Here is a 144,179-nt window from a genome sequence, read left to right on the forward strand (position 1 = left end):
GGGGAGTACTCATGATTGTTTAAGGTTAGTGGGTATAGTGTTGGTGGTAAAAGAGGCGTTAATAAATTTGGATATGAAGGGTGATAGGTCTCGAGCCGCATCCTTGATGAGCTGTGCTGGACAAAGATCACCCTTACAGTTGGAAGTTTTGAGGGACAGAATAATTCTTTCTACTTCGAGAATAGAAACTTTAGAGAAGCTGAATCGGGTAGGTTGGGCTTCAGCTGTGTTCCCAATTATTTTGGGAGAGGGTAGCTTCGTTAAAGAGATTTTCTTTTGGGATATTTTATTTTGTAAAGTAGAAACTCTGTTAGCCAGTGCATGTTGGATGTCTGAACACCATTTTTTGTTTTTGTTACATGTATCTGGTATAGTGATGGGGGGGGTCTCTAATTCTTTGAGAATGGTGAACAATTCTTTCATATTGGAATTAGCTTGTGATATCTGAGTGTCGTAAAATGCTCGCTTAGCGAGGCAGATTTCTTTTTTGTAAAGGGATAAGAGTATGGTGAGCTTTAGTTTGTTGGTTTCCGAGGGGAGTGATTTCCAGGCAGCCTCACAGTTCCTTTTTTGTTGCCTTAGGTTTTTTAGGAAGGGTGTGAACCATTTGTTCAAATGGCTTTTAGGTTTACTTGGTCTGAGTTTAAGGGGGGCGATCTGGTCCAAGGAAGAGGCCATCAGTTTGTTGAACTTGTCAACCATGCTCTCTGGGTCAGCTCTGTCAGGAAGAGCATTAAGGGTGGAGAGTAAGGCAGGGATAAGTCTATCCGCTGTGATGCTCTTTTTATGTCTGGTAAGTGTGGGAGGAGGCAGGGGGGAGGAGTAGATGGGGGTCTATTGGTGGAGAGTTTAAATGAGAGTAGGCAGTGGTTGGTCCAGGCTAGCGGTGAGATAGAAAGGATGTTGGCATGGCAGTTATGGTCTGCCACAAAGTCTAGTATTCTACCTTTGTTGTGGGTGTAGGTAGTGCTTCTTTGGGTGAAGCCGAATTCTGCTAGTGTGTTAGCTGTTGCTAGGGAAGGCAGATCCGAGGGATCATTGAAACCCAGATTGAAGTCACCTAATAGTAGTGCTTGCGTTGAACTTTTGAGGTTGCTAGCTAGGATTGTGTTAATGTCATCCTCAAATGTTCCAATTGGGCCCGGGGGGTGGTATATCAGGTGTACATTAAGGGTTTGAGAATTATTCAAAGGTACTTTGACTGACAATGCTTCACATGATTGGATATCGTAAGGGGGGCTAGTCTCATGGCGAGACTACATTTGCAAATAATGGCAATACCTCTTCCTTTAGTTCCTTGTCTGTCTTGTCTCAAGATAGTATAGGAATTTGGGACTGCTAGCATAAGCATAGAGCCTGCTGCAGCGTGTAACCATGTCTCGGTGATGGCGAGAAAATCTAGGTTATCCCTCAGGATCAGGTCGGCAATCTCCGTGGCATGAGCTACCAGAGATCTAGAGTTTATCAGAGCTCATTTGATAGGCAGGCTAGTCGGGGCTGTATTAGCTGGGTGAGAAGCTAGTTGGTCTCTAGAATTCACGTGTTGGGGTTTAGAGTTCAAGAGTGTGCAGCTTTCTGACTTAGGAGGATGGTTGTTTGCTGACTCGATAATTGCTGGCAGAATTTTAGGTATCCGTTTCACTATAGAAATGGGTAGTGAGCTTCTGGGTGGCTCATATATTTTGGCTAGTCTAGCTCTAAGGCGAGTGTTCCTAGATTTGGTTGAACAGGGGTTGCTTGGGATTTGGTGTATAGAGTTGTCCATAGCTAGAGGTTGCTTAGTTGTCATATTGTTGGGAGAGTCAGGTGTAGTTGCGGGTGAGTCCCCAAGGGGCTGTGTGTGGCGTCTAACAAGGCAGAGTGTGTGACTCAATATCGGTAAGGAAAAGCAGATAAGTTGTCTAGTGGCTTTGGTGAACATACTGAAGCTTGGTGGACAAGGCACTTTAAAGGAGACTAGTGCAGGGCTACAGTGCAATGGTGCAATGGTCAGGCAAAATGCAACTATAGGCTAAGGCACAGTGGCCAGGCAAGGTGCAACTTTAGGCTAAGGCACACACAAATGCAGTTTAGGGTTAAGGCACAGTGGCCAGGCAAGGTGCAACTGTAGGCTAGGGCACAAACAAAATGCAATTTAAGGCTAAGGCACAGTAGTCAGGCAAGGTGCAACTGTAGGCTAGGGCACAAACAAGATGCAATTTAGGGCTTGGGCACAGTGGACAGGAAAGGTGTAACTGTAGGCTAGGGCACAAAGAAAATGCAATTTAAGGCTAAGGCACAGTAGTCAGGCAAAGTGCAACCGTAGGCCAGGGCACAAACAAAATGCAATTTGGGGCTAGGGCACAGTGGCCAGGCAAGGTGCAACTGTAGGCTAAGGCACACACATAATGCAATTTAGGGCTAAGGCACAGTAGTTAGGCAAGGTGCAACAGTAGGCTAAGGCACAAAAAATGCAATTTGGGCTAAGGCACAGTGGCCAGGCATGGTGCAACTGTAGGCTAGGGCACAAACAAAATGCAATTTAGGGCTGAGGTACAGTAGTCAGGCAAGGTGCAACTGTAGGCTAGGGCACAAACAAAATGCAATTTAGGGCTGAGGTACAGTAGTCAGGCAAGGTGCAACTGTAGGCGAAGGCACAAAAAAATGCAATTTGGACGAAGGCACAGTGGCCAGGCACAGTGCAACTGTAGGCTAGGGCACACACAAAATGCAATTTAGGGCTGAGGCACAGTGGCCAGGCAGGTGCAACTGTAGGCTAGGGCACAAACAAAATGCAATTTAGGGCTAGGGCACAGTGGCCAGGCAAGGTGCAACCGTAGGCTAAGGCACAAGAAATGCAATTTGGGCGAAGGCACAGTGGCCAGGCACAGTGCAACTGTAGGCTAGGGCACAAACAAAATGCAATTTAGGGCTGAGGCACAGTGGCCAGGCAGGTGCAACTGTAGGCTAGGGCACAAACAAAATACAATTTAGGGCTAGGGCACAGTGGCCAGGCAAGGTGCAACTGTAGGCTAAGGCACAAGAAATGCAATTTGGGCAAAGGCACAGTGGCCAGGCACAGTGCAACTGTAGGCTAGGGCACAAACAAAATGGAATTTAAGGCTAAGGCACAGTGGCCAGGCAAGGTTCAACTGTAGGCTAAGTCACAATATCACAAGTAGGCTAACTCGTTTGGGCAGCATAGACTGCAGGTGGGCAGTTCAAGGCAAGCAGTTGGCATTGTTAAGAACCACAGATATTGTCGGTGTTGGCAGGGGTGCAGACATACATTCTTGGTAGCAGCTCACCTGCATTCTTGGTAATAGTACAATCTAGTGACATCAGAGGAATATGCTAGTTCAGATTATCAAGGGCGAGGTACATATGCAAAGCTGCATACATGACTCGGGTAGTATGCAGCGTGTACATGAGCGATGTGGGTGGGCACAGGTAGCACTGTGCAAGCTTTTACGGTTCCAAAGTCAAGCGGGACACCTTAAATTACAGCTTGTGTGATCAGAGCAGTCACAGGAGGTGGAAGCACTGGTGGGCAAGGCAGGCTCATTGGTTCGGAATGAATGTTTTTGCCGTTCGGGGGGTGTTGGTAGCCTTGTGTATTTTTGCACGTGCGGATGATCTTAAAGATGGACAATGGTGTCTTACCTCAGTGTGAAGGGCTGAGTTTAGGGCAGACAACAGCGCAACCAGTGCGCCAACAGGCGCGAAGAGGCCTTTTCGAGCGGGCCTTCGCCAGAAGGGATAGAGCCGGCTTCCGCCTGCCGGTGAATCAGTGCTATTGAAAAGAAGGATCGCTGCTATGGCAATGTTGTCAGGCAGCCATGTTTGTCTGCACAATGGCCATTTTAGAGGCAGGCAGCTTCGGAGATCAGGAGTATATTATGGGTTTCTGAAAGTTTAACCAGGGTAAGCACACCTGACACAATGGGCGCTATATCCCAAGCAGCTCACCTACTTCAGGGCCAATGTGAGGGCGATCCTGCGCACGATCGGCAAGCTAAAGGTGTGTGGATCAGCTGATGCTGCCACGTGCATGCCGCATCGGATGTGATGAGGTTGGGGGCGGCTCCTGCCCAGTCTATTCTCGGGGCTCACGGGTGATGAAACTGCTCCTGCAGTATGGATGCAGTGTCGGGGATGATGGGGTGAGCAGGGCTCCTGCCCTTGTTCTGATTTCATGCTCACGAGCGCTGTTGCTGCTCCTGCAGTGTGGGAGCAGCGTCATAGGTGCGGGGGAGAGAAGGGCTCCTACCCTCTCCTCATTCAAGGTCTAACTGGGGTGGGGAGGCGCGAACAGGGCCTTTTTCAAACGGGCCTTCGCCGGAAGGAATAGAGCCAGCTTCCGCCTGCTGGTGAATCGGTGCTATTGAAAAGCACGCTCGTTGCTAAGGCAACGTTGTCAGGCAGCCATGTTTGTCTGCACGACGGCCATTTTAGAGGCAGTCAGCTTCGGAGATCAGGAGTATATTATGGGTTTCTGAAAGTTTAACCAGGGTAAGCACACCTGACACAATGGGCACTATAACCCAAGCAGTTCACCTACTTCAGGGCCAAAGTGAAGGCAATCCTGCGCACGATTGACAAGCTCAAGGTGAGCATCAAGCATCAAACCGCCAGGACTTCACATTGCAGCTCAACTCACACCACTAGACCACTGTGTTGCTCATCGACCCCAATCAGCGGTACTCATCGTTTTGAACCCTTATCGATCATTAAATGGGTCCTGGTGATCTATTGGCCTGCATTGCTCAATACCACCTTTGAACCGCACGGAGCACCATTTGAATCAATTTGACGCTTCCTCGTCACCTAGGATCAATGTGACTCATCGCACTCTAAACTGATTGGCTAGCAAGCATCCCATCTTACTATTTAGAGCTCCTGCCCCATTGGTGAATTAGTAGAGCCCTAATGAATAGTTAAGGCCCTATTGCAACTTTTTCTTCAAGAAACATATCCTTTGAGTGACATTATTACAATGCTTGCCTTTGTTTGTTTGTTTGTTTATTATTTGTAATGCACAGTCATACCCTCGGGTAACAGTGCGCAGCATTTACAAGAGATTGCGAAGCTTGGTTACAGCAAGGAACACATTATACACCAAGTAATAGCATCACAGATATATACATATGTACAAGAGGGCATCATTAGGTACAGTACACAGGAGTCTGATGGGTTAGGCAGAGGCTGTGATAGGGGCTTACGTTTTCAGCCATGAGATGACCTTAGCTCAGAAGTTCTGATAGTGTGGGTCCATTCTGATGGGTGGTGGAAGGGAGTTCCAAAGCATAGCTGCTTTGACTGGGAAGCTATTACCCCCTATGGCAGAGTGTTTAAAGTTGGCGACCAATAGGCCGTCTTTATATAATGTTCTTGTTGGTTTTAGTGAAGTCTGTCATGGAATCTGTCGATAAGATAGATAGGGGCGGCATTATTGAGTTATTTGTGCGTTAGTGAGGCAGTCTTTAGGAGAATTTTGTCATTGACAGTGAGCAGTTGCTCTGTTGATTATATGCTGTAATATGCTCTCTTCTAGATATGCCCAGTGCAGCCATGAGGGCGTTATTCTGGAGGGTTTGAAGTTTGCTGGTAATGGCTTTGGTGGGCCCGAGATAGAGAGCGTTACAGTAGTCCAAACGGGATAGTATGAGGGCTCTGGCAAGTGTGAGGCAGCTAAAGTCAGATAGGAAGTGTTTGGCTGCTCGGATCAATTTGCATGTGTAGGCTGATGATGAGGCTAAGGATTTCACCTGTCTGTGGAAGGAAAAGGTGGAGTCCAGGTAAAAGCCTAGGGTTTTGACCTCTTGTCCCACCTTAATGCAGTTGCCATCAATCATAAAGGAGCAGTAGTCAGAACCCAGTTTCTTCAAACTGGTGGTAGTGCCTAAGATTATAAGTTCAGTTTTATCATCATTCAGGCATAGACCATGTGTGGCCATCCATGCCTGGATGATGATGTACACTCTATTCACCAAGGCCAAATCCTTTCCATAATCTCCAGAAAGCGGAAGGAGGATCTGGGTATCATCCGCGTAGTTGGTGTAGGTGATACCAAGATGATCCAAATCATCGAAAAGGGGCTTGGTAAATATATTGTACAAGGTGGGAGAGACGCAGGAGCCCTGTGGTACGCCACAGGTGATAGGAAATGGGTCTGCTGCAGCTGTGGGTGAAAAGACCCTGATAGTTCTGCCGTTGAGAAAAGATAGAATCCGTGTAATGGCCTCAGCAGAGAAATGGGCTGAAGTATGTAAGTGGGTGCATAAGACGGAGTGGTCGACTAGGTCGAATGCTGCGGAGAGATCTAGCAAGAGGAGTAGGGCAGCTTGGCCATTATCTCTGAGCTTGTCAATCTGGGCTTTTAGGTCGATGAGGGCAGTCTCGGTCCCGTGTTGGGAACGGAAGCCCGATTGCCTGGCTCCAAGTAGGTGGTGTTCTTCTCGATACTTCTGGATTTGCACTATGCAACCTTATCCAATATTTTTAGAAGAAAGGGCACAGTTGCTATAGGCCTATAGTTTGTGGGTATGGCTGGGTCGAGTGTAGGTTTTTTTTAGTAATGGCAACACCCAAGATTGTTTTAGGTTAGTGGGGTTGGAACCAGTGGAGAAGGAGGCGTTGATTAATTTTGTGATAAAAGGGGAGAGGTCACGGGCAGCGTCTTTGATAAGCATAGATCGCCCTGACAGTTGGAGGGTTTTAGTGACAGGATAAAGTTTTCAACTTCGAGTATAGTGACTTTAGAGAATTTAAAGCGAGTAGTGACCCTTGAAGTGGGCTTCTCAGGTGATTTGGGGTGGGAGTGTCATTCAGGGAAGCTTTTTTGCAGGAGATTTGGTGATCTTGTTAGCTAAGGCCTTTTGAATTTCTGAGCACCAATTATTATCTTTGATACAGGTATCCGGAGGTGCAATAGGAGTTTCTACTTCTTTCAGGATGACAAATAGTTCCTTTATGTTAGATTTGGCTTGGTCTATACGGGAGTCAAAGGAAGATCGTTTGGCAAGGTAGATTTCTTTTTTGTAGAGGGTTGCTAGTTTAGTTAGTTTCAGTTTGTTGGGTGCTGAAGGGTATTTTTTCCAAGTGGCTTCACAATTTCTTTTTTGCTGTCTGAGATTTTTGAGGAATGGTGTATACCATTTGTTCAGATGTGTTTTGGGCTTACTTGATCTGAGTTTAAGGGGAGCGATTAAATCCAGTGAAGTGGACATGATTTTATTATATTCATCGACCAGGGTCTCCGTTTCCAGGTTGTCAGGAAGTGTGTTTAGTGTGGGAAGTAGGTTAGGGATGAGTCTTTCCATGGTGATGCTCTTTTTATTTCTCGTGAGTGTAGGTGGGGCCCTACTGGTGGGTGGGGGGTAGGGATCGGATAGTAGAGAGTGTGAATGATACTAAGTAGTGGTCAGTCCAGGCTAAGGGTGAGATGTCGGTGATATTCGCTAGACAATTGTGGTCAGCCACCCAATCAAGTATTCTACCTTTGGCGTGTGTGGGTTCCATGCATCTTTGGGTGAATCCTAGGTCGGAGAGGGTACTGAGTATGGAGATGGCACTTTGGTCTCCTGGGTCATTATATCCCAGGTTGAAGTTTCCAAGGGTGAGTGCTTGGGTAGAACTTTTAAGGTTACCTGATAATATAGTATTGATATCTTCGTCAAAGGTGCCTATTGGGCCTGGGGGACGATATATCAGGTGTATGTTGAGGGTTTGGGTTGCAGTAAGAGGGACTTTAACAGAGAGTGATTCACACAAGGGGAGGTTTATAGTGGTTACACTTCTCATATTGAGGTTACATTTGTGTATAATAGCAATACCCCCTCCTCTAGAGTTGGGTCGGTCATGTCTCAAGATAGTGAAATTATCTGGGATGGCAAGCATAAGCATTGGGCCAGCTGCCGGGTGTAACCAGGTCTCTGTAACGGCTAGGAAGTCAAGGTCTTCTTTGAGGATCAAGTCTGCGATTTCTGTTGCGTGAGCTACTAGTGATCTAGCATTGATCAAGGCTCCCTTGATTTGGGGGCTTGTAGTGGTAGTGATAGTTGTTGTGGTTTTGGGTGTGAGGTTGGGGTTCTGGGATGAATTTGCTTTGAAAGCAGGAGAGCTAGGCTGAGCACTCATAGTTCTGAGTGGGGTGGGCATAGAGCGGGCGAGGGGCTCGTAGATTTTGGCTAACCTGGCTCTAAGTCCTAAGTTCCTGTCAGAGGTGGGGCAGGGGAGGCTGGTGGGTGATAGTGACTGTGTGTCATAGGTCTTGGTGCTACTGATAATTGAATACATATTGATGGGTGGTTGGGGTGACTTGTAAGGAAGTGCTGCGGTCTTTAGGGCGAGAAGGAGGCAGGCGAGCAGGCTCGTATTCAAGGGCCACATGCTAAATAGTTTATATCGGATATTTAGTGGTAAAGTGGTTAATCCAACTATTGGACCAGAGCTTTAGGCCTTGGCTGGTGTGGAGTTGGGCTCTCCCTAGGTCAGGGGGACGGGTTTATGGCTGAGGTACAGTGTAGGTGGCACCTAGGTACTGAGTAGCAAAGGTTTGACTAGAAAGCAAAAAGGTAGCATCTAAATTCAGGAGACACAATTTAGCTAGGAATGCAATGAGAGTAGCATCTAAATTCAAAGGATACAATTTGGCTAAAATACCATGTGGGTAGCATCTAAATTCAAAAGACACAATTTGGCTAAAATACCATGTGGGTAGCATCTAAATTAAAAAAAAAAAACAATTAGGCAAAATACCATGTGGGTAGCATCTAAATTCAAAAGACACAATATGGCTAAAATACCATGTGGGTAGCATCCCTTTGTCCTCCCTGTTAAAGTATCCAGAGTACCTACACATTTTTTATGCATTTTCTGTCTTCTTTTACAGGGGTAGGTTTTTCTGGTGTTTTTAATAGTTGCATAATTGATTTGTTTATTTAAAAGTATATATATTTTGTAGAACACTGATTGCACATGATTTTATTTTGCTGCTGGGGATGCTAAATTGAATACGTTTCTCAAACAATAATAAACTGAACAAAATCCAAATCCAGGTTTTGATACCTTTTATTGAACTAAATGAAAATATCACGCTGAGATGGTAGTTTCACTTGTTTTCAAAGTCCCAGAGACGACTATCAGATGATGGTCACAAGATCAGTGAGCAACAAAGAAGATTACAAAGAGGTGGACATTACCTTTACATAGAAAGAAAACACGAGGTATTCTCACACTTTAAACACCAATGGCTACACGAAGAAGTATGCACGTTATTCAATGCTGCATAGCACCTTTTGTTACAAGACCCATACAATTCGAAGAGAACAGACATACTGAAACTCTGAGAAGCAGTTCTCATTGCTCAAAAATAACATTCCAAGCATGGTCACATTATCCACCCAGTGTTTTGCACGTAATGCTTAATGTTTCCAAACACCTAAGCACAACAAGTCTAATCAGTGGAATCCATTATGGAAAAAAACAGTGATACCATTGCAGAGACATTTCAAAATAATAGATTTAAAGGAACACAGTTTGAGAATGAAGGATAATGGTTCAGACACTGTCAGTTTTTTCAGGTGTTTCACATGAGGGAACACTGGTGGACACAGGGTAGACAGCTTATATACTACGTGTATATATATATATACACATATATATATATATACACGTAGTGGCAAGAAACACAGGAGCCGTTATGGGGAGATAACCATCTTTATTCCCCTCCGCAGCTAACTGCCTGCTGCGCAGGCTTTCCAGTGCACATGTGTGTACTTCCTTGCAATCCATTGGTTTTCGGCGCTTCCTGGCTCCATTAACTCTGTCCTCTCTGGGACACTACATCCCCCCTTCGGACCAAAGAACAACGTCAATCACAGTTCTGTCCCTTCACATCTAATGGATTAGGCATCCTGGTCTCCTGATGCACGAGTCGGCCGGGCCACTCACTTATCCTGCTCTCCATCCGTCTCTTCTTTCGGGGGCTCACCAGTCGTCACAGCAGCATCATTCCCTTTGCATTCTTCCTGGTCTTCTTCTCTGTACAGTTTAAAGTGAGAGACATTTTGCGTGACCACTCTTCTGGGAGAGCGAGCATTCACCATTGTCCCGATTCACATGGCAGATCTTCAAGTGTTCAGGATCAAACTTTGATTGTCTTCTGCACACGAGCACTTTGTCCCCCACTTGCAAGTCAGAAAGGTGGCTTGCCTCCTGTTATCAGTGGAATCCTTCATGCCGTGCTTCTGGCGGGCATCAGAATCTCTAATCTGTTCTGTGCTCTCACTAGAACCACTTAGGTGAAGGAATCTGGTCCTTATCCATTGGCCAAACAGTAGCGCAGAGGGACTTTTTTGGGTCGTGCCGTCGTGTGCGGCGAGTTTCTGTAGTCCCTCAGCATGTTGCACACCGCCTGGATTTGCACCATTGGCCACAGCTCATTTTGTTGGAGAACCCTCTTGAGGCAGCTCATAAATTTCTCCACCATGCCGTTGGCCTTGGGCCATAGTTGAGTAACTTTTATGTTGTGGATACCCATGTATTGCATGAACCTTGCAAACTCCAGACTGCTAAAGCGTGGACAGTTGTCCGACTTTAGGACCTCTGGGATTCCCCATGCTGAGAATATGCTGTCCAGCACTGGTATCACAGCGCTGGCTGCAGTGGACAAGAGCATGTGCACCAATGGGATGAGCCAGTATTTGTTGTCTTCAAAAGGGCAAAAGAAGTCGATTGCGAGTTGAGTCCACACACGCTCTGGCATTTCAGACATGAGTAAGGGTTCCAGATTCTTGGGCCTGGAGGTGCTCCGGCACAGTTGGCATGTGTTGACTATGCACTCTACCATCTGGTCTATTCCTGGGAACCACATGGTATCCATTACTTGTCTCTTCTTGGATAACAGCCAGCGATGACCTTTGTGGGCTAGATCCACAACTTGTTGTTGCAGGTCTGTGGGGATTACTATTCGTGTCCTCGTGTGATAAGTCCTTCTGCGGATACTGGCAATTCCTCTTGTATATTCTTAAATGCTCGCAGCACAGCTGTGTAGCAGCCTTCCCCTTGTATACTTGTAAGACCAGTGTCTCTCCATCTTCCGGATTTGATAAGTTCTTGCACTCTCTTTAGCATGTTGTCTTGCTTGGTGTGCTCCAAGATGATCTCAGGTGTGATTGCCCCTGGGGGACCCTGATGTAAATTGGCGTACTCTTCTGCTATGGAGGAATTGGAGAATGGGTCTGGTAAGGAGTGTCAAGACGTGAAGTCTGCTGGGTTATACTCCTTTCCGGGCTTGTGAAAGATGATAAAGTTGAAGTCCTGAAGGTGCAGGCCCCATCGCTCTATTCGAGGGGGCATCTTGCAGTGGGAACTCCAATAAAGAGTCACCAGGGCTTGATGGTCTTTTATAATTGTAAATGGTTTACCTAGAAGGGCCATCTGAAAGTGTTTGCAGGCCCATACAACGGTGAACCCTTCCTTCTCAGGCTGCAAATATCTTGACTCCACCTCGGACAGGTGCTTGCTGGCATATGCTATCACGGTCCTGGGAGATTCTCGTCCTGGTTGATGCTGTGCTAGAATTGCCCCTAGGCCAATGGGGCTGGCATCCACCGTTACTTCGGTGCACATGTTCGGATCAAAATATGCCATGCGTTCTGCTGTTTGATTTTATCTGCATGAATGCTTCTTCACATTGTTGCTACCATTGAAACACTGAGTTCTCTGAGGGGAGGGCTGGTGGTAGCAAAACCACGGAGATACCGGCCATGGTAACTAGCCATTCCTAAGAACGATCTAACTTCACTGACTTCTTTGGGAGCTGAGATTTCTGAAATGGCTGCACCCTTGCTTGGGTCAGGGCTCATGCCTTTATGTGAGAAGATGTGACTGTAAAACCTAAGGCAAGACTTGTGAAATATGCATTTCTCGCTATTCAAAGTCAGACCAGCCTCTACTAGTGTCATGCATACCTGTTGGAGGGCTTGATCATGCTGGGCCGCAGTCGCCACAAAGACCAGAATGTCATCACTGTAGTTGAAACAGTTATTCACATGGTGGATTACCCTTCGCACACTCTCCTGGAATATTTCTACCACTGAGAAGATGCCAAACCTAAGTCTCTTATATTGAACGAGTCCAATTGGCTTGGCGAAAGTGGCGATATAGCGGGACTATTTGTCTATTTGGATCTGGTGAAATCCTTTATACAGATCGAGTTTTGAGAAAACTCTCGCTCCATTCAGTAGGCTGATCATAGCATCCATATGCATTGCAGGGTGTCTTTCACATCAAATGGCATTGTTGGCTTGGAGCATATCCATGCATATGTGTATCTTGTTCAGTGACCCTCCTATCAGAACCACCACTATGGTGGCCTTGGTGGGGGCCATCTGCGGGTTACATTATGTCTTCAGCCAGTAGGGGATGTATCTCCTTCTTTACAAATGGATGCAGATGAACTGGTATCCTTCTAAGGTGTTGAGCTACCAGTGGTATAGATTCATCAATGTGGAGTGTCACAGGATCTCCTTTGAGGCATCCCATTCCCTCTAATAGAGTCGGGAACATTTGCATGACTGAGAGCCTGTGTTGCATAGCGTAGGTTACTGCAGCAATTCTCATTTCAAGGGCAGTGTGGCGGCCCAGTAAGTTGATTCTAGGAACTTCCCCTTGTAGTACATGAAACTCGGCCTGCGCACGCTTTTCTTTGTATTGTAGGGTTGTGAAGAATGTTATGTGATTTCGCAGCGGTCCTCTCACAGCCCACTGTAAGACCTTCAGATCAGAAGCCTGTAGTTGCGGGGGGGGGGGAGCGTCATCTTGCTGTACTCTGACACACACATAGTGTTTAGGGTGGTACCTGTGTCAATGAGAAACTTAGCTGGGTGATTTCACACTATCAGACTGATATCACCCTCTGGCGGTGTTGTGATCCCTTTCATCATGTACACATAGTCATGCTGGTTAGCTTCCCGAGGCGGTGACGGCGATGGGGACCTTCTGGTAACTTGCCTGACATGTGAGACAAGGTCCTGCCTTGCACACGCATCTCTACTTGGGACGAATCCACGTGGGGCGATTCTGGTTTGGGGAATAGGGGAGGATATCCTGGTGATCGTCCTGGAGGGGAGTTGCAAATGACTGCTATGTGATTTTCTCCAACACACTTGGTGCACGTTTGTCCAAATGCAGGACATCTTCTGACAACTTCATTGTGAGGAAATGGGAGGCCACATCGGTAACATCCCCGGCGGATGTAGGCCCCTTGGGTGGATGTTCACTCATCTGATGTCCTCTAGTCACTGCCGCAACCTGGCATATTTGATCCCTTCCAGGGGTCTTGGCGGTGTCCATTTGAGAGGTTTGAGTATCCGCTCTGGACTTTGTCCTAGCCATTTGCAGTATGGTAGCGAGTGGGAGCGGCCCCCGGAGCAGCTTCTTCGTGAACGCTGAGGAGAGGCATCCTCCTATTATTCTTTACATAATTACCTCTTCGTTCATAAATTTGTGGAATTTGCAGTGTGCCACCGACTTGCAAAGGAGGGTCGCAACGGCATCCATGGACTTTGCAGCCATCTGGCATGCCATGTTGAAGGTGTGCCACTCATGGTTGATGTTGCGTTGGGGTTCCAAGTATGTGCTTAGTACTTCTCTGAGGCCTGCATATGGTTTTAACGTCATCCAGCAGGACTGTGGGAATGAGATCTTCCAACTCGTCCCCCACCAGGTTCACTAGCAGCCTCCTGGTGAATTTGTCAGGATCACTTTCATCGTGGGCGTGTAGGTAGTTCTCGAACCTTCTTATCCACCTTTCCCAGCGTGGCCGCAGAGCTTGCTAATCACCCATGTCAAATGGCCCTGGCCGGCGAAATGCTGCTGCGCACATCTCCCTCTGCTAGATCACCTTCTGACATCTCGGCGGCATGCGAATGTGGTCACACTCTGGGGCATGTGGTGTACTGATGGTCCCTCACTCTCTCAGCTTGATGGGGCACGGTTTGTGGGAATGGCAGTCCTTATTGGGAGACAGATCCCACCTTCGTCGTCATTGTCAGCTTTTTCAGGGGTTTCACATGAGGGAATACTGGTGGACACAGAGGGGAGATAACCATCTTTATTCTGTACTGCAGTGAACTGCCTGCTGCACAGGATTTCCAGAGTTCATGCGCGCACCTCCTTGCATCCCATTGGGTTGTCGGAGCATATCACCTTCCTCTCCGGGACACTGCAGACACCTACCCTGCACAGACTAAGGTTTTGTTTTTCACATGCACAGTGGTCTTTAATTTCCAATGTTTCAACCAGCCTTACGTTTTACCAACTACAATGTGTATCAACATCGTCCCGAGAGCCACAGCCAAATGATTGGTTGCAGTGATTGTAATGCTCAACCGGCCCAAGAAAAGCTCCCCGCATTACTGTGTTAGGACTAAAACATGGTCAGAGGATTTGGGGGGTTGTTTTTGCAGCCTCCATTCTGTGCTAGGGTCGCAAAGTAGGTCAAAAAGAGGAGTTACTTAGACCTACTTGTACTCCTATGGTGAAACCAATACATAAATATGTCCTAATCTTCCAAGTAGCCATGTGAAAATTGATCCTAGTTGTGCTTAATGTCTGACCATGCCTTATTGACTCTCTTACAAAGTGTCAAACATAGAAATATGTAACCACTGTTAGAATGGCAACATTTCTACTGTTGTCTGGGCATGCCTCTTGTTCGATAATGGACACCAAGAATTTGTGCACAGACATCCAAAATCTCCATGCAGTGATCTGAAACATTGTGTCCAACAGTCATATGTAAGGATGCTAACAGTATGTCATCTTCTGGTACGGTCCCTGACTCAAAGCCAGACATTCTGTGTCATAAGCACTGTGTCTATGTTTGCAGTCCACAAGAGCTCATGTTTGCGGAGGAATCCACCACAAGAGGAACAGAGCTTGACAGATTTCCCAAGAGTCTAATGATGCTATGCAATAAGCAATTCCAGTGCAGATTGCTTTTTTCCCCCCTCGGAAAAGAAGAGCTCCCAAAACATTCCTGTACATCAATCGGAACGAAAGACTGAATGTCCTCCTTATGGAACATGAGAGCTGTGCAGCTAGAGTGTTTGCACAGTATCAAAACACTGCACCGCAATACATGCCTCCATTTCCTGATTGCTTCTCGATATAAGATTTGCCCAAAAACAAAGTGCTACAGTTAAGACCAACCCACCTTTTCCAACACAATCTAATTGTAACACCTCTCATACTATGCTTGAAATGCTAGAGAAAATGTCAAATTATTGCAAAAATCAATTGAGAAAAATAGTACTTTTTCCCATCGAATGCAACTATTACTATTGTTAGCTGTGTTTATTTTTCAGAGGTTTTATGAACTGCAATTGTGTTACATTGCAGGTTAACTTAGCAGGAGACTTCAGCAACACCTCATGAGTTGAAACCTGGATTGTGGTAGAGTACACAGCCAGAGCCCAGATGCCAGCGCGGTCCACGAACACATGACCCAGTGCTCCACCACCTGAATTCACCTACTATTTTATTATTGGCTCACCCACCCTAAAGTTGAGGCAACCAAGGCCTGATACAATAGCCCTGCCTTATTCATGAAGTGGTGTGCCCCCACAAGAACCTTTCAAGGTTGTATGTGATTCCGCTTTCTCCACTTGGAGCCTCTGAATAGAATTGCGCCCATGAATATTTTTCTCCTGACGAATATTCCACATTAATTTGTAAAGAACAGAAACATGTTGAGACTACTTTACTCGGGATGTTAGTAGAAAGAACAAACAATCCCTTTATTGTGTTTGACGTTTTCCTATGTTACCGGTTTTAAGATTTATTACTGATGCTAGTTAGCCCTGGTGCTTACCCACATATATCTATTTAATACTCTTCTTAACCATTGTTTAAGAACTATCAAAACATTTTATTGTAGAATTGTATGTGAACACACCACTTTCGCTGACTGTGATCACTACCGCCTGTTACTCTTTACTCTCATTTATTCTAAATTAACGTAGCTAACTGTCATGTTGTCTTATGCAGTTGCATAATAAAACATCACAATGCATTTCTAATTTGCTTAAAGTCCACATGCTGTAGTAGAGTTACAGCCCGCGGCTGCCTGCGCGTTTGAAGTAAATACATAAATAAAAATAAAATAAAGAGTTCTCCTTAAATGTAATGCAGTAATTCGCTATATTTTTTCCCTTGTTTCTCCTTCCCCCTCGACTCGTGCATGTAATCGCCTGGCCTGAAAAGCGGTGATGAGACCACAAAGCACGCTGAGTTAAGAGTTGCGTCACTGGTTTTACAGACACAAGAGAGATAATGCCTTTGTTGCTAAAATAAATTTAAGTGCAACTGGTGCTTCTTTTTCATGACCTGATCCTCCTTCCACTGTGGCCTCCTCTTCCCGCCCCACATGCCTGCCTCGAACCGGCACGATTGGTGGAAAGGACGGTCCACGTGACCCAGAAGCCCATATCTGTAGTGTTTGGGCTGAACAGAGGACGCTGGGCAGCAATAATTATAATATAACAATGTATTTATTAAAGTATAAGTATACAGGGAAAGAGGAGGGAGGTCGCTCACCCTGCATGAGCTGGAATAATGTTTCTCTTCAAACAGGGTTCTACATTCCAAAGCACAAGCAGATAGCTCGTGCTTACTCTACAACAAAAGTGTAGAATGCGTGGAACCATTATATAGTCAGGCATGTCTCTCCTCAGTCAGTCAGGCATGTTTACTTTCATGCAGCTGGGATGCTACACATCTCCCTTCCTTTACAACTAACAGAAATTGACAGCAAAACAACAAAATGAAATGAAGAAAACAAAAAAACAAAAAATGCAAAAGTCACACATAGTCCTCCATCCTTTTTGGTAAGTAACATCACACATAGTCCTCCATCCTTTTTGGTAAGCAATATGATCTTCCCCATCTGGACTTGCGACCAGTATCTCTGGAGGAAACTGACAAGGAAACATTTCTCGGTATGATTTTACCCCTAGACATACTCTTCATTCTCCTTGCTCCAGCATCATCACAACTACCTTTGTCTCCATCTCTCACACCCAAACTGACATTCCCACTACCACTACTGTCATACTTGCTATCCTCACATACCCATATCCTCTCAACATTCCAAATCCTTCCATCTTCGGCTCTGACAGCATGTCGAAATGCCTCTATGACTCTGATTGGGCTAGACGGTCCCACCCTGAGAGCAGTAGGGAGATGAATCCTAACCAACTTTACCACAACAAACACCTTATCATACTTATCATTGCATCTTCTCTTATCAAAATTGGTTTTGTTCTTTCTTTGCATTCCTCTGATCTTCTCACAGACTGTGGAAAAATCCTTCTCCACCCCACTGTCCTTGTTATCTAACCACCAAGGGGCCAATTTGGTGTTGGCCTTCCTTCCTCTGCTGAGTTCAAAAGGAGAAAGACCCGTGCTGGAATGTGGTGTGAAGCGATGAGCAATCACCCTTTCCTTGACCACTTCCTCACAGTTCTTACCATTGGACCAGGCCATTCTAATGGTATCTTTCAATAATTTGTTGAAACGTTCAACTATCCCATTATTCTGGGGGTGGTATATAGAACTTCTTTTATGCTCAATAGAATATTTACTACAAAAATCTGCCATCTCATTGGATCTAAACTGTGTACCATTATCGGAAAGAATGCTCCCTGGGTATCCTTTCCTCTCACAGATAGCAGACAAGGATTCAGTCACTGTTTTCCCAGTAATGCTAGGTGCAATCAAAACTTCCACCCACCTGGTGAGGAGATCAATAACCACCAAACAGAATTTCTGCACTTCATTGCTACTCACAGGACCCAGAACATCCATGCCCACATCATTCCATATCTTGCTCGGAACCTCAGTAAGCACCATAGATTGTTTTACACCCACACAGCTTTTCTCACTATTACAGCAAAGGCTACAGTCCCTGATGTAGCGGTCTATCTGCAAATCGCAACCGGGCCACCAGAAGTTATTTGTTATTCTTTGTTTGGTCTTTATAATACCCTGGTGGCCTTCATGTCCAAGTTCGATGATCTTCCGACGTAAACTTGAAGGAGAAATTATCTTACCTCCTCTCATGATAAATCTATCATGCACATGCAACTCGTTTGCAACCAACCAAAATGCCATCAACTTCGCATCTTTAAATTTTGACTTGTTCGAAGAACTTTGACCATTAAGTAGTTCCTTCAAACTTTTGAAAGGTTCATCTTCTTGTTCAGCATTGTCCCATTCAGTCTTTGAAATTGATGTTGCTTCTATGCTCAAAACGACTTCCATGTCCTCTTCTCCATCATTGATTTCTGAAAAACATTAGTTAGACGGGACAAACAGTCAGCCACAACATTCCTGGCACCAGGCACATAAAGGACAGTGTAATTGAACGCCTGAAGCAACATCACCCACCTCCTGATTCTATTAGAAACTTTGTCTAGACCTTTCGACATAAAAACACGAGTCAATGGTTTATGGTCTGTATGAAATTCCACTTCGTTGCCCCATATGAAACTCCCGAACTTCTCAGCTGCCCACTTTATCGCCAAGGCTTCTTTTTCTATTGCAGCATATGACAACTCAGCTCCCTTCAGTAACCTTGATGCGAATGCAATTAAAACTTCACGCCCTTTGTCTTCTTGCGTGACAACAGCCGCCAAGCCAACATTACTGGGATCAGTTGTGATGATTGTTTTCCTGCCATTGCAAAAATTCTTCAAGGCTGGGGCTGACCCTATTGCAGCTTTAATGAAACTGAACTCTTTTTCACAGTCGTTGTTCCACTCAAAATTCTTCTTTTTGTGTAACTGCCGTAGAGGAACAGTGTGAATCGCGAAATACTTAACAAACTTGGAGTAGTATTCTGCCATTCCAATAAATGTGCGGACTTCTTCCTTGTTGCAGGGTCTTGGCATCTTATTAATGGCATCAACTAATTGTGGCTTGGGAGAAATTCCCTCAGCAAATATCTTGTGACCCAAATACTCTATTTCAGAACAGTTGATTTTACATTTATCCTTACTTAGGGTCATGCCTGCTTTGTATAACTTCTCACACACATATCGTAGTCTTTCATCGTGCAACTTTTGGTTGTCAACATGAACCATGATGTCATCCTGAAAGCAAATCACACCGGCTGCACCCTCAAACAGGTTGTGCATTACCTTCTGGAAAACAGACGCTGCGGATACCAATCCAAACGGCATCCTCTTGAACTGATACAGGCCATCCGGCGTAATAAATGCATTGAGATGTTTAGAACATTTGTGTGATTTAATCTGGTGATATGCAGATGTCAAATCCAAAGTTGAAAAGAACTTCGACGGCCCAATTGTGGATATTATTTCTTGTATATTCGGGAGAGGGTGTCGATCAGGAACAACACACTTGTTCAATTCACGCATATCTATACAAATTCTGAGTTTCCCAGATTTTTTTCGAATGACCACAAGTGGCGAAACCCATTCACTGGCATCAATGCTTTCAATGATTTCTAGTTCTTCCATCCTTCTTATCTGCTTTCTGACTTCATCACATATAGACAAAGGTACGTTCCTCAATTTCTGAGCAACTGGGTTATGATTACGTCTCAACTGTATTTCATGTACATAACCCTGAAGGCATCCTACACCCTCACGAAAAACAGCTTGCATGATCCCCATGGTGCCTTCTTTAGCTGCAGCATGACCATTACTCGGTTTACTCCCATCATTGCTGATGGCAAAAACAGAGTCTTCAACGGTAGAATCTAACTTTACTTGCAATTTGCTCTGATGAGTCCAACTCAAAAGCGGTGTCTTGCCTACATTAGTAATATAAATGTTGCCTTTGGCTCTCCTATCTTTAAACTTTAATTTCCCCCAAAACCAACCTAAGGTGTCAATTTTCACCCCACCATAAGCTCTGGGTTGATATCAGTCTCATGTAAATATTCATGCTTTTCCTTATTCCATAGATGTTGTGGCAGTAACGTGTACTTCGCACCGGTATCAATCATCATATTTAACTCTACACCATCAACTGAAACCATGGATTTGGGACTCTCAAGGACTTCTTCATCATCATCTCCAGTTATGACAAATACGCATTCCTCACCTTCCTCTCCACGACTATGGCTACTGTCCGAATTACCTCCTATCCAATTAGTGGAATTATTTCGGAATCTGCAACACCTTGAGTAATGACCTTTACCTTTGCACTTGCTGCATATAATCTTTAAGGCTGGGCAATCTGGGTCGTCAGCCCAGTGGTTGACACTATCACACCTGTAACAACGCCCTTGACGTCTTCTTCTGGAGCTTGTGGATTGCTTGTCAGGACTTACTTTCCTGGTTCGGTCATTGGCAGATCCTTTTTGATTAGATTTATATTTTCCTTTGTCAGGTTGTGATGACCTATACTGTCTAATTGGCATCTTGCGTCTGACGGAGCCATTGTTAATCATAGAGATGGACTCAGTTTCCTCAGTATTATTGCATGAAGCTTTGGCAGATTTAATACTACTAGTCTCAATTTGCATATGTTTCACCTTATTCTCTAATTCTTTCACACACTCTTCGGTGTGTTCCACTTCCTTCGCCACGCCAAGTACAGTATCCAGGGGTGGGTCATTTTCTGACCAGAGTTTTTCTCTCACTTTAGCACTCCGGCATTCCAGCATAAACTGGTCCCTTAGTCTCTCATCAAGCTGTTCATTGAAATTGCATGTCTTGGCTAGCTTTCTCAAAGTGGTAATGAATTTCTTGACACTTTCTCCCTCCTCTTGTGATAAGTCCTTCTGCGGATACTGGCAATTCCTCTTGTATATTCTTAAATGCTCGCAGCACAGCTGTGTAGCAGCCTTCCCCTTGTATACTTGTAAGACCAGTGTCTCTCCATCTTCCGGATTTGATAAGTTCTTGCACTCTCTTTAGCATGTTGTCTTGCTTGGTGTGCTCCAAGATGATCTCAGGTGTGATTGCCCCTGGGGGACCCTGATGTAAATTGGCGTACTCTTCTGCTATGGAGGAATTGGAGAATGGGTCTGGTAAGGAGTGTCAAGACGTGAAGTCTGCTGGGTTATACTCCTTTCCGGGCTTGTGAAAGATGGTAAAGTTGAAGTCCTGAAGGTGCAGGCCCCATCGCTCTATTCGAGGGGGCATCTTGCAGTGGGAACTCCAATAAAGAGTCACCAGGGCTTGATGGTCTTTTATAATTGTAAATGGTTTACCTAGAAGGGCCATCTGAAAGTGTTTGCAGGCCCATACAACGGTGAACCCTTCCTTCTCAGGCTGCAAATATCTTGACTCCACCTCGGACAGGTGCTTGCTGGCATATGCTATCACGGTCCTGGGAGATTCTCGTCCTGGTTGATGCTGTGCTAGAATTGCCCCTAGGCCAATGGGGCTGGCATCCACCGTTACTTCTGTGCACATGTTCGGATCAAAATATGCCATGCGTTCTGCTGTTTGATTTTATCTGCATGAATGCTTCTTCACATTGTTGCTACCATTGAAACACTGAGTTCTCTGAGGGGAGGGCTGGTGGTAGCAAAACCACGGAGATACCGGCCATGGTAACTAGCCATTCCTAAGAACGATCTAACTTCACTGACTTCTTTGGGAGCTGAGATTTCTGAAATGGCTGCACCCTTGCTTGGGTCAGGGCTCATGCCTTTATGTGAGAAGATGTGACTGTAAAACCTAAGGCAAGACTTGTGAAATATGCATTTCTCGCTATTCAAAGTCAGACCAGCCTCTACTAGTGTCATGCATACCTGTTGGAGGGCTTGATCATGCTGGGCCGCAGTCGCCACAAAGACCAGAATGTCATCACTGTAGTTGAAACAGTTATTCACATGGTGGATTACCCTTCGCACACTCTCCTGGAATATTTCTACCACTGAGAAGATGCCAAACCTAAGTCTCTTATATTGAACGAGTCCAATTGGCTTGGCGAAAGTGGCGATATAGCGGGACTATTTGTCTATTTGGATCTGGTGAAATCCTTTATACAGATCGAGTTTTGAGAAAACTCTCGCTCCATTCAGTAGGCTGATCATAGCATCCATATGCATTGCAGGGTGTCTTTCACATCAAATGGCATTGTTGGCTTGGAGCATATCCATGCATATGTGTATCTTGTTCAGTGACCCTCCTATCAGAACCACCACTATGGTGGCCTTAGTGGGGGCCATCTGCGGGTTACATTATGTCTTCAGCCAGTAGGGGATGTATCTCCTTCTTTACAAATGGATGCAGATGAACTGGTATCCTTCTAAGGTGTTGAGCTACCAGTGGTATAGATTCATCAATGTGGAGTGTCACAGGATCTCCTTTGAGGCATCCCATTCCCTCTAATAGAGTCGGGAACATTTGCATGACTGAGAGCCTGTGTTGCATAGCGTAGGTTACTGCAGCAATTCTCATTTCAAGGGCAGTGTGGCGGCCCAGTAAGTTGATTCTAGGAACTTCCCCTTGTAGTACATGAAACTCGGCCTGCGCACGCTTTTCTTTGTATTGTAGGGTTGTGAAGAATGTTATGTGATTTCGCAGCGGTCCTCTCACAGCCCACTGTAAGACCTTCAGATCAGAAGCCTGTAGTTGCGGGGGGGGGGGGAGCGTCATCTTGCTGTACTCTGACACACACATAATGTTTAGGGTGGTACCTGTGTCAATGAGAAACTTAGCTGGGTGATTTCACACTATCAGACTGATATCACCCTCTGGCGGTGTTGTGATCCCTTTCATCATGTACACATAGTCATGCTGGTTAGCTTCCCGAGGGGGTGACGGCGATGGGGACCTTCTGGTAACTTGCCTGACATGTGAGACAAGGTCCTGCCTTGCACACGCATCTCTACTTGGGACGAATCCACGTGGGGCGATTCTGGTTTGGGGAATAGGGGAGGATATCCTGGTGATCGTCCTGGAGGGGAGTTGCAAATGACTGCTATGTGATTTTCTCCAACACACTTGGTGCACGTTTGTCCAAATGCAGGACATCTTCTGACAACTTCATTGTGAGGAAATGGGAGGCCACATCGGTAACATCCCCGGCGGATGTAGGCCCCTTGGGTGGATGTTCACTCATCTGATGTCCTCTAGTCACTGCCGCAACCTGGCATATTTGATCCCTTCCAGGGGTCTTGGCGGTGTCCATTTGAGAGGTTTGAGTATCCGCTCTGGACTTTGTCCTAGCCATTTGCAGTATGGTAGCGAGTGGGAGCGGCCCCCGGAGCAGCTTCTTCGTGAACGCTGAGGAGAGGCATCCTCCTATTATTCTTTACATAATTACCTCTTCGTTCATAAATTTGTGGAATTTGCAGTGTGCCACCGACTTGCAAAGGAGGGTCGCAACGGCATCCATGGACTTTGCAGCCATCTGGCATGCCATGTTGAAGGTGTGCCACTCATGGTTGATGTTGCGTTGGGGTTCCAAGTATGTGCTTAGTACTTCTCTGAGGCCTGCATATGGTTTTAACGTCATCCAGCAGGACTGTGGGAATGATATCTTCCAACTCGTCCCCCACCAGGTTCACTAGCAGCCTCCTGGTGAATTTGTCAGGATCACTTTTATCGTGGGCGTGTAGGTAGTTCTCGAACCTTCTTATCCACCTTTCCCAGCGTGGCCGCAGAGCTTGCTAATCACCCATGTCAAATGGCCCTGGCCGGCGAAATGCTGCTGCGCACATCTCCCTCTGCTAGATCACCTTCTGACATCTCGGCGGCATGCGAATGTGGTCACACTCTGGGGCATGTGGTGTACTGATGGTCCCGCACTCTCTCAGCTTGATGGGGCACGGTTTGTGGGAATGGCAGTCCTTATTGGGAGACAGATCCCACCTTCGTCGTCATTGTCAGCTTTTTCAGGGGTTTCACATGAGGGAATACTGGTGGACACAGAGGGGAGATAACCATCTTTATTCTGTACTGCAGTGAACTGCCTGCTGCACAGGATTTCCAGAGTTCATGCGCGCACCTCCTTGCATCCCATTGGGTTGTCGGAGCATATCACCTTCCTCTCCGGGACACTGCAGACACCTACCCTGCACAGACTAAGGTTTTGTTTTTCACATGCACAGTGGTCTTTAATTTCCAATGTTTCAACCAGCCTTACGTTTTACCAACTACAATGTGTATCAACATCGTCCCGAGAGCCACAGCCAAATGATTGGTTGCAGTGATTGTAATGCTCAACCGGCCCAAGAAAAGCTCCCCGCATTACTGTGTTAGGACTAAAACATGGTCAGAGGATTTGGGGGGTTGTTTTTGCAGCCTCCATTCTGTGCTAGGGTCGCAAAGTAGGTCAAAAAGAGGAGTTACTTAGACCTACTTGTACTCCTATGGTGAAACCAATACATAAATATGTCCTAATCTTCCAAGTAGCCATGTGAAAATTGATCCTAGTTGTGCTTAATGTCTGACCATGCCTTATTGACTCTCTTACAAAGTGTCAAACACAGAAATATGTAACCACTGTTAGAATGGCAACATTTCTACTGTTGTCTGGGCATGCCTCTTGTTCGATAATGGACACCAAGAATTTGTGCACAGACATCCAAAATCTCCATGCAGTGATCTGAAACATTGTGTCCAACAGTCATATGTAAGGATGCTAACAGTATGTCATCTTCTGGTACGGTCCCTGACTCAAAGCCAGACATTCTGTGTCATAAGCACTGTGTCTATGTTTGCAGTCCACAAGAGCTCATGTTTGCGGAGGAATCCACCACAAGAGGAACAGAGCTTGACAGATTTCCCAAGAGTCTAATGATGCTATGCAATAAGCAATTCCAGTGCAGATTGCTTTTTTCCCCCCTCGGAAAAGAAGAGCTCCCAAAACATTCCTGTACATCAATCGGAACGAAAGACTGAATGTCCTCCTTATGGAACATGAGAGCTGTGCAGCTAGAGTGTTTGCACAGTATCAAAACACTGCACCGCAATACATGCCTCCATTTCCTGATTGCTTCTCGATATAAGATTTGCCCAAAAACAAAGTGCTACAGTTAAGACCAACCCACCTTTTCCAACACAATCTAATTGTAACACCTCTCATACTATGCTTGAAATGCTAGAGAAAATGTCAAATTATTGCAAAAATCAATTGAGAAAAATAGTACTTTTTCCCATCGAATGCAACTATTACTATTGTTAGCTGTGTTTATTTTTCAGAGGTTTTATGAACTGCAATTGTGTTACATTGCAGGTTAACTTAGCAGGAGACTTCAGCAACACCTCATGAGTTGAAACCTGGATTGTGGTAGAGTACACAGCCAGAGCCCAGATGCCAGCGCGGTCCACAAACACATGACCCAGTGCTCCACCACCTGAATTCACCTACTATTTTATTATTGGCTCACCCACCCTAAAGTTGAGGCAACCAAGGCCTGATACAATAGCCCTGCCTTATTCATGAAGTGGTGTGCCCCCACAAGAACCTTTCAAGGTTGTATGTGATTCCGCTTTCTCCACTTGGAGCCTCTGAATAGAATTGCGCCCATGAATATTTTTCTCCTGACGAATATTCCACATTAATTTGTAAAGAACAGAAACATGTTGAGACTACTTTACTCGGGATGTTAGTAGAAAGAACAAACAATCCCTTTATTGTGTTTGACGTTTTCCTATGTTACCGGTTTTAAGATTTATTACTGATGCTAGTTAGCCCTGGTGCTTACCCACATATATCTATTTAATACTCTTCTTAACCATTGTTTAAGAACTATCAAAACATTTTATTGTAGAATTGTATGTGAACACACCACTTTCGCTGACTGTGATCACTACCACCTGTTACTCTTTACTCTCATTTATTCTAAATTAACGTAGCTAACTGCCATGTTGTCTTATGCAGTTGCATAATAAAACATCACAATGCATTTCTAATTTGCTTAAAGTCCACATGCTGTAGTAGAGTTACAGCCCGCGGCTGCCTGCGCGTTTGAAGTAAATACATAAATAAAAATAAAATAAAGAGTTCTCCTTAAATGTAATGCAGTAATTCGCTATATTTTTTCCCTTGTTTCTCCTTCCCCCTCGACTCGTGCATGTAATCGCCTGGCCTGAAAAGCGGTGATGAGACCACAAAGCACGCTGAGTTAAGAGCTGCGTCACTGGTTTTACAGACACAAGAGAGATAATGCCTTTGTTGCTAAAATAAATTTAAGTGCAACTGGTGCTTCTTTTTCATGACCTGATCCTCCTTCCACTGTGGCCTCCTCTTCCCGCCCCACATGCCTGCCTCGAACCGGCACGATTGGTGGAAAGGACGGTCCACGTGACCCAGAATCCCATATCTGTAGTGTTTGGGCTGAACAGAGGACGCTGGGCAGCAATAATTATAATATAACAATGTATTTATTAAAGTATAAGTATACAGGGAAAGAGGAGGGAGGTCGCTCACCCTGCATGAGCTGGAATAATGTTTCTCTTCAAACAGGGTTCTACATTCCAAAGCACAAGCAGATAGCTCGTGCTTACTCTACAACAAAAGTGTAGAATGCGTGGAACCATTATATAGTCAGGCATGTCTCTCCTCAGTCAGTCAGGCATGTTTACTTTCATGCAGCTGGGATGCTACACATCTCCCTTCCTTTACAACTAACAGAAATTGACAGCAAAACAACAAAATGAAATGAAGAAAACAAAAAAACAAAAAATGCAAAAGTCACACATAGTCCTCCATCCTTTTTGGTAAGTAACATCACACATAGTCCTCCATCCTTTTTGGTAAGCAATATGATCTTCCCCATCTGGACTTGCGACCAGTATCTCTGGAGGAAACTGACAAGGAAACATTTCTCGGTATGATTTTACCCCTAGACATACTCTTCATTCTCCTTGCTCCAGCATCATCACAACTACCTTTGTCTCCATCTCTCACACCCAAACTGACATTCCCACTACCACTACTGTCATACTTGCTATCCTCACATACCCATATCCTCTCAACATTCCAAATCCTTCCATCTTCGGCTCTGACAGCATGTCGAAATGCCTCTATGACTCTGATTGGGCTAGACGGTCCCACCCTGAGAGCAGTAGGGAGATGAATCCTAACCAACTTTACCACAACAGACACCTTATCATACTTATCATTGCATCTTCTCTTATCAAAATTGGTTTTGTTCTTTCTTTGCATTCCTCTGATCTTCTCACAGACTGTGGAAAAATCCTTCTCCACCCCACTGTCCTTGTTATCTAACCACCAAGGGGCCAATTTGGTGTTGGCCTTCCTTCCTCTGCTGAGTTCAAAAGGAGAAAGACCCGTGCTGGAATGTGGTGTGAAGCGATGAGCAATCACCCTTTCCTTGACCACTTCCTCACAGTTCTTACCATTGGACCAGGCCATTCTAATGGTATCTTTCAATAATTTGTTGAAACGTTCAACTATCCCATTATTCTGGGGGTGGTATATAGAACTTCTTTTATGCTCAATAGAATATTTACTACAAAAATCTGCCATCTCATTGGATCTAAACTGTGTACCATTATCGGAAAGAATGCTCCCTGGGTATCCTTTCCTCTCACAGATAGCAGACAAGGATTCAGTCACTGTTTTCCCAGTAATGCTAGGTGCAATCAAAACTTCCACCCACCTGGTGAGGAGATCAATAACCACCAAACAGAATTTCTGCACTTCATTGCTACTCACAGGACCCAGAACATCCATGCCCACATCATTCCATATCTTGCTCGGAACCTCAGTAAGCACCATAGATTGTTTTACACCCACACAGCTTTTCTCACTATTACAGCAAAGGCTACAGTCCCTGATGTAGCGGTCTATCTGCAAATCGCAACCGGGCCACCAGAAGTTATTTGTTATTCTTTGTTTGGTCTTTATAATACCCTGGTGGCCTTCATGTCCAAGTTCGATGATCTTCCGACGTAAACTTGAAGGAGAAATTATCTTACCTCCTCTCATGATAAATCTATCATGCACATGCAACTCGTTTGCAACCAACCAAAATGCCATCAACTTCGCATCTTTAAATTTTGACTTGTTCGAAGAACTTTGACCATTAAGTAGTTCCTTCAAACTTTTGAAAGGTTCATCTTCTTGTTCAGCATTGTCCCATTCAGTCTTTGAAATTGATGTTGCTTCTATGCTCAAAACGACTTCCATGTCCTCTTCTCCATCATTGATTTCTGAAAAACATTAGTTAGACGGGACAAACAGTCAGCCACAACATTCTTGGCACCAGGCACATAAAGGACAGTGTAATTGAACGCCTGAAGCAACATCACCCACCTCCTGATTCTATTAGAAACTTTGTCTAGACCTTTCGACATAAAAACACGAGTCAATGGTTTATGGTCTGTATGAAATTCCACTTCGTTGCCCCATATGAAACTCCCGAACTTCTCAGCTGCCCACTTTATCGCCAAGGCTTCTTTTTCTATTGCAGCATATGACAACTCAGCTCCCTTCAGTAACCTTGATGCGAATGCAATTAAAACTTCACGCCCTTTGTCTTCTTGCGTGACAACAGCCGCCAAGCCAACATTACTGGGATCAGTTGTGATGATTGTTTTCCTGCCATTGCAAAAATTCTTCAAGGCTGGGGCTGACCCTATTGCAGCTTTAATGAAACTGAACTCTTTTTCACAGTCGTTGTTCCACTCAAAATTCTTCTTTTTGTGTAACTGCCGTAGAGGAACAGTGTGAATCGCGAAATACTTAACAAACTTGGAGTAGTATTCTGCCATTCCAATAAATGTGCGGACTTCTTCCTTGTTGCAGGGTCTTGGCATCTTATTAATGGCATCAACTAATTGTGGCTTGGGAGAAATTCCCTCAGCAAATATCTTGTGACCCAAATACTCTATTTCAGAACAGTTGATTTTACATTTATCCTTACTTAGGGTCATGCCTGCTTTGTATAACTTCTCACACACATATCGTAGTCTTTCATCGTGCAACTTTTGGTTGTCAACATGAACCATGATGTCATCCTGAAAGCAAATCACACCGGCTGCACCCTCAAACAGGTTGTGCATTACCTTCTGGAAAACAGACGCTGCGGATACCAATCCAAACGGCATCCTCTTGAACTGATACAGGCCATCCGGCGTAATAAATGCATTGAGATGTTTAGAACATTTGTGTGATTTAATCTGGTGATATGCAGATGTCAAATCCAAAGTTGAAAAGAACTTCGACGGCCCAATTGTGGATATTATTTCTTGTATATTCGGGAGAGGGTGTCGATCAGGAACAACACACTTGTTCAATTCACGCATATCTATACAAATTCTGAGTTTCCCAGATTTTTTTCGAATGACCACAAGTGGCGAAACCCATTCACTGGCATCAATGCTTTCAATGATTTCTAGTTCTTCCATCCTTCTTATCTGCTTTCTGACTTCATCACATATAGACAAAGGTACGTTCCTCAATTTCTGAGCAACTGGGTTATGATTACGTCTCAACTGTATTTCATGTACATAACCCTGAAGGCATCCTACACCCTCACGAAAAACAGCTTGCATGATCCCCATGGTGCCTTCTTTAGCTGCAGCATGACCATTACTCGGTTTACTCCCATCATTGCTGATGGCAAAAACAGAGTCTTCAACGGTAGAATCTAACTTTACTTGCAATTTGCTCTGATGAGTCCAACTCAAAAGCGGTGTCTTGCCTACATTAGTAATATAAATGTTGCCTTTGGCTCTCCTATCTTTAAACTTTAATTTCCCCCAAAACCAACCTAAGGTGTCAATTTTCACCCCACCATAAGCTCTGGGTTGATATCAGTCTCATGTAAATATTCATGCTTTTCCTTATTCCATAGATGTTGTGGCAGTAACGTGTACTTCGCACCGGTATCAATCATCATATTTAACTCTACACCATCAACTGAAACCATGGATTTGGGACTCTCAAGGACTTCTTCATCATCATCTCCAGTTATGACAAATACGCATTCCTCACCTTCCTCTCCACGACTATGGCTACTGTCCGAATTACCTCCTATCCAATTAGTGGAATTATTTCGGAATCTGCAACACCTTGAGTAATGACCTTTACCTTTGCACTTGCTGCATATAATCTTTAAGGCTGGGCAATCTGGGTCGTCAGCCCAGTGGTTGACACTATCACACCTGTAACAACGCCCTTGACGTCTTCTTCTGGAGCTTGTGGATTGCTTGTCAGGACTTACTTTCCTGGTTCGGTCATTGGCAGATCCTTTTTGATTAGATTTATATTTTCCTTTGTCAGGTTGTGATGACCTATACTGTCTAATTGGCATCTTGCGTCTGACGGAGCCATTGTTAATCATAGAGATGGACTCAGTTTCCTCAGTATTATTGCATGAAGCTTTGGCAGATTTAATACTACTAGTCTCAATTTGCATATGTTTCACCTTATTCTCTAATTCTTTCACACACTCTTCGGTGTGTTCCACTTCCTTCGCCACGCCAAGTACAGTATCCAGGGGTGGGTCATTTTCTGACCAGAGTTTTTCTCTCACTTTAGCACTCCGGCATTCCAGCATAAACTGGTCCCTTAGTCTCTCATCAAGCTGTTCATTGAAATTGCATGTCTTGGCTAGCTTTCTCAAAGTGGTAATGAATTTCTTGACACTTTCTCCCTCCTCTTGTGTTCTCTTCCCAAATTTGTATCTTTCTAAAATGATACTTATTTTCTTTTCAAAATGTTTATTAATTTTCTTGACAGCACGCTCGTATTCATTGATGTCAGCACCTTCCTCTATTGACAAATCTGGTAGTGTTTCATACTTCTCCTGACCAGCTCAGCCCAAACAGTGCAACAAAAGCGATTTCCTCTTTTCTGCACTGCAATTAGCACCACATACTACTCCAGCATAGTGCTCAAATGACTTAATCCATCTCTTCCATGGAATGCTCGGCTCACTAGTGTCAGGCATAATACATGCAGGCGGGGGAACACTGCTGAAAGCCATGATACAGTTCTCTGTGTGGCTGGTGGCTGGGTTAAGTGTAGCAGATCAGATGTGAAGTGCGCTGCCTGATTGGTAATTTGCTGTGGCAATTCTTTATTCAGCAATTCTTTTCATCAACACTGGGCATTTGATATAGTTCAATGCAAAACCCAGTAATTTTGATCAAGAAACTGTTGAGTATTAATGAGTATTTTCAGTGACAGCAACCCTTGGCCAAAAAATCAGTAGTTAACAGGTTAATATTGTCCGACGGAAGCAGCTAAACCTGGCTGTTAGAGTGAGGAGAGCGTTACATGCAGCTTGCAATTGCTTCGTGGACGCTGAAACACAAGTGATTGGAAACACGAGTGCACAACTATTTTAAGCATTAGGGGCTTCCAATACGGATGTTTATACCAGTGCAACTTAACGCGCATGTGTGTACTCCAATATCCTTATGACGGCCGTGTGCAATGGCGGCTCACATAAACAACAAACGAAAGATAGCTTCTCTCTCGGGCAGCTGAGGCCGTTGCAGTGCTCGGATCGGAGCAGAGTGACATTCACAGCAGCTCACGTACCTTATACGGGCACACAGCAAATGGGGCCGCTGCAACGCTCGGGCATGAGCGGAGCGGCCTCAACATGAAGACGAACACGGCTCTGGGCTGCAGGTATGGAAAATCCTCGTCGCCAATTGTAGTGTTGGGGCTGAACAGAGGACGCTGGGCAGCAATAATTCTAATATAACAACGTATTTATTAAAGTATAAGTATACAGGGAAAGAGGAGGGAGGTCGCTCACCCTGCATGAGCTGGAATAATGGTTCTCTTCAAACAGGGTTCTACATTCCAAAGCACAAGCAGATAGCTCGTGCTTACTCTACAACAAAAGTGTAGAATACGTGGAACCATTATAGAGTCAGGCATGTCTCTCCTCCGTCAGGCATGTTTACTTTCATGCAGCTGGGATGCTACAATATCGCAGCATCCCACGTCAGCCAGTGAAGCACAGATTCTAAGTTTGCCTGTTTGCTGGTGCTCAAGCCACAACCAATCTCCACAAGCAGACTTCACAACAGTCAGGTAATTGAGAATATAGAGCTTATCTACTTCTTCTCTCTTCCAACCAAAAAGCTTTGCGTTAACAGGTGTAACCATAGCATAGCTACATCAGTCATTTTTGTACCCGTTAAATCCGTAGCTACTTTCAATTTGCAAGTGATGCCTGTTCATTCATATCATAGACACAGGTATGTACACCAATACCGGTTGAATGTTTAGCATAGCCGCACAAAAGATTTCTGTGCTATCTGTGAAAACCCACAGCATAGCTACACCAATTGAACAGATACCTTTTGATTTCATAGCACAGCTAATTAATTGCATTGCGTTATCTGTTCAATTCAAAATATAACTACATCAATTCTTTTTGGTACCTGTTGTACCCATACCATAGCTGCAACTGTGCTGTGATGCCGGTTTAATCTAGAGGATAGCTACAGCAATTATTTACATTGCCTCATGAATCCATAGCATAGCCACATCAATGTAAGTTACCTGTTGAATCTCCATAGAATAGCTACATCCAGTGCACCAACACCTGCTGAACATGTAGTACAGCTACACTAATTGCTTGTGATAACTGGTGGACCCTCAGCATCCTTACATCATTTATTTACACTCACCGTTGAATCCATGGCACAACCACATCAATTGAACTATGACATCAATTCAAACCAAAGAACAGCTAAGTCATTAATGTGATTTACCCACTGAATGGACAGCATTATTTCAATCGAGGGCAGTGCAATACACAGTTCTTTACAAAGATAGTTTTTCGGATACTAGGGCCGTAGTTCCATCATAAAGGAAAGAGATTGCTGAGGGCTGCATGCCGAAAGACCACTCCCGCAAGGCTGCACTCCGTACCGATTGCGCGCTCTTAACCATTTAAATGATAGTATAGCTGCCTCAATGATTGTTGTGTTACCGGTTGAATCCACAGCATAGGTATATACATTATTTCTTGTTGCCGGCATTGCTCTGTTATTTCCATGATAGCTGCTAAATCAATAGCATAGCTACATCAATTGCAATGTAAGCACATGTTGATCCCATACCATAGATGCATCAACTATCTTGTTCCACCCATTACAGCGTAATCAATTGCACTGTGATACCAGATAAATCCATAGCATTGTTGTATTTGTTTTCCACCGGGAACAGGTGAACATATTGCATCCCTATATCAATTGCGTGACCCATTGGATCCACAGAAAAACCTCATCAATTGCACAGTGACACCAGTTCAATCCATAGCAAAACTACATAATTGATTTGCATTATCTGTTGATTCCACAGCATTATTTTAAAACAAGTTAACACACTTCTCACCAATTGTTTAATGACACTTGCTTAATCCATAGCATACTTACTTCAATTGCTTAGTCCCAAATATCGAATCGATAACATATGCTAGATCGATTGCAGGGTTCTCATTGCAGTTAACTCATATCACCTCTACTTCAATCACTTCCATTATCCCTGCTTAAACCCATAACAAATGTACATCAATTTGCTCTGTTATTCTAATCAAATCCTTGGCATTAAGAGCTCCATCGATGCAATACTTTTCAAACACATAACAGATGTATATCATTCTGCACTTTACTACCAGTTGAATTCATAACATTTAGGGGATCAGTTGCATTGAGATTCCAGATGTCTCGATAACATGGTTAAAACAATTCAATTGGGATACTTGAAACAAAGCATTGTCACTTCATCCTCTAATACAAATTAACTCCATTGCATCATCATATCAGCTACACGATCAATAGTATTTCATCACAAGCTGAACAGACTGCATTGCTAGATGATTTGTACCATGATATCTTCTGTAGCCATTGCACGTTAGATCAATCTCATTTCGCTGCATTACGAGATCAATTGGTAGCGAAACAAATGTAATCCATGTTTGGAAAGATTTCTCTTTTGGCAACTTAACCTCTATAGTTCTAAGGACCCACAAATGTTTTGCTTTTTGTTTTTAACCTGTCCTGACATATTACAGGAAATTGAAGCTGCCTGCTTTGCTCCCCTGGCCTTTTGCTCAATTGGTAATGGGGAAACTGATCAGTCCTTCGGACTATCAGTAGTGGGAAACTAGGTTTCCCTTTTGACTTTTACTCCTTGACACTGCAACCAGCATCTTACAAATCAGTGCAATGTGGATACTTTTGCATCACCCTATTCTTTCACACTTGAGATGTTGGGTTACTTTTATATGTGCCTAAAAACAAGCTGGTGGCACCATTTCTCTTTTTTTACTATTGTGTGTTATTTATAGTGTGCACATTCGCATTTACCGTGTATGGCCAACAAACGTGGCTAGTGCCCTAAAATGGCCACGCCATGAGAATCTTTGCTTGTTCTTTTGCCATATTGTTGTTTGGCCTTCTTCCTGCCTTGCCAGGTCAGGAAGTCCCATATAAGGTCATGCATGTGTCCGGGAAAGACCCAGTTCTGGCACTGTCTGGATACAATGCCACATTCGTGGTGCCTGAAAGTCTGGGTGTGGGGCATGAGTGAAACCAACAATAGTCCCTGATTGGACCATTGCTGGCTGGTTTAATGGTGCATATCCTGACCACTGGTGGGCTTGGACTTGCTTCCACCCAGGATTTTGGATAAGAGGAGGACACCTGCAGCCATTTCTTTAGATCAGCATCAGAGCCAAGAATCCTGTGCAGATGAACAGCCGACTGAAGAGCCGGAAAAGACTCCTATAGAGGCCCCGCAAAATGTTTTTGTGCGTCTGTCCCTGTGAAGGCTTGCTGGACTACCTGGTATGGGAAGACCTCTAGTGGTGCTTCAAACGCTGGACTGGTGGGACCAACCAGTCTCCATGTGTTCTTGAGAATACAGCCTTTCTGAGCCTTCCAAAGTGTCTGTCGACCCCTCGGTGTCCAGCTCTCCAGTGGGCAACCTCGCTAGACCTGTCGCCATTCTGCATTTGCAGGCGGACCTTTGGTGCTTGCCAGCTTATGGTGTAAGTCGCATTCCTGCACATTTTCAGCCTGCCAGCTTCAAGGGATCCTGCTCTGGAATGTCTTTTTCAAGCGCTACTGGAAGCAAACCTGCCATCATCTATGAGAGGTGGCCGTCACTGGAACTCACCTTCCCCCATCCTGTGAAGTGTCCTGAAGAGGTCTGCATCGGTACTTCCTGCATTTCTCCATCGCCAAGAGTTGGAGTCTGCTCCTGGACATGACCAGACTTATCCTGGCACCCACAGTTCCTGGGCATCAGTCACCAGAACCAATGGAATGGAAGACCTGAAGTTGCTGCATAATCAACAATCAGGTTTCCGGGCCTCCCACAGCACCGAATCTGCTATGTTGGCAGTCGCATATGTTGGGCCTGAGAGATAAAGGTAAAGCAGGCATTCTCATGCTACTCGACTTAAGCGCAGCCTTTGATTTGGTGGATCACCAGCTCCTTCAGGAGGCACTGGCTAATATTGCAGGTTGTTCTCCCAAGGCGTTGGCTTGGTTGTCATCCTTTCTCAAAGACCGGAGTGCCAGAATACACTGGGGTGACAATTTCTCTAAGGCCACTCCCATTTTTTACAGAGTCCCGCAGGGAGCTAGCCTATCACCTCTTTTGTTAAATTTATATCTGAGAAGCCTCTGCGAACTCCTGGAGCACATCGGCGTATTCTTTACGAATTACGCCGATGATACGCAGCTCATTTTCGAACTCACGGGGTGATTATATCACTGACAGTGTGAAAATTTCAGAGGTTTATGACATCATAGTCCACTGGATGCAACATCATTGGATGTGTTTAAATAATACTAAAACGGAACTTCTAATTTTCGGCATGCGACAGGCTAGATACAAGTTGCGGAACGAATATAAATCCTTCACCATCAAGGACACCATCATCCCGGTGATGCCGCATGTTAAAAATCTCGGGATGATGGTGGAAGCCTCGGTGGGCTCGGAGGTACAGGTAAGCTACCTGCAGAAAAATAACGCTTACTATCTACGCCTCCTGAGAGCAATAAGACCCTTCATTAATGAAGTCAATGCTACAACAATTGCCAGAGCTATCATCTTGTCGTGGCTTGGCTACGGCAACGCTCTTTTGCTAGGAACCACAAAAAGGGAAATTCAAAAGTGCCAAGTCAAACAAAACGACGCAGTTCGCATAGTCAAGAATATAAAGAATAGAGAACATGTGTCAACAGGGAGAATATCACTACATTGGTTGAGAGTGGAGGATAGAGTCAAGTTCAAGGCCATGACAATAATGCATAGATGCCTATATGGAGAAGCCCCCAGCTATTTCAAAAAACATTTCTCCTTCTATTCACCTGGAAGAAGCCTAGGATCAGCCGACAGGGGCACCTTGAATACTCCGGGGCCAAGCGTGCATTTAGGCAAGGCAAATCCTTCCCGGTGAAAGCAGCAGACCTCTGGAACAAGCTGCCGATGGCATTACGACTAGAAGCAAACTACCAGAGATTCAGGAAATTGCTTAAAACCTTGCTGTTTCAATGAGAAATAGAGTCCCTATCTCTAGGATTTCTATTTAACTTAATGAGGAGAATGACGTGTTTTTGATTTTCTTGGTTTCCCGTGCCCTGATGCCTGCGGGCTACCGGCGCAAAATAAGCAAGCACATAACATAACATAACAATGGCGGGAAAACCAACCTCCATATGATAACATTGAGAACAAGTGTTTTTGTATCCTTCCATTCTACTGCTTTCTGGTCATCGCACTGGAGCAACTTTACCTGAAACAAAAGAACACATTTTTTTACTTAACAGTAACTTTTTTGCATTTCTTCTTATGAACAATTGAACAATTCACCAACAAAAGTACTTTACCTGCATCAGATACATTCTGGGAGAAGCTTTGTGACGTATGGGCACAAGGCCCCACTCCTCATAGGGATTAGACTACTGAAGCATATTTCTTGTGACTTGGTTTCCTCTTACTGCATCACTTACCTTATTTTATTGATTTAAGTCATTGAATGGATTTTAAGAACCTATGGTGGCTGGATATATGTTTATTATTGATTGTTATTCAATAGTATCATCTGCTTGTTTCAATTTTTAGTGTGTGTATTGGGCCTAGAATAAATGTAGTATTTTTGTAGATTCCTGTGTAAATTGAAATATTGTGTGCTTCACTGTGTGGACTCATTGTGGACCCCGGGCCCCACTAACACTCTTCTGAGAATGGCCTTGACTGCCCTTCATTGCTGTCTTGATTGGGTTTCGTCTAATCTCTCAGAGTTCCCCTGTTCACTATAACTAGGGTGGACTTCTAAAATCTGTCCATCAGGCCAGATTCTAGAAATCCAACTTAACTAGTGCTCAGCAGTGAGGATAACAGAACACTGAGATTTGAAGTTAGTAGTAGTTATAAACATTATCTATTGAAGCTCTCAAAGTAGAACATTTTAAAAAAAGTTGTGTTTAGATAGAGGATTGCCACTCTCTGGTTTAAAGGCTGATTTGATACAGAAAGTGCTAGATCACCAGGAATCTAGGATTGTCCCTTTGCCATTAAGTAGTGATGCAGTAGATGCTGGGGCAAGCCCCAGCAGTAGCAATGGGGGTGTGCTTATGGAGGAGATGTAGAAGAGTCTTATAATGTTTCAATGTCAACCTCAGAGGCACAGGCCTTGTTGGAGCTTAAGAGAGAGAAACATAGGCTCAAGGAGAAGGAGTTGGAATTTAACATGGCTAAGCTGGTGTTTCAGAGGATAGAGAAACAGAAAGACAGGGATCACCAGTTGGAGTTGGCCAGACTAAAAGGGTTTGAAGCCTCATCCAGAAGTGGTTCTGCATCCTCTTCTCAAAGATTTACCAAGGATCTGCTCAGTATGTATGAACAAAATGATATAATTGATTAGCTAACAGCTTTTGAGTGTGCTTGTAAGGCCCAAGAAGTAGGTGAGTCTGATAAGGTTGTTTGGGTGCTCAACAGACTAACCCATTCTGGCTGCAGCACAATTACGGATATGTCCAAGGCTGGCAGAAAAGACTTTCATAAATTGAAGCAGGCACTCCTCTTAAAGTTTGGGAAGACTCCTGCGTAATACTTAAAGAGGTTCAGATAATACAAAAAGAAACATAATACATAGGTGTCTTTTGTGACAGATTCCTTGAAGAATTTAAGTGATAGGGTAGAAGGCCATAAAGTAACTACGTTTGAGGGCATGATCACCTTGACCATGCTGGAACACATTTTGATGTCTTGTTCCCAAGAGAAAGAGGGTAGGTCTAGTGATAAAACTTCTTCTCATAAGGCCCACATAAAGTTTCATAAGGGAAATAAGTCACAGGAACATGTTAAGGGTTGCAAGACTAACTATCCCAAGCATGAGAGTGGACACACTAAGCCACCCTATATACACACAGATCCAGTGGATCGTGTGGCCTGTGGAGCAAGTGACCATGTGAAGGGGAACCCAGATGTAAGGGTAAGACTTTGCGGTCCACTCTGTGAATCTGGCACTTACTTATGAGGAAGCCATACTCAGAGGGGCATCCTTCTGCTCAGATGCCTTACACTGTGGGATTGAACCTGAGGTTGTTTGTTTCCTTGGGATTCAGAGAACCTTAAGTTGCTGAGACGTGTGCCTCCATACCTGATAATACAGAGCATTATTTTAAGGATAGTGTGCTAGAAGATGGTGTATACACCTTTACCATTAGGCACACTGGAGCCAGGCAAACTGTATGGTTTCCACTCGGGTAAATTGAGAGGCTGTGACCAGAACTCCTCTGATGGCCATTAAGTTGGCTGATGGTGCCTCGCTCAAGTTTCCATTTATGCCTGTCACTTTAGCTGTGAATGGTGGGGTGGTCAGACCTGTTCATGTACAGAGCTAAATTCCTGGAAAAGTTCAGTTAGGGAATGACCTAAGGCTAAAGGAGAGAAAAAACATAGAAGATGGAAAGAGAATATTCCCCCAAATTCACCTACCACTGAGGTGGAGGTAGTTGGCCATGTGGTGACCTGGAAAGGGGACTGTCTGAAATACTAAATACCCATGATCACCCTGAACTGCAGATTTTACTTGCAGAAGGGGTCCCCTCAAGGGAAGAGATTAGTAAGGGCCAACGTGCATGCCAATCACTTGAAGACCTAAGGAGACAGGCCAGCTCCCAGTTGGAGGGTGAACCCCCTGGGAAGCATAGGATCTGTTAGGAAGGTGGGCTCCTGTACAGTGAGCCCACAGAGTCTACTAAAGGAAACCATAAGAGGTTGGTGGTTCCCCTTCAGGTGGGATACTTCCTCCTGCAATTGGTACATTAGGTCCCCTTGACAGGCCACCTTGGCATCAAGAAGACTAAAGAGAGGTTGAGCATGCACTTCTACTGGACCAAGACAGGTACCAAGTCATTGCAAGAGTTGTGATACCTGGTAGATTTCTGGCAAAAGTGGTACAAAAATCCAGGCTCCACTGGCACCCCCACATGTAGTGGGTATACCATTTGAGAAGGCAGTGTGATGATTCACCAGGTCTCATCACTTCTCCCAGGAGGGGAGACCTTTCCGATGAGGCTAAGGAGGTGAGGCTGTGTTAGGACAGTTTTTCTGAAGTCCAGTTAAGGGCCTAGCAAAACCATTCTACTGAGGCAGTACAAGACTCCACTCTTAGAATAAGGCTGTACCACCTGAGTTCGGGGTAGCGTAGACAGAGCAGCCAGGCTTATCTTAGGAGGGAGAGAGGGCAGTAGATACAGTACAAGTGAAAAATTGTAATACAAATGATCCAAAGAAACACTGAAACACTATGTATTATAAAAATAAAGGATTTATTTAAATACAAGTAGGCCCAGATAAATCTAGGGGTTAAGTAAATACTGAAACATTATATGAAATCACAATATAAAACACAACACTATACTTGAAAGTACACAGACCCAAGTATAGACCTTATTTGGAACACCTAACAGTAGTTCTAGGGAAGTCAAAACCTTGTTATACACATTTAGTATAGGCCAAGCCTATTCCTTGGGAGTAAAAGACCAATGGTTACTTTTAGATTACTTTTGGTAATACAAGGACAGTAGGCCCTTCCAGTTGTACAGTGACTCTTGGAACAAATCACATAAACAGTCAACTGGACAATATACTTTTGATGAATAGTGAAACACTTATTCTAGGTGCAGTAAAAACCTATAACTATAACACACAGTTATACCAGGTCAGTAAAACCTATGGATGTAATGTACAATTACAGATGCTTTGGAAATCGGGGAACCCCAGATTGAGGTGAGCAATAACTCTGGTAACTTGTTTTGGATGGCACACAGTTAACACAAGGTAAGTAAAACCCACTTACTTTGACTTCACAATGAAGGGGAAAGTAAAACCCAATGTCACACTTTAGTGAATAGATATTCTAGGTAGGCAACAACCTAATGTAGACTTATTAAAGACAGGCTAGCAGCAAGTCAGGGGAAGCAAGACCCAGTTGGGGGACACTCATACAGTTATCCTAACAGGACTAACCTGGTGATACCAACAGTTGGAGGACACTCATACAATTACCCTTTAGGAATAATCTGGTGAAACCAACACATTACTTTTGTAAAGAGGCACAACCTAATCACAGGAGAGTAAAATACCTTTACATCTACTTTCTTTTAGACTGGCAAAACAGTGGCTAAGGAAGAAAAGATGTTAATCATACTTTTAAGAACAGTGCATCACACATTCAAGATCAGTAAGAACTTTTGTAACTGTTCACTCTTAGAATTACAGTTACCAACCAACCAACTCTTTACAAGTAAGTAAAACACTTGATTTCTTTTCTAGGCAGAAGTCCCAATCCCTTCAAAGTCTTTCCCTTTGAGCATGAGTGTTCTCAGTGGCAGAAGGGGGGTCACTAGGACTAGTGACCAACAGGCAGTGTTAGAATAAGTTCTTTAGTAGCAAAAGTCAGAGTTTCCTTAGGAAAACTGGGCAAACAAGTGAGTACTTTACTTCTAGGGTTAGAAGAGGGTCCAGGGGCTTCGCAGAAGACACCCCAGCAGGATTCTAGCAGTGGGACTGGGTGTACTGGACGAGGGACCTGCCAATCACAGAAAACACCCCAGGACTACACAGAAATCCCAACAGGCTTAAGGTAAGTATCTACCCAAGCCAACACAGTACCTCAGCAATGAAGAAGAGATTGCAGCAGGAGAACTTCAGGGACTGCAGCCAAATACCCGGTCACTGGATTCCTTGTCGTGGAGACGGAACACAAGACCTCAGAAGGGACTTTGCAGCAAGGATCAATGAAGAAGGCTCTAGGCAAGATTTCTCTCGCAGCTGAATGCGGTTCTGCGGGTTTGGCGCCTTTTCAAGGAGCACAGAAGAAGACAGAAAATCGCGGTTGAATTCTCGTCGTTTAAAAGGTCCAGCACTCTTGTGAGGGGACTTTTTGGACTCGATTCGTGTCTCTGGAGATAGACCAAGATGTCCACGAAGTTTCAGCGAGATTCGGAATTCGGAAGACCGTGCACCGCACAGTGGCAGGAGGTCCCAGGGTATTGGGGTATTGCAAGAACGCAAGGTCGCAGGAACCCGTGGGATGGCTCAAAATGCAGGTCGTCTTGAGTCTAGTGGGTCTCACCAGGCTCTGGGTTCGGGTCGTCGTTTTCGGAGACCCCAGGTCGATCGGAAGGAAGGGCTGCAGCAGGCTCCGGTTACAAAGCAGGCTCTCCGGCCGCTGGAAATCATTCCCGCCGCTTTTCCTTCGTCATCCTCTTCGGTTTTCGGTTCCAGTGGTCGACATGACTTCAGCTTCCAGGTTTCCAGTATTTATCAGGAACTGCAACACAACCTCTGCATTCTCTCCCCGCATTTTACAAGAAAGGGGCGTTTGGCTGTCCAATCAGGACAGCCAACCCCCCACTGGGATTTGGCCCAGTTGAAGGAAGACCTAAGACAAAGGAGGGGGAAGTTTGGGACCCCTCCCCCACTTCCTGTGCTTACAGACTGACTGGAGCCTGGGCGGGGTGTCCAGGGGACTCCCGCCAAAGACAAAACTCAAACAAAGGATTTTCCCACCCTGGATGTCAGGGGAAGGAACAAGAAACGACAAGAAACACTAAAATGGCAGAAAAAGAAGACAGGGGCCATTTTGGTAAAAATGAGCACCCTTAGGTGCCTTTACTGCAGCTGTGATTACAGTACGCGGTAAAGGTGCACCAAATTAGTAAAAGGTATCACTGCCACCAGCCATTTAAGGTAAGCTTGTCACTGTAACAGAATTGTTACAGTTTAAATGTGAAAGGGGATACATTGTATCTCCCCAGCACTCCACATAAGGTGGGGGGTGCTGGTTTCACAGAAGTAAATGTAAAAGGGATCCAAAGATCCTTTCTACCCTTGGGAACTGTAGTTCACTCAAGGTTAGCACAAGAAAGTTAAATGGGGAGCCCCTAGGGCAACCCAGCAACAACAGGCACTTATTGCCAATAAGTTGTTAGACATGATAACTTTAAAAAGACACTATGGAGAGTCTTAAAAATGACACCCATAAAAAGAGTTAAAGACAGGTGAGTGTGGAAAAAGGTTCCCACTCACTGAGGTATTAATGGAAAATATCTCACTAGCAAAACAAAAAGTTCTGGAGTTGAACCAGGCAAGGAAGATTTACCAGCCCTGTGGAAATCTTACCTAACAGGCTGGTACCCAATAATCCCCCTAGGGGTTGTAATATGTGGGAGCACCTCACAGGGAGGGACTCACCTCCTGGGGATAAGAACATCCATAACTGGGGAAAGTCTCCATAATTGATAGCGGAACCATGTTTTTCATGTAAAGCCATGACTGACAAATGTAACACATACTGGGATGAAGAAAAAACATCATAGAGGCATATGGAATAAACCTATGCAAAGCCATGTAATGAGGTGGCTCACTGGAAGCATGAAGAGTGCCAAAGATACTTTCCAAGATGGTGTTGATGTTACACCAGGGCGGAGTCAACAGTAGAAAGCAAGAACAGACTATGGAGATCTCACCACAGAAGCAAGGAAAATGTGAACGAAGTCCGCGAAGTTCGAACTTGGAACACTGCAGTGGAAACGGTGCTGTGTCTCCAGGAGGGGGACAAGAAGAACAGATGTTGCTGAGCGGCCTGGGAGCCGACAGGGAACTGACTCACTTGGTGGTGGCATGACCACAGAAAGGTTGACTATCGTGTCCATAAACAACCCCGAGACCACCAACCTGCCGTGGAGCGGCACAGGAAGTAAGAAGGTGGAGGAGAGGCCTCAGCAACCCTGTGAAGAACCAGAGCGTTGTCCCCAAGGTACTGCAGGAGACAGGAACAGCAGAAAGACTGGTTGGGCCCAGGAAGAAGCCCAACACAAGCAGAGTGCATCAGGAGTTTCTCCCTCATTTCAGTGGCCAGTCCAATACCCCTGCATCATATCTTTCCCAAACGCCCGCCATATTCTACCCACAGATATCTCTGGCTGTCCGTGGACAGCGCAGTGGGGCACAGGGCTGGGGAACATATTTTGAGGGATTTGGTGCTGGAAAGAGGGGCTGGAAAGGGTGGGGGAGTGAAAGAAAGATGATATGTGGCTATTTGTTTAGGCGTAAGAAGAGCGTGCGGGGCACGGCAGCCCGCAGGCACTGCAGTAGTCCGCAGACAGGGTCTTAGGGGGGCAGCTCATCTGGTGACTGCAGGCAGGCTTTATTAGGGTAGAGGAGTGGAATGTAGATGATATGAGGATGTTTGCATAGGTTAACAATAGGCCATGCACCCTAGGCACTGGCACAACTACCACAGTATAATACAGCCATGCAACCAAGAAACTGGCCACAACCATTGTAGTAGTAAGTGTTTGGTGGGCAAATGGAGAAACACGTTTGGGGTTATTTGGTGAGTACAAGAGGGCTTGTGCCACAGGTTTCCCCCCTTCTCACCTGTCTGTTGTTTGTTGGAGTTCTTCAATGAAGTCTTCTTTCGCACAGTTCGGGTCTTGTATAACCCTGTGCGTAGATCCTCGAGTTCCAGCGTGCGTTTAGCATCCTGTTTCCAGGGAACGTTCAGATGTCCAGGAAAGGTCCAGGAAACGACGAGGAGAGCACTCGGGGGAACGAGTGCAAAGGAGATCCGGGAAGCAAACTGAGGGCAAGAAAGGGAAGGATGAAGGAGGAGGAATTTAGGGGACCAGGAATCAGGAATCAAGGAATTTGCTGTACGAACTATGGCAGCTCACGTCTGGCTACTGCAAGCGGTAGCGTTGAAACACGCCGGGCCGCGGGGGCATGTCAGCTTTGTAGAACATAGTGCATACGACGCCGGGACTGGTAAACAGCGTTCTGCGTTCGGCAGCCATGTTGGGAGTACTGCTGAGTGTAGGCCTCTTTGGGTCAGGGACCATGAAGTCCAGAAAGGACGCGTCCGATGGTTCATGACAGCTTGTTAGAGTAGGGCAGTGGAATCTAGATGATATGGCAATATTGCCATTGGTGAAAAATGGGGTTGGCGGTCTATATTGATGTCTGCTGATGATGTTTGAATTGAGAAGTTAATAGCAAGTTGTGTGTGGTGGTTGTGCCAGTGCCCAGATTCTTGGCCACAACCACAACAGCATAATACGGCCATGCCCCCAAGAATCTGGCCACAAGAATTGTAATAATATGTATACAGAAATGGAATTCTGCAATTCAAAAGAACCATTACAATAATGTGTATAGTCATTATACATACTGTATAGGCAGTGTATAGTTTTGGGAACACAGTGACACAATACCATTTAAGTGGAAATGGTATTTTTTTTTTGTAACACATTTTATTGGTTTTCAATTTAGACATTATATAACACAACTTTAGACTCTAAAGGAGTCGAACAACAACAACTTTCAAACAAGGCTTGAATCCAAAATTACCATTCACAGTTACTACATTATATTATTGTCAACAGTATCACAACATTCTTTTGGGTTATGCATTAGTCAGTTTTCAACACTTCATTGAGCATCATCCCACTTCTGCCATATCTTTCGGGCTTCTCCCGGGCATGTCCTGGCGTTATATACTCGCTGTTCAATTGCTATACATATATTCACATCTGTAACCCATTGCTCATATTGCGGGGTCGTATCAGCTCCCCATAGCTTTGCTATATTCCTCTTTATTAGTGCTGTAGTAGTAAAAGAAAATACTTTTTCGTATCATGTCATTGTCCCATCATTCTCCACTCCCAATAACAGTAGTTTTGGGTCTCTAGGAATCACCCGCCCTAAGACTCTCGAAAGCTCATTGCAGCATTGCCACCAGTACTGTTGGATATGAGTGCAGTCGCAAAGTATGTGAAAGAAGGTGCCTTCTTCGTGGTGGCATCTCAGGCAGTTTGGATCTGCTATTTTGCACCAACGATGGAGCACTACTCTTGGGTAATATACCCTGTGCAGTATCTTTCATTTAATAAGCCAAAGCCCAGATGATATGGCCGCTTCACGGGGGTACATCATGATTGTGACCCTGTTTTCTAGCAGGATGGTGCTCTTTCCCACTTAGACTTCTGGCTTAATAACTCAGGTGTGGTGAAGGTGGTTATAGCACTGTACATAAGAGAGGTGACTTTAGTGTCAATACGATCCAGGACTATGTTTCTCTCTATATGAGTACATTCATTCTGTGGGGTGTAAAATGACCAGGAACCTAGACCATTAACTATAGCAACAAGGGATTAATCTGTATCCGTTTGGTCTTTCCCGTGCAGATGAAAACAAACCCGTGTTCTGAGTGTTAGGTGTATCGACCCACATTCAAGCTATTATGCTGCAACATTTGGTGCTGTGGGCTTAGAAAATCGAAGATGGCCGAAAAGCCCACATTTGCCCAGAATCCAGGAAAAACTGCGCAGTTTTTGCACACACCAAAATGGTCGCCTGACCTGCCACCTACCAGTGCGAGCATGATGGGCCAGAAGCGCCATGAGTGAAACGTGGTGCCAAAGGAAAAACAGCAGTGCCTTTTAGCTCAAAAAGCACTTTGAAATCACCTTTGTTTCTCTGAATGCAAGCTCAGAATGACTATTTCAAACATTGCAAGTTATTCAGAAATCTTACTGAACACCAGCAGACGTCTGCTAGAATGAAGTCTTGTGTGCATACCAAATCTGGAATGATTAAGAGCCTAAAATAATGCTCATAACAAAACTGGCTGAGCTGTGGATGTCAGCAGCTTAAGTGAAATGGGATTCAAAGCCACTAAAATCGAAATGTTTAAAATAAATGAGTGACCTACTTTTGTGGGTCACATAGGTTGTAACTGCTTAAATGTCATGGTTTTGAACTTAGAATCAGCGTTCTAGCTGCATGTGTCAAAATTGTAAGTTTGATTTGAATGAAGAAAAATGGGAACAAAAGTGACCTTTGGCTGAAGTCTGGCTTAAAGGGACTGAATTCTGCCCGGCAACTACCTCCGACAGGAATTGAAACTTGCCCAGCAACTGCATTCACAGGCCTGGCATGCCTTCTGCTGCCCCACCAAAAGGAGATCACACCTCTATGATTGAATCAGGGGAGGGGTGCCTGGGACTGCAGTGAAACAGAACAATTAACTTCCCTTTGCTCCAAGCAATTGCTAAATCAGGGGGTCGTAAATGGCTTCCTCTTGGAAGGAAATGGGAGGGGCACTGCCTCTGTGAGCCAGATGAGCTTGGTGGAAGTGGACAAACCAGAAATTCCCCCATGTGCTTTGGGAAACCACACCCCTCTGGGCCAGAGCATAATTTTAGAAAGATGGATAATTCATAGTACATAATTGTCAAAATGATATCAATAATATCATCATTCCTGTGATTTTTACGTGCACATTTTAAGAGGTGCTAGGAATCTGTGGTATGTTCTGGGGGGTAGTAGCAGAAAATAGGGTATTACTCCAAATGTATGTATGTTAAAAATCTAACACTTCATCATCTGATGCCCATATTCCATGCGCACATTTGTGTAAATTCGGGAAAAGTTTAGAGATTGTGTTCTGGATGAAAAGGGCAGAATTCTTTCAGAAGTAAACACAACATCTTACAAAGACCGGGATCGGATGGTTTGGCGCTACAGCAAATATGTTAACTGGACATGTAATATTAGAAAAATTGTACATAGATAAATATGCATTTAAGTCAAAAATAGATTTGTGTGCAAAGTGACAAGGGGAGTGTTCTTTCTGTATGCCATAAAAATGATGTCTCATGACACGGGATGACTCACAACTCCGTTCCCCAGTCAGGAGACAGAGAATCCTCTAGCCTATCAGGATCCTCAGAGAGTTGGGCATAGAAAGTCAGCCTTCCCACCCACTTTCAAAAGACATAAAATGAGCCCAGGTAGAGACATTCACTTTCCACTTTCTTGCGAAGCACTTTGACGGACGACATCCAAATTCAGGCACTATCCAGAGACCAGAACTTAGAAAACCAGACTCCAGAACTTAGAAGCGGAAGGCCTACTGCAAGCTAAAAGTATTCTCAGCTGGCCTTACAATCTTGCAAACTGATTTTACCCCAGACTTCCAAGGGGCACATCAGAATAAAACAGCTGGACTGTGCTGTTCGCTTCTGGCTAGAACTTTTGCCGGACCCAGAGACCCAGACCAGACTGCGGTGCCAGTACCAGACCCAGAAAGCAGAGCTGTATCCCAGCTGCAGACCAGACCAGACCGTTGTGCAGTGCCAAGAACTTTTACCAGAACCAGAAATCCAGACCAGCAGAGCAGAGAGAACCACAGCTAAACATGTTGACCGTATCTGTGACGAGGCCCATTCCTTCCAAACTTAGGAGTGAGTATCCAGCCATAGCTGTGCAAAACCAATCTCTTAGTTTAAAATAATCTAATTCAACCCATTTCCACCTATTTAGAACTGCATAGGAATTGTGAGTCCATTCTGTGATTTCAAACCTGTGAAAGTGTCATTTGTCATTTGAATCTTACTTTATTTCAGAGAATCTACCTCCACTCAATCGTCTGTATATTTTGAACCGCGTGTCCTAGGAGCGAGATTTCACTTTCATTTTACAGCTATGAATCTGAGCCTTCCAACAAGCCCAAACCCGACTTTCTACTCCTTATACTTTTTCCATAATTGCGCTCGACGCACTTGGAAAAAGTGCAGCGAATTGCAATTTGACTCAATTTCTCCACCTGTCAAACATAGCTGTCTTTTGCTGCAACTGCTGAAATTCGTTTTCAACCTGACAATCCCTCATGAATCACTGATAGTGTTGACCTGAACCAATCTTAAGTAGCTATCACCAACCCTGAATCTCCTATAGGGAATTAAAATCATTAGCATATTTTCACTTCATTGCAAATCACATTAAAAGTATTTCTGCATGTTTTAAAAGCATACTGGTTGCTCTAAGCTTGCTAGGGGGGGAACTAGAATTTGTATTGCATTTGATTATATTCCTGAAAATTGCGTGCTCTCCTTCCATCTCTTTATATTGCACAGGGGGGGAGTGAATTGCCACAAGGGGAAAAGTGATTATATTATCTCTTGTTGAAACCATATCAGTTTATCCCTGTGCTGCATTCTTTCCATCATTGCTTTTCCTTGAAACCATAAGAGTATTCTCTTCTACCTTATCCATTCCATACTAACTCCTTACTGATTGAAAACAGTGTGAAATTGTAACATTGCCCATTGTTGATCAACATTATATTCATAAGTGTGCTATCAAATATTAATTTATTCATAAAAGTGTGATATATATATTGTTTAATTTTTCAAATAAATCTTTTAATTTGCAAAACAAACCTACTCATTGGCTCAGTGAGGTCAGGGGGATTCAAAGAAAGGGGCGTTATATAAGGGTTTATCACCCGGATCTATGAACTTGTCATAAAAATATATAAATAAGGGCTTCCCTTGGGCATCCCAGACTAGGAATTGGCTTAGTTGGAGTGCTGAATTGAAGTAATTTAATAGAGTGGGGGCTCGAGCCGGGACGTCTGGATTAGAACTACCACTTGTGCAGCTTAATACAGTGGGCTAACTGACAGGATACATAAATCCTGTTGGATCACCACGCTGTGTTACACTGTAAAAGCACCACTCAAAAGAAGGACGCTCTAAGGAGACGGTCTATTTTGCAAAATAAAATACTAACTTCTGTAAATCAGGAAGGAAATCAATTTCCAGAATGGCGACCTTGGTAGATATCAAAATAGACAGAGAGCACCTCTTACATAAGCTATTTGTGAGAGGCGAATGGACGGAACAGGACCAGATGGTGTAGTTGCAGGCAATCGCACCCCAGATCACTGCAACAGGGTCAGACATAAGGAGAGATCAGGGTCCATTACATGTGGCCCTATGTGAACTATATATGGCCCCTAAAACGAAAGATGAGCACAACAAGATTGTTAGGATAGCTGCATATTTATATTTATATATGGGAGCCATACAGGACAAATGTGCTGAAGGCCAAGATCTGGCAAATAGGCAACAGATGGCATTAGAGAAGGCCCAATCTGACCTGGTCTCTTCTGAGCAGAGGCTGCACAGGAGCCAGGTGTCAGAAAATGAGAGTAGACAGTATCTCATTAAAATCAAAGAGGATATGGGTATCCTGCAACAGGAAAAGTCTGACCAGGATACGAGATTTCTGGCCTTGCAGAAGGAGTACCAAGAAGGTTTGGACACCCTACTGCAGAGCCAGAAAAAGCTGGAGCAACAACTGGACTTCAATAGGGCAGGTAGTCACCCTGCAAAGCCACCTAGATAGGGAGAAGGCAGAGAGCAACAAACTGATTCTGAAAAACCTGGATACCCAGACAGAATTTGAGGAAGAGCGCCAGAAAGCTGGTGCCCTTCAAAGGCAGAGGGACGACCTGGCGGCACAGAGGCAGGCTCTTAGTCAGGAAAGGGACACCTTAGGCCAGGAAGTCTGCCACTTAAAAAGAAAAATGGAAGAAAATCACCTGGCCCTCCAGGGACTGGGTGACCTCCAAAAAGAGCATCGGAACTTGTTAGAGCACACCAGGAGGGTGGAAGAGGCTCTGGCAAGAAAGGAGCAGGCCAGTAGGGATAGGACTCAGGAGTTAACCCTCCTGCAGCAAAGACTGGCCCAGTATTCCAGGACAAACCAGGAAGCACAGAGAGAGAATGAGGCTCTCTGTCAGTACAATGATAGGCTCCAGCAACAGGTAGCCATGCAGGAGAGACTGATCAAGTCTAGTAAGGCCTTGGTTGAGGAACTGAAAGCACAGGCTCTTGCACTACAACAGGGAGCAGGGGCTGATAGAGATGATGTTCGCTGGGAAAAGGAAACACCCAAGCATAACCTCAGGAGCCCTACTACCAGAGTCCTTCATCCCTCCCAGTCCCTGGACTCTGCCACCCCTATGTCCCCTGGCGCACATGAGCACAGGCCCACAGGGATGGCAGATTACTATCCACCCAAAAGTATGGGGCTCATAGGCCAGTACCATCCAGGAATGGATGGGCGGGCATCCGGGAATGGGCACCCAAGTACAGGGCAATTTAGTGGGGAACCCTGGGAGAGTAGGCCCTCTAAGGGCATTCTGAAAACCTCTGCCCAGTTAGGTCAGTGGGGGGGGTACCCATCAAATCCGGGCAGAAAGGAGGAATCTGAAGACTCCTTCGCGCATCCCAGGACACAAGAGACTAGGTCCCCACATTCTGCCGGCCATTCCTAGACTCGCAGAATTCGGGAAAACCTGGAAGAATAGACAGGCCCCTCTGGGAGCAGTGCTTCTGAGTCAGAGGATGAATGGACCAGGGTTACCCGAACCAAGAAGGCCAATAAGGCAAAAAGGGCCTTGCTTAAGGACCCCTTAAAACAGGTTAAGGCAATAAGGAGTGTCATCACCCCTTATCACAAGAACGCCAAGTATTCTATTTGGGAACACTTGGAGCTTTACGAGCAAATGATGGAGACTTTCCATTTGAAAGACAGCAGTAGCTGCATCCAGTATGTAAAATGGACATTCTCCCCAGAATACTCCAGTTTCTTTGCGGGGCTGGAGGACCAAAACCATTCAAGATGGTCCACATATAGGGCAGCCATCTTGAAACATTTTTCTGTTCACCGGAATCCCCAAGAGGCTCGCAAGGCAGCCTACAATTTACAATGTGTGGAGGATCAGGCCCCACAAGAATTTGTGCAGTAATTGAAGCATGCCTTTGCGCAGACTACCAAAAGAGTCTGCACGGACAGTAAAGAGTTTGTAAATATGTTTTTCCATGCCTTACCCAAATACATAATGACCCAGCTAGTGAGAGATTTTCACGAGAAAAGTTCACTAGACTGGGTCATTGAACAGGCTACCCAGATCTATGAGGTTCAGAAGCCCATAGAAAATAAAAATAACGCTCTGAAAAGCCCCAAATCGACCAGCACCCCTGCTGCTGCCAAGGTGGCAGAGGTAAAGGTTGCCCCCATTTTAGATTTGGAGATGGGGGGGCCTAAAAACCTGCATGCACCGAATAATTCTCAGCCCGGAAGGCCCTTGGGCCAGTCACAGACAGGGTGTCAAGGAGGTAGTCCCACAAATGGGATCCCTCGCTACCCTGACTATGTAAGTCCCCGCTACAAGGGAAACCGACCCATCCTGGGTTATGTGTGGACTCCTCCAGCCCAAGGGGGGGAGATCCAACCAGGAACCCAACCCAGGGAACTTCCTTCCTAACGGAGGGCAGAAATTCACCAAACCCTGGCCAGAACTTTTTCCCCAGGTATCCACCCAACTTCCAACCCCAAAATCATCCATCCTTCTTTCCCCAATTCCCTGAGCCCAGACCACTTAATCCGGGAGAGGGGAGGCCAAGGGTGGAGGGGTACCCACATCTTCCCAACCCGGTGTACTACCAGAGAAGGGATAGCTTGGATCAGCCCAGGGGAGAAAATAGAACCCCGTATCAGCCTGAGCGGTTTTCACAGTTAGAACGCCAGGTCTAAAGTATGGCATGGGATCTGGGTCACATGCTGAGGGCACAACAGAACCCTCAGACGAGCATGCCAGCGCAGAATGTCCCAAACTCTGGACCTGGTGCTCCAGTACACTGATGGGGCAGCACCCCGATAACCCACCGGTTCCCAGGGAGGAGGCACAAGGGGAAGAGGGGTGTAAAGCCTTGGAGGAAGCTTCCTTCCCCACTTGTAAACAGCCCCTGGAAATACAGGAACCGGAAACAAAATCTCCTACCCCTGAAAGTCTGCCACCCAAGGAGCAGAGAGGAGGTAGGAGAAACAAAGGACCCAAACAGACCCATTTTGTGGAGGAGGTACAGATCTTCCAATTTGAGGCAGAGGGATCCTCAGAGGATCCTGGGAAAAGGATCTTCTCCTTCAGAGATGGGGGAACTCCTCCCAAAGAAAAATGGGTCCCAAGGATCCAAATCCAGACTGGGTAGATGTGGGGACTGAGCTAGCGCCGCCCATAATCTCATCCCAGAACCAACAGCATCAAATTCCCCTGGTTCAAACCCATTCTGGTGACTGCCTCCAAAAAGGGGGAGGGGGGCGGCCCAGAACCAGGGGAACCCACAATGGCTCCGATTTCCAGTTGCCAACTTTTTCTTGCAGATTCCCAAGACTCTCCACAGAATTCTGCCCAAATTTCTACTGTTTGCATGTCCAAAACCAGAAAATTGTCCCACCAGTTGTCCAAAAAAAGTGCATTATCTGTGCCTCCTGGAGGAGAAGGAGGGGAGATACTATGCCCTGGTACAAGTACAGGGGCAGGGTACAATTTTGGCACTGGTGGACACTGGATCCCAAGCTACCCTTCTGTCCAAAAGGGCCTTTGATGAACTAAATGCAGGAAGGGGGGAGAATTACCGAATTCTACCTCACCTCTCTTCCTGGGCAACTTCAGAACCTTGACGGGAAGGAAATTCCCGTCGAGGGGACTGCAGATTTTGACATTAAAATTGGGCAACACAAGGTGAAACACCCAGTTATAGTAGTGACTCCAGAGGGCACCCCTTGTTTACTAGGGAATGACCACCTGAGAAGGTTGTCACCCCTAATAGATTGCGTAAACAAGGTCCTCTGGACCCAGACTAGCCGACCAATAAAATTAAAACAGAGTGTCAACCATGTTAGTCTAAACGGCACATGCCACATGGTTGAACACAAATCTGACCAAGTAGAATTTCACCTCCAGAACAACCAAATTCCAGACGTGACAATAATAGCAGTAGGACAACAGACCAGTGATGGGGGGGTCCTCTCTATTTCTGAAAATCAACCTTCCTTCCAGTTTAAGGTGGTATTCCACACTGGAAGGAAACACTCTGAAATTCTTTACTAATCCACAATCAGACATTCCCACTCCAATAGTTCCGAAAGATGTGAAATCAGCTCAGAGCCTGGCTGATATTCAGCAAATTGGAGAGCAGTTGTTCATCCCTGTTCAGTTAAATGATGGGAAGGACTCTGCCCTCGCCCGAGTGTGTGTGAACAACGGTAAGAGCTTCATCAGCGAAGCCATGTTCCGCCAACTCCCAAAAGATCCAGCCATTCCCACATTCAAACTGATAGACAAATGGGAAATGGATCTGGAAACACCCAATTCCAAACATCTCCTGCCAAGCAGGTGTATTCTCAAAATCTCCATTGGCAACAAGAAAATAGTCAATAATTGTTGGGTCGTGCGAGACGTCACTGCCGCCTTTTACTTAGGCGGTGACATTCTCAATAGCTTTGCCATTAGTTTGGACCTAATAAACCTCAAAGCGTGGTCCCGATTAGAGGATAATCCCATGGGCTTTGATGATACAGAAAAAGCATTTAGGTCAGCTCAATTGCTACCTTATGCAGTTGAAATTCAGATTAAAGGGGAAGTCACCATCCCAGAAAGGACCTGACAATTCTCACTGGAAGTGAAAGTTAAAAGAGGACAAAAATTGAAAAACCCTGATGCTTATATTCATTTAAATGCTTCTCTCCAACAGCAAGTGTTGGGGTAAACCCAACACCATTAGTCAACATAGAACATGACACCATTCCAATAGAGGTGGATAACAGCGACTTAAAGAGTATTACTCTAGCCGCAGGCACCATTATTGGAATGGCGGTTGATGACCGACATTTTTCCATTGATTTAGGAAATGAACTGTTAGGACCAATCCCCAAGGACTGTTTTGACAGTGACAGTGATGACAATACAACACCAGACATGATCTTTACCCGGCATGGGGGGGACTTCATGGTGTGCACTTCCTGCCCTTATGGTAAGGGAGATGTGACTTGTGACTTCAGAAGGGATGAGGTGATTTTCCAGGTCCATGAGGGCTGCCTTTCCCACCTGAAGCCTCCAGTCCAAATCAGCACTCTGACCAGGGACTTCTCCACCCAGCTGGAGGAGGCCACTGAGATAGCAAAACCAGAAGTCATTCCAGGCTTCAGGCAGATGGTGGAAGAGAGAGTCAACCTAGCTGATGCCTGTGTGATTCTGGAACAGAAGCAAAAGTTGAAACAAGTTTTCTTGGATTTTCAAGATCTCTTTGCGGTAGACTCATATGATTGTGGTCGCACCGACATCCACACAACAATTCCCATGGACCCTGGCATGACTCCAGTGTTTGTGAAGCAATATCGCTTGCCTCTCGCATCAATGGAGTCCCTTACTGAAATAATTAAGAACCTTGAGTCCCGGGGGATAATCCGTCCAGTTCACAGCACCTTCAATAATCCGGTGCTGGGAATATTGAAGCCAAACGGCCAGTGGAGACTCTGCGCTGACCTTAGGGAGCCCAACAAACGGGTCCATACTTCCCGATGGCCTCTTCCCTACATTGACCAAGGGCTGGCCCAGATCCAGGGGTCACAGGTATTGACTGCAACAGACCTGACCAATGGATAATGGACTGTGCCTGTAAGTAGGGAGGACCAATACAAGCTGGCTTTTACCTTTGGGGCCAGCAGTACACATGGACCCGGACTCCCTTCGGATACCTCAACTCCGGCAATGAATTCAACATTTTCCTACATAAGGCCATGCTCGACATGGGTACGAGGGGTAACCTGGCTTATGGAGATGATGTCCTCATAAAAAGTTCATCTGTGGAGGAACACATAGCAGAGATCCGTTATGTTCTGACACAGTTGAGGGCCGCCGGAGCAAAACTTTTCTTTTAGAAAGCACAGTGGTGTAGAACCCGTCTTAATTTCTTGGGGCATGAGATTACTCCTCGGGGTCTCTGTCCCCAGGAAAAGAAAGTGGAAGCACTTCAGAAACTAAAAGACCCCACAACTCTGCAGGAACTAAGGAGCCTCCTTGGACTGACTATTACAGCAGAAAGTTCATTGAGGGCTACGCAGAGATAACCAGACCCCTGATTCATCTCTTGAAGAGGGGTCAAGTGTGAATGGGGTCCAGAACAATCTGAGGCAGTAAGACAGCTCAAAAGAAGCCTCTCACAAGTGCCTTGCCTAGCCTACCCTGTCAGAAACAAGGAGTTTTTCTTGGAGACAGTGTTCTCTAATACATGCGTGACTGCAGTATTATATCAAAAGCATGACAAGGTCAATAAAGTAATCTCCTATGTGAGCAAAACTTTATCCTCTGTGGAGGAAAAATTCAACGATTGTGAAAAGGCACTCCTGGCAACGGTGTGGGCATTGAAGAATTACCGCCCGTTTATCCAGGGGGAACACATCATAGTGGAGACTCCACACCAGCCTCTGCAATATCTGCAAAGTGACAGAATCCGGGCAGGAAATGTGAGTAATTCCCGAATTACTTCCTGGATTCTGTCAATGCAAGGCTTTCCTGTGGAGGTCAGATATGGCCAAAACAAGAGTCCCCTCGCGCAAGGTCTAGCTGACTTGCATGATTGTGCCAGAGAAAACGGTCTCGTGGACGAAAGTCCAAAAATCAAGGACAACATTGAGGCATACCTTAATTCCCCACACAAAGTCTTTGAAGAAGACAAGTGTGAGGGAATGCCCACTGTCTATGTGGATGGATGCTCTTACCATGTTGACAACAACGGGGAAAAAGAACTTGTGGCCAGCGTAGGGCATGCATGGGTGAATGAGTGTCCAGAACCCTCCGCTGGGTACAAGATTGGTCCTCGAAGTAGTCAGGTGGCAGAGTTGAAGGCTGTGCATCAGGCCATCCTCACTGCTGTCGAACATCATCTCCACAAACTGGTCATAATCACAGATTCAGACTATGTACGGAACGGGTTCGTGGAGCACCGGGTTAATTGGAAAACCAGAGGCATGTTATGTGCTAATAACAAACCCTTGAAACATGGGAAGTTAATCCAAAATATTGATGATCTGGTCACCTCGAATGGGATGACCATCTACTGGAAGAAGATCAAGGGTCATTCCAAAGTAGAGGGACCAGACAAAACTGGAAATTACTTAGCTGATCAGCTGGCCAAAACCGGGGACATCCAAGGGAATCTAATAGAGATTGAGTCCTTGTTGGGGGAAATCCAGGTCACTGCTATCACTTGGTCCCAGACAAATGCTCACAATGATCTTTCAACTGCACAATGGAGTAAGGAGACCCCAGATGCTGGTTTGATTACGGCTCAGAAGGGGGATCCAATAATTGGTAAGTTTTACCAACACATTGAGGATCCTGAGAACTTTCCCCTGACGGATACCGATTACATTGGGAAAGAGGAGCTTACAGTGTTGATGAAATGTCCAAAAAATGTTCCGAATCCAAGACGGTTTGTTGGTAAGGAAATCCCAAGCTGGCCATGATCAGTGGGTCGTTCCTACCTAATTCCGAATCCTGATGTTAAGTCACGCCCATGATGCAGCCACAGCCGGTCATAGGGGGTTTCATACAACACTTGAAATCTTAAGAGAGTTGCATACTGGCCACACATGGGGCAGGACCTCGACCAACACTTGAAGGGGTGCCTTGTGTGTGCACAATTTCAGCCAAATCCCTCACATACCGTGCGCCTCTCCAAAAGAGGGGGATGACACTGCCATGGTCAGATTTGCAAGTCGACTACATAGGCCCCGTGATTCGCTCCTCTAGGGGAAATAAGTACATGTTGACGATGACATACTTATTTACTAAATGGGTGGAATGTCTCCCGGGCCCAAACTGCGAGGCAGAAACAGCAGCTGCCCTGATAATCAACCACATCTTTTTGTGTTTTGGTCTACCCCAAAGGATTGAGTCAGACAGAGGTAGCCACTTCACCAGCGAATTAATGACAAAGATGTGGGAGATACTGGGGGTTAAAAGGAAGCTACACATTGCTTACCGGCCAGCCTCTTCTGGTGCAGTAGAACGTTACAACCGAACCATTGTGAGCATTTTAAAAAAGTTTGTGCCAGATTCTGGGCCAAGTTGGGATATCCGATTACCTCTGGTCCTAATGGCCATCAGATCTACCCATTCATCTGCAACTAAAATGTCACTGTTTGAGCTGATGACTGTAAGCAGGATGGTGCTTTCCCAGCAATTGCTCCACAGGACCCAAGAGCAAACCTTGATAAATGCCTTCACAACTCACGAGTATGTTGAAAATTCAAGGAAACACCTTCAACATGCTTTTCTCTATGCTCAGCGAAACCTAGAAAGATCAGCTGATAGCACGAAGACTCATTATGATTTAAAGACTACTAGGAAAGAATACAATATGGGAGACCGGGTCTATCTATACAATTTCCAAAGGAACCAGGCCAAACAGCGGAAATTTCTGCCTACATGGAAGGGACCTTTTGAAATTGTAGACAAGATCTCCCCAGTCGCCTACAAGATCCGCATCGCCAAGGGTAGTTTGGCAGAAGGGGAAGACAAGTGGGTCCATATAAATCAGCTAAAGTGTTGCCATCCAAGGCCCACTCTGCAGCAACTGGAGGAGTCCTCTGCAATCCCAGAGGGGACCGCTCCAGAGGAATAGAAGTCCAACCCTAAAATATTCCACATATAGCTTATAAAATTCTATGATTCTTGAATGCAAATGTCTCCTGATGTATAAAATGTATATGTCACCCCACCATTAATAGTGGTGGGGAAATGTCTACGAATATGTTTCTGCGCTTTTGCTTTGTCATTCTAGGTGAGAAGAGAGAGAGAGATAAACCATGGAGACTGCCCAAGAAGGACGACCCAGGGACCGGGAGCCAAGATCCGAGGGGCCCGAGGTACCGCCCGAAACTCCCATCAGGACCGGCGAGGAGAACCGATCGATCCACCCTGATGGAGGAAAAGATGCTGAACTGTGCCATCTGCGGAATCAGAAGAAGATAATGCGAACATCTCAGCGCATGGATCAAACCATCTTTTGCACCCGACTCCCCCTCGACTCGAAATCAAAGTGCAGTCGGGCGGGGGGGCTTGTTACATGTATCGACCCACGTTCAAGTTATTATGCTGCAACATTTGGTGCTGTGGGCTTAGAAAATCCAAGATGGCCGAAAAGCCCACATTTGCGCCAGAATCCAGGAAAACCGCACAGTTTTTGCGCACACCAAAATGGTCGCTTGACCTGCCACCCACCAGTGCGAGCGTGATGGGCCAGAAGCGCCATGAGTGAAACGTGGTGCCAAAGGAAAAACAGCAGTGCCTGTTAGCTCAAAAAGCGCTTTGAAATCACCTTTGTTTCTCTGAATGCAAGCTCAGACTGCCTATTTCAAACATTGCAAGATATTCAATAATCTTACTGAACACCAGCAGACGTCTGGTAGAATAAAGTCTTGTGTGCATACCAAATCTGGAAAGATGAAGAGCCTAAAATAATGTTCATAACAAAACTGGCTGAGCTGTGGATGTCAGCAGCCTAAGTCAAATGGGATTTAAAGCCACTAAAATCGAAATGTTTAAAATAAATGAGTGACCTACTTTTGAGTGTCACATAGGTTGCAACTGCTTAAATGTCATGGTTTTGAACTTAGAATCAGCGTTCTAGCTGCATGTGTCAAAATTGTAAGTTTAATTTGAATGAAGAAAAATGGGAACAAAAGTGACCTTTGGCTGAAGCCTGGCTTAAAGGGACTGAATTCTGCCCAGCAACTACCCCCGACAGGAATTGAAACTTGCCCAGCAACTGCATTCAAAGGCCTGGCATGCCTTCTGCTGCCCCATCAAAAGGAGATCACACCTCTCTGATTGAATCAGGGGAGGGGTGCCTGGGACTGCAGTGAAACAGAACAATGAACTTCTGTTTGCACCAAGCGATTGCTAAATCAGGGGGTCGTAAATGGCTTCCTCTTGGAAGGAAATGGGAGGGGCACTGCCTCTGTGAGTAAGAACGGTGATCAACGTAAAACGGGTGTAGATGGGAATAGGCGCTTGATTACACATCGGCGCTTTAAACCGCTTGGGCTGAAGGACATAGTGTGCTTGAACAGCATGCCCAGAGGGGATATTAGTCAAAGTGAGTACCACGAATTGTAGGTTTTGCAGAATGCATCCCCATACAAACGACCCAACAACAACTAATTATGTGGTCTCGCTTCTTTTGTGTTCTAAAGGCAGAGTCAGGTGGAACTAGCACTACACAGCACACCCAGTAGAAGGCGAGTGATTCCAGACGATCCCTAGAAGACCCTAGAAACGGAACCCGCCTCACAGGGTAAGCTGACGGGGTAATGTGCACAATCTATACCATTTGATTAGATTGCTAAGCACCTAATGGACCTTTTCTCTTATACTTCTTTCTAATCCAGTGAAAGCCGATGCTCCGTACGAGTGAGATAACCCTCACTACAAGGCCACATCGTCAAAAGCAGTGGATTGACAGTCGATAAAACGGGTGAGTGGAAGTTAGTTTCATGTCCCACTATCCAGTGTTGCAATTAAGTAGATCACGTCTCCACCCTGAAGATACATCCCTAAAGCTCTGTCAAGAGTGTAGGCATGGGTGAAGCACTGATAGTCACTTTCTCGGTTCAAATTGTTTATACAAAAACAAGTACCTTTCTGACTCTTTACGGTTGTTGTCTTATGAGTACAGTAGTTGGATAGGTCACTAATACGCCTATTCCTTGTGACTGCTCTCTGATAGGTGGTGATTACCCTCCAGGTAGATTGACAGCAAGGGTACTACAAGCCCTTAAGAAGAAGATACCACTAGAATCTCAACGCAAATTGTTGACATGACTTTGTTTGTAGTAACCATTGTCTGTTTTTAGGGTATGGCGTTGACAGAATTGTTATGCATGTCTTACTAACCCTTCACTAAAAAGCCCCTGAAGAATTTCCGAGTATTAATTACATTTACATTGAAACAGTAAGAAACATGGCGGGCACCAGTTGTGTGTGTGTAGAATGAGATGGTGACAGTGACTGAAGGAAAGAGTGAATGGAATGTGTTTGAGTGAGGTGTGCGAAATAAGGTATGGCCTGGTGTGATATGCAGCACAGCACAATACACTCTAACGGTTAAAATCAAAACGAATTGAATTACCAGTGGAAAGGGTCTACTTTTGTGCATATACTGCTGTTAACGTGATATTCAGACTCCCAACACACGAGACTTTATAAGCACTTTAACTTTGCACCAAAGGTGTGTTTTTAATATTTGCGTGTAAATGAATAATAAAATATGTTTATTTTTCTACAATTCTATGTCTAAATAGTAGTTTTTCTCTTGCCTAGAATCAAATATGGTATGAGAATAGAACCCACCCAGAGAATGCAGCGATGATGAGCACCAGCTTGGTTGTTGCAATTTATTAAACGTTAATCCCTTTATGTTGAGGGTAAGCTGGTGCCACATACCCCTCTATCTCTCTTTTTGTTGAAATAGTACATTCAGGTATGTCGGACAGGGCCGGGAGATGGTTTTGTAATGCGTGTTGTAGTTGTGTGTGTCGATACCACTCAGCAGCAGGGTGATTGAACCAAGTAGCCAGGATTTAAAAGGGTATCAGTTTGCCATCCATTATGACATCACCAACTTTTGTTATTTCCAATAACTCCCAGCTTGACCATCTAGGGAACTTCCCTACTTCGGGGAGGTTCCTGTCTCCCCACAGGGGCTGTACTGGGGTGATTTTCTTATCCCAACCAATATATTTGTGTGTTTCCGACCAGATTAGTGCTGTATGTGTTATCATTCTTTGGAGGGGAGTGGGGCCTGTTGTTTGGTAAAGACATTCCAACTGGTATAATCTTGGTCTCCCAGTGATCTCACCCCTAATATGCGGCAATGCTGTGTCACCCTGCAGCATGTCATTAACTGTTAGGCAGAATCCTGTGCAGTTCCCTTGGGGTGAGCTCTTTGCAGCAGGGCTCCACCGGTGGTGTCGTCGCAGATGGCTTCAGCTTCTCCCCTCTTTGGATTCTTAGGTCCTGTGGCGACTTCTGCTTTTATGCAGAAAAACCCCCATTCAACAGCCTAGCTGTCACTCACACATGTTGCACACCACTGGGCCAATCAGAATAGAGTGCGACTTGGGTTGCTAAGGCAAGGCAGTCCAGGTTGCCAATACCTCTCCCCACACATCCTGTGGAACCCAGACAGAGTGGCACCATTTGGAGGGCTTCTGTGGAGAAGCCCGCCAAAAAGTGAAACAAAGGGCTCAAACTTGGTTAGAGTTACAGAGACGGACACAAACGCCGTTTTAGAAAAGAGTTCTGGTGAAAGACCCAACCGGGGATTTAATATTAAATAAATAAACCAGCAGTATCTTTAACATTGCACCAAAAAAGTGGCGCGTTTAAAATCAATGGGAAATCCCATAGGAAATATTCCGGTAGAATATTTTGCGTGGTAACCACTGCCACCAGCCAGAAACTCGACAAGGGGAGACTGGACAGTGCCCCCGTGAAAACAGACCCAGGAGCAATCTAATTAACCCCTTCCACAATATGATGGTTTGTACTGGTTCTGTTCACAATTTTGGACTAATAAAGTCAATGGTGACTTTACATGCCCTGGGAGACAGTAGTCAGTCCCAGGGTATGGAGTCTATGTTTGGGGGTCACTATGACACCCCTGTGTCACTGCACGGAGGGTGCTGTGTAACACATACACTAAAACAGATGATACTCTATGGAGTAAAAAGAAACCCCATAGCCCATAAGCACATAACAAGTCAAAGACATACCCCAAATCATGCCTAAGTGTGGGAGGAAAAGAGTCTCACTCTTAGCAGGAGAAAAAAACAAATCGCAAAAATCCAGCAAAGCTGCTGGGGGACTCACTAGGTTTGGGAAATTAGCCTTATAAGAGAATTCTCCCTAACATTAACTATTGCCATCTGACTTTCCCAGTAATACGTCTGTAGGTGGGGCAGTCCAATACCCCCCTCCTACACGGACCGTTGCAGTGTATAGAGGGGTATCTACGGGCGTCCCCCTCCACACAATAGTCTCCCGAGTATACTTTTGATTTTGTGGAATTCACGAGTTGGAATATGTAGTGGGGCATTCTGTAGAATATAAAAGAAACAGGGCGGGCTATCATTTTGAATATTGCTCTTCCTAGCAGTGTCAGTGGCAAAGAGACCCAGTGGCGTACATCCTCTGTGAATCTCTCAATGATTGGGTGAAGGTTCTTGACCCCATATTCATCCAAATTTTGGGTGATCTCTATACCTAAGAAGCGGAAGTGGTCCGTTTCCACGTGGTAGGGACAGTCAACCTGGTCGCTGTCCCCTGTGCCTACAATTGGAAACAATATTGAATTGTACCAGTTGACCCGTAAACCACTGAAAGCACCATATCGCTCTAGAAGACATGTTACTATGGGACAAGAGTTAGCTGGATCTCTCAGGTAGATCAGCAGGTCGTCTGCATACAGGGAGACCTTGTCCTCCCATTCGTCTATCCACTGGAAACCACTCCACATTTGTGTATCCCATAATAGACCGGATAGAGGTTCTATTGTCAGTGCAAAGAGCATTGCAGATAGGGGACATCCCTGTCTTGTCCCCTTCCCTAGTTTGAACGGTCTTGACGACCATCCAGTCACCCTGGTTTCGGCTTCGGAAGAGCTATAAAGGAGTTGTACCAAGTCCATATAGTACTCACCAAAACCCATGCAACGCATTATTTCCAAGAGTGCCTCCCAGTACACAGAGTCAAAGGCCTTCTGAAAGACTATTGCCAGTAGCGCTAGGGAATCTTGGAGGGCAGGTGTTCTTTGTAGTGCTGCGTGGAGTCTTTGTATATACATGCGCGTGGACCTCTCTGGCATGAATCCGCATTGGTCCACGTGTATCAGTGATGTCATGACTTGCTTCAATCTATTAGCAAGTACCTTCAACAAAAGTTTAGTTTCACTATTTATGAGGGAGATTGGCCTATATGAACTACATCTATCTGGGGGCTTATCTGCTTTGGGTATCACAATTATGGTGGCCTTCCTGAGGTCTTCGGGCAGGCGACCCCGCTCCTTCGAGTGCAGATACATGCGTAGCAGGTGCGGGGCTACCTTACTTGCTCCTATTTTTTTCCAGATCTCTTTTGGGAAACCATTTGGTCCCGGGGTTTTCCACAATTGAAATTGTGACATAGCTAATATCAGTTCTTCCTCTGTGATATCTTTTTCTAGCAGGGTTATTTGGTCATCACTTAGGGAGGGAAGATTAATCTTGTCTAGTATTGAGGTGTCAATGGGAGTATTTGGAGTTTTGTACAGTTTAGACAATAGGCGGCAAAGCCCTCCGCTATAACCCGGTCGGTTACGAGTGGATCTGCGCTATCCAGTTTGATAACTCTGACCTGGCTGTGTCCTTCATCTCTATACTCCAACCACGCCAGCATCCTGCCTGCCCGTTTCATATATTTGGCACAGTCTAAGGCTATGTTCTGTAGGCATTTTTGGGCTAGTAGTAATGATCGATGTGTGTCGGGCAGATCGAGTTCTAGATGGGTCTCCTCCGCTTGTTTCACCTTGGCTTCCGCCTCTTGCAGTGGTTTTTGATGTTTTTTCTTGTGCGCAGTGGTCCAGAAGAGGATCTCTTCTCGGAGTACCGACTGTCTTCCACAGACCCCCAGGATCAATCACTGATCCAGTGTTCAATTCAAAATATGTTTTTGTAGCTGTTTGTACATGTTCTATAAAGGTCTGGAAAACCTAGGTAGTAACTATTGAGGCGCCACAATGGAGGGGGAAGTGCTCACGCTGTCGACAGATCCATCACTAGGGGGGAGTGATCTGAGATGACCCTTTGGAGCAGGGTCACTGTAATTACATTGTATATGTCTGTTGCTGGGAGAAAGAAGTAATCTAACCTTGAAAGTGAGGCATGGACTCCAGAGTGGTATGAGTTTTCCCGTATCTTGTGGTGTAAATCTCGCCACACATCCCTCAGGCCCAGTGCGGCTGTGAAGGTAGCGAGTTTGGTTCGAATTCTAGGGTTTCTCCCTCTTAAGTGTGTGCGGTCTCCACATCCATGACTTCGTTGAAGTCCCCTCCCTAGGATCATAGTGTCTGACGTGCCATTGGTGAATATAGGTGTAATGTCATTATCAGCGCCGTCATCAGTGAAGGCGGCAAATAGACTGCCAGCATAGCTATGGTTAGATTCCAATATGCTCCTGTGATGTATGCAAATCTACCCCTGTATCCTGTATCACATTGGAAAGGGTGAAAGGAAGCTTTTTTGTAGTAGTATGAGCACTCCTCGTGAGCTCATTGTAAATCCGGCGTGTATCGCCGTGTGATTGTTAGTGTGCTTGAATAGGGTACAGATTGTGTCTGCTAGGTGGGTTTCAGTGAGAAACACTACATATGGCGAGTGTCTGTTCAGGAACTGTGCGACTAGTCGTCTTTTGATTCCACTGCATAGCCCATTAACATTCCACGTCAGAAGTTTTAGGGTTTTGATGTCGTTCTAGGTGAGGCCATCTTGAATGAGGTGGATGCTAAGGAGCCTAGCGCCGTGTTTCCTGGGTGAGCAGCAACATGGCTGTTCTGTGATATGTTGTGATTTCAAAGGAACACTTGTGAGATGGTTTCTGGATCCGTGCATAACAGAAACAAAGAAATCCCCCATACTCCACCCAACTTGAAGCATCTGTCGCCCGAACATTAGATGACAGACGAAAAGGGGTTAACAGTCAGCTGTCAAGCAAACAAAACCACTCTTCAACAACTCCTATCCCCAACAAGCTCTGGAATACACCCAAACATTCAGTTCCGGAGAGGGATTCGCTACGGGGTTGGGAGAGGGGTACTCTGTCTTCAACGGCCATACAAATGTAACATATCCTTGGTCAACTTGATTAAGTATCATGCAATCGCCCCACATGCAGCTTCCTTTCCTAGTCGAGGAGGTATCAGTGTGCTCTATCTACTCGCACTTGGCTATCACTCCTCTTCTTTATGTGGCAGCGGGTCCTGATCTTGTGCCGGTAGTTGTAGTGGCAATAGTCCTTGCTCTGGCCCGGCCTGGGGGTTTCTGTTCCTGTTGTTCCGTGCTGTTCTCCAGTGCCCCTCGATATGCTGTTCTACCCACCTCCATGCCTCCTTGGGGTCTGTGAAGTGGACAGTAGTGCCCTTGTGATGTATTTTCAGTTGGGCCGGTAATAGCAGGCCATATTTCAACTTCAGGGTTTGCAATTGTCTCTTGAGTTGGTAAAATGATTGCCTGGCATTCTGCACCTTTCTGGTATAGTCTGGAAAGAAGGCGATTTTGGATCCATTATAAGTCAGTGTGTCTTAACGCGCGCTCGCTGGAGCAGCGTATCCCGATCTCTGTAGTTCAGGAGTTTTTCGATCACGGTGTGCGGCAGAGCACCGGTCATCCTGACTGCATGCAGTGGGCCCTTTCTATCGAAAACAACTTGGAGAACAAGGTTGGTTCAAACATGTTGGTTATCATTGTTCCAGGAACAGTTCCATGCTTGGTCCTTCCGTACTTTCTAGCAGTCCTAGGATTCAGACGTTGTTACGCCTCAACCTACCCTCGTCCTCATCCACTCTTTCTTCCATTATTTTCAGCCGTGATTTGATGCCAGCCAGTTGCTGCTGTAGCTCCTGCAGCCCATCTTCTGCCCCAGATATGCGCTGCTCTGCCTCGCAAGTGCGTGATGTTAGTTTTTGCAGGTCGTGATGGAGGAGTGAGACATCCATACTAATGTCGTCCATGTTTTGTTCCATGGAGGCCCGCAAGTCCGCAACGGCAGACATAACGTCCTTTAACGATATTGTGCTCTCCGTTTCAGTGATAGTGTCTGATTGGTCTTGTTCGTCTTGACCCTGTGTAACTGTTGTAGTGTATTGGTCGATCTTGCTGTGTGTAGGCTGTTTCTTGGTCTTATCCTTGCCCATGGTGGGCACAATCACTTTCTGTATGGAGAGACGGGCCTTCTGGGTGAGGCAGAATGGAGTCACATGGTGCAGATGGGTATTAATTCAAGCCAGCAACCAGCCAATATGATGTTCTGCTCTTGACCCCTGGCCAACGATATCTTCCTTCTATGCCCGCTGTAGATGGTCAACTTGTCCGTAGTTATTCGCTGCAGGGGTCAATTTATTTCCCAATTATCGGGAATATGGAAGGGCAGCTCGCACAATCACTGTGTTCGCCCCCTCTCTAATTGGTGCTGCTACGGAGTGTCTGCAGGTGAGACCACTACAGCAGAATGCCAGAATATCAGTGTCGGCTTGACCATAACGTTCCCCCAATAGGAAGCACACTTTGCTCGGCAGTTAATGATCACTTTGTCCCCCTCGCACAGGCACGTAATGCACCCTGGCTCAGTCCATCCAAGACACCCAGCTAGTTACAGTTTCTTATAAGCCCGGCAGGAGTACATTATTTGCTTGTTATGAGTTCCCACTCCAGGCAGCCAGGGTGCTATGGGCAGTTTTGGGTGGCGTCCCCTGTGTGCATTGTTGATTGTAGGAGCTGTGCACTGCTTGTATATTCACAGGTGTTCCGTCTGTGCTATCTGTGCAAGGTGTTTCAGTGCTCGTTGTGCGGAGTTTGCAGCACTGCCGCTCCCGTTTCCTGCTGTGCCAGAATCACATCACTATCAGATATTGAGTTACACTCAATATCTGATGGGAGACGGTTATTGACCAATCGGCTACATTTATTATTTGCCTGCCAATTCTGAAGGTGGTGCCGTTTCTGTCTCTCTGTGAACTTCGTCCCCTCCGTTGGGTGTCACCACCAGTGATTCGGGGTCCCTGTGTGTCCTGGATTACCTCTGGCACTCTGGTAGGTAATACACGTGTATGTTTCCCCCGTCCCAGTGTCAGTTGCAGTCATGGTCGGTGTAGAGCCAGAGGCTCACCTTTCGCACTGAACCCGGGAGTGTGTTCTGGTGGCCTGCTAGGGTCTCAGCCTTCCGGTAGGGAAGCGCGAGGAGAAGGGCTCAATTTCTTCTCCACCCCTGCAGTAATGTTAGCTTCAGGGCCGTAGCAACATGGTGATAGCAAGCATACAAAAAGGCCACATACCGGGTCCGCCTTCCTACATGCACTGCTTCACATTCCTTAAATGGGCTGCATCACTGTTTCTCCATCATGTTCGACCTGTTTGGCCCACGCCATCTGTTGGGGTAGTATGCAGAGCACTGCCGTGTTTGTCTTGGGCTGTTCTATAATACGGGGGATTCCACCTCTACTGGGTCTTGCCATGGTTCAGTGCTTCCCCTGCCCGCCAGGCAGAAAGTCTGTGTACATATGCTGGTTGTGCGGGGAGGGCTTTCCCTGGGTGTGTCTTCCTCTGCTCGTGTTGGTTGCAGGGCAGGCCTCTCCCCCGAGCATGAAGTTTTCCCCCAGAAGGTGCCCGGGGCAGTATCATTACCCGCAAGGTTTCAGGCGCCCGTTGATGGTCTGTGGATCAGTTCAAAGGATGCTCCGGGACCAGCATCTCTTCAACACTGAGAGGGTGGGCAGGGAGCCTGTTTCTGTCCTCCTGAGCCAGGCAGGCAGCGCGCACTTCTTAGGCACTCGGTCGGCTCAGGTCAGTTTGTTAGTTCTCCACTTGCGGACAGCGTTCCGCACGGTCCACACAGACAGAGCGGCTGTGTAGGCTAGGGTTTTCAGCCTCAGTCGGGGAAATAAATCTGCAGTTTTCCAGTTGTTGTATGTGCTCTGCTGCTTGTGTTTGTAAGCTGGTCACGGAATAAGTTCCGGGCTTCCGATCAGCGCCTCAGCACTATGGCTCGTACATCACCTGTGGCATCTTGGTAGTCCCTCGCCAGTTTCACAAGGATTTCTTCCGCGGCACAGTTTTCGTTTCAGTGGCCCATTTCAGAGTCTGTTTTTTGCCCATCGGTTCTTCGTGTGTTTGTCGCTCCGCAGGGGTATTTCTTCCTCAGATTTGTCACAAATAGCAGGCTGTTTGCAGAATGTTTGTCGGCGGCCATGGGAGTCTCGGAGACTCACGTCCTCATCGCTTCATTGCTGGCCACGCCCCTGGAAATGGTATTTTTCATTGATGTAGCATTGGGGGTACAGGTTGACTTTTTTGTACATGGTAATGCAGGAGAAATATTTGCTTCTTTCTCTGTGAAAAAAACTTAGCATAATATGTTAAGCAGGATACTTACAATGTCGCATTGCATACAATCTCACATATTCATGTACTTTTTAGACCCTCAAAATTAGCACATTCCAAGTACTATGCTTCGAACAACATTACTGTGCATTTTGCACAGTTATTGTGTTTGGTTGCAAAATCATTGGGGATTGTGGGAAAAAAAAACATTTAGGATTTTAAAAAACGAGTACATTTATTTGACGTTACGTGTCACACTATGTTTGTTTGAAGTGTGCAGTACTTAAAGGAATCTTTAAGGTGCACACATAAGTATATTTGCTGTTACAAGTAGTGTTGCAGTAGTAAGAATTGTAATGATGTATGTGTTTTGCTTTTCGAATGTGCTGGTAGTATGGCTGTAGTTAGATACCAGTTGGCGTATTCTAACTGTTTATAGTTTTGCAGTTTTGAAGAGTATGCTTTGATGCAGTTTGATTCCTGTTGGTGGATTCCAAGAATTTAACTAATGGAAAATAATATTGCAGTGCTATGGGTGCAGTTATTGGCATATTCCAACTTTTGATAATTTCAGTTTTGAAGGGAATGTTTTGAAGCACTTTCATTCCTTTTGGTGGAATTAAACTCTTTCACTATTGGAAACTAATATTGCAGTATTATGGGTGCAGTTAGATGCCAGTTGGCGTATTCCAACGGTTGATAGTTTTATGGTTTTGAAGGGTATGTTTTGAAGTACTTTCATTCCTGATGGTGGATTCTAACTATTTCACTATTGGAAAGTAACAATGCAGTATTATGGGTGCAGTAAGATAGCAGTTGGTGTATTCTAACTGTTGATAGTTTTACAGGTTAGTGACTACACATCGTAGGACCCTCATAATCAGTACATTTTAAGTACTATGTGTGAAACAACATTAGTGTGTGTTTTGCACAGTTGTTTCTGTTTGCATAATCATTGGGGAAAACATCTATATAGAATTATCAAAAATGTACTAAATTTACATCTGTTGGCATATTGAAACTGTTTTCCATTTCACAAACAGCATTGCAGCACTATAGATGTAGTCAGATGCCAGTTGGCGTATTCTAACTGTTTATAGTTTTACAGCTGAGAAGGGTATTTTTTGAAGCACTTAGTTACCTGTAGGTGTCTAAAGTGCACTAACGTATGATAGGTTTACAGGAACTTGACTAAAATTAGGTTGAAGGAATAATGACTAGGCATTTGTTAGATTTTCTGGTAATCTATGTTTTAGAGTAATGGAAGTGTCAATGCATTCAGACCAACCACATATTTTTTAATGCATGCAATATAGTGACCTGCAGTGGTTGTGGCACCAGTGTGGTAGATTATGCCTACTGTTGTGAAGGTTTTCTCGCCAAGAGATACTTGCCCTTGTGTGAAGCTAGTAAGCTTGCAGTTGTTTTTGGTACCATCTACGTTGTACCTTAAAAGCATTACTATTACATATCGGCTATGTGAGTTTATGTGTAAGGTTGAAAGTTTGTCTGAATTGCAAACATGCATAATTTGCCATAATTTGCATTTGGCACCAGCTGATGAAATGGAATGGATTCCCAATTAGGTATAGATACATACACAAATCGTTCATTAGGCACCTGCTCCTGTGCAACATGGTTGCAGAGAGTGCATGTATGCTTCTATGTGTATGTAATATGGAAGATTTGATTTATAGGTATATTTTTGTTTTCTAATACTTGCAGTAAGTACATTAGAAATTCTTGTAGATTTTGTTTATGGCGCACCTTACCATTCCTGCACAGCAGTCCATTTCTTGCCTTATTCGTGAGACACTAAGTATTGTCAGGATTATTTGTTGCATTTCTATGAAGGACAAGCATTTGCAAACACAACTGGTCTGAGCCGTTCAAGTGAATGTTTTGAACAATTGGTGGCAATTGGAACATACGATTGATTGCTACATTTGCACTGCAATTTACACCAGTTGTGTTGGAAAATTTAAATGGACCAGAGAATTCTGTCTCTGGCATTTGCTGGACCTCCACCAGATTCTTAAGAAGACATATTTCTCTTTGTTTTTGCTGTTGGATGTGCATTTGCACTAGAGAGTTTTGTGGTTGCGCTACTTGATGGAGTAGCAGTTGTTTTTGTTTCTTTATTGGTACTGTTGGGATAGCTCTTATAATTTCTGTTTCCATTACTTTTCCTTTAACAAGTTTACCTTTTTGAGGGACAGGGCACATATCGAGATGGGGTGTGTAGAGTGCACGTAGTCTGTTGTACACTACGATGCAAGGAATGTCAGTCTACACTTTGTTTGCATCAACATTTACAAGAAATTGTCTTTCGAGTGTACGTAGACGTGAGAGGGCTACATAACTCATACCTACTGTAAAGACTGTGCTGCCAATGTCAACCAATTCCTGATCTAGGGTTAGTCCTTGCGATTTGTGAATAGTGACTTCATATGCAAGAGAGAGAGAATTGTTCTCTGCGTACATACATATCTTTGAAAAGAAGGAATCGTGCTGTTGAGCGTCCTATCCTTTTAACTTCTGAAAGTTTGTCAAAGTGGATGTTGACAAATTGAATGTTGTTGTCATGTGGATACGTCCGAAAGCCAACAACTGTACCAATTGCTCCATTAACTGAACCTTGCTCTATGTCAAGGTTACGTTTCAGAATTACTCTGCAGTTTTAACACAAGGTTAACATTTTCCCCAAATCAGCTGTGTTGGAAATACATTTTTCTAAGCTATTCAGTCGTGCTGTTGCTTGTTGACACATAGGGAGTGACATGCCGTGCACTTCCTGTTTGTCTGTGGTGCTAATATGGACTATTGGTTGCATTTCTTTTTTAACATTGTCTCGTCAAATTGCATACAGCTTGCTAGGGTTGGCATTAAGGACATATATTTTACATTTTTTAGTGCTAATTGTTCCATGAAATCAGGAGCGGATGTGTCATTCCCATATAGCTTAAGGATGAGTGTGCTATTTAAGATCGACTGTGCATCTTTAGAAAGAAGACCGGTCATAATGCTTTTTAAAATGTTAGCATAGGTGAGGTCTGCAGACTGACACATGTTTTGAGTTAGTTCTCTGTATTGAAAATGTTTCCAGAGATGTAAATTTCCTATGCTGCCAAGCGTGCTGCGGCATTGTTTATGTCCTAAGGTTTTAAAAATAGGTTCACCTTTCACTGTTGTTAATTGTAGGAGATCTCAAAAAACAATAATGTGTTTTCCTCCAAAGAGTTCTTTGTATTCTGTTTAAATTACTTCTTGTTATCTGAGGTGAATTAAAGCCAACATTCGGTTGGAGGCCATGCTCACCTCATCTATTAGGAGCATTTTCAATTGTTTCAGAATTCTGCATAGTGCAGTAGCCGCTTCTGTTGATAGTTTGTAGTACTCTAATTTATTTTGGTGTTCTACTGGAAGGAGCAGTAAAGTAACACCAGTAAAGTAACACCGGCTATGTTGTAGGCAGCTAAACCTGTCGGGGCTGTTACAAAATATGAAAGCTTGTTTGTTACCTTTTGGAGGAATTTACTGATGATTTTTATTAAGAATGTTTTGCCGGAACCAGCGTCACCACTTACATAGATGAGTACAGGTTTATAATGTTGACAGCTACAAGTTTTACTTTCATGCTGCAAACCATGTTCAATTTCTTTAGTCACTTCTAGGAAAACGCTAAGTTGCCCATCATTGAGTTGTGATTTCAGCAGTGCCACATTTTTTCTCATTGCTCATATTGATGCATGGTGTTTTCTACTTCAGCCATGGCTAATTCTGCTTCATTTACTGTGATTGGCTCTCCCGGGTGTTCTTGGCTTCCTGTAACAGAAAGTTGACTGCCCTCACGAGTCTCTTCATTTAGTTGCACTTGAACTTCTTCCTCTTGTTGGCGTTCATTATCCAACATGTTTTTGTATTGTTTGAAATTGACATTTGTTATACTGCTTTCATTTGCATTACAAGCAGCTTCAAATGAGACATGGGTTACCAATAAATCATCTTCTTTCCTCCATGGTTTAAAAAGCTGGAGTAGGGACATGTAGTAAAGTTCTCTATGTTGAGGATTTTTAAATGATAACTTTATATGATTAATTAGGCTGGGTTTGGTAAGTTTGATGAGGCTGCCTTCACAAGTTTTACCATGTATTTTCAATTTTTCTCATCTGGTTTAACATTATTCTTGGAGGAGAAATTACGGGCTATGTGGTATGGGCACATGTTTTCCAAAGCAGTACTTCTGTTTGGGTAGTATGCGTCTACTTGTGTTTCAAAATGTCCTGGCTGTTGGGATCATTTTCAGCTATTGTTTCTATGTGTTGGTACAATTTTAGCACTCTTTTTTGGATGAGGCAGGACCAAGGCTTGGTCAGACTAAGTGTTCAGATTAGACATATAAAGATGTGCCTGTTAAACGGTCTGCAGCTTCGTAGCATCAACATTCTCTATGGGAGAGCATTTGTATGCCAAAGTTGTCAACATGTGTGACAGTGTTTTGTCAGATGATATGTCATCCCAGAGGTGTTTTACCTCAGTTTTCTTGCAACAGCAGTGGAATTGTCTATGTATTGTATATCTCTGTTTACATTCCATAAGAGGGCAATGATTGCATTGATGTACTTTGAAGCTTCATTTCTTTTAATGCAGTATGCATTTTTAGCTGATTTGCCTTTCACACTGTGCCTAACAGAAGACATGAAGCTGTTTACTTGTCCTTCTGCTGAAACTAGTCTAGGGAAACCAAAGCGGCATTTGGTATAGTATTCACCTTTGTTTTTATATCTAAGTCGGCACTATTTGCCACACTTATGTCTTTGAAAGTGTAAAATGTGTGTATGTAGCTCACTATGTGTGCTTTCTGAAGGAATGTCACAGGTTACATATTTGTGAATAAACTGTAGAACAGTAGCATCACTGTCATGACCAAATTTAGGAGCGTCTTTTATCCACACAAGCATGTGGATGTGTTGTGCGTCCCTAGATTGATATTCTTTTCTCCAAAAGAAGTGTTCCACTTCTCCGCGGGGAGAAATTGTTTTATTACAGATGAAGTGCAGCATGGCAATTAAGCGGTGATGAAAGTATCTTGATACATTTACAGGGTCAAGAGAGCAGAGGACTACTGGTGTTTTCATTTCTATCCCTTCTTTGTTTTGGTTTGCTATGCTTAGGAAATCGTGAAAGTCTTGCCATGCATATTCTACAGAACTTAAAGGGGCAAACCATGTGGGTGGGACATGGTTCCGTAGCATACACCGTACACCAGTGTGACATCAGAACCAATATTCATTTGTACCATGCATGTTTGCCTAGAGGCTTGTGATACTTGACTGCAAAACTTCATCTGTGTCTTTTATCTATTGAAGTAGTTGGGTAGCAGACATGTTTAAAACATTCTAACCTCTTTTCAATGTTTGTGCAACTCTGTAACCTAGAGTTGCTAGTTCACTTTCAAACAGGAGGTGGAACATGTATTCAACATTTTTTGTCTGGATCTGGGGTCTTCAGAATACATCCGTAAAGAGCAGTATTCTGATGCTGTTATTTGTGTGCATCTTTCATCATATCATCCCCCTTTTCCTGTAGGGGAAAGACTTGTGCGTCTACTTTTTTTCTCCAATATGCTGATTGGAGAACCTTTGGCTTGACACATTTGATATGTTTCTAGTGCATAGTATATGGTGTCTTTGGAGTGTAGTGGGTGAATTGTATACTGTTCTAAAATATTGGATACTGTAGTAGGATCTACAAGTTCAATTGGCCAGTTGGCCAATTGACCAGGAATCCTGAATTATTTTGGTTGTTTCCTTTAGGTTTTGTTCAATGTTCATTTCTTTGTAGTACTCATTGTTCTCTTTAAGATATTGTAGGGCTTCTTTAACTTTGTTTAAGTCTACTAGTTGTTGCCATATATTTTGTCTTTCGTTGGTACACCATTCACTAGGATAATCAAAGATTGATCTATTGGCCGTTGCACTCCTAGAGTGTCCACATTTTCTTTAAGCTCTAATGGCAAATAAACTACTTTGCCACCAATGCCTTTTAGTACTTCAGGAGGCAGCAATTTGGCTGTTTTGGGTTGAAGGCGTATTATAGCTTGAAATGGGTGTACTGTTTGGATTATAATGCTCTCATACAAATTGAGCTGTTGGAGAGGTTTTGGGAGTGGGAATATTTCCAAGTTATTAGTTAATAAAAACTTTGCAAACCATGGACTCCTGTCCAGTGCATAATATATACTGGACTGCGAGGACATCCATTTACCTGCATTTCAGGACCTACTTGCAAAAGCACCTTCCACCACATCAAAATGTTAGCAACACACCATTCCACTATGCAGTCTCTGGACAAGTTATTAGTGATTGCCCGGTAAGGCATTTGGTTATTTATCAAGCTTTGCATTGCAGTATGTGCAAAGTGTTGAGGGGTTAGTAATTTTGTATTTGTTTTCTGCTATAAGATAGAGAGGTAATTGGAACCATTGGGTTTCCTCATTGTCTTCTATTTTGTGAGTTATATCTACAGTTTTGGTGCTCTTTTTATAAAAGGTTCTGTGACAACACACACATGCTTAGTTTGGTACTTCAGCAGATGTGCTTTTAAAACTTTGCTATTTCTTTTTTGTGTGTTTTTATTAGAAGACTGGAATTTGTAAGGGATTCGCTACTCTTCTCTAAAGTTACTGGATTGTCTAAGTGATCTTCACTTCCAAAATATTTACTTTGGATGTGGTCTATTTGTTGAAGGAGTTCTTTGGCTGTGCCATGTAGGAAAATAAATTGCTACAGTTCTAAAGCAGGACTTTTTGCATAGTACAGTCTCTGGACAAGATTCCGCATAGTGGAATGGTGTGTTGCTAACATTTTGATGTGGTGGAAGGTGCTTTTGCAAGTAGGTCTTGAAATGCAGGTAATGAATGTCCTCACAGTCCAGTGTATATTATGCAGTGGACAGGAGTCCATGGTTTGCAAAGTTTTTATTCTAATTTTCTCTTTTACTTTCACATAGTGATTTAGGAATTGGTGTAAAGATTTGAAGGATTGTTTCTGTACATTATACATTGAGGTTCAGGGCCATTTGTAGACTGGATGGATTGGTTCAGTGGAGTGAAGAGTTTATTTTAAATGTATTGGGGACATTTTTTCAATGATAGTTTCTTGTGCATTAATGGCGTTGTCTACCATTTCATACCCTCGGCCACCGCTATGTATAGCAATTGGGTTTTTCTGTTTTTGTTTATATGCCTCTTCATTGAAATATGGTTCTGTGCTGGTTGTGTGAATACATTCACCTGCACAGAAGTTTGTAAAGGTATCTATGTTGACACTGCGCATGTTTAGAAGAACTTTTTGTAGTTTACCGATTCATTTTGTTAATGGTTTCATTCTGGTTAAAATTAATATCAAAGAGCACAGAAATCTTCCAGATGCACAGCCATTAGAGAGACTGCACACAAGATTTGTTTTAGGTGGTACCTGATCCCCATAAGTTCCACAAAATGAACCACAACTACCCACCTACGTGCTGGATAAACTGCGGAGGCAAAGGAGACCTATACCACATGTGATGGTCCTGCCCTAAAGTGGCCCTGTACTGGAAGGAAGTCCTGGGGCACATAAAGGCAATCACAGGGAAACAACTGCCAGCATCACCTAAAGTTATACTCCTGGGTACAACGGTCGAAGACATTTATGCGGCAACTGGCAACAATGCAACACTCACCCACCTGTTAATGGCAGCAAAGATGACCCTGGCACAAGCGTGGAAAAATCCAGAAGGCCCAATAACAGCATGTTGGGGGGTGAAAACTTGGAACGTAATTGACATGGAGAAGGTAGGGGCCCTGAAGGACGGCAAGTGCCTGAAATTCCGGGCAACCTGGGACCCCTTCTTCGACTATGTCAGAGACAGAGAAGCACACTTTTTTAGGCCAAACTTGTTGAGAGCTATTCAAAACTGAGCACCGACAAACTAAGTACAGGAGCCTTGATCCAATGCAGAAGTTACCTAATCAGAACACAACAATCTCATAGGAAAGCAGAAGGACTGGTCCATGCCACTGGGGAACCGGGAGGGGGATGGGGACAGGGGAATGGTGGTTGAACAGTTGCAGTTATAGTTAAGTTAATGCTCAAAGCTTGCAACCAATAATTGTAAAGCCGAATGTTAATATGTAGCCTTAACAAATGACATGTGTTAAAATTATTTAAATCTCTGGCAATACAGTATCTGAACATGACTGCGTTTGAATAAAAGTTGGTTAAAAAAAATGTATATCAACAATTTTCTTTTGAGAACCATTGCGCTGTCAAGAGCTTTGAGAATTCGTCTTTTGCTGTCATTTATAAGGGTTGAGCATGGCTTTTCTGCTGTTGTCGTAAGATTGTGAAGTACTATACAGTGGAACATTTTTTGTACAATTGTTTGAAATGTTAAACTATGGCTACGTTAACATTGGTAGATGTAGTGCTAGTGCTATTAGTAGTTTTGTTCTCCTTAATACATTTTGTTTTATTTTTACTTTTTGGAAGAGGGGCCACAGTTTATTTTATTGCAAGCTAGTTCAGTTTTGTTGACTGACTGTATTAGCTGTTTTGTTTGAGTATTTGCTATAAATTCTGAATGAATATTTTGCATGCTTTTAGTTTTATCTGCTCTATTTGTTTGTTGCTTTCTGCGGAGTTGCTTTTTAGTAGGTATTCTGTTCTGACTGTTGGAGAAAAAAGGAAAGTGTGGGTGGGTTTGAAAGTTGTGCAATCCATTTGTGTGCATTGAGAATGAGTGTCTGAATATCACGGCAGGCATAGAGGTCTGTGTGATTGTGCAATGTGCTGTTAGTTCCGATTGAAAAGGATGTAAGAGTACCTGTGTGTGTCGATGTGTAAAGGGCTTTGTTCAGTGCATAAGATAGTGTTCTGTGCATGGATAAGTAAGGACATTATCATGTTTTCCTGATACTAGTGGGTGTTACGATAATGGTGCTGAGATGAGAATACAAAGAGTGTACCTGCTGAGGTACAATGAGTAAGAGTGAAGTAAATTCTGTTGGTTTGGAAAGAATTTTGTATGCTAGTATACGGCTACACTGCATTGTATGAGTAACAGAAAGAATACTACTACAGTAGTGCACTTACTTTGTAGGATGTGAAGAGTAGTTTTCTTCCGGTTGTTATCTTCTAGAAGAAATGTTTTGCTTTCAGGAGGCTGTTCTTCACTGAAATTGGGAAAGAAGAAAATCAGTGGGTATGTGGGGTAATGGCAAAGTAATTGTAGTTCAAGAAGACATTATTTTGCACTTTAGGAGGAGTTGTTGGGAAGAAGAGTTAGTAACATTGCACGTGATTACGAGTATGGTTGTAACACTGCTGTTGCTGCAGATGGGTTGCCACCAGATTCCTAATAATTGTTTGGCAGCTAGCTTCCCAGTGTCACTAGGACATTACAGGCCATGTTGGATTGAAATGTTAGATGGTGGAAAATGGTAGTCTCTATTTGTGTACAGTTGTATAGCACTGTATGGGAATTGGGACATGGGAGCATCGGCAGCGTCGGTAATGGGGCTGGTGGTCCCGTAATAAGTATGCCCTACGGGGATGGAGTTTTCAAAGTGTGGAAGTTGTTGTTACATTATTGGTATTAGAAATGGTGCACTCCAAGTCCTAGTATGCAGAGAAACATTGAGAAGCCAAGAAGCATGTACAGATTAGAAAGGAGAATGTTAGTGTGTGCAATTTCATTAACTTTCCCACACATGCAAGCTTGGTATTTGAGTGCTGTTGCAATGTGCTGGAGAAATTGTTTCCATGTTGTTTCATTTATTAAAAATGACACACAGCACTGCTGTAAATGTACACATGCATTTATTTGTTTTCCTTCAAATCGTGCTGAAATGATTAAACGCTTTTTTTGTCATTTTTCATTCCATGTACATGCCATGCTTTGATATGATATGATATTTATAACGCGGCTATAGACAAGTGTTTCAAGGCGAGACGAGGCAGGGGAGGGAAAACAGTGGAAAGACAGACAAACGACCCTACTAGGCCAAGGGCCTCATTACGACCCTGGCGGAAGACAATGGTGCTGTTAGCACCATGGTCCATGCCGGTAAGTTACCGACTCCGCCATGGAGAAAGGGGGAATTATCACCCCATTACAAGGAATTCCCCCTTCCTCCATGGCCCTTCTCCATTCCCATTTTTACCCCATAGGGCTCAATGGGAATGGGGAAGGCGCTAATTACGGTGCCGCAAATTGCGGCACCGTAATTAGCACCAAGGTCCCTTTGCGGGTCCCTACTTTATCGGCTGGTCTACACCAGCCGTTAAGGTCGGGTCCCGCAAAGGGACCTCGTAATTAGGCGCTAATAGGTTAACGGCACTGCAGCCTTTTACGGCGCTGTTAACCCATTAGCGCCTGGGTCGTAATGAAGCCCCAAGTGTCATTCAGATCGCGCAAGTGCAAGGGTAGGGAGAAAGGGAAAAAGTGCCTGGGGGAAAGGAGAGGGGGAAAGTGCAGTACATGGGATCGAAGAATAAATACGATAGGTAAAAGCAGCCTGATGGTGGCAAGTGCAAGGTAGAGCAGACAAGTGCTGGGGGGGGGGACTGTAGGGATACAGAAAATCAGTCCCTAAGTGCGGGGGTTTCCAGGGAGGCAGGGCAGGAGTGCAAACGGTGGGACCTGGCCCCAAGGTCAGCAGGGTGGCCAGGTAACCAGTGCAGATTCGGCCGGGGATTTCAGCGGGGGAGAGAGGCAGAGAAAGCAGAAGCAAAGAGGAAGGTTTTGAGGCGTTTCCGGAACCGGGGATGGTTCTCCTCAAGTTTCAGGGAGGCAGGAAGGCTGTTCCAGAGGGAGGCGCCTGCCGAAGAGAAAGATTGACCACCAACTCGTTGCTTGGAGAAGCGGCTGACCCTAAGGGAGTTGGAAGCAGATGAACGAAGAGCCCAAGAAGGAAGGTATTTTGGAAGAGAGAGTTAGTAACATACATGCAGTTTTTGTTTTGAGTGTGCATTGTGGGAGTTTTAGTGCAGCTTTGTTAGTGGTAGAAGTGGTTTTAAAAGTAACAGAATGAAAGAAGAAAATAACAGTTTGTATATCAGAATGGGTGATATGGGCAAGCATGCATGTCTTGGTAATATATTGAGGTTTCACACAGGATCTGGCACTTAAACATGCAGTGGAAATGTTTTAAATGTGGTTTTCTTTTGTTTCACAAAAAAGACAGAGTGCTGCTGAAATTGCAAACATGTGTTTTGAAAATTATGAAAATGCTCATTAATATAAAACGTTCTAATCACACCGCCTTGTAAGTAACTACCACTTGATGTCAGGAGATAGGACAAACAAGAGTATGATTATTGAGTAGGTTGTGCAGGGTAAGTGGCAGGAACCATGTTTATATGCATTTGTAAAAGAGTTGGAAGAAAAAGTTACTTACCCGTAGTAACGTTCTTTCGACTCGATGTTCCTTCCACATACCCCTCATCTTTGACACATATATAGCACACGCAGCACCCGTTGGCCTCAGTTCTGTTTTTCCTTCTCTTGCAGCACTGATACCCATAAACACAGGTACTCAGCCTTGATGGAACGAAAGCTGCAATAGCACAAGCAATTCTGCTGAGGGTAGTATGGGAGGGCAATGAGGCATACATGCCGAGGAACATCCAGTCGAAAGACCGTTACCAGGGGTAAGTAACTTGAGTCAGCAGGGTTGTTGTGGTCCTCATTATCTGCCCAGCGTGGTCTGTTTACTGGTTTTCCACCAGTAGGAGGAGAAGCATTTCATTCAAATGGACTATGGGCGAGCTGAGTCAGCAGAGTCCTTGTGGTCCTTGCAGTACAAACGGAGGAGCACAGGTGTCTCCCTACTCCAGCTCGTGGACCTGTGGCCCTTACTCTGTCTCCAGGAATTGAAGAATTGAAGAAAACATGCCTTTAAATTCGTTACATACACTCTGTGCAATTGCGTTTGCACCCCCTCATCTCCCTTACAGATTTTGTTCACGGACCCACGCAGATCTACGCAGGAATAATTATTATCTTTAGAAAACACTGTTAAAACGACTTCAGGCCAATATTGTAAGGGCAGGGGGCGGGTGCGGGAGAGTCGGACTCTGGCAGCTCCTTAAGCTGCCGGGCGTGCCACGCCCTCGGCCTGCCATTATACAGCTTCACATCGCAACCACACCTCTCTACGGTTACACAACTCTACGGGCTGTGAGAAAGCCGTTCTTGGAGAGCACAGGCTCTAATCTTGTTTGTGTTTGTGTTAGCATTTGTTAGCACCTGTAGATTTGTGGCATTTCTGGTGCCCAGGTGCCGCCGCTTCCGTTTAGGTTCCATCTACTGGACTCTTGGACATTGGTTTCCCGGTTTTTGACAATTCACTACGTATTTACTTGCTTAGGAGGCTGCAAGGTTTTCCTCTCCTCCCTATTCGCAAAATGTTTTTCCACCATAGTATAAGTAGTGTTCAAGATTAACAGCATTTGTCTGACAATTTGCTACGAACTGATTTGTTAAGGGGGTTTCAAGGTTTTCCTCTGTCTTGATTTTTGGGAACCATTACCACTAAGGTTGAGGCAGTGTCCAAGACCAACAGTACTGGTTGTCTTCCAGCTGATTTTACGAGTCCTTTGGTCTGTCACCTCGTTACTCCTTGCACTTTGCACTTTAACTTTCTGCTTTTGTGGACTCATTTTATTAATATGCATTCTGCATTTATAGATGCATACTTTAACCTTGGTGCTTATACTTCTTCAGTATGTGGAATTTAATAAATTTTGATGCTGTAATGTTTTTTGCAATGTTTTATTAGAGGGATATTATAGTTTGATACTTTTGTACTATTTTATATTCCTGACCCCTCACCTTTGCTCTGCATCTGCTCCGTTTCTGCCCCTGAATTTCCAGCACAGTGAGACCTGTGATATTTTGTAAGGCTTTGCACATTTTCCTGTGGGTTTAACCGGTGGCAGAGACTAAGAATAGTAAAAAGAAAACTAAGAGAGGAGCTTCCTATGGCTACCCGTGCTAAAAAAAACAAGAGCCCCTAAGGTCATTAGTAAAACTGCTGCCCGGGCGCTTAAGCCTACGCGACCAGTGAGCCAACTTTCATTGGATTCTTATTTAAAAACAATGGCAGGGAATCTGGCAGACAGGATTCAAGTAACAGAAAAAGCAATACTGGAAGCTGGCTCCTCGATAGGGGCCATCAATGCCATAGAGAGTTTTTTTTGCTCACGAGACCCTGTGTAACACAAGTATTCAGAAGATTTTCGCAAGAGGGGACACTGAGGTTTAGCCAGCTAGTCAGGTTATTGGACCAGCAGGTAATGCGGGGGAGAATGTAACCACATTGGCCCCCCCCAGGGCTCACGGGTGAGGCCTTGGGTGATCAGGGGCCAACTCCATTAGTGGGGCATCTCACGATTGCCTTATCCACAAAGGATGAGGACAAGATATGGTTGGAGGCTCTACTAGATAGTAAATTGAAACCATTATTCCAACTTCTGGCCTCCGAATACGGGGATTTTGAGTGGGGGTCATTTACGGGACGGACAATGGCTACTAAAAATAGAGGCCACACATGCGCCCTGTTTCAAACATTTAAAAACAGGGTTATGAATACTCTGGTGATTATAGACGATTCAATCATAGATTTGAAAATTAAAGTGGATGCCATCAATCAGAATTGTGTTAGCAGAGAGTCTAGTGCAGACCACATTCCAGTTGGTGAAACGAGCCAGGTGGGGCAGGGGGAAATGGAGGGTGTAGCTGTAGGTGTCACTTCTTCCGTGCCTGCATCGGCTGGTCCACCAATAAGCTGCACCAAACCCAGGATGCTGTCAATGGTTGGGATAAACCCCCCTCTGTGTGCCTTGCCCAAGGCAATGGACATTGGACGGGTTAACAGGGCAAGTGTAGTATTAAGTCTTCCTCCGGTGGACATCCCTGGTAAATGTATGTTTAACAATCACCTGGAATCCTCTATTGACTATTTTTGCTTAACTCTGGATCTATGGAAACTCATTGTGAGTTATAAGGTACCAAGAGTGGAGAATAGTGATCACTACTCATTGGTTCTAATTGTTAACAGCCTGGTCGATGGAGCGGAGCCCGTGTCTAGCTCACTGTGCCAAGAACACAGTGATGCAGTATCTCTTATAATAATTAAATGGCGGAAAATCCAAGGCTCTGTTTTGCATCGGAAAATGTTGGCTACCCAACAAAGTGCGCTAATGGGAATAATGGATAACTCTAGTAGTCCTAGGGAAGTGGTGTGCCTTTTTATGGCCATCCTGGAGGCCCTCTCTGTGGGTTTCACAATGGTTCCAAAACAATCAGGGAGTGATGGAAAGCAGCCATTAGGTTGAACGATGCAAAGGACTTTTGGGAATTTGTAACAAGTGGATCCTCTAACAAGTGAAATTAAGGTCCACATGGTACTCATGTGAGGGCAGCAGACTGGGTCTCCTATTTTGAGACTTTGTATGATGATGGCTTTGCAAGAAATGGAAAGTTTCCCTGTGGTGTATCTTTACGCTTCTCCTTGGGGGAGGTGGCCAAGGCAATAGGGGCTTAGTAATGAAATCGAGCGCCTGGCCTGGACGCTATGCTGGCAGATCTTTTTATGAATCAAATTGATCTATGGGCCCCGGTGTTGACTTTGGTCTTCAATGCTTGCTTGAGTTCGGGTCACTATCCACCATCTTGGAAGACGGCAACTATCTTCCCAATCTTTAAAAAGGGAGACATAACTAAGGCCTCTTCGTATCGCCCCATCTCTTTTTTGGATACTGCTTTTAAGATCTTTGGTCGGGTTCTGTTGGGCCACATAGAGAGTTGGCTCACAGAGGCCGAGATCTTAACTGATATTCAATTTGGTTTTCGCCCTGGCTTGGGTACAATGGAGCAGGTATTGAACTGTTACGCTCCCCTGGCTCCCACAGGGACGTCGATCCGAACTGGACATCTGCGGTCTCCACCAATGTGACGTGTAGTGCCGAGATGACAGACTGGACTGGCCCTCCCAGCTTGGTTTGCTTGGCCCGTAGGAGTATACTTCTGTAAACGGAGAAAGGGAATCAACCACCCGTGGAGTTGAGAGTTAACCCCAACCTCCCCTTGCTGTTCTCCCCACTGATCGCCTCTAATGTCCCTTCTTAAAGTCTCACCTGATGGTTTGGAAGGATGGGCTCTCCATCCTGCATCGAGTGCAGGGGCGCGTAGATAACCAGTTGCTTCACTGGTTAGAAGGAATTGGTGAGTTTCAGAACATTGTAGTTCGTAAGAGTTCAAATGTCTGACTTTCACTCTTGTCCGATTGCTTGCAGTTTGCAGCAAAGAGTTCCTCGTGGTAGCTGACGAAGTTCAGGTAAGGATTTGTCTTATCCAACACAGTTCAATAAAATAAGACCAGAATGTAACCTGTTGCTTGCTCCCTTATTCAGGTGCAGAGAGAAAATATGAAGTTCGGGGAATAATGCCTCCGGCTGTAAAATTAGGTAAGTCTATTGTGGTGAGAAGAATTCCCCTTCTTTGCCCCTTTGTCTCACCTTGTTGTCCTTTTGTTCCCCTTAGGGGCCAGGGTACGGCGAGGATGCAATGGAGACTGTGCCGACCCGTGAAGAGGAATAGTACCCCCAGCGGTAAATCAGCTAAGTCTATGGGGGTAGTTACTATTGCCTCTGTTTATTCCCTTGGCTCACCTTTGCTGTTATTGTGTTCCCCTTAGGTGCCGGAGTGCGGCGGGAACGTGTAGAATGATGCAGAGGATCGTGAGGATGCTGCGAAGTCCGGTGAGTTCAGCGCGGCACGGCAGCAGGTGAGGTGGCGCGCGTAAAATACTTCTTTCTTCCAGCTCGAAGGTGCGGTGGATCCGGAATTTAGGTAAGGGTCGAAGATATTGCTCTTGTTCTAACCTTTTCTCCTTGTTCCTCCCTTTTTCTAGGAGCTGCAGACTTGAGGCGGGCGTGGCAGAAGACTGGATGCAGGCTTGCAGACACAGTGAGCGTTACACTGCTGGATGCAGAATACCGCAAAGCGTGTGCTGCTCTTCGGGCGTGGTTTAAATAGCCTCCAAAGTAGTCCCAGGTAAGTATTCCTCCCCAGCCCCACCCGAGTAAAAAAAAGTCCCTGTTTGGGTGCGCCAGGACCGCACCCAAACAGCCCCTAGCAGGGGTTTTTGGGCTTGCGCAAAATGACTTGATGCCTGCTTCCGGGGTTGCTGGACCAGGTCTGGGTCCCCGGGGGTAGGCATCATGACAGCACTCCCCCCCCCAAGGCCCCTCCTAAAGTCGTTCTTCCCTGTGGTTTTGGTTTGTCTGGGAAATTTCGGTGGAATCTTTTCACCAATTGAGGTGCATGCACTAGGTCACTAGGTTCCCAAGACCTTTCCTGTGATCCGTAACCTTTCCAGTCGATCAAATAAAAAAGACTTCACCATCTTGGAGTCCAGGATGTTCTTAACCTCAAATTCGGTTTCCCCGTCTATAAGGATGGTGTCTGCTGGCTTGGTTAGTCTTGTCCCTGGTTGCACTGGCTTGAAAAGTGACACATGAAAGACTGGGTGAATTCGCATATTAGCAGGCAAGTCCAACTTGACGGCCACCGGGTTGATAAGGGCCTTAATGGAGTAAGGTCCCAAATACCTAGGGTTAAAGGTCCGTGTTCCATCGAGAGGTATGTGTTTTGTGGCCAACCATTCTTGATCACCTATCTGGTACTGTGGAGTATCACTTCTATGCCGATCAGCATCTTTCTTATATTTTTCCTTCGCTTGTTTTAAATGTGCAGTTGCCTCCTTAAAGGCTTGTGTAATTGTAGCGTGTAGATGGTCCACTGCGGGCATTTCTAAGTGTTGGGGTGAGTCAAAGTCTGAGGTTCGAGGATAGTGCCCAAATAGGGTATAAAAGGGGCTTTGTCCAGTTCCAGAATGTACTGAATTATTGTATGCATATTTGGCGATCCAAAGAATTTCCTTCCAATTACTCTCAGTCTGATGTGACATACAACGCAGGTATTGTTCAAGAGTCTGGTTGGTCCTCTCCGTTTGACCATCGGTCTGGGGATGGTGACTGGTCAATAATCTCACGTCGATTTGCGCCAATTGACAACATTTCTTCCAAAAATGTGAAATGAATTGACTGCCCCGGTCAGAGACCAACACGGACGGAAATACATGTATACGAACAATGTTTCGAGGAATTCTTTGGCCAGGATTGAGGCTGAAGGTAATCCTTTTAAAGGAACAAAGTGGGCCATCTTGGAAAAAAGATCCACAATAACTAAAATTGAGTTAAATCCATTTCAAGGAGGTAGATCAGTAATAAAGTCCAATGATAAGGTGTACCATGGCGTAGGCGGAATGTCTGAAGGTTGTAAGAGTCCAGCTGTTTTTTTTCTTTTGACTTTTGTTTTGGGCGCAAATGCCACAAGACATCACAAATGATTTAATATCCTTTCGCCAGGTGGGCCACCAGAATTGCCTTTTAATTTTAGCTTCCGTCTTTGCAATACCTGGGTGCCCCTCCATTAGGGTATCATGATAACGGGAAATGACTAGCTTTTGTAGTTCCTTGGGTGGCAGAAATAGCCTCCCTTGGTAATAAGGCAGATAATTGGTGACAGAGTAGTCCGGGCCTTTCTTTACCCAGTCCTGCAGGGCTGTAGGATCAAAGAGTTGCTGGATCTTTACCTGAATGTCCTCTAGTGTCTGTAGAGTAGTCATGCCAAGAATCCTTTGTTCGGAAATTATAGGTACTGGTTCTGGGTTCACTTCTGTCCCTCCCATCCCTATTCGGGATAAGGCGTCTGCTTTACCATTCTTACAACCTGGTCGATAGGTTATCACAAAATCGACCTCGCCAAAGAACAATGCCCATTGGAGTTGACGTGACGATTGGGCCTTGGCTGTTTTTAAATACTGTAAGTTCCGGTGATCGGTGATCACAGTAATGGTATGCCTGGCACCAAGAAGATAGTGCCGCCAAGCCTTGAAGGCGGATTTAATGGCTAATAACTCCTTGTCGATAATCGCATAGTTTAACTCAGGTGCCGAGAACCTTCTGGACCAAAATGCTACTGGGTGAAGCTGGACAGTTTCAGGGTCCTTTTGAGACAGGACAGCTCCTATGGCTAGAGTGGATGCATCAGTTTCCACTATGTATGGAAGGTCAGGGCGCGGGTGCTTTAATACAGGTGTAGACGTGAATTTCACTTTCAGCTCTTGTAAGGCATTTTCAGCTTCTTCAGTCCACATAAAGCGTTTATTTTTTCGCAAGAGTGCTGTGATGGGATGTACGACATGTGAAAAATCTGGGATGAATCTGCGGTAGAAATTGGCAAAGCCGAGCATGCTTTGTACTCCTTTAACTGAACTTGGTAATGGCAACTTAAGGATTGCGTCCACCTTTCGTGAGTCCATTCGGACTCCCTTTGGGGTCAGGATAAACCCAAGGAATTCAACTTCTGTGGCATGATAAACGCATTTTTCTAGTTTTGTATATAGCTTGTGCTGGCGCAATTTCTCAAGGACTGCCCGGACGTGCTTCACATGGTCAGATTCTGAAGAGGAGTATACTAGAATATCATCGATATATACGACAACACAAACATCAATGATTTCATGAAGGACATCGTTCATGTAGTATTGGAAGGCTGCTGGTGCATTGCACAACCCGAAAGGCATCACCTGGTATTCGAATAACCCATACTTAGTGCGGAAAGCAGTCATTCGTCACCCTCTTTTACACGTACCAGATGATATGCCCCTCGGAGATCTAATTTAGTGTATATGCAAGCGTCCTTCACTTGGTCCAGTAGTTCAGGGATCAGAGGCAATGGGTATCGGTTCTTAACAGTTATCTGGTTCAATGCGCGGTAGTCTATGCACGTTCTGAGGTCACCTTCCTTTTTGGGCACGAAGATCAAAGCTGAAGATGCAGGGGATTTGGATGGGTGAATAAAGCCATTGGCAAGGTACTGGTCTAAGTATTGTCGTAGGTGAAAGTTTTCAGTTTACGTAAGGGCATAGATCCTGCTACAAGGTGGTTGTGCACCGGGTATGAGATCGATTTTACAATCGTACGATCTGTGAGGTGGTAAGGTGTTTGCCTGTTCTTTTTGGAAGACATGATTCTTGGTATTCTGGAAGTAGTTGCATGACTGCTGTGGTTACTGTGGCCAGGCCTGCGTTCAGAGTTTTCTTTGGGTAACAGGTTTGTGCACAATCCGGGAAGGTTATTCTTTTCTCTCGCCAATCAATACAAGGATTATGTGTTTCCAACCAAGGGATCCCCAGTATTATTTGGAACTGTGGGGCTTTGATTAGATCAAACACAATAGTCTCTCAATGCCCATCCTGACCCAATTGTGTCATCTATGCGGTGGAATGAGTCACAGGCCCAGAGGCGATTTCAGTTCCATCGACTGTGGTGATGACATCAGAGGTAGATTCATCCTGGAAGCCAATTCGTAGTCCACATAATTTCCTATGGCCCCGCTATCAATTTATGCCCTTACTGCGTGCATACGCGATGGCTGCCCTGGATCTACGAGGACCATTGGCATATGAAATGCGAGGTCTGAGTATCCTTCTTCAAGCTCGGCAAGTGGACCTCTATGCTTGTCGGGCATGGTCGTTCCCCGAGTCTGACTCCATATGGCTTTTATCAGCAGCTCCTACCACCTTCTTGGGTGGTTTCACAGGGCAATCCTGTAGGAAATGCCCAGAAGTTTCACAATATAGACACAATTGCATTTGCCGTCTCCTTTCTCTTTCCTTCTGGGATAAGGGTCCTCTAACCCCTCCGATTTGCATGGGTTCTGAAGAATCTGCTCCTTTGGGGTTAGCGTGGGTTTTAACCAACACCCGATTCTCAAACTTGGCTCAATCAGCCTTTCTGTTCTGAAGTCTGTGATCTAACTGGACCACTAAGTCTATATATTCAGCGCAGTCTTGAGGTGGGTTCACGACTTGAGCCAAGACATCCTTGAGTTCTCCTCGAAGCCCTGGATGAAATAACGTGATTCGTTTTACCTCAGGCCATTCAGTTTCCACTATCAACCTATTAAAGGTCGCGATGTAGGATAGAAGGTCCGGGTTACCCTGTCGTAGGGACAAAAGTTCGTTATCCAGGGCCTGTCCTTGGGAGTGCCGGGCAAATAGTCTTTCCATGCTCGTTTGAAAGCCCTGAAAATCTCGAAGAATTGGGTCATCCTGAGTAACAAGTGGAATTGACCAATCAGCTGCACTGCCACTGAGATATGACAATAGAAAGGCTACCTTGGCTTGATCATTTGGGAAGGCTACAGGTCTGCATAAAAAGTGCAAGCAGCATTGGTTCATGAACACGAAAAACGTTTTAGGGTCCCCGGCAAAGCGTTCGGGGGAGCTAATGGAATAGTTCCTGGTAGGTTTATTTGCACAGGATTACTAGATGAAACAGGAACAGTATTCCCCCCACCCCCCTCCCCCCCGAGCCCTGGTAGAGGCGTTTGTCCAGCCTGGCTTTGCAGTAATTGCCTAGCAAGATCATCAGTTCCCTCCTTTGACAAAATCAGCTCTCTCCTAAGAGAATTGGTCTCTTGACTGGCGGAATGCACTTCTGCCCTCAGTTCCCCTAGTAGTTGGGCCAATTGGTCAGTTTCTGAGGTTTCCATAACGCCCGGGTGGGAATTTGTGGGTAGTCTTCACGTTCTGTTATGCTCACCTGGCTCCCACAGGGGCGTCGATCTGAACTGGACAGCTGCGGTCTCCACCAAAGTGACGCGAGATGACAGACTGGACTGACCCTTCCAGCTTGGTCCATAGGAATATACTTCTGTAAATGGAGAAAGGGAATTAACCACCCGTGGAGTTGAGTTAACCCCCACCTCCTCCTGCTGTTCTCTCCACTGATCGCCTCTAAGGTCCCTTCTTAAAGTCTCACCTGATGGTTTGGAAGGATGAGCTCTCCATCCTGTATCGAGCGCAGGGGCGCGTAGATTACCAGTAGCTTCACTGGTTAGAAGGAATTGGTAAGTTTCAGAACATTGTAGTTTGTAAGAGTTTAAATGTCTGACTTTCACTCTTGTCCTATCCCTTGCAGTTTGCAGCGAAGAGTTCCTTGTGGTAGCTGACGAAGTTCAGGTAAGGATTTGTCTTATCCAACACAGTTCAATAAAATAAGACCAAAATGTAACCTGTTGCTTGCTCCCTTATTCAGGTGTGGTAATTGAAAATATGAAGTTCGGGGAATAATGCCTCCGGCGGTAAAATTAGGTAAGTCTATTGTGGTGAGAAGAATTCCCCTTCTTTGTCCCTTTGTCTCACCTTGTTGTCCTTTTGTTCCCCTTAGGGGCCGGGGTACGGCGAGGATGCAATGGAGACTGCGCCGACCCGTGAAGAGGAATACTACCCCCGCCAGTAAATCAGATAAATCTATGGGGGTAGTTACTATTGCCTCTGTTTATTCCCTTGGCTCACCTTTGCTGTTATTGTGTTCCCCTTAGGTGCCGGAGTGCGGCGGGAACGTGTAGAATGATGCAGAGGATCGTGAGGATGCTGCGAAGGCCGGTGAGCGAAGGCCTGTGAGTTCAGCGCGGCACGGCAGCAGGCGAGGCGGCGCGCGTAAAATACTTCTTTCTTCCAGCTCGAAGGTGCGGTGGATCCGGAATTCAGGTAAGGATCCAAGATATTGCTCTTGTTCTAACCTTTTCTCCTTCTGTTCCTCCCTTTTTCTAGGAGCTGCAGACGAGGCGGGCGTGGCAGAAGACTGGATGCAGGCTTCCAGACACAGTGAGCGTTACGCTGCTGGATGCAGAATAACGCAAAGCATGTGCTGCTCTTCGGGCATGATTTAAATAGTTTCCAAAGTAGTCCCAGGTAAGTATTCCTCCCCAGCCCCACCCGAGTAAAAAATAGTCCCTAGGTAAAATAGTCCCTTCCAAGCCTCATTTGGCTTGGAGCTCTTGCAGCATGGTCTGCATCAGGTAAGTTTGCAGCATGGTCTGCATCAGGTAAGTTCTACTTTATGAGCCTGGCGCCTATGGCGCCAGGACCGCACCCAAACAGCCCCTAGCAATGGTTTTTGGGCTTGCTCAAAATGACTTGATGCCTGCTTCTAGGGTTGCTGGATCAGGTCTGGGTCCCCGGGGGTAGGCATCATGACACGATCCTTGTCTTTTGTAAGGGTAAGGCAGTCTACCTCACCTTCATGGTTTTAAGCACGGCCTTCGACAGTCGATCGCACTAAGTTGTGGGCCGTGCGTGAGTCTATGGGTTACCCTGTGGATATTCTGAGAGTGCTGCAGGAGATCCACTCAGATAATAAAGCCAATGTCCGTCTTGGACCGGGGGGCAGGTGTCCAAAGTGGTTCGATATAGTGTTGGGTGTTCGCCAGGGGTGTGTATTAGCCCCCATACTTTTCACCTTGTATATCAATGTGGGCCAGTTTAATGAGTTACTTCAGTATGCAGCTAGCAGTTTTGCCAATTGTTGCTGAATAAATATTCTTTAAATTTCACAATTTGCTTACATTATAACAAAAGCACCTCCTTGGGTACTATTCAAGCAGTATGTGACTAAAGGAATGAATATCCATTTGCAACTGCGGACCACTTTTTCATTAGTGCCTGAGACAGTTTTATGGTCCAGCCCGACCATGTGAGCCACCCCTGCTCATTTCCTCCAATCTAAAAAAAATGTACATGGGGGATAGAAAGAAGGTAGAACAATTTTATGACCTAAATGAAAATCAGAAACGATTTTTGGTAAAAAAAAGAAGGTCTGGCCCTTAAAACAACCCTATCCTTGTGTAAGATGGTAAAGGGTGGCTTGGATGAAAGTGTCTGCAACTCGCTCACTCGATGGGCTGATGTCAGAGCTACGAATAGGATGGTTTTAAGGAGAACAACCTTAAAGGACATGTGTGCAGAGGTTCAAAGGGTGCACACATTAGGAATTGTAAGACCAGATTAAGGTCCCATACTGGAACCTGGAAAGGAGGTGGAGGGAACACATTAGTGAGCCCCTTTAGAAATTGAGTCACCAGTGGAATTTTGAAATAGGAACATTCCTCTGATGAGCGCTTAAAAATGCACCGCACCACCAAGTAGCATTTAATGGTACTAATCTGGAAACCCATATTAGCTAAGGATAGAAGAAATCATCCAGTGTTTTACATAGAAAAGGATCTACATTATTTTCCTTGCACAAGTTGCAAAAACGTATTCCAATGGCAACAGTACAAAGACTTTGTTGCTGGCTTTCTGGCCGAAAGCACACCTCCAATGCATCATCCGGGAGGTACCAATCCTTATATCTCAGCCTTCTAGAAACCAAGCGTGGCGGTTGAGAGTCTTGACCTCTGGATGGAGAACCCAACCCTAATCTCGCAACAGAAGGTCCTCTCTTTGTGGAAGACACATCAGAGGACAGATGGACATGTCCAGAAGGTCCCAGTACCACGTCCTCCTGGCCCAATCTGGGGCAATTAGGATCATGTAATTCCCGAACCTTCTCAACCTCCTGATTACATGAGGAATGACGGGGACTGTAGGAAATGCGTACAGGAGTGGAAACTCCCAGTCCACTACGAACGTGTCTCCTAGAGTTCCTCTTGGGGGACATTCCCTTGAGCAATATCTTTCACACTCCCGGTTGTCCTCAGTTGTGAACATCTACTTGAGGGGTTTCCCCAAAGGGTGTAGATCTCTTGAAGGACTTGCTGAGCTAGTTCCCACTCATGAGTGATTGTGCTCTGCCTGCTCAGAGTGTCTGCCGCTGTGTTCTCCTCTCCGGCTAGGTGAACTGCCGATAGGGAGATTCCTTCTTGAATTGCCCAGTACCAGAGCTGCATTGCCTCTCTGCACAGTGGTAGTGACCATACACCACCTTTCTTGTTGAAGTAGTACATGGCCACGATATTGTTCTTCATTATCAGGACATTCTTTCCCTGTAGAGAGGTGATAAAGGCCTTCAGCGCCACTCTGATTGCCCTCAGCTCCAAAAGTATGATAAGTAGCTTGGACTCCGATGGAGACCAACAACGACTGACTGTCGGATCGTTGGCATGGGCTCTCCACCCTGTAAGTGAGGCATCTGTCACTACTGTAATCTCTGGCCATGGTTGCCAAAAGGGTTCTCCCTTCAGAATATTGTCCTTGCAGGCCCACCACAGAAGATCCTGTGGGACCCTGGTTGGAATCTGAAGTCGGTCCGACATATTTCCTGAGAACTGGGAACATTGCGTTCTTAGAGCCCATTGAAGGGATCTCATTCTCAGGTGAGCATGTGACACCAGAAAAATGCAGGATGCCATGAGGCCGAGCAACCTCAGAAAATCGAAGGCCTGTAGACTGTTGGTATTCTGAAATGTGGTCACCAACTGAAGAATGTCTTGAGCCTTCTCACCTCGGATGGCGAGCTCTTTCCTAAGGATGTATCTAGCACTGCTCCAATGTATTGGAGCTCTTGGGAAGGTGTCATATGGGACTTCTTGTAATTGAGGGAGAAGCCCAGTCTGTGAAGAGAGTGGCAGGTGATGTTGAGATGATCCAGGACTTGTTCAGGAGAATGCGCCCTGATCAGCAATCATCCAGGTAGGGGTAGACATGAATAACCCCGCTCCTGAGACTTGCTGCCACCACCGCCATTAGTTTGGTGAATACCCGAAAGGCAGAACTAAAAATTGATAATGAGAACCGCCAACTGCGAAACTCAGGTATCTTCTGTGCTTGAGATGGATTGGCACATGAAATTAAGCATCCTGGAGGTCAAATGACACCAACCAATCCTGGATTTGGAGGTCTGAAGGATCTGAGAAAGTTTGAACATCTTGAACTTGTCCTTCCTGAGGAACTTGTTCAAGTATCTCAAGTCCAAGATGGGTCTCAGTTCTCTGTCCTTCTTGGATATTAAAACACGTGGGTGGAGTACCATCCTTTGTTCTTCTCTGATACAGGGACTGGTTCTATAGCACCATACTCTAGCAGGGTTAAAATGTCCAAGACAAGGAGCGGAACCGGAATCCTCAAAGAGCGGTTCCCCGGTGGACTGTTCTGAGGTCTCTTTATAAACGGAAACTAATGCATCATCCGGGAGGTCCCAATCCTTATATCTCAGCCTTCTAGAAACCAAGCGTGTCACACACAGTATCAGTGGGCTACGGTTTCCAGAGCCAAAGCATCCGAAGTAATGTCTCGCCATTCTTCAAGATGCTGAGACAGTTTGCCCCGCACTGGTGAGCTGTGACTGAAGACATCAGAGTGGTTTTGCAGCGGCTGATGCAGAGGCCGATGGTAAGGAAGCTGCTGCTTGAGGTGGCTTAGCACCTCTACCTCATCCAACACGAGGACATTTTCTCTGGCCTCTTTGACTGGCCATTCTTCTCACCCTTCCAACTGAGGAGTAGTAGCGAAAAGATCTACCCCTCCAAGGTTGCTCACTAGGACAAAAAGACTGAGATTGCCTAATAGCGACACCTAAGGATTTGGCTGCCGCCTTCGAGGTCTGCAAGTTCTCAAGGCTCTTTTTAGCCTGGTTTCCAAAAAGATGAGACCAGTCAAAAGATATCTTGAGAAGTCTGGATTGCACATCAGTTGCAAAACCAGACTTCCTCAACCACACAAATCTGTGCATAATGGTGCTGGTAGCCATAGATCTGCTTATGCTATCTGCAGAATCCGAACCTGATTGAAGAGACTCGCCCATGGCCTCTTTGCCGTCTTGAACAATAGGTAAGAAGCCATCTCCTTCATCCACTTCAGGAATGTGCTCTGCCGCCATAGAAATACAATCCCATAGAGTATACGAAAACCTTGCGAGGGCACAAGTGGAGTTGCCAGATTTTAGTGCCATGCTCCCTGCAGAAAATACCTCCACACCCATCCATCTACGCGTTTGTCACCCCTGTCAGGAGGGATGATAGGGTACGCTGCTTGTTTGGAAGTCGCAGTAGCTGCCTGCACCACCAGACTCTCCCGAGTGGGGTGTTTTGACAGGTAGTCGGGGTCACTATTGGAAGGGCGGTATTTTTTGTCAAGTTCTTATCGAGTGCCAAATTGGATTCCAGAGTCTCCCAGTTCCTAGCCACCCTTTTCTGCAAGGCCATACGAAAAAGCAAAATAGGATGAGATTGTGGACCCTTGTCTAGAATGTCCGTGAGGTCGGCTTGCTCATAAGGCAATGGAGGCCTACACCAACCCATGTATTCTACCACTCTCGACATGAGCTATCTGTAGGATGCATCCGCATGCTCCCCAGCCTCTGGTTTTCCAAATTCAAGTTCGGGCAAGGTATCTACCACAGTTGCTCATAAATGTCATACAGGTCCTTCATTCTGGACTCTTCAGAGATAAATCTCTGGTACATTTGGTGTACCGTACTGTAAGCCAAATGGGGCTTCATCATCCTTAGAATGCTACTCTTCTTCAAAGATTGAAGTAAGAGATTTAAAGAACTCCTTTCTAGGAAGTGGAGCATATACCTTGTCTGGCTTTGTAATAGTAGGCTTCAACATCGTCGAAGTTGTCAATGTTTTATTTATCGCCCAAACTTAGGAGGGACGCTCTGGACTGACGGCACATCTGGCAAGTATGGCGTGGCTGACGTTGAGGGCCAGGTGGGCGTTGAAGGCACTGTCGGGGTCGAAGGTGTCGATGGCACTGATGACCTCGACTTTTCGTTGTGTCTCGTATGATCTTTCAATGGAATATCAGATCAAGGCATTGAAGGCTCACGATGCGTAACAGGCCTTTTTCCAAGGTTCGAGGGCACGTGAAATTTCGGACGAGACCTTTCCTTTCCAGCTTCTTTCGAAGGTTTAGTAGGATCATGGCTTTTTGTTTTTCAAAAATCTTTAACATTTCAACCTGAAGACGTCCCACTCGGCCAAAGTGGACTTCCTAGTAGGCCCAGCAAACCCATCCGGGGAAACGTCCGATGACAAAGTCTACCTACGGTGCCTTCTCGATTTCTTCGAGGACCAAGAAGAGTGGTCTGAGCCACTCCTCGACCTGGATCGCTTGGCCTTCTTCCTCTGAGGAGAGTCGCTTCTCGACTTGTTGGTCGAAGGTTTCGCAGATCGGGTAGGAGATTTTTTAGGTATTTTTCCTACCTTTAGTTTCCCCCCTTCCATTCCCTCAAGGCTTTTCCCTTCATCGACTGGCATTTGGCACAGTCGTGGTCCACTCCGAGGCACCACATACCGATACAGTGCGGGTCAGTGAGTGACATTTTTTACTTGAAATCATGGCACTTCTTGAAACCGGACTTCGGAGTCGACAGTGTTGATAAAGAAGACATTATCGAGAGGTGATTTGTAACAAAGAAGTTACAAGAGGAGGCACGCTGAATTGCGCTCGAAGCCATTGCTGTAGCGGAAAACTGAAGTGAACGGGCGCTGCGTGTGCTATATATGCCTTCGATGACATCACCCTCGACATAGACCTTCGAGGGACATCGACTCAACGCCATCGACGCACAGCACCCTCTACCGAATATTGTTTCCGAAGCAGCTAAAGCTGGACAACAAGTGTCAAAGATGAGGAGTTCGTGGGAAAACACAATCCATTCGAAATTTGCTTTACTTAATATATGCATACCTGTACTTTGTGTTGAAGGATGCAGATGTGGTTGAATCTGCAAATGGAAATATTGGAGATTTTTATAGTAATTCCTGATGCAGGTGCTTTGGATTAAACACGAGACCTGAACTCTGAGTGTTCAACAGTACATCTGAAGTGTTGAACTGAGATGACAGAGTTAGATGTAGAGTTCTTGGATGTGATTGGTGTATGGGTGTGTGACTGCTTAGCAGTAGCCAATGCGGAAGTACTGCAAAGAGGGGAGTGGAAAGGGAAGCAGGGCTGCCGTGTGTTACGGTGTCCGCGGACAATACGGTAGTCCACAGACATGGCGTTCCACATCTGGGTATTTTCAGGATGCCTTGCTATTAGGAAGAATTCTCATAAATGTGCTAATTTCTCTCTACCTTAGAGAACCCCAGCTCTTTTGCTGACCTTTGGGACTTTGTAATTCTGTTTGTTTTCTGTGTTTGTTTCTTTTGATTATGGAGGCTTCATCTTTTCATTTGTGTTACACAGCACCCTCAGTGCAGTGACACAGGGAAGCCTTTTCAAGCTGTCCCAAGGTTTAAATACCTTCTCTGGGATAAACTACTGTACCCCAGAGAAAATAAAGTTACATTGACTTTACTAGTCTTTTTGAATTCCTAGACCCAGCACACACAATCTTACAATAGAGTGCTGGAGGGGTTACCTAGTATCCTCTGTGTCTAGAAACTCATGTAGCAGTCAAATGCTACCCTTTCCTATCGAAATAGCTGGTGGCAGTGGTTTTACAATGAACTACCATGATTTTTCCCGACCGCGAACACTGGTAGCGTTAAATCGCGGGAGCCATGTTTATGTTTTTCAATATAGCGTCTGAGCCTCCTTTGTTTAAATGGGTCCTGGTCTTCTTTTTTTGCTGTTTCCTTTTGGAAAGGTCCTTCTAGAGTTTGTACCTGCGCCCCAAACTAGGTTTGGTCCCTTTGTTTCTATGCCTTTGGCTGGCTTCAGGACTGAAGACCGCCTCGGGTGGCTGAGGGTCAGGGGTGGGCAGAAAGTGAGGGGGGTGCCCAAACTCCCTCTGCTTAGTCTCTAAGGAGACCCAAATGCACTCTGGCATGATTTGCTGGCTTACTGTCCTGCAAGGACAGCCACCCTGCTGGGTGAGTGGCAGCTAGTCTGGAATTAATGGGAGAAAACTGTTTAAAAGGCAAGTCTTATAGCTTGGAAGGCAGAGTCAACCACTGGAACGATAGAACCGAAGACAAGCTGGAAGAGGACGGCTGCTGCAACTACTGGACCATTGGTTTGCCCGGTGGAGCCCTGCTGCAGGGCCGAATCACCAAGTTCATCTCAACAAAGAAACACTTCAAGGTTGACTTCTTCCTTTGAGTTGGTAGGACCAATCAACTCGTAAGCCACCTGGACACCATTCTCGCAGCTGGTTGTATTTATCTCAGAGTGCTGCAGGAAACCAAATATCCCGGGAGAAGGACACCAATTTGTGTGCTTGAAGACAGCTACCAGAATCAAAGAATTGCCAGTTTGCCAGCTTTGTGACCAGTCCTAGTGCAGTGCAGGAGTCCCCCAATGTCCTCTCTCTTGTCCCCACGACTGAGGCTCAGAAACAGCGAGATCTGCAGGAACTGCCAGGAACAGAAGTCTTCAGCTGCATCTTTTCCTTCAAAATAAGGTACTGTGAAAACCCGACCGAGAGAATTTACCTCTCACTGCGAATGTTCGTGGAACTTTGGCAACTTGCAGGCCTAGTCAGCTTCTTTGTTCTGAGAACTACTTCTGAGAACAGTGGCAAAGACTTTTCCATTTATCTACCAGAACCGTTTTTACCTGTACAAGACATTAGTCCATTGACTTTGGACTACCTATTGCATTGGACCAACTCCTCTGGTGAATTCTAACTATTTGCACTGTTTGAAAGGACCTCTACTATTTGTTTTAATAACATGCCTTTTTGCTCCTACTTCAATTGCTCTGAATGCCATTTTGCTCCCACTTCAAAGTAGTTTAACTGTTTCAGAACCGGTTAATGTGAAGTATTTTAGTGTGATATTGATTGCCTCCTTTAAGTGAATGTTTTCTAAATGACTCTGTAATAAATTAATAAGGGGTTTACCAAGAAACATTGAGTGTAAGTGTCTATTTAAATACTTGTAATTGTAGACCTCTGTGTAACCTCATTACAAGCTCACATTTCCTCTTGAGATAAACCTGGCTGCTCAGCTCGCTACCAAAAACTGTGTGGTACAGACTTATACCAAAGGTTGGTTTTGCTTACACCTGTAGTCCTACTTGTGTGTAGTGGTCCCAAAGGGTACTGCATACAGACTTTGCCTAACACTGGCATGGAAAGGGGATTGTGGGGGTTCTGGTTGTGCTTTATAGGAAGAGGGTATTCATTCTTTTTATTGCTGTGTGTAGTGAAGATGGCTGTGGTTGGAGAGATGGAGAGACTCAGTGTGTGGATGGTGGGGGATTGTTTCATGAGTGATCTGCAGAGGTATGCAGAGATAAGTGGCATTTCTGCCAACCTTGGATTTGAGGGAGTGAAGGCTTTGTGGGGTGCCAGGCCAACATTTGAAAGGTGTGCTTGCACTTTGTCAAGATATGGCAGTTTTTAATACTCTGCATGTCTTTGTGGTGCACTGTGGAGGACTCCATTTGGGGTACATTAGTGCAGTCACTTTGCAGAGTGCAGTCAAGGAATTGCTAAAGGCACTAATGCAGCTCTTCCCATCTGCAAAGGTGATTTTTTCTCATATACTACCAAGAGCACTATGGACCTGCCCCAATGTCTTCAATCCTCAGCAAGATGTAGAAAGGTGTTTTGTGAACAAAGGCATAGCTTCTTTTTTGTGTCATGTTGGGTTGTCATCTTTTGAGAATGACAATATTAATTCTCAGGGTGTGAATTATTTTGCTGCGGATGGCATTTACTAGTCAATGCAACTTTCATTTATAATGTAAGGAATGCTTAGAAGATGTTTCTGTAAGCAGGTAAGGAAAAAAACAAGATAGAAGCAAAAGAAAATGATTTTAAAACAAAGGTGTTTATTTACAAGCCCTTTAAAAAAAGAAAAAAAGCTCATTATAGAGCCAGAACTAAAGAGTAAATACCTTACCTTGGGTTTAATTTCTCTCCTCAACCCCTCGAATTGGACGATCTGTCCACAGACACTGCGGTAGTCCATGGACAGCATGTGCCACATCCAGGGGCTTTTGAGGATGGCAAGCATGGAAATGGGACTGTGGAGCCCAGGGGATTGGCCAATAAGGTTTACTGGGTGTGGTATGCAAGGAGAGTGGGTGGCAGAAGGTCTGTTTGCTGAGAGGAGTGCAGATGGCTATGGCTATGGATGTGTCTTTCAGAAGGCAGTGAGTGGGTTTTGGGGGACTCATGGATCCATTGGTTGCAGGTGTATGAAGAGCAGCGTGGAGTGGTGAACATCTTGGATTTCCTCATGTTGATGTGAAGTGGTATGGAGTGCGTAGACTGAAGTGGTTGGACTTGCTCCCATTTTGTAACAATTTGGTCACGCTCTAACATCCAGACATTATCATTGTTCATTGTGGAGGGAACAATTTAGGCCACATAACTGACATTTCACTGCAGTTTGCAATGAAGGAGACATTTGGGAAAATGATGGACATGTTCCCGAACCCCTGACTAATTCTTTCTTGCATTTCTCAGAGACAGATGTGGCTGCGCTCCAGTACATTTGGTCCACAAACGGAGATAGCGAGGCGCAATGTCAACAAGGCTGTTTGTGCATTTTTTAGAGATGTTGGCATGTTGTCTTTCGATAATAAAAACATTGAATTTCATAGTATCAATATTTTTTGCAGGGATGGAATATACATCTTACTGATGCTGGCAATCAGCTTTTTCTGCAGAATACTCAAAATGCTTTAAAGCACTTTTTGTAAGTACAAAAAGCATTTTCCAGTAGGTGGAACAAAAAATGCATCGAAGGATGGTGAAAACAAAATGCCTATTGTTGTGCAAGTTGCAAAGACAACTTTAGTTCAGTAGAATGTTGATCAGTTTACTTTAAAACTTGAAAAAAACTTTTCAGAAATAAAAATTGTTATACCAAAATTAATTTCACATGTGATGTCATCAATGACATTTGTGATGTCATCTTTAAAGTCCTGGATTTTAGTCTTAGCAGTGCACAGTGAGGCGTGAGTTATGGTTGCTTGGCTTACCATAACTGGCAAATTTCTAGGATTTTTCAATTTTACTTGTAACCATAATATCCCTTTAACAAAGTTTTCCCATTGAATGTTATGTTTTTATTAGTGCAACTTAACCATAACGTCCCTTTAACAAATATATAAATATAGCATACATTACTTAACAGAATTGTATTTTTGATGCCTGATCTGCTTAGATTCACATGCTATGCATGGGCTGACATCTAGTGGTAGTCACTGAGTATTGCATGACTGTTTTTCAAAATTCAAAAAGGGATGTCAACTGGGCGTATTTGTCCCATGCATGATGTTTACTGTACCTATGGTCCATCACAGGTCGAGGTCCCTCAGATTGTTTTGTTTGTGACATGAGGGTGCATTAAGTGTTTGCGTGCGTACAAGAAAGTCAAAGTAGACGAGATAAAGGTGAAACACATGTATGAACCTTCAGCTCTAGAAGGGGAGCAAGGGTGGGCGCATGTGAATCTAAGCAAATACAAGCATCAGAAATACTATTACGGTAAGTAATGTATGCCTTCTGAGGCGTATGGGTCTGCTTAGAATGGTATACTATGCATAGATTAGCGAGCAGTACCCAGAGAAGGAGGTCGGATGTTTGAAGGTACACCAGCAAATAGATGTCTTAATACTGCTTGACTCACCTGTGAATCTGCTTTAGAGTGTATCTAAGCAGTAGGTTTTGTGTAAATGTGTGAATGGAACTCCAAGTAGCTGCTTTGCAAATTGCATCTAATGGAACAATGAAAGCCAGAGTAGCCATTGTGTCTCGAGTAGAGTGGGCTCCTGGTGTGAAAGGTAATGATTTGTTAGATAGTGAGTAGAAAACTTGGATGCATTTGACTATTCATTTTGAGATTGTGTACTTAGAGGCATGATCTCCTTTTCTACCAGCTGCTGTGGAAACAAAAAGATGATCTGTTTCCTGTAGTGGTATAGTTTTGTGTAGGTATGATATATGAAATGATATGGCATTTGTAACGCGCCTATACACAAGTGTTTCAAGGTGCGACGAGGCGGGGGGGAAACAAAGGGAGACAGACAACGATCCTACTAGGCCAGGTGTCATTCAGACCGCGCAAATGCAAGGGGAGAGGGGACTGGGAAAAGTGCAAGGGGAAGGGGAGAGGGGGAAAGTTCTGTACATGGTTAGTAGAATACAAGATTATTTATAGGGCCAGCTGGTGGCAAGTGCCAAGAAAGTGCAATATGTGGTTAGTAGAATACAAGATAAATAATAGGGCCAGCTGGTAGCAAGTGCAAGGTAAGTGTCGGGAGAAGGGGCTGTGGGATACTGAGATAGCCCCGTAGTTCAGGTAGGCAGTGCAGGGAAGAGAGGCTTGGCCAAGGACCGATATCGGTGAGTGGCCCAGTAGCAGATTCGGTGCAGGTTCAGTGATTTTAGCAGGGGAGAGAGGGAGAGAAAGCGGAGGCAAAGAGGAAGGTTTTGAGGTGCTTCCGGAACCAGTGTAACGCTCATCTGATTCCCACAGAGGCGCTGGTCTTGGCAGGGTGGTAACTGTATCTTGAAAAGTGAAGTGCAGGACTCGATTGGCTTCCGGGGCTGGGCCTCTTCGCACTGTGTGTCTAACTCGAAGAGTAAGATATCTGCAGGTGAAAGAATATGGGGTTAATGACCTGGGATTGTCGGGTGTCTCTCTTTCTCCCCCTCTCACTTTTCCGTGGAGCCCCAAGGTCAACGTGCTCACCTTAGATAGGTGAATGCTGGACTCTCCATCTGCGTCTGGTGCAGGGTGCCGTTACCAGTTCCTTCACTGGGTTGAAACGTAGGCCTCTTGACTTCAGAGGATTGCTAACCGTTGTTAACTGCACGAACGGTGAGTTTCCGGGCACCTTGAATGTCCTTACATTCTTTAGGTGCGTGGGCACGTTAGTATGGAATAGGGCTCTGTATAATGTTCTTTTCAAATGGTGCCTTTTGTCTTGCAGGGCTCTTGAGGCGGAAGATGGTGGTTTGAAGAGAGCCTGAGTTCGAGCCAGCGCATAGGAATGAAGCGCTTGGGAGTGCGCAAGTAAGTGCCTGTTGCCTGCTTTCGAAATGCACTCCAACTGTCTCTTTTCTTTTGCAGGTATGAGTTCGGATGCTGAAGAGACTCTGGAAAACGCCGGGGTATTTGCAGGCGCCTAATTGTGGAGGGCGCGATGGCGCGTGAGTAAATAGCCTGCCTAACGTCTCTCCTTTTCTCTTTCAGGTGCAGGAATGCAGCGTTGAAGAAAAACGGAATTCGAGGGGTGCCGGTAAGTAAATTCCCCACAGGAATAATTATGCTTTTGTCTTCACAGGCTTTTATAATGGCAGAGGAGCAGCGCGAAGAGTTGTTAACTGCTGATGGATCAGGTGAGGAAAGCGCTGCGAGTGAAGGTTGCTGTGCTAACCTGTTGTTTCTTTGTCTTTGCAGGTGCTTCTGAAGGCTGGATACAAGAAAGGTAAGCTTTTGTTCTCACAGGTTCAGGATCGGAAGAATGAAGACTGGAACCGACACGGTGAGCGTTCTGCTGCAGATGCAGAATAACGCGAAGCACGTTGCATCAATCGGGTGTGGTTTAAATAGCCTTGGAGTGATGAGGCGTCTTCCTCCACTGCCTCGCCCAGGAAAGAAAAGAGTTCCTGTTCTAGAAGAGTTCCAGTGTTGTATCCAGGGAGTGGCGCCTGCCCCACCCAGGTAAGAAACTAGTCCCGGCTCGTAGAGGATTCCCATATGGCTGGTAAGTAAGCAGCATGGTCTGCTGCAGGTAAGTCCACCCAAGCATCTTTATACATGTTATGAGGCCGGCGCTTCCAGTGCCGGGACCAGTGATTTTGATGAGCCTGGTGCCACCGGCGCCAGGACAGGGTCCAAAAGGTCCCAATGGGGACCGGCTGGTGCCTAGGATGAAGGTTAGAGGCCTGCTTCCAAGGACGTTGGGCTGGTCCTAGCCCCTTGGAAGCAGTGATCATGACAACCAGAGATGGTTCTCCTCAAGTTTCAGGGAGGCAGGAAGGCTGTTCCAGAGGGAAGCCCCTGCTGCGGAGAGAGATCTAACCCCAGCTTGTTGCTTGGAGAAGCGGCTGACCCTGAGGTAGTTGGAGGTGGATGAGCGAAGAGCTCAAGAAGGAAGATATTTAGGAAGAGAGAGTTGAAAGTATTTTGTCCCAAGGCCCCAGAAGGCCTTGTGGACAATGCAGAGGGTTTTGAACTTAATCCTCGCAGCCACTTGGAGCCAGTGTAGTGATTTCAGTCCTGGAGAGATACAGTCCCTGGGCTTGAGGCCAAGGACAAGTCTCGCAGTCCTGTTCTGGATGAGTTGCAAAGGGCGGAGAGTAGAGGCAGGCAGATTTAGATAGAGGCTGTTACAGTAGTCCAGCTTCGAGAGAACCAGGGCTCTGGAGACAGTGAACTTCTGGGGGAAGGAGAGGAAGGGAAGGATCCCTCTGGTAGTAGGTAGTACATGACTGCTCTCCTTACATCTAGAGTATGGAAGCTTCTTTCTGCAGAATTAGTAGGGTTTTGGAAAATAGCTGAAGTTCAATGAATTTGTTAACATGGAACCTGGAGATGAATTTAGGTGACAAACTGGGATGGGTTCAGAGTACCACCTTGTGTTTGTGAATAGTAATGAAGAGATCTTGAACTGAGAGGGCTTGTAGCTCATTGACTCTTCTTATTGATGTGATTGCAACAAGAATAGCAGTCTTATAAGTTAGATGTCTAAGACTAGCTTTGTGCAATGGTTCAAACAGTGGAACCATGAGTTCTCTGAGCACAACATTTAGTTCCCACCCAGGCGGTGGAATTGAAGTTGGGTATAACCTTTTTACTCTTTTCTTTGCAATGTAGTGTAAGCAGAGAGTGTTGCTAAATGCACTTTGAGGGCATTGAAGACTAAACTTGAGTCTAAAATGTAAAACAGATAAGTGTACTTTATGTGAAGGGGAAGTCAATTGGATTGATGTTATGTGATTTGCAGCAGATGACAAATCGCTTCCATTTGTTAAAATAGTAGTGTCTTGTTTTGGGTTTTCGTGCCTCTTTTAGGATGTCCATACACCTTTTTGGAAGGATTAAATATCCCAACTCGATGGCATCAGGAGACAAGCTGCCAAGCTCAAAGTTTGGGATTATGGGTGTTGGCCCCCTCTGTTGGGATTGCATGTTATAAGGGCACAGAAGTTTGATTGGCTTGCTCATCGACAGTTTGAGTAGACGTGGAAACCATGGTTGTCAAGCCCACATTGATGCCATTTGGATCAGAGTGACTTGTTCCTGGTGCATCTTGTGGACTACTCATTTGTGAAGTGGGGCATCAACCAATAGTAACTAGGGTAAGCCTTGTGGATTACCTTGTTGGCAGAAAAGCATAGGCAAATTCCCCTGACCAGTTCATCCGCAAGGCGTTCCCTTTGCACTCTGGTTGGGAAACCTGGATGCGAAGTCTGGGCTTTGTGAATTTTTCTGTGTTGCAAACAGATCTAGATTTGGTTGCCCCCATTGGGGGGGGGGGGGGGGGGGGGGAGACATTGTGTCCAATATTAGTGTGAATTTTCCACTCGTATTCTACTGGAAGTAGCAGATTTCTGCTTAAAGTGTTTGCTAGTGAATTGTGTTCCCCTGCAACTTGTTGAGACAATAGGAAATTGTAGCATCTGAGAGATAATTTTAAAAATTTTGGGCTAACCTGTACAGACTTAGAGGGTGCTCCAACCTATTTGTTGAGAAAATACATGACAGTGGTACTGACTGAGGACTAGAACTGTTTTCTCTCGTTAAGTGATGTTAAAAAGCTAAGGCTTTGAAGACTGCTAGCAATTCTAGTAGATTGATGTGAAGTTCTGCTGTTGATTGTGGCCACACATGTGCAGTGTGATGAAGGGAATGTACTCCCCACCCTGAAAGTGAAGCATCTGTTGTGAGAGTGGCCTGCACTGGTGGGTTGCAAAAGGGTTTGCCCTGTAACATATTTTCTTTGGACCACTAGATTAGAGCCTGTACTAAGGGCTGCAAAACACCCACTAGATCGGCCCATTGATCGCTTGCCTGAGACCATTGTTTTGCTAGCTACTCTTGCACAGGACCCAGACTTCCGTGTGGGACAAGATATAGGCAAGAAGCCATAATCCCAAGCATGCGCATTGTCTTGCGCACAGTTGTTTGATGACCAGCCACATAATGAGGTATGGCACAGCATTTTTTGGGCTCTTTCGTTTGAGATCAAAACTAAGCCCTTATGAGTTTGTTTTAATGCTCTTAGGAATTGATTTATTTGACTGGGGACGTGACTTGACTTATTCTCATTGATTGAGAAACCCAACTGGAATTTGTTAAGACGGATGTCTGAACTTTGACCTGGTGGGCAGATGTTCAGAAGGCCAGCCTAGTTTCTTGGAACAGGGTAACCTCTGGACAAGCCAGACCGATCAAGGTAGCTATGGCAGGCGGTCAGGAGGGGTGAGGGTGACTGAAAGACCTCAATGAGCACACAAAGCAAGGACACTTACAAATTGCTCCCAGACAGGTGTTATATCAAAAATATAAACACATTTATTACAAGGCCTTTGTAACTCCGACCATAGACAAAGAATCACCACAATACTAACTAAATCAACCCAACACAATCAATACAAGATATATTCAAGACCATTGGGGTCCAAAGGGTTATCTGCACGAAATATGTCCACAACCTAGATGGGGAGAAAACAGGCAGCGCAGATAGTCTTTAGGCCTCTTCGACATCGCCACCACACCTAACTACGAGGCAGTCCAAGCCCTAAGAAGATAGGAGCCTTATGCTCAATAGTACATGTAGCGCAAGCGCACGCGGTTGTTCCAATGGGCAAAACAGGATCTCTTCAGGGGTCTCTAGCACCTCAGGAAGGTGAATGAGGCGATGAAGAATAAATTCCCACTATTCAGGGAGGACCTCCACTTGAAGGCAGAGGCAGCTCCAGAGAGCGGGTTGGAATCGTTAGTTCGCACTAGCAGTGGAAATTAAAGAGACCCCCAGGGGCCACTCATGCGTAATAATGGATGGAGGCACTAGGAGCCACGGGTTAGGGTTACTCACAGGCCCCAGGCACACTCCGGACCAAACTCCGCCAGTAGAGTCCACTTCGGTCAAATAATAATGGGTTGCGGGTTCTATTGCGGCAATATGACGGCTCTGCGGCTTTCAGTTCCAAAGATACAGTGTTGAATCCCAAACGGGACAGTGACGATTTCTCCTCTCTGAGTGGATGAATCGACCCAATTTCACTGCAGCAGCCTTCAGGGGCAAGAGTGTCACAAATGCAGCGCACCTGCAAAGATCGTTGCTGCGGCAGGGCAACACAGTAACCATGTATGCGCCGATCCTGGCACACTCGTCTCACTTTAGACCTTGGAATGCCAAGTGTACGATATTCGGTGTGAGGGTGCTGCGGACACAGAGCTAGCAGTATACTAAGTTTCAAGGTCCTCCTCAAAACGACCATGGAGACAGAGCAACAGTCCTGCGTAAGCTGGTCAGCCCACTGGTTGGCCCAGGGACACTTGCGAGAAGGCTTACTTGCAGGGTTTGTTGAAGGTGCCGAGAATATTTGCTTGCACTATTCTAATGGGTTAAAGCATCTTCACAGACCTTCTAGGACGATCAGATGCAGAGAGGACCCACGGGACGACAGTGGGCTCAGAGTGCCCAACCTTCCAGCTGGTCACCAGCGGTTCCTCAACTCGGCTTCGTAGTTTCAGGATACTTGGATCCTATCCTTCATTCAGTGAGAACTCCAGATATCGATATGGTATGGGTGTTTTTGGCCTCCTCTTATCCAAAGTTCCCTTCGCGCCAAAATGGAGAGGACCCAATGGATCTGTTAGGGAGAATTCTCCAGAATGGCTAATTTCCCTTACCTACTGAGTCCCTCAGCAGTTTTGCTGGATTTCTAGGATTTACTTTTTTTCACCTGGTAAGTGTGTGAGCCTTTTTTCCAACTCTTACATATGCTTTGCTGTGTGCGTTTTACATTTTTGTGTTCATAGACTATGGAGCTTCACCTACTCAACAGGCATCATCTTTTTACTGTGTCTTACACAGCACAGTCAGTGCAGTGACACAGGGTTGTCTTTTAGACTTCCCAATTTAGACTCCATTTTCTGGGACTGACTACAGTCTCCCAGAACATGTAAAGCTGCCATTGACTTTATTAGTCTCTTTAAATCCACAGACCCAGTACAAATGGAGTACTGGAAAGGGTTAGTACTTATACCTTTTTGTCTGTTTCTCTTGGAGCACTATTTCGCTCCCTTTTCATCAAGACTTGGCTGGAGGCAGTGGTAACTACCCTATTTTTCATACCACGGTTATCTTAAATAAGCTTGGTATTGTTTTAGGCTATCTTGGTAGCTTCAAACTTAAACCCCCTAGACCAAATATGTTTTTATACGGTTCTGGCTGGGTTTAGTCGCCATTTCTTTTTGAAAATGTCTTTCTCGGGTTTTACTGTGCGTGCCAAACCAGGTTTGGTTCCTTTGTTCGCTGTCCTTTCGCAGGCTTCTGCACAGAAGCCCTCCTTAAGGCGTTTGAAAGGCAGGGTAGGCAGGATGTGAGGGAGGGATTTTAGGACCCCTGCCATGGGTTCCCTTGGTAACCCAAGTCGCACTCCTGTTTGATTGGCTAGGTGACTGTTCCGCCAGGACAGCCACTCTGCTGTGTGATTGACAGCCAGGCTGTGTGAATGGGGGAAAACTGCATATAAAGCAGGTCTCTGGGGCTGGAAAGGTAGAATCGCCACTGGAACAAAAGAACCGATGAGGAGCTGACAGAAGAGGACCCCTACAATGACTAAACCGCCTGGTGAAGCCCTGCTGCAGGTTCAAATCTTCAGATTCCAATGACAGAGAGGATCCTCCAGGAATCTTCTTACCCTGAGCTGGTGGGACTTAGCAGTTCGCCCAAACTGCAAGCCAGGACTCCCTCCTCTCGTCGAATTTGCTGTACAGAGCTAAAGTGGGCCGGATAGCCAGGAAGGTCAGACCCTGCTTGGGTTTCAAGGAGCGCACCTTTAATTTGTTGCTTTGCACTGCTGCTGGTTTCTTGCCTGGGCAGTGCAGGACCCTCCAGTCTTCCTACTTCATGTCAGTCCGACAGTTACTTCAGAATCCGTGAGCCTGCAGGACCTGCCACAAATATCCGCCTCAGCAACAGCTTCTTCTCCATTGAAAGGTACTGTGCAAATCCGGTTGTTCGTTTCATTCAGCTGCGGTGAAGGTGTGTGAAACCTTTCGCCAATCCGAGGGCTTGTCCTTCTCTTCTCTTTAAACTAACTTTTCTGCCAACCAACTTCATCTGGAACTCTTGTCAACAACTTAACTGTGAACTAACCTGAACTGTGTGATCTTGAGCAAAAGACTTTTGTCCTATTGACTTTGGCCCTAAGTTTTTTTGATTTGATTCCATCACTTTAGTTCCTCTTTCTAGATTGCCCTGCTTACTTACTAGTTGGAGCTGCTCAATTTTAGCCTAACTTTGTTTTTCCCTCCCTTTTTAAATTGCTGGAGTGCCATTTTGCTCCCACTTCATTTTGAGTTTAACTTGTCCAGAATCAATTGGGAGTGGTGTGGTGTATTAGTAACATGATTTTTCAACTGCTTTACTTTAGTGAAATGTTTTATAACTGATGTGTAAATAAATGTATATTCTTTTACTCAGAAACCTTGAGTCAGTGTTTGTTTGAATCATAGTAATTGCCGTCCTTTGTGTAACTATTGATACTGCTCACTTGCTCTTGAGATAGGTCTGGCTGCTCAGCCATCACTACCACTTTACTGTGTAGTACAGGCTTGTACCAAAGGTGAATTTGTACTGTCACTTGTAGTCTTAATTGTGTGTGGTGTTCCCAAAGGGTACTGCATATAATTCTGCCTAACACTGGTGTACAGCGGTGAGGATCAAGTATAGTAATTACACTTAGAGTGCTGCTATTACCTTGGATCTGCTAACTACAAGGCTAAACATCACTAAAAGCAATATTAATCATGTCTGATATGAAAAGCTACAGTCAGGAGACCCTCCTTAGTTACACTGTGGATTATCTGAAAAATCTGTGTAGAGAAAGGAATCTCTCTGTTAAAGGCAAAAAGTCTGAATTGATTGAAAGGTTGTTAGAAAAACAAAGTCTGGAGGGTGGGTCTGAAATACCTGACCCCTCAGCAAATGTGGAAAATAATGAGGATGATAATATGTCTATTATTGAAGAGTTAGAGGAAGGAGATGTGTCTCATAATGTAGGCCTCACTGTTCCCTTACCTGCTCAGCAACCTCATCCTTTGTCCACTGGGACCTCACAAGGTCCTACACTCAGTCCTGAATTCATTGCTCTAGAAAAGAGGCTTGAACTGGAAATCAAACGTTTAAATGCTCAAACTGTATTGAAACACCAAGAACTTAAGCTCAGAGAAATGGAGTTGAATCATGAACTAGAAATGAAAAGGTTATCTCTTGAAAATGCTTCTCTCCCAGAGACTTCTAGGTCTTCCAGTCCTAAGAGACCCTGTATGCCTAAATAAATTGTGGGTATGTATGAGGTTAAGATTGATATTTTAGATTGGTTGGTAATGTTTGAATATAACCATGGGTTCAAGGTCTTACAGGGAATCAGTTGCTTCCCTGGCTCTTCTCTAGGCTACCCACTGTTGCACCTGATGTTGTGATGCAGTTGGGGTAGGTGGATAGTATGGTTTATGAGTGTGTGAAGCTAGCTTTAATTGCTAGATTTGGGAAGACCCCTTCCCAGTATCTTAAGAGGTTTAGGACCCTCAAAAAGCATGATGGTACCCCTTGGACTACCTGGGTATGTGAATGTTTGAAAAACTTAGATGGTTGGGTTAAGGGTTACAGAGTGAACACTTATGAAGGTATGAGAGATCTTGTTATGTTGGAGTCAGTTTATGATGCCTGCTTTCCTGAGCTCAGACAGCACTTGTCTGATTCTAAGGAGATAGATCCAAAGAAGTTAGCTAAGGCTGCTGACTTGTGGGTTGCCAACAGGGCTACTCACAAGGATTCTGGGGCAACTCAGAAGAAGGATGAGGGAAAACAGACAAAGAAAGATAAGAAGGAGAATTCTAATACCTCCAATCCAAAAGAGGGCCAAAAACAGCAACATAAGGGTAAACCCTAGGGAAAACCGAATCAGGCTCGTGCACCATCTGGACCCAAACCAGAACAAACCCCCATTCATCAAGACATTTGGGAAATGTTAGGTTTGTGGGTCTACTGACCATGTGAAAGGAGATCCCAGATGTAAGGGTAAATCTTGAGGGGTCCACACTGTCTCCTTAGCCTTCTCCCCAGAGGAAGAAGTACCTATGGCAAGTGGAAACATTCACCTACTGGCTGATGAACCCATGAGAGTCTCAGCTAGTGTTTCTTTAGTATCGCTGGGCTTGTGGGAACAACAGAATTTAGATGTCTATAATTCCATCCCAGATAATACTGAAGAGTATTATAAAGATAGTGTTTTTGTGAATGGACAGGAGACCCCTGCCATCAGAGACACTGGAGTCAGCATAACTGTGGTGGATGAATCATTTTTCAAGGTGGAGGATGTTGCTAAGGCATCCAAATGCCTCACCAAGTTAGCTCGAGGCCCTGTGCAAATGCTTCCCCAGTTACCAGCTCTCATCCAGTGTAAAGATATGACTGTCAGAATACCTGTTAGTGTGCAGAGTGAAGTGCCTGGGAGAGTCCTGTTGGGTAATGACCTGAAAACTCTTGGAGTTGTGTCAAGCACCCCCAGGCCTCCCAGTAAGAGGAGACAGGAGCTCACTAGGCCTGCAAGGGAAATGACCTTGAGAGGCTCTCCAGAGGAGTTGATAGAGGAAACTATCACTCCCACTCCACAGGAGCTGCTCACTGCTATCGCTGGAAAGGAGGAGGCAAAGGGGGAAGTCAGACAGCACCCCTTTGCTACCAGGACATCCCCAAGATTGTCCAAGATCACACTTGTGCTCCCTCCACCTGCTGAGGCAGAGTGTGAGGTGCAACCTTGTGTGGTTGAGCCAGTTTCTGAAGAGTCAGATCTGGAGGAAGACACTGTTTTGGTTGGAGGTTTGACCCTGTTGACCATCCTGAGCTGCAGTCTTTACTGGAAGAAGGTGGACCCAACAGGGCAGACTTCAGCAGAGGACAAAGAGAGTGTCCTACTCTCGAGGGTCTTCGACTACAGGCTGCCAACCAACTTGATGGGCAAGAATTTGGAAAGCATAGGTCAAGCTGGGAAGATGGCCTCTTCTACAGTGAACCGACCGAGTCTATCTCTGGGGACTGCAAAAGAATTGTAGTGCCCCTTGCCAACAGACTCCAGTTCCTACAGTTGGCCCATGAGATACCTTTGGCTGGTCATTTGAGTTTTAAAAAGACCAAGGAAAGGCTCTCCTTATACTTCTACTGGCCTAAGATGGATTCAGAAGTTGCCAAATTCTGTAGGAGCCGTCACACTTGCCAAACCTCTGGCAAGAGTGGAGCCAATAATGTGGCACCCCTGGTGCCTCTCCCAGGGGTGGGAGTTCCTTTTGAGAGGGTGGGCATCGACATTGTCGGTCTGGTCCCTTTGGCCATCCCACATCTTCAGGGAACAGGTTTATCCTGGTTGCAGTAGACCATGCTACAAGATACCCAGAAGCAATACCTATGAGAACTGTTATGGCTCAGGCTGTGGCTAAGGCTCTACTTGGTATTTTTACCAGAGAAGGGTTTCCTAAGAAAGAGATATCTGACAGGGGATCCAATTTTATGTCCCACTACATGCAAGCCATGTGGAAAAACTGTGTTATGTCACTTACAAGTTCTCTACAGCCTACCATCCACAGACACATGGACTGGTAGAGAGGTTTAATTGTACTATTAGGAGCATGATAGGTGTTTTAGAGGAACCCCTTAAAAGAAAGTGGGACCTTCTACTGCCATGCCTTCTCTTTGCTTATAGAGAAGTCCCTCAGGAGGGAGTTTGTTACAGTCACTTTGAGCTTCTCTATGACCATCCCATCAGAGGTTCATTGGCCCTGATTAAGGAGGGGTTGGAGAGTTATCCTTCCCCCAAGCCAGTCAGAGTGACTGACTATGTGATAGGTCTCTGGAGGAGTATGTCACACATGATGGAAGAAGCTAGTGATAACTTAAAAGCAGGTCAGGCTCTGGTCAAACATTGGCATGACCGGAAGGCCAGAATGGTTAAGTTTACTCAAGACCAGCTTGTATTAGTTACGGTGACAACAAGGCAGAGGGCCTTGCAGGAAAAATGGATAGGACCCTTCAAGGTTGTGGGCAAACTTGGAGAGGTGAACTATTTGGCGGACTTAGGCAGACCTAAGGAGGCTCCCAGAGTCTTTCACACCAACCGTTTGAAGGCATATGTCTCGAGACCAGAAGTGGGAGCTTTGCTTCTAGCTTCAGCTCAAGAGAAGGAGGAGAGTGAACCTCTACCTGACCTCCTCAGAGGCCGACCTTTGGATGAGAAAATAGGAGTTAATCTCTCTTCTCAACTGACTTCTGAGCAAAAGGAGGAGTGCATAGTTCTGTTAAATCAGTTTGCCTTCCTGTTTTCACTTTCACCAGGCCTGACCCCTTGGGGCCAGCATGATATTCTCACTGGTGACTGTTTACTTGTGAAAAACAGAGGTTACAGAATGTCAGAACATGTGAGATCCCCCATCAAAGGAGAGGTCAACAAGATGCTTGATCTCGGGGTTATAGAGCCATCTACAAGTCCATGTTGTTCTAGTACCAAAGGCAGGATCCAAGGAGTTGAGATTCTGTGTGGACTATAGAGCTCTAAATGTTGTCACTAAGACTGATGCCCATCCTTTGCCAAGGACAAATGAACTGGTGGATCGACTCGGTTCAGCCAAGTACCTCAGTACATCTGATCTGACGTCAGGCTATTGGCAAATAGTCCTGACAGACCATGTCAAGCAGAAAACTGCATTCTCAACCACAGGAGGCCTCTACCAGTTCAAGGTTATGCCTTTTGGATTAAAGAATGCACCTGCTACATTCCAGAGGATGGTCAATCAAGTTCCGAATTGGATGGAGGACATCTCCATGGCATACTTGGAAAACATTGCAGTGTTCAGCCCCACATGGAAAGAACATGTTGACCACCTAGGATATGTTTTTTAGGCTCTTGAGCAGGTCCATCTGGCCATAAAGGCAAGCAAATGTCAAATTGGTCAGAGCAAAGTGGTCTACCTTGGTCATGAAGTAGGAGAAGGTGAAATAAGGCCATTGCCCAGCAAAGTACAAGCTGTACAAAACTGGGCCACCCCTACTACTCAAACCCAAGTGAGAGCTTTCCTAGGTCTCACTGGGTATTACAGGAATTCCATAGAGAACTATGGGACCATAGCTTCTCCCTTGAATGTGATCTCCTCTCCAAAATTTCCAAAAAAGGTTAGATGGAATGAGGAGTGCACTCAAGCCTTTGAAAACCTGAAGAAAGCCCTTTGTCAAGCTCCAGTCCTAAGTTCTCCTGATTATCACCAACCCTGCATTGTGCGACAGATGCATCCAATACAGGTATAGGTGCAGACCTTAGTCAACTCGATGAGAAAGGTAGGGAGCACCACATTTGCATCATCAGTAGGAAACTAGAGGACCCAGAAACAAGGTTTGCAACCATAGACCGTGAATGCTTTGCCATTGTATGGTCTCTGAAAAAGTTTAGACCATACTTGTATGGATCTACTTTTGTGATTCAGACAGACCACCAACCCTTGAGATGGTTAATGCAAATGAAAGGGGAAAACCCAAAACTTCTGAGATGGCCAATATGCCTGCAAGGGTTTGATTTTGAGCACAGAGCAGGATGTCACCACCAAAATGCTGATGGTCTCTCTAGGATGTTTTTAACTGACTAGAGGTAGAGATTCATCCAAGAGTGGATTAAATCCTCCCGTCCCTTAGTCTGGGAGGGGCGGGTGTAAGAGAGAATTCTCCAGAATGGCTAATTGCCCTTACCTACTGAGTCCCTCAACAGCTTTGCTGGATTTCTAGGATTTCTTTTTTTCACCTGGTAAGAGTGTGAGCCTTTTTTCCCACTCTTACATGTGTTTTGCTATGTGTGTGTAACATTTTTTGTGTTCATAGACTGTGGAGTCTCACCTACTCCACAGGCATCATCCTTTAACTGTGTGTTACACAGCACCTTCAGTGCAGTGACACAGGGTTGTCTTTTAGGCTTCCCACTTCAGACTCCATTTTCTGGGACTGACTTCTGTCTCCCTGAACATGTAAAGCCACCCTGCTGTGTGATTGACAGCCAGGCTGTGTGAATGGGGGAAAACTGCATAAAAAACAGGTCTCTGGGGCTGGAAAGGCAGAGTCGCCACTGGAACGAAAGAACAGACAAGGAGCTGACAGAAGAGGATCCCTACAACGACTGAACCACCCCCCAGTGAGGATCCTCCAGGAATCTCTTCCACTGAGCTGGTGGGACCAACCAGTTCACCCCAGCTGCAAGCCAGGACTCGAATTCGTTGCTTTGCTCTGCTGCTGGTTTCTTCCCTGGGCAGTGCAGGACCCTCCAGTCTTCCTACGTTTTTAATTTTTTTTTTTAATTGTGTTATAGTTCAAAGAACTTTTCACAAAACAGAGACAAAACTGAGCAAAAACAGAAAGATAACATAACCAACATATACATTAAGTTCATCATTATAAATAAGAGTATAAAAACAGAAATATACACAGACATATAATAATATATACACCAGGACAACAAAGCAAATGACAGCTACATCTGCAATGTCAAAACAATATCCTATTAATTTACATTCTCAAGGTCTGTTAACAATTTAACCTTAGCTTCAAATTTACATAAGCAATCTTTTGCTGCTTTCCAGATCTGAGTAATGGCAATAATCAAGTGATTACTCCTTCCAGAGAGACAACGCAAACAAAAGTTTTCACTTTGGATATCAATGTATTCATTGTCCAATTTGGCAAAGTATTTATCATAGGTAGATCTCATTACATTGCAACACGTAAGAACATGTCTCACTGTTTCCACCAGGTCCTTGTCCGCACATAGGGCCTCATCACGAGTCTGGCGGTAACCCTTAAATGCGGTGGTAGCACTATTAGTGCCGCATTTAAGGGTCCACCAGATCATGGCCTTGGCGGATTTGAGCTGGGGGAAAATCTGCTGCAAATTTGCTGATTTTCGGCACTATTACCGCCGGCGGGAAAGCCGCCGGCGGTAATAGCGTGAATTTCACCCATTGGGCCCATTGGGCCCAATGGGGAATGAGGAATTCCCGAATGGGCCCAATGGGGAACGGGCACTAACCGTTCCGCCAAACCCGTGATCCGGCGCTAGTAGCGGCGGGGGTTTGGCAGTAGGGCTAATAGCGCCAGCGATAATAACGCCGGCGTTACCGCCCAACTCATGATGAGGCAAATAGTATGCATATCCTTTTTTCAATGGGTACACCCATCCAAGTTCCACAAACTCCCAGGACATTAAGGTGGTTCAGTCTAATATCCATGAAGATTCTCCGGTTAGTTTGCGTAGGAGATATCTTTGAGGTTCTTTGTATGTAAATGGCATCATTGCAAAGCTATGTAGGGAACTCATGGAGGAGACCTTTTCAAGACTGGCTGCCCAGTCCCACTTTTCAATGGAGATTTTCAGAGATTTTAACACCACACCTTCACCATGTTCCCACCTAGGTGTCCAACAGATCTTTTCAAACAATTGCAAGTTTTTTTCTTTAAATTTATTAAGAGCCTCCATCTTATCCTCCTCCAGACCTTCCCTAAGGGTATATAGAAGGGTTCCCGGATGAGCAAATTTAATTTTCACATACAATTTAGCCCTGTTATGGTCAACTTGGGTGGCCAGAGAGATCAGCCTCACTTCCAACCGGACCGCCAGAACAGGGGTATAGTTGGACAGACCAAGTATTCTGCGCCATATAATACCTTCCGTAGCGTCAGACCAATCTGAGAATGATGTCTCCAAAGCGTACAGAAAATGGCCACCAGCTTTGGGTTATAGATGTTAATGATTCCAAGTGAGCTACACCCAGCTGTTTTTTAGAGAAGGACATAACTGCTGTGAGTGTGGCCATAATCTTTGCTCTTTTATTCTGTTGTACCAACTTATTCATGTTACCTTTTACACCACACAGCTCATAGCCCAAATATTTGTAGGAATTTACTTTTTTTTTTATCACGCCCAGCGCACAGGGAATTCCAGACTTTTTACAGCTATTATGCCCACAGCCATAAACTGAGTTTTATTAAGATTAATTGTAAGACCATTGGTGTTGGCATAATCACAGATGGCACTAGCACTGTTACAGATGCCCCTATAGGTATTATCAAAGATTACAATGTCATCTGCATAGCATATCCAGCCAATCTTGTGTGAACCCAATTTTGGGAAGGCATTCATGTTTGCTTTAAATATTCCACCAAAGTCGGCCTTGAATAGATTATACAGAGTAGGTGCCTATGTACAACCCTGTCTTACCCCTTTAGCGATAACGACAGGATCGGACATTGGACCCTCATTATCTATCCTAATCCTGGCTTTATTTTCATCATATATCATTTTACAGACATACAAACGATGGGATGGCATGCCTAGTGACTCAAGTTTTGCCCACAACCTCTGACGCTCAACTGAGTCAAAAGCTGATGAACAATCACCAAATGGCATATAAAGAGGCAGCCTATTCTAACCCTTAGGCTGTTCAATGAGGGTATTAACGATAAATATATTGTCTTTGGTAGAACATCCTTTACGGAAACCAGTTTGGGCCTTACCTAGGATATTATTACTATCAATCCATTTCATGATTTCACGAAGATTAGTGTACAGAATATCTTAATAGACACGTCAGTGAGAGCAAGTAGCCTATAGTTCCCAGGGAGGCTCCGATGTCCGGACTTAAAGACAGGAATAATGTGAGATATCTTCCAGGAAATAGGCATAACACCAGTATCAATGATTTTCTGGAAGATAATCCCTAGGACCAGACCTCAGGGTTATCCTTTACAATAACATTACAGAGGCCATCAGGCCCTGGGGCTCTGGATATTTTGTGATTCTTAATTATCATAAGAATATCTTCCCTTAGTATAGTCAAAGTATGGATAGGTTTCTTAACCAAAATTGTCGTATCACCCTTAAATTTATTGGCAAGATACACGACCCACGTACGGCTATCAATAGGAATAGCTAGCTCAGAATTCCCAGCTCCACCAAGAGCTCTAAAGCTAGCCCACAATTTCCTAGTATTACCATTCAGAAGAAGGCAAACCATATATTTCCAATTGGTGTTATTCTCAGATATCAGATATCTTCTTATCTCATTATGGTAAGAGTTTCTAATCCTTTGCTTCTCTTTATATAGCATCCCAGGACCTAAACCACTCAGGTCACAGATACGCAGATTTCTTTGCCTCACCCTTTTCATATCTCTTATGACCCTATCATATACTCTCGTTCTATTGGAACAATTCTTAAAGGGTCTAAGCTTACCTCCAGAGGGCATTATATCATATAAGTTCTTAGATAACCAGGCAATTATATTGTTATATACAGTCTTCCTACTTCATGTCAGTCCGACAGTCGCTTCAGGAACCTTGAGCCTGCAGGACCTGCCAGGAACGTCTGCCTCAGCTACAGCTTCTTCTCCATTTAAAGGTACTGTGCAAATCCAGTTGTTCGTTTCGTACAGCCGCGGTGAAGGTGTGTGAAACCTTTCGCCAATCCGAGGGCTTGTCCTTCCCTTCTCTTTAAACTAACTTTTCTGCTGACCAACTTCTTCCAGAACTCTTGGCAAAGACTTAACCGTGAACTACCCTGAACTGTGTGATCTTGAGCAAAAGACTTTTGTCCTACTGACTTTGGCTCTAAGCCTTTTTGATACGATTCCATCACTGTAGTTCCTCTTTTTAGATTGCCCCGCTTAGTTACCTGTTGGTGCTGCTCAATTTTAGTCTAACTTTGTTTTTCCCTCCCTTTTTAAACTGCTGGAGTGCCATTTTGCTCACACTTAATTTTGAGTTTAACTTGTCCAGAATCTATTGGGAGTGGTGTAGTGTATTAGTAATGTGATTTTTCAACTTCTTTACTTTTGTGAAATGTTTTATAACTGATGTGTAAATAAATGTATATTCTTTTACTCAGAAACCTTGAGTCAGTGTTTGTTTGAATCATAGTAATTGCTGTCCTTTGTGTAACTATTGATACTGCTCAATTGCTCTTGAGATAAGTCTGGCTGCTCAGCCATCGCTACCACTTCACTGTGTAGTACATGCTTGTACCAAAGGTGAATTTGTACTGTTACTTGTAGTCTTAATTGTGTGTGGTGTTCCCAAAGGGTACTGTATATAATTCTGCCTAACAAGATCTGCTCACAAACACACACTCCATACGTGGACCAATCACGGACCACAGTGGTCCTAGTCATTCATGGCACTCCAGACTCTCTGGCACCCAGGATGTGTATTGGGGACAGGCACCCCAGCACACATCCTGGATGCACACACAAAAGGCATGCAGAACCCCGCGAAAGCTTGGTATTTCACAGGAAACTGCATGTCCAAATAAGGACTGACCCGATCAGCTCGACCTGGGGAAGGCAAAGGGGCAAGATGGCCAAAGGACAGGACAAAGAACCTAGTGGCATGGCCATTTTGGAGCCAGGCCACCTATTCGTGCCAAACACAGTCAACGCTGTTAACATGGCAAAAAAGGGTTAAAATCACATGAAAATATACGCTGCCACCAACCCTGTCCATGACGCATCTGCACATCTCCAAAAAAGTCCTACGAGAGTATCTAGGGTCATTGTAACAGACTAAGAGACCCAAGTACACTGTACTGTAAAGTGTGTACTTGTTACATGTTGCACAAACGTTGCAACATTGGAAAAGGACTAATGGAAACAAAGTCTCCCAGTTCTGACTGTCTTAAGGGCATGTCAGTTTCCCCATAAAAAGTTAGCAAAAGCCCAGAGGAGTGCAGCTGAAGGCTGTGCTTCTCTGGCAAAGTCAGTCTATGGTGTCTAAACAGCTGCAACATTTTTGGGGGTGTACAACTGGAGGGAAAATTACACATAAAATGAAATCTTTCCTAACAGAACACTAGATAGATTGTTGCTTGAGTGTTCTTTTGACACCAGCAAGTCATCTAGATAAGGGTACTGCCTTCGCAGGAGTGTTTCTACCACTGCTAGAACTTTGGTTAAAACCCTTGGCGCTGATGAAATGTCAAAGGGGAGCACATTGAACTGATAGTGGGCATTTCCTAGTTCGAAGCGCAGGTATTTCCGATACACTGGAAGCATTGAAATATGAAAGTATGCATCTTTCATGTTCAATGTTGCCATGTAATCCGCCTGTTTTAAGAGGGGAATTACTTCTTGGAGCAATGTCCTTCGAAACATTTGCGGTTTCACATATCTGCTGGCTGGGTGCCGGTTTAACACAGGGTGCATAATTACATCCTTTTTTGGTACTAGGAACTACACTGAATAGATACCCTTGTTTACCTCGTGAGCTGGAAACAATTTTATTGTGCCTTTTTGAAGGAGAGACTTGAATTCTTCCTGCAGGATTTCTTGATGTTGTGGAGACATCTTCCTGCGTCTTGGTGATGATGTTGGGATTTAAAAGTGTTCCCACCGCAATGATACAGCCAGAGTTATCTGCTGCATCTAAATTGATTTTGAGAATGCAGTTGGTAACCCGTTTACCTTCAGATGCTGATTTTTGAATCTGGTATTTTAAAGGCTCAAGAACTGTATCAAGTCCCATAGGTGGCATTGATAAGTTGCCAAAAAGGTGTTATTATTTCCAATGCGTGTTTGGTTTGCTGCTGATGTAGTCACTTTCCCGCCTAGGGTATAGAGTTTTTTGCTTTCACAGAGGGTGCATCTGCAGATGCTTGCGGGGTACCTATTCTTTTCCTTGTGGTTGTAACAACCAAGGAATCTGGTTTAAGTTGTCCCCTTATAAAGAGGGGATTTGTGGGTGTGCATGCTTAAATGTTTTTTCTATTCTAGGGTTTACGGCTCTAGGTAAAGATGGAGTCAGTAAAGAAGGATGAATGCGTCTTTGCACGGATTGTAGTAATGGGATAAATTGTGTGACTGATTTTTTTGTCACCTAAAATATCATCCACAACCTCTCTATCTTGTAGGGCTTGTTGCGCGTCAATTTTAAAATGCTGTGCTGCCTTAATAAGTAGGTCATACTGCAGTTGGTTATGTGTAGGAGAAAAAGCAGAACCCGGCTGATCTTGGTCTTTAGTTGATGGCAATAAATAAATGTCTGGGTCATCATCGTCATAATACTGATCTTGAGATACCTCCGGGTCTGGGCATATAACAAAAGTAATAAATAAATAAAATTGGTCATCTTGAGTAAATTGGTCATTTTGTGAATATTGTTCTCTCATTTGTTGTTGGTCATCAAAGGTGTAGAGATCATCTGATGCTCCTGGGTTATCTGGAGGGGCAGTTTGAGTAGATGAAGTGTCAGAGGGGGTGTGTTGATTGTAACTTTGGGGTTTTTGCAGGAGGGCCCCACCGCTCCCTTGTGGGTTTGTAAATTGGTCTGGGTGCCTGCCCATGAAATCGACAAATCATGAAATTCTTTTCATTGTTCCCTCAAACTTCGCTCTAGTCCACTGGCTTGGGCTAGGGACATCTTGAAACTGAAAAGGATCCCTGGAATCCTTTCCCTGAGAGTGTAGCTTTTCATAAAGATGATGTGGAAGGTTATATTGTGTGTCTTTGACGTGATGTCAATGGGCATGGAAAGAGCAGTTAACCTAATAGGACTAGGCTTTAAAACGGTCTTTGAAACATGTTTTAAAAGCAACTGTAGATTTGAACTGTATGAAATGTAGATTTGCGTCAATGGTTTGATTATCAGCAATTGTTTCTTGGCCCGCGAAAGGAATCATTTTTTCTGGAGCAGTGTCTGTTACTTTACTCAGCGTTTGTTTTGGATGTTTGTCATGCAGTGATAAAGTAGGTGAGGTTCCAGAGGACAAAGAATGCTTGAAGCTAGAAAATGGTTTTATCACTTTACTGACACCGCGTGGCAGTGTTTGTCTGGTGATTTAGTCAGCGCACAGCTATGGGTTGTGTACTTGGTGCGATGCAAATGTGTGCATTTGTCGGCGGGTGTGGTCTCTATCACGGGACCGTCAGCCTGCTTTTGGGAGGTAGGGACTGGCACTAGGGATTCAGAAGAGCCCATGTCTTCTTCACCGTTACTATGTGCACCATAGCTGTCTTGTTCTTCCTCGGAAACTGTGGCGCCCGTTGGGACATCAATGGTTGCCTCGCCTGCATGGCGTGGGCCACTCAGCGTTTTGTACGCTGGTCCTTTAATGTTTTTGGTTTAAATAGTTTACAAGATTTACAGTGTTTCTCAGAGGGAGGAAATGATTGCAAACATGGTGCGTGTCTTTCCAAGGGTATTTACGATTGCAGGACAGGCAAAATTTAAAGGGTGTATTTTTATTATTGATGTACAAGTCACCACAATGACAAATGTAAGTCAGATAGAAAAGAACAGATGTTTTCTATGTGAAAGAGTATATGCCAACCCCACTCTCCCTACTGTAACAGGCCAATGGTCATTGAGAATCAAGTAGCTGCTGTTAAAGCTTCGGACCTTAAGTCATTCATGGAAAACCGCTCAAGGAAGGTCATTGAAACGATAAATAAGAGTGGACGCGAACAACTAATTTAAGTTTATAACTTTTTGTAAAAAATGGCGTTAGCCAAGGAACTCCGTAAATAATAGCAACCCACTATGCTGATGGAAAAAAAAACAATCGGAGGGACAGTATTACAACCACGCCCAGTCAACTTCCATTTTCAAATTTCGAAAACAGGTCATGCAATACTCTGTGACTACCAATAGATGTCAGCCTATGCATAGCATGTGATTCGAAGCAGATCCACAAATCTCAGTAACATATATATATATATATATATATATATTATTCTGTTAAAAATGTTGTTAAAGGGACTTTACGATTACAAGTAAAATCGAAAAACCCAAGAAATATTTTTTGTATTGTAATCATTCAATATAGAAACATTATTCATAAGCAAATATGACCATTCTATATTTTGACAGAAATGGCAAGCAAACTTGAGTGGCTAGAGGAGTACTTCCACAAAGATGATATGACTGATGACCAAGCCACTTACAGTAAACAATATATGATATAAAGCAAGCAAATAATGTAACTTATACATAACTTATTACAAGTTTAATTTCTCATTTCTTTATACTGCATAATGTAGAAGATCAGACACCTGAAACTAATCATGAAGACGCTGAACAACTACAAAGAGAACCCCAATTACTAAATAAACAAAATCAAATCACCAACTTGTCTTTACAAGTAGGAGAACTTAGTAATCAATTTAAAGAACTTGTGACATGTTAAAAATCATGTAATAAGAAATGTTGATTTTCACTGCCCTACTTGTACCTGTCCTCCTTTCCCCAACAATCACCTGAATCAATTCAAGAACATATAAATTACAGACGTTTTGTTGAAATCTCTCTCCCTGCTTGACCTGATCATGTTTCTGACTCTGATTCCCCATCCCTTACATATTAACTTATTGTTCATATACAGTATATACATTTTTAAAAATGCCAATTAATAGTCCACAGACTTCACACTTGTGTGTCCGCCTACATCCGTCATTGTGACGTCACCCAGGTGTCTGACGTTCACGAACTTCCCACCTATTCAGGACATGTCTGCTCTTGCATGAGGCACTTTTCGCAAATGTCATGAAATGCCACGCCCATGCAGCATGATGTATCCGCGACCACTGTCCATGCTCTGTGGACATTTGAAACATCAATTTTTAGCTAATCTAGGAAGTTTAAAGTTGAAGATTTACCCTTCCACACCTCCTAATGCCAGTCTTAGATGATCTCTTAACTTACTTCCAAGTCCTAGTTTAAACTCCTGAGTCCGCAGGCAGATGAACGATCCGCGGATGTTTCCTCTGAAGGGATCCACCCATTACTTTTAGTCATTCTCAATCTGGCAGAGATCCTGAGAGCACCTTGTTTTGGAGAGCTGCAAGGGAACTTAAAATGGCATCTGTCATGGCCATCCCTCTGCCCCAGGGCCCACCACCACCGCCTGGATAGGGGAACAGGGTCAATGGAGCAGAGGAAGATGAGGTAGACGAGTTACCTACTACCATGGGCACTCAAAAAGGAATCATGGGTGTGGTTTTTTACCAACGTTGGAGGGGTGCCAAAGACTCGGGCTACCTGTGTTAAATGCATTGAGTGTGGAGCCACACTCAGTCACAGAAAACACGGGCAGTACTCCTTTGGTACTACCTCCATGAGCCGCAAAACCCGCACATTCAACCCTGGTGCCCTGAGAAAGGTGGTTTCTTTCTCAGGTAGTAGGCTCACCTCCTCTATTCCATCTTCCCTCAACTGCTACTGCCACCACATAATCTACCGCTGTGGGGCAGAGGATTCCTCCTACTGCCTCCCAGGCTATACAAGAGGCTGTTGATCCTTTCCTTTCACAGACAACAGTTCTCTGTATGTTCTCCGATGCAGTCCTCTACAGTGGGGACCAGCTATGAAGCGCCTTCAAGGCTGCTGTGAAGGAGCACGAGAAGCGCTACCTTAGATTTAAGATCAGGCCCAACATCTTCCTCTGTCCACCTGTTCCTCCCTATCAGTGGTTGGTGCCTCTTCCATCCCCCACCTTTCCTCCTTGCCTCTCCCTATCTCCAGTATAAACAATAGCATGAAGAAAAAAAAACAAAGGTTCCATTGGGAACCGCCTTTCAGTTAAAAAGAAAAACATTATCTTATAGAATCCATCTACTATACATTTTTGCATTAAGTAGTTCGACTAGGATTCTCCAACATTTTCATTAACATTAAGTTCTATGCCAATGGGAATAATGGAGTGTTTGTATAGTATAGAGAAAGAAAAGATGACAAATAATGTTCTGTCCCTAATACGTTTCTCTATGATACAAAAAACAAAGTGTAACATGCATGGTAAGTGTTTCAGCCATACTAAAGGCTTTTTCACTTCCCATACGCATTACATGACCCAACACCATAACTTCCCTTCCTTTTCTGGCCCCATTTAGTCCGTGGATGGTAAAATAGTAAAAAAGTCCACAGACTGCACTGTGTAAAAAAAAAGGTGGAGTTTTAACTTCACTTCACTATTTTCCTTACTATATTGGTGGCTCTTAAAATAGCCTTTTTTTCTTTTAGAGCCTTTTATGTTTTGTGTTTTTTTCCTTTACTACTACCACATGTTTTTCTATAGTCTTCTTTCTTTTTTATTTCTTTCACAACTGGTTCAACGCATTCTTGATATTAGACAGAAAATCTAAGTAGTTAGATATACTCCCATCTCTTAAAAAACTCCATCATACCATACCTTCTCATTGTGAAAAGATGCCCTTCCTAAATCCTGTAAAAATGCACATACAGCTTTATTAACATTATGCCTGACTTTTTCAATTTGTGCACAAAACAAGTTTGATCTTATCCACATTTGTTTTTGAATAATTCGGGAACAAATGACTACAAATTACCAGACATAACTAACCACATTACCCCCACCTTCACCTTGCCCTCAGCTTCTCCCATCCCTCCCCACATCCAGCCCACTGTAAATAAATACTCACAATTACTTGAACGTAATTCAATGATACCACTGTAAATGCACAATTCATGCATTCCACTACCCTAATGTAACTAACCAAGTTGTACAATACATAATGTCAGTAATATGTATGTATGCAACTGTCAAGATTTTTTTGCGTCCCAATGCCCCAGGGTAAGGTGCACTTTATAAATACCAAAATAAATAAATAATCATTGCTACTTCCATAAAAGTATATGTAATGGCAAGCTGCAAAGATATTCCAGTAACATATTCTAAACTGTTGCCTCCACAATGTACTACAAATCAAGTCTGGATATTTCAAATGCATCATATTTTCAGACATAGGTAACAGTTGATTCAATTTCATTCCACGCATGCCATGACACGTCCGCTTATTCTAATCCATGATTGTCAGAGATGCCAAGGTGCTCTGCATATCCCTTCACCCAATGAATCTCCCAACATTCAAACAGTAGTCTTGTTCATAGCCATGCTTCCAACACTTCAAACAAGAAATGAAAAACTTCCTACCCTCTTCTCATGTACATCTCCTCCTCCACAACCAGGAAACCCAATTGGCTATTGCTTTTGCCGTTCGCGGTCCCTCCAGTCCTCTTTCCATGCAGGACATCATTAAAGGACCCGTATGGCACATGCACGTTCACAGATTATTGCAGATGTCCATAGACCTCATCACACAGGACAGCCCTTCTAACCTTTTTACTTTTATCTGTGTAACACACCCTAATTGGCTACTTTCAAACAGTCACACATCCATCCACCAATCACCCCCAAAAACTCTAAATGTAACCTGTCATCTTAGATGCACAGTTCAGATGTACCTTTCTACTCAGATAATGTACTGTGATTCAGAATCTCCTCTATCACAAACTACTGTTCATACTGTTCCACATTTCTATTTGCAGATTGAACAAAATCTACATCTAAGGAGGCAGTACAGGTAAGCTAGCATTGTTTCACCACATGCTTATATATGTACCAGCACCTCCATACGGTATGCAGCTTTTTAACCACTGGTATCAGATGTCATGTACTGCCAACATTTCACAGTAGTCACTTCTACCACATTATATGTAGTGTCAACAAATTACACCTTCCACATCAAGTGCATCTATACATTATTCTTGCCTTTCACTAAACTCCTGCGAATAAAATCAATTGTAAAGGCAAAACATTTCCCTACATATACATATCATGTTTTGCAATCAGCTGGCATATAGCGCCACCATTTCCCACCTCTTCAGATGAAGTGCAGGTTAACACTACCACAGCAGTGTTTATCAAGTGCATTTTTTCCTTACCTTAACACAAATGTCAAAATGGTACTATTGCACAAACACCTATGCATTGCATATCTTTTACTAAAAACAAAATACAGGCAATCCTTAATTGCGTCCACTTTACCTACATATAAGGCTCCACTATTTTGCAGGCAGTACTACCACATTGCATGCATTGCCCACATATACCACCAGCTTCCAACAAATGCAGTTATAGGTACTGCAGAACAATTTTGCAAAACCATTTTCCATTTAACCACTGTTATCACATCCCATGCAGTGCCAACATGTCACACAAGGCACTGCTACCACATTACATGCAGTGTCAGCATATAGCCCCTGAAAACCAAAAAGTTGGGTTTGCTCACCCACCTATGTCCGGAAGGAGGAAGGTAAGCGGACTAACGCTCAGTCACACCTGTTTAACTGCTCACCAGTGATCTAGAAAGTAAAAACTTGTTTACCCTTACAGCTCCCTACACACGTTTGAAAGCAGTGATTTGAAGTCCATAAGGAAATAAACTATAACTTTATCAGTTTGAGTTCTCATAAACACATAGAACAATGCAATGCACTGCGTACCATGTACTAAGCATAGCAAGACATATTTGTTCCTTTTTATTCCTTGGGTGAATTTATAGTGACAAGGCTCAGTGAATAAGGTACATCCCAATTTAATTTTCTATTTATGATATTCATGATGTTCACTGTGATATTCTATTTCTGTTTTTTCTATGCTGAAACTGTCTATTGACAAACATGGTATGTACTTTATGGGGTTTTTGTTTTTTGTTTTCTACAAATTGGGGTACTGTATTTATTATTGTGACATATGGCTTGACTGAAGCCCTGAAGATGGAGAATTACTCTGAAATGCATCGGCTTTCTCGCCATATTTAGACAGAGGAACTAAATCTCATGCTGAATTAAATTCCTGTAAATAAAAGTAAAACATATGTAGTAAGGAAAGTATTCCTGAACATCCACCGCAAAGTTTATCTACCAATGTTGATGTAGCCAGAGTAAAACAATTGTTAAGCGTCCATTTTACAATCATTTTTCTGAGCAATCTGATAAACAAATCTGAAAAGTGACATTGTTCACTTAAAAACTACCAGAGAAAAATTTTCCTTGAAGCTAATGACCGACAGCACATTGAAACTAAAGAGAACATTCTTCATATTACTTTTAAACATAATGAAACTACTGACTAAATTAATAAAGAATCTACAAAGCTAACTTTTAACATACGCAAGGTCTATATAGAAACCTTTTCTAACTTCTGTGCAGGTGAATGGTTTCACACCACCAGCATAGAACCGTACATCAATGAAGAAACCTAAAAACAAGAACAACAAAACCCAATTGTCAGACAATAATGGAAGAGGCTATGAAGTACTATCAGACACCATTATGGCAAAATAAACCTTAAAAATAAAATCTTCACCAACTAACTTTCAATCAAAGAAGAAGTTACTTACCAACTGGTAACGTTCTTTTGACTGGATGTTCCTCCAACGAATTCCACATCTTTGACATGTAATGTCCACAGCTGTGCGCCTCTGGAAATTTTTCGGCAGAGGGCGTCCTGTGTCGAGTCGATGCCTCTCGATGGCTTCCGTTGAGGACAACGTCATCGGATTTTATAAATAGGTTGCACGGCGCCCATAGCCTCAGTTTGTTTTTTCCTCCATAACGTGTGACCTGCTCGTACACAATGACTGCATGACTTCACATAGCCTTGAGGGAACGCAAGCTGCAATAGCATAGGAAATCCTCCAGAGGGACAGGCCGGGAGGGCGATGTGGAATACGTTGGAGGAACATCCAGTCGAAAAAACGTTACCAGTTGATAAGTAACTTGTTCTTCTAATGGATTGTGTCCTCCAACATATTCCACAACTTTGACAGACTCCCAAAGCAGTATCAGTGAATGGAAGAGGGAGAAGAATTTAGAGTACCCAATCAGCCGGCAGAATAAAGAACCGCTTTACCAAAGGCCATATCTTGACCATGGAGCGTATCCAGGGAGTAATGTTTGACAAAGGTGTGGATAGAAGCCCATGTTGCTGTGTCACAAATATTCCTAATAGAAACTCCCCGTGCAGGGTTGTGGAAGTAGCCACGCCCCTAGTGGAGTGAGCTTGCAACCCCTCAGGAGGTTCCTTGCCCACCAATAAGTGACATTTAGTAATGGTGAGGATAATCCACCTGGACAAGGTCTGTTTGGTAACAGCCTGGCCCAATCGGTGTCCAGCATACCCCACAAAGAGTTGATCATCCACTCTGACCCTGGACATGCTAGAAATATAAAAGCTCAGAGCTCTCCTAGGGTCCAACCTATGGAGTCGCTCCTCTTCCTTACCAGGATGAGGAGGAGGATAGAAAGCAGGAAGTACCACGTTCTGGCTTAAATGAAACTCATACATTACCTTGGGTTGAAAGGATGGACATACCCTCAGTACAACCCTATCCTTGTGGAACACAGTAAAGGATGGCTTAGATGAAAGTGCCTGTAATTCAGTCACTCTGCGAGTGGATGTAACCGCAACCAACTAAACCATCTTCAAAGACAACAATTTCAAAGGACAAGAGTGCAAAGGTTCAAACGGAGCAACCATCAGGAATTTCAAGACCAAATTCAGATCCCATACCGGGACCTGAAACGGGGATGGCGGGAACACATTAGTGAGCCCTTTTAGAAAATGGGAAATCAAAGGAATCTTAAAATAAGAAAAATAATTCTTCAGACGAGCGCTTGAAGATCGACAGTGTCTGCCGCTACTGTCACCTCCGGCCATGGTTGCCAAAATGGCTCCCCCTTAATCAGGGGATCCGACATCTTGCCTGAGAATTGGGACCACTGCAGCTTCAGAACCCATTGCAGGGATCTCATCCTCAATCTGGCCTCTGGCACCAGAAAAATGCAGGATGCCATGAGGCCGAGCAACCTTAGGAATTCACTAGCCGTAAGACGCTGGGCATGTTGAAACTTGTCCACCATCTATACAATGTGATGAGCCCTCACCTTGGGGGGTGAGCACTTTCCCAAGGACGTGTCCAACATAGCCCCGATGTACTGGAGCTGTTGGGAAGGTGTCAGATGTGACTTCTTGAAATTGAGGGAGAAACCCAGCTTGTGGAGGGAGCGGCAGGTGAGGCCTAGATGATCCATCGCTTGTTTAGGAGAACGTGCACAGATCAGCCAGTCGTCCAGGTAGGGGTAGACGTGACTCCCCACTCGCCTGAGATACGCTGCCACCACCACCATTAGCTTGGTGAAGACCCTCAGGCTGAGGTCAATCCGAATGGCCGGATTCGAAACTGAAAGTGCAAGCTGCCAGCCGCAAACCTCAGGTACTTTCTGTGCTATGCATGAACCGGCACATGAAAGTAAGCATCCTGTAGGTCCAGAGACACCAACCAATCCTGAAGTCGAAGGGCCTGGAGGACCTGAGAAAGAGTGACCATCTTGAACTTGCCCTTCCGGAAGAGTTTGTTCAACCAACGCAAGTCCAAGATGGGTCTCAATCCCTCGTCTTTCTTTGGAATAAAAAAATATGGGGAATATCATACCTTGCTCCTCTCCGCTACAGGCACCAGTTCTATTGCGCCTTTCTCCAGCAGGGTCAAGATTTCCTGCACAAGGAGCGGATCTGGAAGCTTCAAAGAGAGAGACCCTGGTGGATTGTCGTGAGGCCGCTTTAGGAAGGGAAGGGAGTAGCCGTGGGCCCTTGTATCCAGAACCCACGCATCTCAAGTAATAGCTCACCATTCTTCGAGATGTTGAGACAGTCTGGCCCCAACCGGTGAACAATGGAACATGGCCTCATAGCTGTTTTGGAGCGGCTGCGGCAACACCTGAAGGCAAAGAGGCAGCTGCTTGAGCGGCTTTGGCACCTCTATTTCCCCGTCCACCGCTGCTACTTTTACGTTGACCCATTTGATTGCCTGTTCCCCTCGTCCTACCGAAAGAGGAGTAGTAACGAGAGGAACTTCCCTTCCACTGCTGGCCCCTAGGGCGAAAAGGCGGAGGTTGACGGACAGCTCGGCTCAAAGATTTAGCAGCAGCTTTTGAGGTTTGCAACCTCTCAAGGCTCTCGTCAGCCTTGCTGCCAAACAAATGAGAGCCATCAAAGGGCATGTTCAGAAGACGGGATTGTACATCCAGAGCAAAAGCCCGACTTCCGCAACCACAGAAACCTGCGTATAATGGTGTTCGGTGCCATGGACCGGCTACGACTGTCAGCCCTGTCCAACCCAGACTGTAGAGATTCACACATGGGAAACTTGCCATCTTGCACAAGAGCAAGGAACGCATTCCTTTCTTCACCCTCTGGTATATGCTCAGCTGCTAGAGGGACACAATTCCACAGAGTGTGTGAAAATCTTGCCAAGGCACAAGTGGATCTGGCTGACTTCAGCTCCATACTCCCCGCAGAAAACACTGTGCGTGCTCAACCGTCGAAGCGTTTGTCGTCTCCATCAGGAGGGATAGTAGGGTACGCCGCCTGCCTTGAGGTGGCCGTAGCCGCCTGAACCACCAAACTCTCGGGAGTGGGTGAGAAGAGAGGTAGCTGGGGTCGCTACTGGAAGGGTGGTATTTTTTAGTGAACAGCTTATTAACCGCCGGAAGAGACTCCAGGGTCTGCCAAGTAGCCGCCACCCTCTTTTGCAAAGTCAAATGAAACGGCAACACTGGGTCAGTGGACGGACCTTGAACAGAAATATCAGTGAGGTCATCCTGAACAAATGCCACTGGAGGACTGGACCAACCAAGATACTCTAGCGAACAATCTCCTATATGAGGATTCCACATGAGCCCCAGGCTCAGGCCTGGCAAACTCCACCTCCGGAGAAGTATCCAGGCCACTGGCATCATGCAATGACTGACGTAACTCCTCCAACTGACTGTTACCGGAAAAGACAGTAGCCACATCCGGCTCAACAGGGTGAAACTCCAAATCTGACCTCTCCTCATCCTCATAGATATCATCCAGAGGAAGAAAGAACTCCTGCCTAGGAACAGAAGTGGGTCTAGAGTCCCCGACAGGCTTCACCGACTTGGATTTAGCATTCCTTGGAGCATCCACAGTACCAGGGACCTCCATCTGCAAATTCCTGCCAAATGGCCCGAAGGCATCGAGGGTGCTGACGTCTCCGGCGTCGAGAACGGTGCAGAGGGCTGGAGTGAAGGCAAAGCACTGATCTCCGTATCCGATGGACACGGCTCCAATGGAGTCGATGCCGATCTCGAGCCCTTACCAAACATCTACAGTTTCGCCGGGGATGAAGAACGAGAGCTGGACCTAGCACGTCTCTGCCGATCAATCTGAACCTTGTCCAAACGGGACCGCGACGGTTGCCGATGTTATTCGTGCCGAGGACCCAGGGCCGAAGGCACTTGAGCATCGGTCCAAGACCGTTCCCTGCCGGCTTCTTCTGAAGGTGTGGACGGAACTGTGCCTTGGGATTGAAAAATCGCCAGCAACTGCACCGCGAAGGCCTCCCATTCCTCAGGAGTCGAGGATTTAGTGGGACAAGCCACTTTCCTCGATGCACCATCATCCGACGAGGACGGGGAAGTCGACTGGTGACGCTGCTTCCGCGAGTGCCGAGACGAGAAGGACAAGTGGCGGGACCCACTCCGGGATCGAGATCCCCGGGTCCCCTTCCGATGAGTAGAATCAACCCTCGGAATTGTCGGTGGACATCCCTTTGCGCAGCTTTTCGGGACTTACTGGGGTTTAGTACCCCGACCTACCTGTAACTTCCCCTTACGCTCCCGCAAGGCCTTAGCAGTCAGCGACTGGCATTTTGAACAGTCGTCGGTGTCATGACTGTCGGTCAGACACCACAAACAAATGCAATGCGGGTCCGTAATCGACATTTTAGGCTTACAGTCCCGGTAAATTTTAAAGCCAGAAAGCGGAGTCAGAGGGGTAGATGAAGAAGACATTCACGAAGAATACACAAGACGCACCAATTTCTCGAAGCAAAAACATTTGCAGAAAAAACGGAACTGAGGCTACAGGCGCTATGCATCCTATTTATAACATCCGGTGACGTCGTCCTCGACGCAGGCCTTCGAGGGACATCGACCCGACGCCATCGACGCAGGACGCCCTCTGCCGAAAAATGTCCAAAGTAGCACAGCTGTGGACATTACATGTCAAAGATGTGGGATACGTTGGAGGACACAATTCATTTGAATGTAGGCTTACTCTCTTACCTGCGGGGGAGATTGTATACACTTGCACTAATGCAGGGCCTAACTACGAGGTCGTGAGAATGTTATATGAAATAGGCATTTTAGATAATTTATTGAGATATTTATAATAATTTTATTTGGATACTGATTTTTACTTTTCTCTAGTAATCTTGATTAGAAATCGAATAAAATGTGAATGATGTTTAATGGTGTAGTACATAATTTGTTTTCTATATTGATGGATATTGTAATTTAAAGGTTGTTTTGTTTGTTTTTATCTTCATGTTCTATCTAAGATCACAGAGTTGATAATAACATAATAAAAAAAAAAGAAAAAAGTAAAATGAAAACTTTACGAACCATGGACTCTTACCCACTGAGCATCCACACTGGACTAAGAGAACATTCATTAGCCTGCACCTTCAGGAACTTCCTTTCATCAGACAAAATATTAGCAAAACACCATTCTGAAATGCAAAACCTTGTCCATAGATTGTAATATGTAAAAAGTACAGCTTTAGAACTCCAACAATTAAATAACAATCACGTAAATGGAACAGCCGAAGAACAACTTGCACAAAAAGAATACATGCAAACTAAATATTTTGGAACTGAAGTAGTTAAACAGAATACAGTTTGTTTAGAAAACATCTACCAACAACTTGCCAACAGTAACCTCCTTGCAAGCACATTAAAAAAAGAAATAGCAAAGTTTCAAAACACATCTGCAGAAATTCCAGACAAATTATCTGTCCTTTTATAAAAAATAGTAAATAATTATTACATCTGGCCTACAAAGTGGAACAGAATGAAGTATCCCAATGGATCCAACAGGAGACAATAAATACAATATACCCGATTCCTTAATATTATGCACATACTGCAATACTAAGCTTGATAAAATGAAATGCCTTCACTGGCTATCAATAACTTGTAAATACTTCCACAATCTCTATGAGAGCATCCTAACTAACAGTACAGCCATTTCAAACTACAATCTGTCTCCAACCCAAAACTGCCAAATTGCCACCATCAGAATTACAGTAAAATATTTGTGGCAAATTGGTGTATTTACCATTAGATCTCAAAGAAAATGTAGAATCTCTATGAGTAAATCGACTGCTACAACAATCCTAGATTGTACTAGTGAAATGTGTGCCAACAAAAGACAAACAAAACTTGCCAACAACTAGTTGACTTAAACAAAGTTAAACAAGTCCTAGACTATCTTAAGGAAAACAATGAATACTATACATATATAAACAGAGGAAAACTTAAAAGAAAGCACCCAAATATTTGAGGATGCACCGCAAACTGGCCAATTTCAACGTGTTGATGCTATAGCTGCAGACATTTTATACCAGTATACAATTCACCCACTACATTCCAGAGACACTATGGAAGATGCATTAGAAACATATCAAATGCCTCAAACCAAAGGGTCTACAATGAGCATATGAAAAAAAAGTGTAGAAATACATTGTTTTCCATTACTCTTTGCTACAGGAAAGGGTGGAAGATACAATGACAGACATAACTAAATAAGTGCACCTGAATATCATTCTTTCGAATGCATTCTGAAGACACAAGATTCAGTCAAAATGTTGAATACATTGTACACATACTTAAAACAGGCTTTATTTCTTAAACATGTCAGCTACTCAACTACGTCAAAAGATAAAAAACAAAGATGAAGTTTTGCAGTCAAGTATCACAAATCTCTTGGCAAACACATGTGGTACAAAGGAATACTGGTTCTGACATCATCCTAATGTACATTGTATGTTAAGGAACCTAGGCACCCAAATGGTTTGCTACTTTTAAGTTGTACAGAATATGCATGGTATGACTTGCATGACTTCCTACCCACTGTAAATCAAAATAAAGAAGGAATAGACATAAAAAGTACAGGAGAACTCTGCTCTCTTGATTAAGTCAATGGGCCTCATCACGAGTCGGGTTTGTAATCCGGCGGATTATCTGGCGAGTGCTATTTGCGCTAACGCCAAGCCCCCCGGCGGAAAGCCCGCCAGATCACGAGTACACGTGTACAGGGGCATGGCGTTAACGCAAATAGCGTTTGGTGTAGAAATTGGGCAGGAACCCGTAAATCCAGCGCACCGTGCGCTACTGCCGTGCCGCAGCACCAATAGCGCGCGCGGGAAACGCATCACCGCCGGAACCGGAAATAAAGCTGCTGCCATTTTGGAAATCACAATCCGTCGAATATCACAGCCCCTGCAAGCCATCCACCCCCGTGAAGAGTGAAAAATGTCACAGGAGCGCACTAGGGACAAGTCAGCCCTGGACAGTGTCAGGAAACCCAAATTTAGTGACCAGGAGCTGGCCGTACCTGCGGCGGAGGCAGTGACCCACCATGAAGAACTAAATGGTGCACAGCAGCGCAAGTCAAGCGGGCAGCGTCGGCGCAGATCTGGCGGGAAATCAGCCAGAGGGTGTCTGCAGTGGGGCGCGTGCGCCGGGATGGGGAGGAATGTCGCAAGTGCCTAAATGACTTGCGTGTCAGAGTACATGGCATACTATCACAGCACAGGAGTGCAAGCATGGGTACTGGAGGAGGGCCTCCACCACCACCACCCGAGCTCACACCCTGGGAAGAGAAGGTGACAATGCTCATCGACATGGGCACCATAGAGGGAGTCGGAGAAGCGGAGGCTGGCACCGGTATCCAGCAGGCTGCAGGTGAGCCCCCCCCCCAAAATGCATGAACCTGTAAGGGCCACACATGCAGACCCTGAGTGAATGAATGTGCATGCAATGTGCACGAGGCACTGTAGACACCCATAACGGACCCCTTGTACCACCGTACTGTAGCGCCCCCTAGACTTCCCTGTACGTGCACTGCATCAATACAAGGGCCGGGGGACAGACATCCATGGCACAGCTACGTGATGTGTTAATGTGCATGAAAACACCCCCAGCAACATGGACACCGTGCATCCCCAGCACGCATGTGATGATGACACACAAAAATGTCTGTGCAGTGTCCCTCCACAGCAACACATCCCACCAATCACAACATGGGGAGTTAACATAATGCAAGTGCAATGCATGATTGCTACTGTCTTCAATCCCACTTGAAGGCATGAAATGCATGATACTTATCTAGACAGCCCTGAACTCATACCACACCCTATGTACCCCACAGGAACACGGCGATCACCACAGGGCGACAATGACGGTGAGGTGGCCACATTACGGCGCCTGAGGCAGCGCTCCTCGACCAGCACCACCACCCCGCAAAGGGCCTGCCTGGAAGCAACCCGACGCCGGACCCATCCCACATCACCACACCGCAGCCCAACCAGATGGCTGTAGCACCCACATGGCTGCAGGGGGTCAGTGCCTCATTCACCCCAACCTATCGTGCAGTGGGTCAGAGCCCGATGAGGGACAGACAGCTACAGCTGCACCTCAGCCAGAACTGTTGAGCTCACCCAGATGCAGTGACACAGAAGGAATGGCCACACCTCAGGGGAGCCCAGAGCTAGTGCACAGGAAGCACACACCCCACATACTCCATCATATGGTACCCCAGAGGATAGGCACTTGGACCACAGCAGCCCCATCCAAGCTGCTAACATGTACCCATACAGCCCCCCTCCCAGGCAGCGCAAAGCTGTCAGCCCGGACCCCGTCCCACCAGAGGTACCTATGATCACAGGAGCTGCCGTGATGGCACGACTGGACGTACTTGAGGCCAAACAGGCGAAAATAGAGTCCATGGCCAAAGTGCAAGCTGCCACATCAAGGCCATCAGCTGAGCCATATGAGATGCCACTAAGTACATGGCCCGAGACAACACGCAGACCTGGAAAGTGGTGGAGGGATGCACCGCGGCTCTGACAGTTTTTGGGTAAAGGGTACGGGAGTTGTGCGAGGGACCGTCTGCACATGCAGGTCAGACAAGCGAATCCAACAACCTTCTCCGCCAGCAGCTGCAGGTCACAGGAGCCATCCCATCGACCTCTACCACGCCCACGAAGGGTCCCTGGAGCCTTTACCTAGGTGCCGGTCAATGCGCCACCTCAGAGCCCGCTCACCAGAGGGTCCCGGACTTTGAGAGCGCCCGCGACCATCATAGATGGACATGGCACAGTTTTTGTGGGCCCTGAGAACATGCACCTAAATGCACTGTTTTGGGGAGTTCACTGGGGGGTGGGGGGGATTGTGTGCTGGGGAGTTCACTGGGGGGGGTGGATTGTGTGCTGGGGTGTTTACTGGGAAGAAGGGGAGATTTTGTGCTGGGGAGTTCACTGGGGGAGGGTGGATTGTGTGCTTGGGAGTTCACTGGGGGAGGGGGTATTGTGAGCTGGGGAGTTCACTGGGGGTAATGGGGATTGTGTGCTGGGGAGTTCACTGGGGGGAGGGGGGGTTGTGTGCTGGGGAGTTCACTGGGGGGATTGTGTGCTGGGGTGTTCACTGGGGGGGAGAGAGGATTGTCAAACAATTAATAAATCAAGTTCCAATATTCATACAAAGCATGGACATTCATGATTGTGATCATGTGCTTTTTAATGTACAAGTGATATTTGTTACATGTACCCATCAACTGTATGAGTCCATTCTCAATCAAGCCCTGTCTGGCCAACCTCCCCTCCCCTACCCCAACCCTGTGTACATGTGCACCAGCTCCGGGCACATAACCATCTTGACTTCCATCCCCAGGTGGCTGCACATCGCCATCAGGAGACAGTGGCACATTCCTGCAACAGCAAATGTTGTGCAGCATGGCACGTTAGGACGAGTTTGCCGATATTTCAAGGTGCATATGTCAATGGCCCTCTCGTACGGTGTAGGCACCAATAGCGTGCCTTCAGCAGTCCAAATGCACTCTCAACGCATATATGTGTACATCCATGTGCAATCTTGTATGGCCGCTCAGCTTGAGTGTGTGGATGACGCACAGGGGTCATGAGCCATGTGTACTGGGGACATCATGAATTTCTGCAAGGGAGGGAATGCAGGTGTGAGGACAAGGTTGGTTAAGTGGGTGCACAAGGCTCAGTAATCAGTGACATTTGCAGCAGAATCAAGTTTCTGTTGAAGAGGTCCTGCTATCTCATTGCTATGTTGCCATGCGCACTGCGTCTTGCAGGACATGCATGGTCTGAGGTCGACATGCAGCTGTGTTTCGGTGTATGTGTGAGTCTTTATGTGTATCACACTCATCTGGTACATGTGCACTACTTGTCATATGGGCACTTCCATTGTGGTGTGTGGTGTGCAAAGGGCAGCATTGGATCGATGGACTACTTATTGTTAGCACCACACCTGAGTCTAGATGTATCAGGTCTGTCCCTTGTCGCTGGATGAGGGGACCCTTGCATCTGCATGTGCATGCGACATGTTGTTTGGCCATGTGTCATTGACATTCCCTTTGGGTGGTGTTGCGTTTGCCGATTTACACTATAATGTACAGTTATCCGGGCATGTGATTGGCCAATCAGGATTCATTGTTTCAGGGATGTACATTGTCGTGGATCAAGCAACTTGTGTGTTGTGTTGTTGTGCATGTGCCTACTTTCGGGCACCAATGCCATGGCTATCGGGTGGGATATCTATGGTGTGTCAGGGTGGGGAGCAACACTGCAACACACACAGGATGCATTGTGGTAGTTGGCCTTCCATATCTGAGTGCTCCCACATGTCTTTGCCATACAGACTGGCTGTGTTCTGATTTGTTCCAGGTGTCCAAGGGTTCTCGTGCAAGGGACATGCATGTGAAAGTTGCTGTGCCAGTGCTGCCTATGTCTTCTCTTCTGCTGGCATGCATGGATTTCACTGTGTGTCTCCACCCCCCATCAGATGTCATTTGACATAAATTTCTGACTTCATTTGTACTCACGCAGCATCCATGTGTTGACTCAGTGCCTTTTCATGTACAGTGGCAGGTTACTATTGCACTGGTTCATGGAGTCGTGGGTGTATCCTGGATAGTGGCCACAGCAGTGGCTGAGGGTTAGGTCAGGTCTACATGTCATCTGCACATTCATGGAATGGTAATTCCTATGTTTTCTTCACACTGCATCATGTGACCTGGGTGCTCCTAGTGGTACATGTGTGCAGTCCGCAGCTGCTATGACGTTGTTCATGTCTTGTCCAATGAATTGGCACTGGCTCTTCAGCTGGTTCACCTGTGCATGTGTGGCTACAAATACAATGTGCTCATTGACATGGAGCAGCAGTGCATCCAGCACCTGTCCCAGCACGGCAGTGACTGTGGACTGGGCCATGGCATGCATCATGGCAACAGTGTGTTGGTAGCTGCCAGTCCCAAGGTATTGTGGCACGTACACAAGCTACACGAGCGGGGGAACTGCAGTGCTGGTAGAAATACGGCTGCCTATGTCTGCCTCGATTGTGTCTAGCAACTGTGTGATGGTTGCCATGCCCAGCCTATACTCGGTCACCATCTGCCCATCAGTCAGGGCCCAGGGCCCAGGCCTCCTCCTCCTCCTCACCACCCCCTGTGCTCCCAGGGCCCTGGCCTGGTTGGCTGGCCTCTGTAGCTCCAGGCATAGCAGGTACATGCCCACGTCAAGGCACCCGGCTACAAATGGCAGCATGGTGTTTGGAAGTGTGTGTCGTGCATGGGTGGGTCCTTTGTAGACCTCTGATTTGCATTGTTTTCACTTGGGCACTTTTTGCTGTCTCATGTGGTCTTTTACCTCCAGCATTTGGCTAGGGGTATTTTTGGTGGATTTTCCACTGGTTTTCTGGCGCTAATAGCGCCTACGCCGAACTCGTGGTGGCTCTGTAATTGCACAATTGGGTGCCCGGCGCTTTTACTGCCGGCGTTATTACAGCCGGCTGTACTTGGACCGGCTGTCATATCGCTAACGGCATTTGTACTTGTGACCCGGAGGACCCTTAAATGCGGCGGTAATAGCGTTACCGCCAGATTTAAGGGTTACCGCCCAACTCGTGATGAGGCCCAATGTATCGCGATACTTTCACCATAGTTTCATTGCCATGCTGCACTTCCATCTGAAACAAATGTTGCCCTCCTCTCTGAGAAGTTGAACACTTCTTCTGGAGAAAAGAATATCCAGAGGAGCACCACACATCCACATGCTTTTGTGGATAAAAGGTGCTCCCAAATTGGTCATGACAGTGATGCCACCGTTTTACTATTTATTGAACACTAGATTACATGTGACATTACTCCAGAAGACACTGATACTGACCTATGGACACACATCGTACGCTTTCAAAGGCATTAATTGTGGCAAATACTGCTGATGTCGGTACAGAAACAAAGGAAAATACTACACCAAATGTAGCTTTTGCTTCCCTAGACCAGTTTGCAGCAAAGGTCTAGTAAATAGTTTCATGTCTTCTATTAGGCACAGCGTAAAGGGCAAATCTCCCAAAAACACATATTAAAAGAGACAAAGATTCCAAGTACATCAATGATTACAAGCCTACTATTTCTCACTTGTGGAATGCCAATATAGACATTCAATACATTTCAGACAATTCAACTGCTGCTGCAAGGTATGATAAGTCAATTATAGCATGTCAGTACACAGGTGTTTCTAGGCGCGATGCTACAGCTTATCTTACAAAAGCTGAGAAGACTGAGCTAAAAGACCTTTGGGATGACATTTCATCCGACAAAACTCACAAAAATGTGTGAGACAGGTATGGTATCAAGAGAGACAGAATCAAAGGAGTTAGTTCGAAAACCTTTATTTACTAGAGCTTGTGGGTTGGTGTAATGCCTAACTGGGCATAACTCTAAAGGGGCAGTTCCCTTAACTGATGTTTCTAATGACTGTCACTGTCTAGTAGTCTAAAATATTATTCTGTCTGTGTCTGAACCAATGCTTGCGCTCACTCTATGTAAAAATGTGATAGGAAGTCTTTCAAAAATAAGAAAATAGTGGTTCAACAAAAATGGGAACCAAGGTTGGTTCCAGATGGCGGCCTTACCATGTGATGCTTGGTCAATGTCAACCAATAGAGCTGTTCGCAGGAACCTTTTCTTTGGCCTCTTGTAGCTGACAAAGTTCGTTTTCTTTTCTTTTTTTTATTTATTTACAAGCGAACAAAACACAAAGTAATGCATAGGTATGTTACAAATATACATAAAATGAAACATCATACCAATCAAATAAGCAATTCAAAGGTTATTCATAAAAGGAAACTATTAACATATCATTGCATAACTGATCCGAAACCACCTCCCAAATCACCCCACCCAAACCCCCACCCACCTCATTAGTAACATAACTTGTTATTACCTCATTTAGTACAGCAACATAAATTTCCCCCAAATATTATCAAACAATCTTTTTTTCCCCTCCCTCTTATATAGCACCTTCTCCACATCAGCCAAAGCATGCATGTCCGTGATCTAAGCCTCAATCTTCAGGTTCAAAGCACATTTCCAATTGCCTAAAATTATCTTCTTCCCAATCATAGACCCTCTTAATAGCCACTTTTTCTGACACTGAGTAAGGTCATCCAGGGCCTCATCACGCACCAATATCATTGTTTTAAAGTCCAAGGCTGGCAATCCGTCAATCACCCTTACACAAACTGCACCAATCTCCCTCCAAAACACTCCTACCATCCTGCAATCCCACAAAATGTGTTCCAGGGTTATGTCCAGCAACCTGCAGTCTCCAACATACCTCGCTTCCACCTTCTTTCGGGTGTCCAATAAACCCGATTTAAGATCTTAATCTGTCTAGATCTCTCTATAAGTCCCAAAGAGCATAACCTGACATTCTCACACATTTGCTTCTATAACTCTTCCAAAATATCTGAACCGATTCTTCTACTCCACTCATCTCTTAATGAATAATTTCCCTTGTATTCAGATGCAATCATATTGTAAACACAGCTGGCAAGCCCACCCTCCACTCCCAATCCATTCCTTTTAAACATTTCCATATTAAGTCTTCACTAAATCAATATCTCCAATTTTACTTCTGAGTTTTCTATAATCATAAACTTTGAAATTCTCAATATCACAATCCAGCTGTAATACTCTAGCTGTCAACCAACGTCCATCTTTAAATAAATCCGCTACGCACCGGACACCACCTAAATACCAATCAGCCTAGAACACCACTCTGCAATCTATCTTAATAGATGAATTCATCCATATAGACGCACCTGGATCCCTCAACACATCCACTCCAAGCAATTCACACAGTTTCTTCCACGAGTTCCTCAAACATGCAATCAATGGATCCTTTCCACAACTTCGCCATGAGTTTGTGGTCAAGATAGCACCTGGCGACAGAGGACCATTGTCACTTGTCTCTGCCAATACCCAATCGTCATTTGAATCCTCCAAAAATGGAAAAAAACGTTAGACATATATGCTAGATGATAGGCTCTGAAATTAGGTATTCCTAAACCACCCCTCATTAGTGGCAATTGCAACTTCCACAACTTTAATCTAGGGGGTTTCTTATCCCACAAGAAAGCTTGAAGTAACCATCTATATCATTCCAATAAATGGAACTTACTGTCAGAGAGATCATACTCAGCACATAATTAACCTTCGGGGTAGAAACCATTTTCAAAGCATTCACCTTACCCCAAAGTGACAGATTCAACAGACTCCATCTTTCCAAATCATCCCTCAATTTGCAACATACTATCTTCATGTTTTCATTCATCAAGTCTGACAGCTTGGGTGTCAACCAAATCCCTGAATATAACAATCTGTCTGTATACCATTTGAATCCTAAATCCATTACAAATCTTTTATCACAACAATGCACCAGTGGCAATACCTCAGACTTTGTCCAATTTATTTTGTAACCAGAGCACAAACGAAACTCTGTCAAGATATCCATAAGTACTGGTATCGAATGTCGCAAGTCCCTGAGGACTAAAAGCATGCCATCAGCATATAGCCACAATTTCTGCTCTAGTCCCCCGCATGACAAACCCTTTATCCTACATTCTTCCCTGATGGCAGCTGCCAATGAATCCAAGGCAACAACAAACAACAAGGGCGACAAAGGGCAGCCTTGTCTAGTTCCTCTTTCAAGTGTAAACCTATTCGATCGTATTCCGTTGGTGTTAACCTCAGCGGTTGGTTCACTATAAAGCAATCTGATCCGTGACACAAACTTTCCCCCAAATCCCATCCCATCAAGCACTGTGAAAAGAAAATCCCAACTGACTCCGTCAAAAGCCTTCTCGGCATCGAGGGATAGAATAGCAACATCCTCCTGCTGCTCACTCGCTTTGGAAATTGAATGTAACAGATTCCTGATATTACTCGAGGTTTTCCTCCCTTTCACAAAACCCGATTGATTTCGGTGAATTATTGATGGAAGTAAATTTTCCAATCTTAATGCCAACATTTTTGTGAGGATCTTGTTGTCAGTATTGATAAGACTTATTGGCATATAACTTGCGAGTAGTGCGTCATCTTTCCCTTTCTTAGGGAAGACAGATATCATTGCATGTCTCGTGGTTTCTGGTAGCAAACCATTCGCTAAAGATGCCGTATACACATATCTTTCAACAATAGTAGGGCTGAATTTGGTAATATCCTATAAAGCTCCACTGGTAAGCCATCAGGGCCCGGGGTTTTCCCTGTGCTCAATTTAGTAATTGCTCGTTTAATCTCATCAACCGTAATGTCCTCTTCTAAAACTAGTGAATCACACTCATTAATCAATGGAAGATTTGACTTCCCCAGGAAGTTCCTTTCTATGCCCGTCACACCCAACTCATCTTGATACAATTCCTTATAGAAATCTCGAAAGATATTGTTAATCTCTTTAGGGTGATATGAAATCTTATTATTTTTGTCACAAATAGGAGCTATAGCTCTTTCAGCCTCCCTCATCTGTAATCTATAAGCCAACCATCTGTCACATTTTTTCCCCCTTCTCGAAATAAGCAAATTTTTGATAAATGTTTTTCCGTTCATTACGCTCATCTATTAACTTTTTCAAATCTTTCTTCACTCTCAACATCTCTGATACTGAGTCTACACTTGTTGAATTAGCCATTACTTTTCTTGATTATTCACTAATTTTCTCCACAAGTTCAGCTTCTTTTTTATCACATTGCTTTCTTTGCCCACTAGTCACACTAATCAAATGTCCACGTATAGTACATTTAAAAGCTTCCCACACAATACCCGGACTCAAATCCCCCAAATGGTTTTCAGACACAAAAAACTCAATTTCTTTCACTAGTCACTGAACTTACTCATCATTTTGTAGAATAGAGGTATTCATCCTCCAAAGATATTGCTTGTGTAGCGCAAATTTCAAATGTAAGTGCATAAGTACATGTGCGTGGTCTGCCAAAAGATTAGTCCCAATTTCGCTTGTTTTATAGTTGTCTGTCATTTTCCCAGCCGTCAAAAACATATCAAATCTTGAAAAAACTGAGGGTGCACCAGAAAAGAAACTATATTCCCTATTAGAAGGGTGCTCTAGCCTCCAACAGTCTTTTAAATTATGCTCAAAAAGTAGATCATGTAGCGCCAAATATTGTCTATCATTATGTCTACTAGTTGTCAGTTTACTTCTGTCCATATTTTTTCAAGCACAATATTGAAATCACCACCCAGTATAATGTCCCTGGATCCAAAATCGTGAAGTGTCTGTGCCACTCTCCTGAAAAATTACCCATCATCCACTGATGGTGCATAAATATTGCAAAAAGATACCACCTGACCTTGAATATCCACTAACAGTGCAATTATCCGTCCTTTATCTAAAAATGTCCTTTAGTTCCTTAATAGGAATATTCACCCCTCTGGATTGTGAAATGTAAGATAACTATAAACTTTCTCCACCCAACCACTTCTCAGTTTCTCAATATCATTTTT

The sequence above is a fragment of the Ambystoma mexicanum genome, unplaced genomic scaffold (assembly GCF_040938575.1).
Source record: "Ambystoma mexicanum isolate Mex_15411 unplaced genomic scaffold, UKY_AmexF1_1 Mex_scaf79, whole genome shotgun sequence".
Classification (NCBI taxonomy): domain Eukaryota; kingdom Metazoa; phylum Chordata; class Amphibia; order Caudata; family Ambystomatidae; genus Ambystoma; species Ambystoma mexicanum.